This window comes from Neofelis nebulosa, chromosome 6 (assembly GCF_028018385.1).
Source record: "Neofelis nebulosa isolate mNeoNeb1 chromosome 6, mNeoNeb1.pri, whole genome shotgun sequence".
In the NCBI taxonomy this organism is placed as follows: Eukaryota; Metazoa; Chordata; class Mammalia; order Carnivora; family Felidae; genus Neofelis; species Neofelis nebulosa.
Window position 1 is genome coordinate 127,272,284 of NC_080787.1, and position 124,287 is coordinate 127,396,570.

The window sequence follows — 124,287 nt, forward strand, 5'->3', positions numbered from 1 at the left end:
AATTTATTAAACTCTTAAATGTAAAATGTGTATAATGACATGGGGAAATTGAACTCTATAATACTAGGGAAAAATACATATGATATATAAAAAGTTTGGAATCCGTGTAATTTTTTTTAAAGTTTATTCTATCCATTTTGAGAGAGAGAGAGAGAGAGAGAGAGAATCCCAAGCAGCCTCTGCACTGGCAGCACAGGTTGATGAAGGGCTCCAACACATGAACCTTGAGATCATGATCTCAGTTGCAACCAAGAGTCAGACACTTAAGCGAGTGAGCTGATGCCCCAGTGTAAACATTTATTAATAGGAGACTGATGAGGTAATATGCAATGTTGAAGCAATGGAACATTATATAGCTTTATATCCTTGGTTTTTTTTTGTTTTTTTTTTTAACGTTCATTCATTTTTGAGAGCAAGGGTGGGACAGAGGATCCGAAGAAGGCTCTGAGCTGAGAGCAGCTATCCCGGTGTGGGGCTTGAACTCATGAACTGTGAGATCATGACTTGAGCCGAAGTCGGATGCTCAACCGACTGAGCCACCCAGGTGCCCTTTATGTAGCTTTTAAAAAGGATCTTTCTCTAGTGATATTGTGGGACTATATTTATAGCAATCAAATAAAACAGGGTGCAAAGCAGTGTGGATAAGAGGCTCTAATTTATACTAAAATTATATACACATATTTATATATGTATTACTTTCTGAAAGAATTTCAAAATAAATTCCTTATTTTTATTTTAAAAATAAATGTAAGATAAACTGGCAACTAGTTGCCTCTGGTGAATGCACCTGGGTATCTGGAGTCTTTTATTTTTGGTATGGCCTTTTGAATTTAATGCCACATGTATGTTTTACCTATCCAAAAACATATTTAAATGTAAAATCTGTATATACAATAGGATAACAATAAAAAGCATGTCTAAATATATGAATAAAAAGACACAAGGATAAATAATCTCAAAATGTTAGCAGGGATTTTCCCTTGATGCTGGATTTACTGTTGATGTTTATTTTCTTCTTGTAGTTTCTGTATTTACCCAATACACATGGATTGTTTTTATAGATAACAATATGTTGTTAAAAACCTACTCATTTCGGGGCGCCTGGGTGGCGCAGTCGGTTAAGCGTCCGACTTCAGCCAGGTCACGATCTCGCGGTCCGTGAGTTCGAGCCCCGCGTCAGGCTCTGGGCTGACGGCTCGGAGCCTGGAGCCTGTTTCCGATTCTGCGTCTCCCTCTCTCTCTGCCCCTCCCCCGTTCATGCTCTGTCTCTCTCTGTCCCAAAAATAAATAAAAAACGTTGAAAAAAAAACAAAACAAAAAAAAAAACCTACTCATTTCAATTTTTTTTTTTGCAACTATAAATTGTTAAAACTGGATTGGCTTTATGTAGACTTATGCTCCTAGTATGCTAAATTAGTTTTCTAAACTGATGTAACGTAAGTCCAAAAATGCACAAAGTTAGATCAAGAGACTGTTTATATTGTTGGAGATATATGAACACAATCTCTTTTTTGTCTTATTGCATATCGCAACTTTCTGAATTTCCTCTTCACAACGAATAACACATCCAGCGTTAGTTTTGACGTCTTCAGTGGGATCTCTACGTGGCTCAGCTCCCCAAGGAGAGATCCCCTTTGAGAATCTTCAGATCATGGGAACGAGGGTCAAAAGTGTGTAGACAGAGACGCCAGGCCTTTAGAGAACTTCCGCCGACTTGGGGTGCCTTTTCACGTGTTCCGCAGTGTTCTTCTCTTCCTGCCTTTACTCAAACCCCATTTCTTGTCTTTCCAGTGCATCTGGCTGGAGTGTAAAAGCACCGAGGCTAATCACCTAACCACAGGTGTGGATCACTGATAGGATCTTAAATGAGGGCTCAGGAATTTGGCTGCGTGGAGCTGTGCCCGTGTTGGTTCTGGAGAGGGTGGGGAGAGATTTTTTTCTTTTTGAGGTGAAAGCAATTTCCGGTAATCTTCATTGCCGTTGTACTTAATTTTACTCCTCAGAAAAGGTAAGTAACTTTTTGAACCAAGTCACCCCAGTTCACAGTGCCCGCGCCTGGGAAGTGACCAGGGGGAGCGAAGTAGGCATGTCGATTACAGAGCAGCCGGTGTAGAGTAAGATAGACTCCGGGCTTCCAGGCTCTTCCGGTTCGCAGTCTCTGATTTGTGACTCGGTTGGAGCAGATCTTAATTTTACCTGCAGATGGTCTACTTAATATCTGTCCCATGAGTCTCAAAGTTTTTGCCTTGATGGAATCTGATTAATATAGTCAAATGGCCATCGCTAGGCCAGTTGAGCCTGGTTTAAATTGTTAAATGTAAACTGATAAACAGGGGCTCATTTTTCCCAACTGGCCCTACTGCTATGGCAAGAGAAGGGGAACTGCCAGATTCCAAGCCTGTGCTCTGAAATCAAGTAAGTATTCTGAGGTAGAGAAACTGAGCGGGGGGGGGGCACAGGCGCAAGCCAGTTGTACCCCAGAATGGTGGAGTATGTGGACACGTCAAGTTGTCTTAATTTCTCTAAAGAGACAGGGCTCTCTGGGAGGCCGAAAACAAAAATGTCAGGGGAAGTGCTGAGTCAACATATATTGGCCATCTCTGTTTGGAAGTGGGTATTTTAAGCCAGTCCCCTTCTCATTCCAGTACGTCACAGCTCACGTTGCCTCATCAGTTGTTCTGGGCACGTGACCGGGTTGATTGGCCAGCTTCTAGACTACAAGAAATTGTGCATTCACCTCTGGCATTTGTCCCTCTGGAAAATGAGTGAACTGCACAAAACTATGTAAAAATCCTCCCTAAAATCCCCAGAGGAGATGATTTTCTCCTAGACTAGACAACATAGCCATGGACACCCTCTTCTTGTGTTGTCTGCCTGATTAGTTAACCTGGGCATGAAATTCTGGAGTTTCTCTCTCACTTTCTTTATTCCCTCTCTCAGCCTCTCATTTTGCTTTTCTCCTTTTCTCGTCCTTCTTCCTCAGAATCTAAACAAACTACTCAACTTGCCTCTTGAGCCTCCATTTAGGATATGTCTCAACTGAAGCATGGTCTTGGGGCGCTAACCCTCAATTCCAAGCAGTTTATCAAAATATTTCAGTATTTTCAAATAAAAATAAAGCACTTCTGCAGAGGAATCCTAGTGAGTGAAAGTTTCTCTAGATCATTCCATGTACTTTATAACTGTTAGTGATGCTATGGAGCTTGCAAAGTATAATGTTAAAAACAAAACAATTATTTCACTGAAAAAAAAAACCCCACCATTTATGGTGCAATCATTATGTGTTGAGCACTCTCCAAGTGATTTCCTTGCCCTATCTTACTTACTTTTCTGGCAACCCTATAAATAAATGTTTTACTCCTTATTTTGAAGAAAATGAGTCACAAAGAAGTTAAACAGTCTTGGAAATCATACAGTTGGTGATGGGGCTGGGGTTTGAACTTAGTAGTTTGGTTTTTACTACATACATCTAAGGAAGCATGAAGGAAATTGAGTTTTGAACTAGATGTTGATGGAGAAGCAGAAGAGAGTATTAGATAAGTAAAAGACATTTGGGAATAGGTACTCAGATACTGTTTTATTAATTTATTAATAATTCTCTGTTTTAGAATTGCTTTTTATTTAGTGTGTGTTAGTTTAGGCTCAAAACAGTTCTTGACTTCAGGTTTGAGTTTTTGTCTTCCAACCAATTCAGAACCCGAGGAGGACATTGGGGTGGGCAAGGGGGGTGGTTAGGGGTGGCTCCTATACACTGTCTAACCCATCTTTCAGCTCCTAAATGAGGGATGGCCCTTCAGTCTTGGCCCTTAGACCAAGGACCCACATTACCCTCTTGGATACTTTCTATTTAGACACTCTCAACTCTCCCTGCACCCTCTGCCTCCTCCCTGTCATGCCTTCTAGCCCCTCTGACCTCTGCTGCCTCTAGAAAAGAAGACCACTCCCTCACTTGTTCTGGTGGGGGGTGAGCTGGAAATAACCTTGGGTATTGTATGTGTAGCATCTGGAAGACAATCAAATCACATACACTCCTAGTGGATTTTCTGTGCAGTTCTGACGTCTTCCCTCTAGAACTGCACACCCCAATGTCCTCTATGTTTTGACTTCTCTAAGTGCCGAGCCCAGGAGGGTGCAGGGTGGCGAGAGCCAGGGAGTAGAAACCATTTTTCTGCTATAAGCCACTCATTTTACATCTCTGTTCTCCTGGATATCAGCAATGGGTGCACATTAATATAAAATCTATTTTTTGGCAAGTGGGAGAATAGTGACTATTGCTTGGAAGGGATCACATAATTTTATATATATTTCTTGTTTAAAACAACACATCTATAGAATTATTATTACTACCATCACACCATTTTTTTAAAATATAAGAAGGGTTTCAAATCTATTATTTTACTTATTTATTATTTTCCTTACATGAATCCTCATAACAATATTTTAGAAGGTAAATTAGACATGAATATCCTTTGTGAATCACAAGTTTGTATATTGTCCTCTTTGCTACTTAACATTTTCTGACCCGTGATTGCTATTTTAAAGAAGGCTATCTTACTGTATCTGGCTAGTTTTTCTAACCTGTTTTCCAAGGATTAACCTCTGTCCTATTCTTTTTTATTTCTTGGATTGATGGGATAGAAAAATATTAAATAATAGTTTTACATCTGACATTTTTTTATTGGTACTTATTTTACTTTTTAAAAATATTTCATTTTTAAATTTAATTTTATTGGGGCACCTGGGTGGCTCAGTCGGTTAAGCATCCGACTTCGGCTCAGGTCACGATCTCGCGGTCCGTGAGTTCGAGCCCCGCGTCAGGCTCTGGGTTGGTGGCTCAGAGCCTGGAGCCTGCTTCTGATTCTGTGTCTCCCTCTCTCTCTGCCCCTCCCCCGTTCATGCTCTGTCTCTCTCTGTCTCAAAAATAAATAAACGTTAAAAAAAAATTTAAAAAAAAAAAAATAAATTTAATTTTATTGTTTTTGGTATTGATTTTAAAGACAATGGCTCCAATATTTCCCCATTTTTTCTATTTCCAAATTTTATTTTCCTTTTGCATTTTTGTGAATGCTTACCTTTTTCCCTCTTTTTGATAGCAAAATTATTATATGTTATAAAAGTTTTGGAGAATATAAAAAGGTATAAAGACAAAAATACAAATCACAGCTAAAAAAAAAAAATTCCACCTAGAAGTAAGCCTATAAACAATTTTGTGTATATTCTTTTCTATCTTCTCATGTTATCTCTATTTTTATAGCATCATAAATTGTTAAAATTCCCAATTGTTATACATTTTTAATGTTTATAGTTTTCCTGTACTTTAAATGGTGTAATGTTAAGCATCTACTTACATAAATATTGAGTACATCTGAAATTTCTACTAAAATTACCTAATCAGTTTTAAGGCTTTTGATGAATAATTCCAGAAGGTTATCCAGAAAGTTTTACCAATATATGCTTCCAAAAACATTGCATGAGATTGTATATTTTACCAACCCCTAAACAACCTTAGGTGTAAACACTATTTCAATCTTTGCCTACTTGATGAGTAAAAATAGTACTCTAGCACTGTTTTATTTTGTATTTTAATCTTTCACGAGGCTGAGTATTTTGTGTGTATGAATTACCTTTTCACATTCTTTGTTCATTTCTTCTTACGGAGCAGCTAATTAAAAATAATTCTTATAAGATCTCTTTCTATTCTAAAGATATTAACCTCTTTTCTATTACATATTATTATTGGTTTGTCACTTGCTTGTTTTTGTTTGTTTGTTTCTTTTTGAGAGAAAGAGAGTGCAAGTGAGAGAGGGGCAGAGGGAGAAAGAAAGAGAATCTCAAGCAGGCCTTACACTCAGCACAGAGCCTGATGTGAGGCTTAATCTCACGACTGTAAGATTGTGACCTGAGCTGAAATCAAGAGTCAAACGCTTAACTGACTGAACTCGCCAGGCACCCCTCATTTGCCTTTTTAATGATATTTTAACAATTTTTTTAAGTTTAAATATTATGGATGGTTATCAAATTTTACCAAATCTCTATTGATACCTATTGATAATTTTCCTATTTTAAAATATATAGATGTGATATATTGCAGTAATAAAGATAAACCATATGGACTACACTTGTGTTCCATAAACTCTACTTAAGCATTATATAATTTCTTTGAATTTTACAGTACTTTTCAGGAGAATAAATCATGTCATGTTATTAGAGATACCAATTGTTTTCTTTCTTTCTTCCTTTCTTTTTTCCTTCCTTCCTTCCTTCCTTCCTTCCTTCCTTCCTTCCTTCCTTCCTTCCTTCCTTCCTTTCTTCTTCTTCTTTCTTTCTTTCTTCTCTCTCTCTCTTTCTTCTTTCTTTCTTTCTTTCTTTCTTTCTTTCTTTCTTTCTTTCTTTCTCTCTCTCTCTCTCTCTTTCTTCTTTCTTTCTCTCTCTCTCTCTCTTTCTTCTTTCTTTCTCTCTCTCTCTCTCTCTCTTTCCTCCACATCCAGAATGGAGCCCAATGCAGGGCTGGAATTCACAACCCTGAGATTAAGACCTGGGCTGAGATCAAGAGTCAGATGCTTAACTGACTGAGCCACCCAGGTGTCCTGATTCCAACTGTTTTCTGCCTTGGGATTCTTCTGTAGCTGAACAACCAACCCGGCCTCCCCACTTTCAAGCATCAGGTGACTGCACTAGAATTGGACACCCGGTCAGAGGTCCCTCAGTACACTCCCAAATGGCCAGGCTGTCACGACTGTGAGTAGGGCCAATTAGATTTTCCTGTCGGGGACTTGGGACACTGAGTCAGTCAGTGGTGGGTATGTGATCTGAAGTGTATTGAGTCACATGCCAGATGAACAACAGATATCCAGGAAACCTTGTGGTTTCTGAGAAGTAGAAGGCATAGGGTGGGACCCTGAGGGCTTTTGAGTTTCTCATGTTTCCAATGAGTCTTATTTATACTCTCCGCCCCTGGATTTTGTGAGAACCTCCAGAGTTTTTTCAACCATATACCTTCTCCTTTACTTAAGGAAGTTGGAGTTTCTTGATTTACGCTGCCAAAAGCTAACACGCACACATCATCTTGCTGGGTTGAAGTTCGTGACTATGTAATACCAGAACTCCAGGAGGTCACTGGCCTCCTAAAAAACAAAAAGGGTTGAACTCAGCATTGAATGATCCAGATGTTTCCTTCCAGCCCTATACTTCTATTTGTTTATGAAATTAATGGTGCTTTTTATTGGGGCATTTTGTAAATTTAGCTTGGTAGAACTCTAGAATGACAGAGATTCAGTTAAAACCAATGGTCAAGAGGGAATATGTTGAGACAGACCTCTTAAGATAGGAGGACATTTCCCATTTTCAAAAAATTGTATTTCCTTAAAACCTGAAGGCATATTTTGCATTTCAGTCTTTGAATTGAAGCGGTACCTCTGCTTCCTAAACAGTGGAACTGTAGCTGTCTGTCTGTGCTTCTCTTCACGTACCTCAGACTGGGCATCTGGCAGTGACAGGTAATCAAATCATATCAAGGGACACTGAGCCAGCCATCTGTCCTAATTTCAGCCCTCAGAAGTGAGCTATTGGAAAGGGATTCAGCTTTTCATCTTGAGCTTACAAGCCAGCACGGTTCAATTTCCTCAATGAAAGTATTGATTTAGTCGTTTAAAAATAATTCCCAACCCTGCTGACATCAAGGAGATATGCCTCATAACACCAAGATAAAAGGTAATCATGCTGTGAATAAAGCTGTTAAATTTTCTTTCACACACAAAACAAAACTCTCAAATGCATGTCTTAAATGGCCAACAGAAAAGAGCAGCAAGCTAATTACGACTTGAGGATTAGGAAAGTACGGTACTGGGAGGTGATGAGGGGGTTGAAGGTGACAAACTGTGGTCCCCCTGAAGCCAGTGCCATACTGGAGTGTTCCTCCTACTGATGTTGCGAGATGTGAAAGACAGCCCTAAATCAACACTTTGACTGACATATATTTCATATTTTGTTCATCTTTTTGCTATCGAGATAGTGGCATTCTCTTCTTATGGTGATTATATTTGTGTGACGTTTAAACTAATAAGTGTATTTTTATTTGAAGTATCACATTGTATTTGAACTATCGTACAACCAGTGTCAAAACTGATTGGCTTTTACTTTTAAATCCCTAATACCTTAGTCAGTTTGGGCTGCTATATCAAATTATCATAGTCTGAGTGCCTTAATGTGCATTTATTTCTCATGCTTCTGGAGGCTATAAGTCTGAGATCAGAGTGCCAGCCAGCCCAGGTTCTTAGTGAGGGTCCCTCTTCCTGATTATGTCCTCACATGGCCTTTCGTTGGTGCCTGCATAAAAATGGGGGGGGGGTATTAACAAAGGAATTTTAAGGGACACAAGCATTCAGTTTATAGCACCTGGTGGTACCTATTCTATTCAGGGGTCTGTGCATTGCATCTTAGGTTGGATTTCCCAGAAGTGGACCCTGAGATTTCCCAGCCCTGGAGAGAGGAGGGACCCCATGTGAAAGTAGTTTGTTAGGACACGAAACCGGTGGGGGACGGGGATTGGCACGTGTGTCATATCAAAGTCCCGCAGGGAATAACCCTTACTCAATCCTGCAGTAAAACCGTCCTGACTAGGGCAAGGGTTACAAAGAGCACCCAGGGGGTGCACATTCTTATGAAATTATGGCTCTTAAGCCCAACAGGCTGGGAAATCTGAGGGCAGCCCTCTAAAGAGCTGGTTGGTAGGCGTGAAAGTCCCGTTGAGAGAAGGCTTGTACAGGAAAGGGATCCCACAGCACATGCGTGGAGCACAAACAGCGGATTCCAAGAAACGAAAACGGACTCAAGCTAACGTCAGTAAAAGGGTCTCGATTAAGATTGCATTTGGCTGCATGTGTTAGAAGCCGGACTCGGTACTAAGGAGAAGCGTTTGTGTTTCTAATTAACAGGAAGTTTAGACATGGGCAGTGTGGGATTGGTGTAGCTGCTTCCTGATGTTCTGAGTGATCCGTGTTCCTACTCTGTCTTCTTGCTTGTTGCTTCAGGATGGCCAGATACCTCTTCTACTGCCAGCCTCATGCCTGCATTCCTGGCAGGAAGAAGAAGGGGACAGAATGAAGCCTACGTGTATCAGGAAAGCAACCATTTCCCAGAAATCTCTGGCAGACTTTTCGATTATTTTTTCATCGGCTCTTAATTCCGTACTTCCCTTTAGATGTAAGGAATTTTGGGAAGGTGGCACATGGTGCCCCTGAAAAGAACGATTTTTCTTTTAGGAAAGGATGGGCAGTGACTGGGTATCCGGCAGTGTCCATCCAGCAGAGGTTTTTGTTTTGTTTTGTTTTTGCAAAAATACAACCGGCCATCTTAAGGGCATCCCAGGCCAAGATGCAGGCACCCCTTGAATTCCTGGGATTGTGCCAGAACTGGCCGATGAGGAGCTTGTATTCTGTAACTTAAGTTTTAATGGACAATGGAACGTGCACCTGCGCAGACGGGATATGTGAAAAAGCATGCTTTCACGTTGACCTGTAGCTGGTGAGCAGAGGGCGGACCACCGTTTAGCGTGGCTCTACACGCCATGCCCGGGACCTGAGTTGGGCTGGGTGTGGTGGTGGTGACGGTGATGGCGAGGGCAGCCACAGAAGCAGCAGCAGTGGCATTAGTAGTCACAGCCCTGGAGAGAGGAGGGACCCCAGTGCCAGGATCCATGGCAGGAGGCCAGTGTGCCAGTGCGTCTCTGGAGCCCGTCTCTGGGGCACTGGCACAGATCTTAACTCTTTGGCCAGGAACTCTTAGAGCTCAGGTGGCAAAACTTTGTCAGCAAAATTATTACAGAATGAAAACGTTCACATGGACATTTCAACAAAACCTGTTAAGGAGGAATTAGAATTCTTCATAGTTTAAAACCTCTGTTTTCGCTAACTGCTGCAGCACCGTAAAACAAATATCCATAAACTTAGAAACAGAAATTAAATGTAACGATGATCACACTTCATGAAATAGAATGCTATTTTCCTATGGAGCATCAGATGAAACCGTTTTAATGAAGATAATTTTAAAATTAGTTTTCCTTTGTAATTGAATATACAGTGACAGAATGCATAAACAAGTATTTGAGTTATATATAAACCATGAAGTCCATTTCTTGTATAACCTCCACAAATTACAGGAAATGTAAGAGGAAATGTTAAAATGCCATGGTATAAATTTACATTTAGAATTAAATTTAGACTGACATGAAAATGATCTGTATGAAGACAAGTTTTTTCAGAAAAATTGTTCTGCAAGAATCATCAGCTTTAGATGTACTAACATTTATATATATATTTCTAATATTTATATTTTAATATAATTAATTGGAAATTTATCCCAATGTTTTCATAGCCTATAAAATACTCTTTTATGTAAAGTTTATTTATTTATTTTGAGAGAGAAAGAGAGAGAGTGAGAGTGGGGGAGAGGCTGAGACAGAGAGAGAGAGAGAGAGAGAGAGAGAGAGATAACTTCAAGCAGACTCCAGGCTCAGCAAGGAGCCTGACAGGGGGCTCAATCCCAAGACTGTGAAATCATGACCTGAGCGGAAATCAAGAGTCGAATGTTTAACTGACTGAGGCACCCAGGCACCCCACCTATAAGATACTCTTAACAGCTTCAGTAACTGTGGCATCAGCAGACAAATCCTCCTAAATATTAAAAATCATCAAAAATTGTTTGCAATCTTGAATTTTCCAAGAGCAACTCACATTGCTTTCAATAACATAGATTAAAAATGAAGTTGTTAAAAGTAAAAATGTTGATGATTGAATAAATATATTTGCAGAAATGAGCCAGAAGAGTCTTACAATCAAGCTATCACACTAATGAAGCATTATTTATTATATTATAAAGATTATGACGCCAAAGATATTTTCTTCAGTTTGTAAGTTTATACTGTTACCTATGTATCACAATTACCCCTACTTATGGACTGAATTGTATCCCCCTGCCAAATCCATATGTTGAAGTCCTAACCTTCTATGTGACTCTATTTGGAGGCAGGGCCATTAAAGAGGTAATTAAGGTTAAGTAGGGTGATGAGGGCTGGGCTCTAATCCTGTAGGACTAGTATCCTTATGAGAAGACACTAGACATCTCTCTCACTCTGTGTGTGTGTGGGGGTGTGCGTGTGCGTGTGTGCATGCAGAAGAAAGGTTATGTGAGACATGGCAAGAAGGCAGCTGTGTGCCAGCCAGGAAGAGGTATCTTATCAGAAACCCTGACAGCACCTTGATCATACTTAAGACTTCTAGCCTCCAGAGCTGTGAGAAAATAAATTTCTGTTGCATAAGCAACCCAGTCTGTAGAGTTCTGTTAAGGCAGCCTGAGATAATATGCCCGTATACATTTTATAAATAATAAAATATTTTAAAGGAAAAGCCTTCATATTTTAGTACCTTGAATGGCATTTTCCCCTTGCTTTCGAACAAAGGGCTCCACATTTTCATTTTGCACTGGGTCCTGAATTATACAGCTGGCTTTTCTCTGAGTTGAAGTCACACTTTGTGCATCTCCCAAGGGTTTCAAAATGGTTCTTCTCTCTGCTTCCTCTCTCCCCACATCAGCTTCTCCTGGTCACATATAGCCCAACAAGGCCATTTTCATCCTGACTATATGACCTTTTGTCAAGTGTTCAACAATAACCCATTAATTCTGCCTCAGAGCCCTGACTCTCCATTTCTGAGAGAAAGAATATAATTGGCTTAGCCCAACTTATGGACTGTTTGGTCTTGTATTGGATGTCCCTCTGTTCCAACTGGCTGGGGCCACGCACACGTACCTGGCTGGCCTGGCCTACATTTGCAGGGTCTAGGTGGCCGGCAATTTCAAAGGTAGTGCTGTGGGCTGGGCTTGTGTTCTCAATTGAGGCAATTAAAATGCTTACATGGAGGATAACCTGGCCTCACTTCCACGCTTAACTTATTTTTCCAAGGGTGTTCAGAATCTCCACTCCTAAATATAACCAACCACAGTTTATAAAGGAAAAGCAGAAACCAGTACTGTGTTCTGAGAAGTATTTCAGGGTTGTGTGGCTCAGCTCTCACTGACAAAAAACCCATTAAGAATAGGATTAGATAGAGGGGCACCTGGGTGGCTCCATTGGTTAAGCATCTGCCTTGCACTCAGGTCATGATCTCCCAGTTTGTGAGTTTGAGCCCCATGTTAGGCTCTGTGCTGACAACTCAGAGCCTGGAGCCTGCTTCAGAGTCTGTGTCTCCCTCTCTCTCTGCCCCTCCCCTGCTCATGTTCTCCCTAGATAAATAAACATTAAAAAAAAAAAAACAAATTAAAAAAAAGAATAGAATTAGGTGGAGATTTTCAACAGAATAATGCAATGTCCATGCATTGTTAGTTGAGGATCCTCTAAATTTATTTAACATGGATTTTTTTGCTAACTCACTTAACATTAAACTGTGTGTAAAAAAATTAAACAGAAAACGTATAAATAAAGGTAGCAACATAAAATATTTTCCAGTGAGATAAATTTTAATAACATTTTCTGGCAAGATTCATATTTATCATTTAAAAGATGTAGTAAAATCACAGGGCACCTGGGTGGCTCAGTTGGTGAAGTGTCAACTCTTAGCTCAGGTCATGAGCTCACGGTTTGTGGGATTGAGTCCCGCTTGGGGCTCTGTGCTGACAGGGTGGAGCCTGCTTGGGATTCTCTGTTTTCCTCTCTCTCTGCCCCTTCCCTGCTTGTGCACATTCTCTCAAAATAAATAAACATTAAAAATTTGCAGGAAAATCAAGAGTTTCTATACATTTCCAGAAGCAAACTTGAAAGATTCTGTTGAAATAAAAGGACAAATTAAAATCACTGATTACGAAATATTTGAATATAGCAGCACCTTAGTTACTTGGAATTCAGGCTTATGTACAGCCCCTACAATCTGGAGCACAGCGATGGAACAAAGTTCCCCAAAGTGTTGAGACAGCTCTTGCAAAATCAGTGCACTGAAGCTCATTTGCTTTAATTGCAGAAGAGGGACCCAGGCAGAGGCTTTTCACCTTACTTTATACGATTCTAAATAACTTTGACGGTCTGGTTTGGCAGACCACAGCAGATTAAAACAACAATTTTTTAGGGGAGAAGAAATGAGTGAACGAAAGGCAGATATGCTGCCCAAACACAAAGTGTTTATTGACACCAGAGAGGAAACTGAAAAGGAGAAACTGTAAAATGTGTCATGTGGAGACATTCAGTACACACATATTTGACCTACCATTCTTGCATATATTTAATGAGCACGCATTTAATAATGCCTGTTATTAGCCTTTTGCTACGCTAGGTGCCCAGGATACAGAGATTGAAATCTCGGCGCCTGCCCTCAAGGGTTTATAATCTAGCAGAAAGGTTGACAAATAAAAAGGCAGTGATGATACAGTATGGAGAATGGTTAAGTGCTAGATGGAACTGAAGCCTGGGTGACGGGCCAGAATGCGTTTAAAATATTACAGGCATGACACGATGAAGCCCTAATTAAGACAGCAGCAGTGGAAATGCAGAAATGTGTACGATGTGAAAGATCAAGAAGGTAGACTTTCCAGGTCAGGATGACTGATTGGATCTGAGGGATGAGGGAGAAGGAAACGTCAGGGATGTCTCTCAGATTTCTGGCTGCTCCAGTCTCTCTAGGGGGCCTCCTCTTATTAGGGCTGACATTTTAAAAGAAGACTTGGGAGGGGCGCCTGGGTGGCTCAGTCGGTTAAGCATCCGGCTTTGGCTCGGGTCACGATGTCACGGTTCGTGGGTTCGAGCCCGGCATTGGGCTCTGTGCTGACAGCTCAGAGCCCGGAGCCTGTTTCAGATTCTGTGTCTCCCTCTCTCTATGCCCCTCCCCAACTCATGTTCTGTCTCCCTCTGTCTCAAAAATAAATAAACATTAAAAAAAATAAAAAAAAATTAAATAAAAGAAGACTTGGGAGTCACTGGCAAAAGGTCAGAGAAGTGTGAAATCCATTTAGCAGTGATTTTTTTCTGTTGGGGAATAAAACACCCCATTCTAAATGAACGGTATGCAGAGAAGTCCTTGTAAGTTCCTTGAGGGCAGGGCACACGCCATTTATCCTTGTATCCCCAGTGCCCAAATATGGTGGATGCTTAATGGTAATTTATTTATTTGACTTATAGAAACCAATTAAAATCACTGTGACCTTTTCTAATCATCTCCCTTGAGGGAGTCAGACAAGACTGAGGAAATTTATAGAGGTCTTTTGTCCTTGAGCAGATAGCTATTGGCTTCAGACATATTTCTTCTCTTTCAAACAGAATTTTTCTTAAGGGAATCAAAAGGTCCATGTTGTCTCGTTGGATCTGATCTTCTGAAGATCCTGACAAGCAGCCTTTCCATCTCCTCAGGTTTCCCGAGGCTTTTTCAAAAATCTCGGACACTAGTTGGCTCCCTGACGCTGACACTGTGGGGTACAGAGGGGAGCAGGCCGTGGCACCTCAGGGAACTGGGGGTGGCCTTGTGTACTCACAGGCACTGTATGCTTACAGGTTTAGGGATGGGTGTGCAGAAGCCTGTCATTCCCTAAAAGAAAGGAGGCCTCATTCAGCCGACCTCAGAGACCAAAAGGTCCCCTGGAACCTTCCTTACCCCTAGAAGTTTCCCCAGGGGTTTCTGTTCAGAAAAGAAGCTCATCTCTGAGAGGCAACTTTGGAAACAATGAAGTCAAGATGCACTTAAAAGAGAAGCTCAGAATTGGGTCAGATTAGGATGAAGGGAAGAAATACTCCAGATGCATTATGAAGCTTCTCTGAAAAGAATTGTTTTCATGAGTTTAATCACTGACATCTACTGAAGCAATGTTATTTTTTCATTTGAATGTTTAATTTTGAAAGCTAAGCTTGAGAAATAGAAGCATTTTATCCTTTATCAAATAGCTGTGAGTCACGGCTGATATGTCTGAAAAAATCAGCTATAAAATCTCAGTTGGCTTTGAAGCAGGAACAAAAACAAAATAAAACAAGAATCAAATCGCACAAGGGAACCCAGCTTCCAAAAACACTCCCAAGAATGCTCACCCGTGCCTATGGAATATAACATTCTATCAGATGCCAAATGTGTGAATTTACATAGATGTTGTCATTATAAAATCTGTGGTTGGATGAGCATCGTGCCTCAAGGGCACTGGTATTTAAACGAAAACCACACTGGGCAGTGGGTGTTCTCAGTCCAGTTTTGTGTCCCTTGGTTGCAGAAGGCATGTTTTTAAAAATTTCTTTTGAATCTTCCTAAAGCAGCCATGATTTTCTGCAAGCCTGAAAGTTGCTCAGTGTTACTGGCGAGTTGCCTAGAAAGCCTCCTTGGAGGTGAGCCTTTCCCACTCCGGCCACCTCTTTGTGGGGAGATCATTCTGGATGCATTTAGCTGGAGGGGAGCCACCAAGGAAAAGGTGCACAGCCTAGCTCCCGGGGTGGGGCAGAGGGAGGCCATGGAGGGACAGGGCGCTCGTCACCCCAGCCAGGGGGCAGGCAACTGGGAGAAGACGTGGTCGGCCCAAAGCCAGCCCTGGGAGCAGGTGTGGCCTGGAAATAGGCAGGCAGAGGAGGTGGGTGGGGGGCGGCAGGATACGGGTGGGCAGCCCTGGGCCTAGTGACTAACCCCATTCCATTTCTGAATGCGAGGCCGCGGTCACTGCTAACGCACTCTCCTGTTGGGAACCATCCTTGCCCTTAGCGGAGGGTGATGAAGACATGACAGGCTTTCCTCTGGGAAGCCCGTGGGATCAGAACGAGCCATTTTTGGATACAAATGTCAGTGGCTTTGCCTGCGGCAGTTCACGGAAGACATAATTGCTGTGAGCTGCCTCCCTCCACCCCTCTTCCTGCACTCAGCCACCCACCTCCCTTGAAGCTGATCACAGACTCCAGGGAGCAGAGGGAAGGGCAGGCGGTAGAGGCTGCTCCTTCTGGTTCTTTCCCACTCCCTCAGCGGGAGACTCTGACGTTTCCAGAATTCAGACCCCAGAGCTGAGCGGGACTCTAGTGGGCAGAGGGGAGGCCGTCTCCCATGGATGTGAAGGCCGCGTGGGCAGTTCTGGAATTGAGGGCAGTGTGTGAACCAAACCCCAGAGCCTTCTCTGTCAACCACGTGCTGAGTTTATGCATTCTGAGGGAAATTCTGGGCTTCTCTGAAATGTGGCCGGGGGGAAGAGAAGGGGTCTCCAAGTTTAATTCTTGGGCGCTGCCTTCTATACCTCCTTTGGAAATACAGACTCAACACAGAGAGATTTATGTTTACCAACTACCCCCATCAGATATGTGGGGTCTTTACTAAATCCTCATAAACTTTGTAACTTTAATAATTCTTTTCTATCATATCTACCACCTAGCCTCAAGTGGTATTTAACAGGCAGACTTCTTGAAGGGCAGGACACTGGCTTATGCAGTTGTATATTCTTATTTCAGATTCTGTACAAACCAAACATGGCTTTTGTAAGTGAGCATCGTTCTATTAGAATACTGAGCATTAAAATACTCAGAAAATTCATCCCACTGACAACTAGAGTTTACTTTGATCCTTGTGGGCTTTTTTTTTTTTTTTTTTTTTTTTTTTAGGCTTTATGCCCAGCGTGGAGCCCAACACAGGGCTTGAACTCATGGTCCTGAGATCAAGAGTCCCATGCTTAACAGACTGAGCCACCCAGGCACCCTTACTTTGTTGTTGTTGTTGTTTTAAATAATTTAAAGCATAAGGGTTCACAAGGTTGTAAATGCTTCTTTTTCGTGACTGAGTTGAAGAGCTATCATAATTCTATGGTCATAGACTCTACTATTTCCTAATTTTAGGCTAGTCCACAGATCAGGAAACTATTCACCGTCAGCAGTATTCATCTGGTTTTATTCGCTTATTTCAAACACAAATATGTTTTTGACTGTTCCTGTCTGATTTTTTTTTTATTTTTGGGACAGAGAGAGACAGAGCATGAACGGGGGAGGGGCAGAGAGAGAGGGAGACACAGAATTGGAAACAGGCTCCAGGCTCCGAGCCATCAGCCCAGAGCCTGACGCGGGGCTCGAACTCACGGACCGCGAGATCGTGACCTGGCTGAAGTCGGACGCTTAACCGACTGCGCCACCCAGGCGCCCCCCTGTCTGATCTTATATACTGTGCCTGTACTCATAACATGAGTGGAAAGATACCATTAATTTAATTTTCATCATTCCATCCTAATTACTTTTTCTATGAGGCTTTGGTCTTTAAAATTCAATAGCCTACAGGCCTCTCTGTTCCTGAGGGTGGTGCTGATAACAGAGAAAGTAAATGTGCTCATAATAAAATTTCCACACTTTTCTTTTTAAAGTGTCACAAGTAATACATGTCCATGATGAAAATGAAGAAGCATGTAAGCAGAAGTAAAAACTATGCGCTTATATGTATTTATAAATATATATTTATAAGGATGTCCATGTATATTTGTAAAAATGTGATTCTTTTCATCACTTTTTAATATTTTCCTGTTTAACATGAACATGTGTCTATTCTAACGGCTGCCCAATTTTGTCTTGTATGGATGTAATACAACTAATTTAATTAATCTCTTATTGTTGGAGATTCAAATTATTTAAAAATATTTGCTATGGTAAATGAACATCTTGTTGCTACATTCTTGTGCATTTGCTCAAGTATTTTTGTAGGATAAATGGACCCTAATTTTCTTTTTGATCATACTCCCCTCATGGCCTTAACTTGTCCCCTTTCAATGGGACCTGATTGTGCCAACACAGAAGATAGTACTGCCTCTACTGGATTCTTCATATTAGTTCCTTGACCTTGATTCTTCATTTTAGTTGCTTTATCTCCAGAAATGTCTCATTCTGGGTTTTTTATTCCTTTGCTAGAGATTATATGGAGCTTGGTCAAAGTTATAGTTAAAATTTCTCTGTTGCCTCCTGTCTCTCAACATTGTTCCTCTGCTATTTCTTTTAAGTTTACTTATTTTCAAAAAGAGAGAGAGAGAGAAAGAGTATGAACGAGGGAAGGGCAGAGAGAGAGAGGGAGAGAGAGAATCCCAAGCAGGCTCCGTGCTGCCAGTGCGGAGCCCTGTGTATGGCTCAAACCCACGGACCGTGAGATCATAACCTGAGCTGAAACCAAGAGTCAGATGCTTAACTGACTCTTGCCACCCAGGTGTCTCCCTCTGCTCTCTCTAAGTGCCCGCATTTCCCAAGATTCTATCCTTGGTTTCCCTTTGCAGCCCACACACCTCCTCAGCCAATTCTTCCCCTCATTCTCATTTGTGAGAAGGGTTAATTCTTGAGTTCTAGCCTTTCCCCCAATTCTTCAACATATACTCCCGACCACCACCTTGGCATCTCCATATGTGCAGGTATCTTAAAGTTAGTATTCCCCAGACTAAACTCATGCTTTACTCCAAAATCCTAGCAAAACAAAAACAAATACAAAATAAAAAATAAAAGCAGCCCCTCCCCTCTAAAACCCAAACAACTCACTTTCTCCTTCCATGCTCTCTCTTTTAAAGTAAAGGTGCCCCTTATTCACCATCACACAGTCATCCAGATTCAGTCAATTGGCATTTATTGGTTGCATCAAATCATGTCACTCTCCTGCATATAAAACTCTCTAGCGGCTTCCCACTGTCATTAAAATGTTCCCCAAACTCCTTACGGCCACCACAAGGCTCCTGGTCTTTACCTGCCCCCGCCCTCATCTCCTTCCAGGCCCCTCCAGGTTCACTACACCCTGGCTGCCTTCTTTTTGACCTTCCCTTCCAAGTGCAAGTGTTTGTACATCTCAGAGACTTAGCACTTGCCCTTCCCTCAGCCAAGAACTCCTTTCTGTATTGTGCCATTTGTGTTATAACTAAAAGCTTATTGCTAAACCCAAGATCACCTATTCTATGTTTTCTTCCAGAGGTTTTATAGTTTTGCATTTTTAAAGTTAGGTCCATGATCCATTTTAATTTTTGTGAAGATCTCTGTCTAGAATCTTTTTTTTTTTTTTTTTTGTTGCATACAAATATCTAATTGTTTCAACGCCATTTGTTGAATATATTATCCTTTCTCCATTGATCACTTTTATGTCTTGATCAAAGATCCGTTGATATATTTGAATGGGTCTTTTTTGGGCACTAATTCATATAATTCTTTAAAAAAATTTTTTTTTAATGTTTATTTATTTTTGCGACAAAGAGAGACAGAGCATGAGCAGGGGAGGGGCAGAGAGAGAGGGAGACACAGAATCTGAAGCAAGCTCCAGGCTCTGAGCTGTCAGCACAGAGCCCGACACGGGGCTCGAACTCACGAACTGGGAGATCATGACCTGAGCCGAAATCGGCCGCTTAACCGACTGAGCCACCCAGGCACCCCACTAATTCATATAATTCTTAAGATTCATATGTCCCATCAGGAAATATTTATTGAGCAACTGTTATATGATAGACACTGTTGTAGGTGCTGGAAGCATATCAGTAAAAATTAAATAAATAAATAAATAAATATCCTTGCATTAAAAAAATCCCTGCCTTCATGGAGTTTGTATTCTCATATATAACATATGAGAATATTTTTATTTTATTTATTTAATTTTCTAATTTTTAAATTTCATTATTTATTTTTCAGTTTGTTTATTTTGAGAGAGAGTGACAGAGCAAGAGAGAGAAAGAGAGAGAGCACGTGCCTGTGGGAAAGGGCAGAGAGAGAGAGAGGAGGAGAGAGAATCCCAAGCAGGCTCCACACCATCAGCATGGAGTCCACTGAGGGCTCAGCCCCACAAACCCATGAGATCATGACCTGAGCTGAAATCAAGAGTCGGACACTCAACTGACTGAGCCACCGAGGGGCCCCTGAGAATAGTTTTAGTTATTCACATTTCTTTCCCAAGTAAGTACAGCACGCGCTTAAATGCCTGTATCTCCGTGTATGTTTCTCAAAGCATTTGTTCATCTCTAGTTTGAGCTCAGTGCTGCTCCCTGTGCAAGGTGCTGGGTATTTGCAGATGTGCCCTTCCCTCCCACCTCTCATTCCGTGTTCATTTCTTCTATCTGTTGGAAAAGCACAATACAGTTAACCCTTGAACAACGCAAGTGTTAGGGGCACCAGCTCCCTGCACAGTCGAAAATCCAAGTACAACTTTTGATCCTCCCAAAATGTAACTGCTAATAGCCTACCATTGATTAGAGGCCTTACCAATAACATAAGCAGTTGATGAACACATATTTTGTATGTTCTATGTGTTGTATACTGTATTCTTACAACAAAGTAAGCTAGAGGAAAGAAAATGTTATTAATATCATAAGGAAAATACATTTACACTACTGTACTCTATTTACTGAAAAAAATACGAATCTAAGTGGACTCATATAGTTCAGACCTGTATTGTTCAAGGGTCAAATGTAATATAATTTTTAGATTTAGGCATATCTGAGATGTCGAGTGTAGTAAGACATGAAATACAGGCTGAATTATACTTCACAGCTCACTGTGATATTTCCAGCACAGAAACTCCATTCCAATGTTAATGGCCTTGGGGTTTTCTGGATAACTGGGATGAGAACAGATAATATTTATTCAGATTGAAGGGTCATATAGACAATGTCTTCAAAATGTGAATTGCTCTTTCTTGATCACTTATTTGTACGTCACGGATATATATTTGTCCTAGTAATATCCAGTCCTCGTCCAGAAGTCAGAAAGAGATTTACAGAAACAAGTTGCCTTCTGAGCCTTGTTTGTGTACAATAATCTTCTGACAACCCAAAAACCTAAGAAAAAAAAAATAGTGAAAGAGACTTGCTAAGCAGGAGAGCAGTGAAAAGGGAAAATTAAAAAAAGATGACATTTCTAGGCTCAACCTAATTTGGGGGAAAAGTGAAGGCTCAGAACCGTCTGTCTGGCTGAGAATTTCTAAGCTCCTATGTATCACATTGAAGGAAAGCTTGGTTCCCCTTAGCTACACAAAAAAGGCAGGTGTATGGTGATTTTTGGAAAAGAATGAGTTACTAGCTAGTGAACTACTTGGAAGAAAAAGGAGAAAAGAAATGGGGCAAATAAAGATGATTCTAAATATTGTTTTTTCATAGTAGATATTTGGAAGGTGGAAAAGACCTTAGAGACCATCTCTTCCAAACCCTTAGTTCCATGGAGGAATTCCCTCTGCAGAAGTCTTAGCAGCAACGAGCCTGTGTTGGAACGTTTCCTGTAACAGGGAACTTAGTGCTTCATCTGGTCAAGAATTAAGAGCTGCCCATTAATTATGGAAAGCAGTGAACTGAGTTCTAACTTGTAGCAACTCCCAGATAGGTGTTTTAATTCCATTCTCTGAAGCCACAAATGCATGTCTAATGTCCTCATTCATAGGAGGTCCTTTGCATATGGCAGCAATCTAGGCTTCATTAAGTTCTGGATTCCCCCCACCCTTCCCCTTATGTCCTGCCTACTAGACCCTCTTTGAGATGTTTTCTGTTGGTTAAAGCCTTTGTTAAAATATGATGCTTGGAATGAACATATGTTCCAGAATTTTGAGGGTTTAAATGATGGAGGTTTCTAAGAAGAAAGATCAACAAATGTCTTTATTGTACTTCTGTTAAATTTTGGGGGGGAGTAAAGTTAAATGTTTAAAGTTTATCATTATGCCTGAATTAAAGGTGTTCCACTTATAGGTGTTGTTGAGCCTCTGACTCATGACCTCAGGGTGGAGAGTTCAAGCCCTGCACTGGGTTTGAAGATTACGGGAAACCAACAACAACAACAACAACAACAACAAACAGTCTGTAACTTCACAAATCTCTCACTTTGGAAGCTGGTGGCAACAAGCTGGCAGGAAATATGGGACTTAGGAAAAGCAAACACACTCTATTTGCTAATGATCACTAAACATTTGTAACCAAGGTAAACTTATCACAGAAAGGTAAGCTGCTCAAGTGTAAGGGCAGAGCATTTAAAAATCCTAACCTTCTTTCTTGCACGCTAAAATCAGTTAACAGAGATCAACTATTAGCTGCTACAGAAGGAAGGGATTTGTTTACACTGTGATTTTTGTCAGAGTGACTGCTTTACTGCCTGCCTGTCCGAGATTTTATTACTTATTAACTCATGATTCCCAGTGAGTAGGAGAAGGCGCTTGGATTTCTAAAGTTTGCGTGAGGCTGGTGTCCTCATTTTTCTGCCAGGGCTCTGGTATTTGTTCTTTGGATAATAGCAGTTCTCAGCAAAGCCAAGGTTTTCCACGCATGCCCTTCACTGTGCACACCCAATTAACGAACGTTTAATTTCTGGTTTCAGATTTTGGACATAATCAAAACGTTGGATACTGAGAAGCTTTGTAAACAGAATATGACCGTACGTGTACTTGTTTCTGACTTCCAAGGGATGACGTCTAACAGCTCTCAGATTGCAAACGCCTGGACCAATGGCACAAGGCTGACACTGATTATGGAACCCATGAGAATGCACAAAATTCAGGAACTCTGGGGCTCTGTTATTGTTTGTTTTTTTTTTTTTAAACGAAATATTCATACATTAGTGTTTGTGGAACATATATACTCAGTTTAAAGGAGAATTACCAAAGAAATACCCAGTTTCTTCCCATGTTTAAAGAGAACATTGAACCAATTCCACCAAAGCTCTTTGAGCCCCATGTGCACCCCCAGTCCGCGGGGGAACTGCGGTCCTGCACTTCCATGTTAATCATTTCCTTCCTTTCTTTTCTTTTCTTTCTTCTTTCCATCCTCCCTTCCTTCCTTCCTTTCTTTTTTTTAAGCCCTACCCCAACCTGGGGCTTGAACTCCCCTCCCTGAGATCAAGAGTCGCAGCCTTTCCCTGCTAAGCCAGCCAGGCACGCCCCGTCTTTGCCTTTCTTTATATACTTTTTACCACATATATATGAATAGTGTTTAATTTTGTAAGTTTTGGGACTTTATGTAGATGGATTTATCCTCTGTATAGTCTTCTAGGAATCACTGTTTTTTTAAAAAAAAATTTTTTTTTTAACATTTATTTATTTTTGAGAAAGAGAGAATGAACAGGGGAGGGTCAGAGAAAGAGGGAGACACAGAATCTGAAACAGGCTCCAGGCTCTGAGCTGTCAGCACAGAGCCCGACGCGGGGCTCGAACCCACCGACTACAAGATCATGACCTGAGCCGAAGTCGGCTGCTTAACCGACTGAGCCACCCAGGCGCCCCTAGGAATCACTGTTTTTGTTCAACATGTTTGTGAGAATCATTCATGTTTCATGCATAGGTATACTTGATTCATTTTCATTGCTTTATCCTGATAAATATTAGTGTTTCTTCAAGGTTTCTTTTTTTTTTTTTTCAATGAATAATACTTCTATGCAAATTTTTGCATATGTCTCCTGGCACTCTGTCCATTGCTGACATTTATCAAGCACTTATTTTTGTGTCAGGCACTGTTCCAAGCACTTTCAATGTATTGATTTATTTAAACCTTCCACAACCCTATGTGGTAGGTATAATTATTATCCCCATTTCACAGATGAGGGAGTTTGGTCCAAAGAGGTTAAGTAACCTGCCTGAGGTGAAAAGCCTGAGAAGAGACAGGGCTGGACTTTGGACCGAGCTTCTTAGCTATAGAGTCTATCCTAGTCAGTACAACATCCTGATCCTTGTGCTAATCATTCACTCAGGTAATTTGAAAAACTCTAGGGTTTTGTTTTGTTTTGTTTTCATTTGTTCACGTGTATCTTTGTTAGTCAAACTGTTAGTAAGATGGGTCAATTGTTAGTCAATTTTGTTAGCAAATTCTTTTAGAAGCACAAAGTCAACGAATTTAGTAAAGATCCCATGCCTCCCTTTTGGGGGTTGGGATTAAAATTCCCATTGTTTCTCTCCCCCCGCCCCCCCCCCCACAACATCTAATATCCCGAAGTATCTGCATTTTGAATCAATTTCAGAATGGGGAAGAATGTACTTCACGAAAAGAAGGATTACTATGTAAACTATCTTAACTGTATGAGGCTTTGAAGACCAGTGGCTAATTTATATGTCCCACAGATACCAGTTTCAGTGGCAGGCAAATGGTGGATGGTATTTATTCCCATCAGTGTTCATTATCTCAATGGCCTGCGTATGAAAACATAAACATGAGCCATATGTACGTCTTCTGAGTTGGTGGGAAGCCTCCAAGTACCACCTAATCCAGAGAATAACAGGTTGAGAAATCAAAAGAAATCTGCTGAGGAAGTAAGGGAGAAAATACCTCATTTGCTTCCAAATTTAGCAAAGAGTCAGAGTCAGGTCTTAGATAGAAACATGGACAGTCATTCCTGAGGACAGAAGGAGCCTCCCTCTACCTGCACAAAGACAACATAATGCAACAGCCCTCACCTCTTTCTGAAGCCTCAGATGTAGCAATATGAACCTTAACCTGGCATCTTTACTGGCATTCAGAAAGGAAATCAACTGGAAAATCTGTTACAGACTAAAACTAGCAAAGCAAGAAAGAAATCTTGCAGCTTCTAGAGGTAAAGGAGACTGGAGAAATATCAGTGAGAAACATGAGTGCTTATCCAGGCTTAATAGTGCAAGCAAGGTTGTCTTCAACCACTTTCACCGAAGGTCCTGAAGACTTCAGGAGGAGAGTAGTAGGAGCCAAGCACAGAGGAGGCCAATACCTCAAAGGGGAGATAAATGACCACCTAATAATCAACCAGCCGCTCTGCAGAGGTAGTGATTTTAAGAAATGACATTTTGGAAAGGTTCAGCTATCTCTAAAGGACTCACGGCACTTTGCTCTTAACATCTCCAATTTTTGGTTGCTGTTTGACTAAAAGAATTTTAAAGCGTTAAATTTAGAAAAAAGAGTTCACAATCTGCCATTTCAACAGTTTCTAGTTTGATTAAGACTGATGCTTCATAAAGTTAATCCAAGCATAGTTAAAATAAGATTGTTATATTTTTTGAGTGAAAAGAGCAAGTTATAAAAGAGTTCAATATGATCCCTCTTTTTGGGAAAAGCATATACCTATAAACATGGAGAGTATCTGGAAAATTCTACACCAAGATTTATCAACCTAGGCACTATTGACATTTTGTACAAGGGAACTCTCTGCTCCGGGGGACTCCCCTGTGCATGGGAGGAAGGTTAGCAGTATTCCTGGCCTCTCCCCTGCCCCTGACATTAACAGCACTTTTCCCCTGAGTCCTGAGGATCAAACATGTCTCCAGCCATTGCCAAATGTCCCCTGGGGGGTGAAATCATTCCCAGGTGAGCGTCATTTCTCTACCTTAATGTGTTTACAGCAGTTAGACCTGGGATGGTAGATCATAGGTAACTTTTATCCTTCTCCCCTTTATTTCTAGTGACTACACACTGAATATGTGTATTTATCTTCTATAGTGAAAAATAAGAACTACCATTAAAATACCTTTCACCATGGCACTCTTTGGTAAAAAATTATGGGCACATGCTTTGGAGCAAGGTCTTTGGAAAAAAAGAAAAAAAAAAGACATAAAGCTAGAAGATTTATGGAAGATTTCATGAAGGGAACCACAAAGAAAATAGAGAAAAACAGTTCTTCCAAGAATTCCTCTGCAAAAATTCATCTCCAGACAGGAGGGTGGTAATGTGTGGGCCAGAAAGAATTTGATTTGTGATCTGGGTGTACCGATTCACGCTGATGGAGCCCTTTCTTCAATGTTCTCATTAGATTTACCATGCTGGACAGACTTGCGCTCTGGGCTGTACAACTAGTTTTTTTCTGCATTAATTTCCTTGAGTTGAGCTCAGCCCGGGAGCACCAGATCTTTCCCATGTTGTCGGCTGAGGGGTAAGTGTCCCTCTTCACGTCCTTCCTTCCCATACACATGATGTGGCACTAGATTTCACTCACTTTGTAGCAGATGTATTTTCATTCACCCAATTTAGAATTTATGGCGTGCAGAAATAGAGCCGCTAATTGTTTTCACGAGAAAAACCCAATGTGGAAGAGGTAGAAACAACAAAATTTTTAAAATGCTCACTACTTCTGACACGCTTAGGATGGCAAGAGATGATGTAAACGCTACTCAGAATTAGATTCCCTTTTATAAAACCACTGACGATTTCACTCTGAAGGCATAAAGGAGGGAGCAAGTTAATGATTGTACTTTTAGGTAAGAAAAACAGGGTGAGGCAAACTCTGCCTTGGAGTTGAAACAGTCATGTCTAAATGGCCTGTCTTTCTGGAGCCGAGCACACGCTCTGGCAGTTAACAGTAAGTACACAGTGCTCCCTACACACCAGACACTGTTCTAGGTGCTTCTATGGTCCCCTCTTTTCATCTCAAAACAGCCCTAAGGGAGTTGTTATCCTGATTTCATAGACGAGGACACTGTAGGACACAGCAGGTACTCAAATAAATCTTTTGTGAATAAAACCAATAAGCCAAGCCATCATCAATCACTTTGTTCTCTTTCTGCTTTTAATAATGACCCATTCTTTCCTACTCCTGAACCTCTTTTACAGTTGGTGTTAGAAATTTGGTCTTCAAAACCAGCAGAATCATGTCTACAGGGGTTGAGAGGAACAGGACACTCCAGTTAATAGGATTATGGTCTAAATTAAATCATGAGCTCAGAAACTGTTTGGATTTGTGGACAATCTCAAAAGACCATGACTCCAGAACTCACCTCTCCTCCCAGGGTTGTCTGCCTGTGCCAAAAATATAAATAGGCAAATATGGATGATACCTGTTTTCCTGCGAGAGTATCAGTGGATTAGGAGTTCATGATTAAAACAAATATTTATTAAGGTAAAATAATATGATATTGCTGTTCCTGCAGGTCAAAAACTGTCAAATGTCTATGATTTTATATGGTTCAACTTCATAGATTCTGTCGTATTTTAATGCATTGGCTGCAGAGTTTAATTTTCTAGGTGAATGGTAAAGGAGAGGAAACTGGTTACTGGAAATTAACTAGGTTGGTAGTGTTTTATAGTATATTTTATTTTTCTTACAGTAAATTGTGTCAAATTTTAATACGTTCTCCCCTACATATTTATTTAACTTCTTTCTTTTGTATATCTTTGTTTGTTTATTGATTTTAAAATTATGTAGATAGGGGATATTCATTCATACATACTCCAAGGAACGTTTGAGGCATTGCTCATTCAGATAGAATATTTCATATTATAATAGTAACGTAGTGTTTCAGCTGCTAAACATGTTTCAATTTATAGACTACGTAAATATCTTTTTAAGGGCACATTTCCAAGGGCACCTGGGTGACTTAATTGGTTAAGTGCTCAACTCTTGACCTCAACTCAGGTCGTAATCTCAGGGTCATGAGTTCAAGCCCTGCGCTGGGCTCTGCACTAGATGTGAAACCTGATTAAAAAAAAAAAGAAAAAGAAAAAGAAAAAAAAGAAAAAGAGAAAAGGCACATTTCTAGAAATAAATGTACTGTTCTATCACAAAAGGTGGCATTTTCTTTCAGGTTAGTCCCCTACTAAAAAGTGCCTATTAAGTTACTGAGAGGACATTTTCTGACTACAAAATCATAATAACAATTTATCTTTACACTCCAGAAATTCTCACAAAATATGAATATGGCCACTTTAAAGTAGCCAAAAGCGTGTAATTTCAAGGTCTGTGCCTGATTTGCTCACTCTGAACTCGGATTATTACGACTGAACGGGGGGTTGGTGTCCTTAAATGTGACCAACTGACCACCAACTTAGTGGTATTTGTATGTTTTCAGTACTTCCTTGCTCTGACAATAATCCAAATTCTAAAAGAAGAGTAATATTTCTAAAATGAATGGTCTTCATGAGATATTTTTCTACAGTGCTATATGCTTGTCAAGTGCCCGGAAAAATAATTGCAGAAGTAGGCTTGTTACACAATAATAAACAGAGAGGCCATACATAGCACACTCACCTGCGGGAATTCTTTATCCGATTTGGCAAACATTTTTGAATGCACACAAAAAATGAGCCGGCCACTGCATTCCAGATACCGGCTCCCCCCCCATATCTATAAGAGACCCCCATGCATGACCCAACTCCCTTATGAGGCAGGATGAAACTAGTCCTGTGAGAGCAGAGAAGAAATAAGTACTTCTCACTGACAAATCTGAGTCAAATTTCTTTTATCCCACATACTTTATTTTTCAGTCCCTTATACGTTTGCACCCATGTGCCTTGTAACAGTAGGGGTGTGGCAAAGGGAAGTTTGGGTGTCAGTCTTCCATCTGCACATAGAGTCCCCATTCCTCCATAAATTTCAGGAGGTCGGTTTCATTGTCTTCCGATGGCTTGTCTGGAGCCTGCTCCTCATACAGTCTAGACAAAAGGCCCTCCTCCACGAGCTCCTTGGACTCAGGCTGCTTGCCTCCCTCTGAGCCATGTTCAAAGCTAGGGAAGGACGGTATGCACAGCCTGCCGGTCTGAGGGTCCCAATCCACCAGTGTGGTCGACGGCTCTTCCTTGCGCTCCTCTTCTGTGCCCACGTGCTCCTGCAGCAACTGGTCCAGGTCTCGGAGCTGAGGGGCATACGAATACAGTGGTGCCTGGGGGCTCACGTCTGCCAAAGCAGCCTGTTGCTCAAAGAATGTTCCTTGTAGGGACACCTTCTCCTGCAAATTGAGCTCAGGGCCGCCAGGCCCCACACAAACGTCGGCAGCTCTTACATCATATTCGTATTCAACAACTGCCTTCTCGGTGGGTATTGCTCTGCCTGGTGACCCTTGCTGGGTTAGGGAAGTGCCCTGGGTGCTTTCCCCAGAGTCGCAGGAAATGTCCACCAGATGTGAAGCATACCCTAAGTGTTTCACCTCCATTTCCACCTGACGCGGCCGCTGGTCCCCACTGGGCTCATCCCCGTCCGACCCAGCGTCGCTTTTTTCCACTACGTGTCTCATATCCTTATGAGAAATTTTAGAATCCTCCAAAATATTGAGGGTGATAAAATTAATCACAATTTTTTCAGCAGGTACAAAGAATCTTTTGTCAAATTCATTTCCATAAATCAAAATCTATAAAGAGAGAAGAGAATGGTTTTCACCTTTTCACTTGAGAAAGACATGAAAAACAGCTGTTAAGTAGAACTTATACTGTCATCAGATAGTTTTAAAGACCTATTCTTACCCACTCATGGAAGTGAAAGTTATTCTTGGAATAAACAGAAAGCCTCATTCATGGAGGCAAGAGACCCAAGACACGAAAAAGGCACTGGAAGTGAAAAGTGGTTCCCTGGGTGAGTGTTTATCCGACCCAAGGATCAGGGTGAGACAGTGCCCTTCCCTCCCTGGCTGAGGAAGTTCAGGGGAATTATTTAATTTCTTGAGACTCAGTTGTTAATTCTGTAAAATCTGGATTTCTGCCACGTGAGAAGTGGTGAGGACCGAGTGAGCCAGTTTTGAAACTGCTTTGTTAATTATGGGCGATGACGTATTTCTTAGTTAGCTATGGTTCCCCAGGTTACCAGCCCTGTGTTGGATATACTCCGGACATGAGATGTGGGCGGGCATGAAAACTGCATGTAAAAAAAGAAATACACACATGAGTAGGGATGGTTTTACTCATTCCCCGGATACCACTCTAATCACAGTATAATGAGGCCAAAAAGGGAAATTCATCTGCCTGTTTATGGCAGATAGAGAAGCTCTAAATCGTGTCAGGGAAACTGGTTTGAGGTTAAAATTGTGCTGGGGCTATGTGGAAGGTGACTGTTTAGATGGCAAGTCATGAATTATGTGACAATCCTCATTGTCCACCCCATGAAGTGATTCCATTCAACACTACAAAATATGACATTCAGGGGCGCCTGGGTGGCTCAGTGGGTTGAGCGTCCAACTCTTGATTTCGGCTCAGGTCATAATCCCAGGGTTGTGGGATTGAGCCCCATGTTGGGCTCTGCACTGAGCTTGGAGCCTGCTTAAGGTCCCCCCACCTCTCTCCCTCTGCCCCTCCCCGACTCGCTTGAATGCAAGCACGTTCTCTCTCTTTCTCTCTCTTAAAAAAAAAAGACAAAATACGACATTCAGCCTCATTCCTTTACAAAATTTTGGTTCCAGAAAGCCACTTGTGATCAATTCTCTTATGAATCATCCTCCCAGGAAAGGTCTCCCTGTGCCATTAGGAAGCTAACTCTAAAGCCTAAAAGCAGGCAGAATAATAGAAACGTTGAAATGCCAAACTAACAGCTTGCATTGTGTACATGGATGCATTGTGCATATGTGAACATATATTTTAATAACAGGCAAAGAACCCATTTTATCATTGAAATATGCCCAGCCCTTCAGAGCCCTTCAGTGCGCAGCCCAGAAGCATAAGGTTTACTCCTTCTTCTATTTTCTTGCTCTCCTTGCTGTGAATGATTGTCCTGGCCATTTTCTTCCTATGTTTTCCACTCCATGCCTGTCTCTGGCCCTGCATCCCACTCTCCTCTTTTAGACTCTCCCCTTGGCTCCCCTGGACAACTGCCACAGTCTCCTAGCTGCTCTTCTTGTTTCTAGTCTTACTCCCTCCAAAGCTGTCTGAGACCCACCATCCAGTTGGATCTAAAACCCGATATTGACCATGAAGCTTCCTACTCAAAACCCCACAGAGATTTCTCCTTGCCAACAGAATGTAAAATCGAAGCCCCTTAGAATAACATCCCGATTCTCCTGTCCCCTGGCCCTAACACCCCCTCTCCACTTTCACTTCTGTAGCTCCTCATCAGCAACTGTATGGTTCAGCAAGATCATGTGGTTTTCCAAACATCTGCTCACCTTGGTCCCTGCTGGTTTCTCTGCCAGCAGTAGGTGCCCTCTTACTCCCCTTTCATAACCAAGGCAGGGCATAAAGCTTCTCCTGGACCCCAATGTGGGGTTCAGTGCCCTGCCTGTGTCCCCAGAGTCCTCAGTGCCTGCTTTCATCTTAACCTTCACATACCATTTTGAAATTCGAGTCCTCAACTGAACTTGAACGTCTGGAAGGGCATAGATCATTACTTAATTTGTGTACCTCAAGACCTGGTCTAATCTGCTCATTAAACCTAAAATCTTTGTCAAAGCTGAGGAATCTTTCTCTTTCGTTATGTTAGTGAGTTAACCTAGTGCCAAAGTGTTTCTTTTTTAATTAATTAACTCTTTAAACTCACCCTGCTTATAAAAGGAATGTGTCTGTTCTAGAGCCTCATTTTCTACTCTGCTGAAAGTGAGTGGTTATAATGACTCCTGCCACACTGAGCACTCACCAAATTTGCTGGGTGTTTCTCTTTGCCAACATGGATATATCTGTACATGGAGTAGCCCATCACAGAAAAAATAAACACGGCAACAGATATGGGCAAAACATACCAGAAGATGATTTTAACCTTCAATGCTGATGTTTGATCTGTAAAAAAAAGAAGAGGGATAGATAGTTGTGATGCGGTATGGTGGGAAAACACTGGCAATGTCATGAGGCTTTGGGCCGGTTACTTACATTTAGGAATTCAGTCTTATTTATTAATTGAGAAGCTTGAACTAAATGTGATAAGGGGTTTCAGAATTCTTACTCTTTGACAATAGCTGGTCTTAGGGAATCATCTGGACTTACGGATGCCTTAACAACCCCATCAGCAGACATTCCAACATTTTATGTCTGGCTATGAGATTGATGCTGGGTCTTATATATCTGAAGCTAAGTGTGTCTAACATTCAGACAACTCATACACTTTAAGCCAACCCACAAAACCCTCTTGATAGGATCCCATTAAGCTGCCCCACTTTTCCATGTACTCATTGGACTCAATCTTTTCCATAGACTCAGCAGAAGACAGGAATGTATGGCATCACCTTGTGTGTTATTAATAGAACCATCCTTGAGCGGGTTGGCTAGACTTTCTGGGCAGGGAGCTTGGGATGTGTGTAGGGAGGTGGCTGAGCTGGTGTGTGTAAGGACGGCAGTAACTCCTTTCCAGGTCCTGTTGCACTGTCGGTTCAAGATGGATGAAAGTCCATAGGGGACTGGAAAGACCTGGTGAACAGCTTTTGAGAAAGCAGTCCTGGCCCATCATCAGTCAGACTATACAGTTGTGAATAGGGCTTATTGTGACTAACTTATATTTGTTGCACTCCTGTAGAATACTAGAAGTTGTGATGGATATTTTTCTGTCCCCATTTGGCTAATCCATGGTACCCAGCTCTTTGGTGAGATATTCTAGATGTTTCTGTGAAGGCATTTTTAGATGATATTAGCATTTAAATTAATAGACTTGAGTAAAGCAGATTAAGGTAAAGATGAAATCTTTATAATGTGGGTGGGCCTTATCCAATCAGTTGAAGGCTTTAATAGAAAAAGTAGTGACCACCTCAAGAGAGAGAGAGAATTCTTTCAGCAGATTACCTTCAGACAAGAACTATAACATCAACTCTTTCTTGGATATCCAGGCTGCTGGATTGCCCAACATATTTTGAGCTTATCTGCCTCTACAATCATGTGAGCCAACTCCCTAAAGTAAATCTCTCCATATATATATATATATATATATATATATATATATATATGAGAGAAAGAGAGAAAGAGAGATGGGTTCTGATTAATAAAATCAGAGTGTCATAGGAGTCTCTAATCTATACAAATGTTTGGATACTCTTGATGCCTATGCCTGAGACAAAGTAGCAAAGTCACAATCCAGTTAAATACCTAGTTAAAGATTGGAAATAGAAGTGTCATGGACAATGAGGGTGGTTGACAATAGCCAGTGGGAAAAGTCCAGGACCAGGTGTCCAAATGCAGGCTCTTCCACCCCAAACAATTCCTGACGAGCACATCTGTCCTCAGGTTCCACATAGAAAGGTGCCAACAGCACAGCACAGATGTTCAGGTAGCCAAGCGTTACCTGCCCCTACATCAGACTACAATTCAGTCTAACCCTCTTAATACCACCTCTGGTCTTGGGACTGAACTTGCCCTAATTGAAAACCACCATGACGACATTGACGGATGGCACTTAGTATGTAACAGCACATATTTGCCACAAAACAACTAATAAAATGTGTCTATATTTTAGGGATTGGGGGACTGTGGAGAGCAGAAATATTTTTCAAAGAACAGTCCCCAAAGAGGTAGTATGGCTGGGATACCATGGAAAGGTCGGAACCTGAAATGATGCCTCCTTATTTTGTGACCTTTCTCAGACTAGTGAGACAGGTGGTTCCACCTGTTCCCGGGAAGGATTTAATTGAACCTGTACTTGGAGCTGCTCTCAATCTGCCAAGTGCTCAAACGATCTCCACTGGAAATGCATCCCTACCTCCTGGCCACTGATCAAGCTCTTCGTAAACGGAGCCCTTTTTCCAAATACAAAGATGATCTCTTCAGTCTGCTTTGTTTTGCCTTTTGCTTGCTTAGCATTTCCGTTTTATTGGCCACACGGCAGAGCCCCCTTCATTTTAAAGGGGAAGGTATGGTAAGGATAGAGATTCAAAAATAAAGCCTTTCACTTTTGATATGTACTCACAAAATCCCCTTTTTATTCCTTGGGACAGTTTCATCTTGCAATGCGGGTGGTGGGAGGGGGAGGGCTCCTGTCACCATTGTGATCCCAGAGCTGGCGATGGGACCAGGTTGGGGGAAGAGCTGTGGCACTTGTCGTAGGCCAGCATGTTTGGAAGGAGGAAATGGAAGAATAATGGATGAAGAGCCATTCGATGAGGGTAAACTTGAGGGTTTATTTTCAACGTTCAGGCTTTGAGTTCAAGCTCCTCACAACTGTGGGGAGGAACAAGTAGACAAACATCACGCTCTGAACTCTGTGTCTCCTAACGGGAATGAAAATCTTCAGGGAAGTTCAGAAAACATGAGGAGAAGACAAGAGGAAGGAGAGAGAGGCAATGGCGGGGGAGTAACTGCTGATCTGCTGACCCCAGACCCCCCTGCAGCCAGTGAGTGACATCTGAATACAACTTGCAGAGCCTGTCATTTGCATTCCCGAGGGAGAGCAACAACTGCTGTCTTCAAGTGTTTCTAGGATAATGTTTTGTTTCTAGCAGTGCAGTTTGATGTTGAAGACCACAGAACTTCTATTGACAAAAGTGATTACAATTAAAAAAGAAGAGACGTGCGTAAAAATTCTCAATTGTTATTTTCCCACGGAAGAGGCTTGTTGGCATTGGACACCAAGGGACGGGTGCTGAGAGTTCCCCAGGGGGAGCAAACACACCTTTCACGTTGGCCAAGTTCAATGGCCAAGTTTCAATTCCAGGCTGCTCCACACATTTCTGGTGATGGTTGTTTCTGCCTCTGCCTCAACTTGTTTCTGGTAGACATGGGTTTGTCAAAATCTTGTTTAGAACTGCCATTCTTCTCCTACTTTGATCAGATCTCCTTCGCAGACCAGCTGAGATTTTTTTAAGCTTACCTTTCTGAGTACGGACACACTGCTTCTCAGAAGGCTGAGCAAGGCGAGGGGGCCCTGGGACAAAGGTCTCCACACGCACGCAGTACAGGGTGTCTGGCTCCAGCCAGCTGAGCACCAGCGTGCGGTTGGTCACACACTGGGACCACTAGGGCAGAGGATTGCAAACAGCAGTTAGTGCCACAGAATCCCAGCACCATCCCAGGCAGATAGCTCTAGAAGGAAATAAAACGCTAAGATACCCCTAAATCCTTTGTAATCACTACAAGCTTTTCTTCCGCAACAGTTTTAAAACATCCCTTTCCTTGAGCTCGGCAGAGCATGATCAGGAAATGGACCCATTCTGGGAACAATTCTAAATAATAACACATGGATGGATTTCTTAATCTGCCTTGTCCCATGTTCTTGCTGACATCTTTTTTCTTGCGTGGAATGTGACCGACAGGTGTTATGCAAGTAAAAGCTCTCCATCAAAGTGACGTGGACAGTGGTTCTCCATCTAATAGCAACATCAGATCCCATTAACAGAGACTCTGTAAGGGAAATCTGAAGGAAGTTCTCGAGTTTTCTACATATTGGCTTCAACTGCTTCTTGTACGGCATCTCTTTTGAATATCGTTATCTTCTCAGGTTCACATGCGTCGGGCTGCCTGTCCAGCACTAGCTGCAAAAAGTAATGCCGATGATATGTCCCCATTCCAGGCTTACCGTTCTATTAGACTTAGCATTATATACGGACACGTTGTACTTCAGGTTAGAGTAAATTTGTTGCATGGAAATAGAACTTTCTTCTGGATTTCTCTTCCACTTCTCTGGAGCCGTCAGAACAATAGAAATTGATTTCTCATCTGTAGATAAAGCAACTTCTGGTGGGCCAATTTGTGCTTAAAGGGGAGGGGAGAGGGAATGATCATGTTCAGAGGTAGAAATCACCGTGGATAAAACTACAATATAATCCTACGGGGATGAAAGCCCTACAGCCCACCTCTTAGTTGAGACGCCTCAGAATGCTCTAAGGTGGGCCCAAGTTATGCTACATCTTGAAACGATCCTTTCACACACCCTGACACAATATTAAAACAGAACATTCAAGTGTTGTATTTACCTAGTTCCTAGTCACATGGGTAAACAGATGGAAAATAGAATTAAAAGTGTTTACGACAGTCCTATGACATCAAATGAAAAGTTGGTGATAAATTGCATTAATACGAACTGTAAGTGATGAAAATCAGACATGGAGGGATGAACCACTATTAAAAGACCTCTGAAGAAGCACCCGGGGGGCTCAGTCAGTTGATGTCTTGATTTTGGCTCAGGTCATGATCTCATAGTTTGTGAGGCAGAGCCCTGTATCAGGCTCAGCACTGACAGTGGGGAGCCTGCTTGGGATTCTCTCTCTCCCTCTCCCTCTGCCCCTCCCCCGCCCATTCTCTCTCCTCTCTCTCTCTCTTTCTCTCTCAAAATAAATAAATAAACTTAAAAAAAGACCTTTGAAGATGTGATTGGAATGACCTATAACAGAGATTCTCAAACTTTTACCACAAAGGTCCACACAGGAAATGTTTTAGGCTTTACAAGCCATGTGATCTTTGTTGCAATTATTACTTATATAAATGTAAAAATCATTCTAAGCTCTTGGTCTGTAGAAAACTGGAGAGGTGGTAGTGCTGCATTTGGTCTGAGGGCATAGTTTGCTGACTTCTGATCTAGAAGGACACCAGAGGACGGGCTCTGGCCCCAGGTCTCGAGGGGCACTTATAAATTTCATGATGTCAGCTCTGAGTGGGTCCTCTACACCTGAGTCAGCCACAGAATAGGAGATGGGAAAATTTAAAAAGCAAATATCAGGATGATGCTGCCTTAATTCTGAGTTACACCTACAAATTACATCATCACACTACCAAGTGTCTAACAAAAAGAGACTTAGTTTGGCAATCAGAGCACCGTGAATCAATCTTGTGGACTTAACGCCATGGTTTATAAACCCACAGCAATTTAAAAAAAAATCTGTCAGTTCCTCAAATTTCATAGTCCCCACTAAATAACCAAACAAAATTGAACTTGGATAATATTGGCATCTAGTGTTAATTTTGGACGTGGGAGAGATCCTAGTGATGACTCAACCAAACTTCTCACTCTAAAGATGAAACTGCGATCCAGCGAGATGAAGCCCCTTGGGCTGGTCATTCTTGGAGCTGAGGGACAGAATGAGAACAGAGCCATGCAGAGCACTGGCCTCTGGCGAGGCTGTCCATGAGTCTAAGACTGTATACTCGACGGTCAGATGAACTTGATATTATACGTGTTTATAGACAATTGTGTTACTTACTCTCTAAGAATGGATAGAATCGTCCGGTTTCTGCCCATTTGGAACAATTCGTTTCCCAAATGGCCTTAACTTTGGCATAATATTGATGTTCATAATCGGAAGTTTCCACAGAGAGATCACAGCAGGTCCTATTGATATTTCTACATTCGGATTTATTCAGCCATTTTTTTTGCCCATATCTGCTGAGAAAGAAACTGAATTAATAACGAGGTGCCCTCTGTGCTTTACAATAGAGAAAAAAAAAAACAGTCCTTATGCAAAACTGAATGGAAGTTAAGCCCTTCTCTGCAGAACAACAAATGTGCCTGTCATTGAGATAAAAAGGAATCCATGTTTGCTGCTGGCAATTTTTTTCATGAGCTGTCAGGAACATGAGTCAGAGTTTCTGCAAACACCTTTCTTTTCTTTGAATTATAATGTGGATCATACATTTTGAAAGCATGTATTTTATTATTATTCTTGGGCTACAGTAAAAATTCTACGTATTGTGTGATCAATTCTTCTAGTAATTATCCACGTAAGTTTTTAGTCTGCCATGCCTACAAAGGTCAATTTGGTGGGTTGTTTTAAGAAAAATTAGTCTTTTTTTTTCTTGGAAGAAAAATTACCTTGACATTCTCATAAAACTTAAAAATCTACTTGCTATCAAGGGTTCTAGGGAAGATTCACTAGGTATAAGTGTATGCCACGGTAATTACAGTGATGATGACGACAGTGACTAGGCTGTTTATATTATTTCTCCTTTCCTTTGTTGAAAACACAAAACCCGTAGCAAGGAGGGAGGGGGAAATACTTTTAGAACTTTTCAGGTGGGGGAGACTGAGGGATAGAGAGATTAAGTGACGCTGGATGAGCCAGTGAGAGAGACCGGGTTGCATGGGAGGCAATGAAGGGATTAATGCAGGTGTGTTGGGGTTCTAGAAAGCTAACTGGTGTAGCATGGAGAATGCAGTGGGTTAGGAGTGGCAGCCTGGGGAGCAGCTGAGAGGATACTGCAGTGGTCCAGGTGGAAGATGTAGGTGGCTTGGACAAGGACAGTGGTGGCAGAAGAAATGACAGGACAAAAGGAAGAAATGTTGGGAGCCAAGACTTGGTAATTGAGGTGAGCAGGTGAGAGATGAGGGAGATAGCGATGTTCAGGATGATGTTTCTTTTCTGTCTGGGACAGTGGTCATGTTTGCCAAGATAAGCAATGCCAAAGAATGGGTTTGGGAAATGGGGAGGACGGATGGGAGGAAGGAAAGGTAACAAGTTGTGTTTCTGCCATGTTGAACTTCAGGTATGTGAAAGCCATCCAGATGCAGATGCCCAGTAGGCCCTGGGGCTCAGCAAAGGGGTGGGAGTGGGAGGCAGTGATTTTGAAACCAATGGCACAAAACTGCTCATTGAAGGCATAGGCGCAAATGAAATTATCATGGAGACAAAGCAAAGCCTAGGATAAAGTTCCAGGCTCATCAGGGTTTAAAGGTTGGATACAAAGTACAGTTGGAAATAGCAGCTAAAGAGGCAGAAGGAGAAAGAGAGATCACAGAAGTCAAGACAAGAGTATGTCTTGAGAACAAGGAAATGTCAACTTTATTAAGCGTTGACAAAGTTTAAGGGTATCCTCTCTTTTCAGAATATGGCAACAGATTCATGAAAGCAAATGTCTCCTGTTTCATAAAGTACCATACATTCCAGAAGGCACTAGAAATACAGGTAAGATCCTGTTGACCAACTTCTCCATCAAGTGGTTACCATTGCCTAAGGGCTTTCAAAACTTTTTGTGGCTATGAGCCACAAAAAGAAATCTGTTTTATGGGACACCTGGGTGGCTCAGTCGGTTAAACATCCGACTCTTGATTTCAGCTCAGGTCATGATCTCACAATCTCATGGGATTGTGTCCTGCGTCCGGCCCTGTGCTGACAGCGCGGAGCCTGCTTGGGATTCTCTCTCTCCCTCTCTCTCTGCCCCTCCCCTGCAGGTGCACACTCTTTCTCTCTCTCTCGCTTTCTGAAAATAAATAAAGAAATATTAAAAAAAAATTTTTACACTGGGACCCGGCTCCCATAAACATACATATATTTAACATACTAAAAACAAAGGTTTTATAAGATAATATTTAAACTTGACTACATGCCATGAATTCCGTTATTTTCCACTCCAATCCTGTTCACGCCATTCCAGTCCCTTCTATTAAAAAATAATGCTAGTCATATCCCTCAAAATTGATTTCATGGTCCATCAACAAGTCTTGACTTATGTGTGGTTTGAAAAATACTGCCATCACTGATTTGATGCTCTCTCCTCAAACTTCCTTATTCTGCCAAGGGCAGGGCAACTTCCCATGACAGAGGTGGGTGGAGGAGAAAATACTCTTTCCCGGATTCTGGACAGTATGCTTTGTAAGTCTTACAAACTGATAGACCTCAACTATTCAATGAGTACTCCAATAATGATGTTTATGCAGGGCAGAAAGTCCTCTGGAGCCCTCAGTGGTCTCTGACTGGTTTCTGGTAATGGCAGTAAGTGCTTATTAAGTGCTGGGACCCGTGCTTAGGATTTGCATGCTTTATCTCATTTAATTATCCTAACGACCCTAGCAGGTAGGTGCCATTATTTTCACCCTCTCGTACAGATGAGGAAACTGAGGCCCATGGAGACAAATTCATATGACTAATAACAGCCGTATCTGGGATTTGAACCACTCTTCCCTAATGCCAAAGCTCGTGCTTTTAGAACTACACGGTGTTTTTTCGGCATTAAATTCTTTTGGCAGATATAACTTAAACTTTTGTTAAAATTTCATCTTTTACTTGGAAACAAGCTTAACTCCAAAGGGTAAAAGCATATGTAACTTGCCCAAGGATACCTGGGTAGGTTCATAGCCTAGCTACAAACCACGCACTGTTGATTGTGCTGCTGCGCTTGGGAGCCTTGTTGGTGACATATGCTACTCTGTATTCCTGTCATCTCACACGTGCACAGGCATGTAAGGCCTCTAACATGGCAAGTTTCTTTTAAAATACTCACTTCTGAAAGTTTCACCATCTAAACTATTTGCTCTCCCAGAGCAGTGATGACTCTGCCTCTTTTCTCGTTATCCTTTTCTGAATCAAAGGAACATGTAAAGGACAGAGCAAGCTCTTTGCTCCACCTAATAGAAAAGGAGGCCAGGGCATAGTCAAGAGCCATTTCTCTTTGCAGAATGATGTCTTCTTTCCTAAAACACCAGCTTCCAGAGAAACTCCTTGAACATGAAAGTGAGATTCTGGATAAATGAGGTCATTGTGAATAGCCCCTGAAATATTTCACTGCCTTTAGTGGCCAGGATTTTTTTTTTTTTTCAAAGACAAAAATGGCTTTTTTTTTTTCAAATGTGATATTTTTTAACTCAATCAGAAAAATATAATCAAGAGAGAGAAAGAAATCACCCTAAAACCTATCAGGCCAAAAGCAGTTGGCATACCTGATTCTGGACGTCTCATGCTTCTCTATACACACGGGAATGATTATATGACTGCACACAGAGGCAATAACTAGATTATACCACGCATATCGTTTTAATCAAAGCTGTAAATTTAACTTGATTTGAACTTGAATAGAAAAAAATTGAAGCGAAAGTAAAGGAATTGCTGTGGTTCATGTGTTTAATCACCACAAAAGACACTAGTTCCTAAAAGATATTTTAAAATAAGAAAATAGTTTATGAAAAATATTGGGAGTTTAGTTATTAAGATGATGAAATATTTTCAGTTTAGATCACATTTAATGGCTTCCTGCTATGAAAGTCTGTACATTTAAAGTTTCCCCCTACCTCCTAAAGTTCCATAAGCACATTTCCCATCACTGTTTAGTCTTAGCTCTTCACTCAGATGGTTTCGGTGTGTTTACCAGTCTTTTCACAGTGACAAATAATGTTGTCAGTACTAAATTCTTCATCCAGGTTCATCTTTATTTCTGTCGGACAGATATCATCTTTAGTGAGTGGTTTCCTCCCCCTCAAGAAGGTCTCAAGGGAGTCCCATCCTGAGATCTCTCACTTGCTTGAAAATACATCTGGTGAACTTGACAAGAATCCCAGATCACATCTATTTCTCCCTTAGAAGATGTATCGCTGTCTTCTGTCGAGTTTTGCCAGACGGAAATCACCCCACTCCCCCTGTTCCGTCCCACTTGAGTCCCGCTCTTGCTATGATCATCATAAAGTACTTCATTTTCTTAAAGTTCAATAACCTCACCAGGATATGTCTTCCAATGCTTTTATTACATTTTCCTAGACAGAGCATGCATTTATGATGTGTAATTCCAGACAGTAATTATCACTTTTCAATTATTCCTATCAGTTAGCTATAGGTTTTTCATCTCTGTAACATTTTTATTTTCCATCTTTTCCCTAAGTTCTGCCCACTTGCCTTAAAAAAAAAATCTTCCTTTTGTTTTAGAATCTCTTCTTTGACTGTTTGCTTTTTCCTTCTTCCTTTCCCTTCTCCCTTCCCTTCCCTTCCCTTCCCTTCCCTTCCCTTCCCTTCCCTTCCCTTCCCTTCCCTTCCCTCCCCTTCCTTCCTTTTTCCTCCCTCTCTCCCTTTCTCTACCTTCCTTCCTTCCTTCCTTCCTTCCTTCCTTCCTTCCTTCCTTCCTTTCTGACTTACCATTAGAGATCATGTTATGTATGATTCAAACTATGAACACTTATTTGTCTGAATTTTTCTCCTTTTTCCATAAGAAAGCTTTTCAGGAACTTTTCACTGTTGTCATCTCCCTCTCCCTCTCCCTCTCTGTCTCCCTCTTCTCTTCCTCCTCCTCCTCTTCCTTCTTTTTGTCTTTCTCCTTTGCCAATAATTATGGAGAAATGCTGTGCCAGGTTCTGTGGGACTATTACTCTTTGAACAGGGCCAGCTATTTACTGAATATTAAGTGAATGGGTACAGGAGTGTGGGAAGTCAGACACCTGTTCTCTAAATCAGATCATTCCCTTTGCTGGAGAGCCTGCTCACCCTCAAGTTTTGGAATTACAGGAGGCTGATGTGCCCCATGGCACATCAGTAAGTCACGGTCCCCCTAGGCTGCCTCCCAGCCATCGTCACCTCCCCTCCCTCCTGCACCCACCTCACTAGGGTGACTGGGCCTATACAGTGGATATGTCATTTGAATCCCTTTCAGCTCCTCTGTCTCTGACATTCTGTGGCACTAACTGGGGCTCGTGGGGACACTTCCTCAATTTCTGGTGGTGGAAATCCTTAGATTCCACATCCTAAGACTGTTAGGTAAGCCTCTTAGTACTATGACATTGATTCTTGTATAAAATTATTTTCTACTGTTGAAGTTCAAGAAGATTAGACACTGTCAGTGTCTGTGGTTGTCTTCCTTCAGATTTCACAGTATTTGGCTTATATCCTTCATAGTTTATGGCTTGGGGTTTGGCCATTTCCTCTGTTTCTTTGAAGATGGGCATAGTCTATCTGTTTTGCATTCTTTCTCGCTTTCAATGACTTTTGAGGGAGGGATACAATGTGAAAATGTCCGTTGCACTACTATTTTTAATAGGAAGAGCTAGTGGCACAGAATTCTGCACTCAGTTTCACTTAAAATTGTCTGTTAGTAACCGTAAGTTTAGACATTTCAGAGATGATGGATTTCCTTGTTTGCTCAGCTGCAGAATAACATTTTGACCAACTTCTTTCCTCCATTTAAGTAACTTTCCCTCGCCTAAGCACCCAATGCTTCTGTCTCCACAAAGAAGTGTTTTTCTTTATTTAAAAAATTTTTTTAGGGGCGCCTGGGTGGCGCAGTCGGTTAAGCGTCCGACTTCAGCCAAGTCACGATCTTGCGGTCCGTGAGTTCGAGCCCCGCGTCAGGCTCTGGGCTGATGGCTCAGAGCCTGGAGCCTGTTTCCGATTCTGCGTCTCCCTCTCTCGCTGCCCCTCCCCCGTTCATGCTCTGTCTCTCTCTGTCCCAAAAATAAATAAAAAACGTTGAAAAAAAATTAAAAAAAAAATTTTTTTTTTAATGTTTATTAATTTTTCACAGAGAGAGAGACAGAGCATGAGCGGGGGAGGGGCAGCGAGAGAGGGAGACGCAGAATCCGAAGCAGGCTCCAGGCTGTGAGCTGTCAGCACAGAGCCCGGTGCGGGGCTCGAACTCACAGACTGCGAGATCATGACCTGAGCCGAAGTCGGACGCTCAACCGACTGAGCCACCCAGGCGCCCCAAAGAAGTGTTTACCTAATTTAATCTAGCAGAACGTCCCAAGAGAATTTAGTATGAAATATATAAAACTTTTCTTTTTTCCAAATGCTTACTTAATACAATAGACGGTTTATCTTTGCACAATTAATAGGTGTCTGAGTCTTATGTGTATAAACTATCAAAAAGGAAAAGAACTAACTTACATGAAATACTGCACAGTGTAAGTAAGTTCAGCTTCTTGTAGACCCTCTGGCGGACTCCACTGTAGGATATTCCTCATGTTTATGGAAAAGAAGGTGATATTCGTAGGCTTAGGTAAACCACCAGAGACGCAGGGAACTGCAAAAGGAGAGAAGAACTGAGGTCTTAATGGAGAAAAAAGAAAACAAAGTCCCTGTAGTAGATGGTCTTCAGACATGGCCCCCACAAGCCACACCTTCTGGGCCTCGTGTCCTGTGTATTTCCTCCCAAACCTGAGCTGACCCCATGGCTCACTTCAACCAACAGAACGTGATGGAAATAAGTCCAGGGCTGAGGCTTAAGAAGGTCTGGCAGCTTCTACCTTTGCCCTTTGGAACATCCTGAGCTGCCATGTAAAAAGCTGGGCTACTCTGCTGGAGAAATCACATGACCAGGCCACACAAAGAGGGAAGCATTCAGTGGTCCCAGCTGGGCCCACCTTTCCAACCAGGGGGCCAGAAGGAAGCCACCACGGACGTTCTAGCCCCATCTGCCATAGACTGAAGCTGCATGAGAGACTCCAAATAAGACCAGCAGAAGAACCAGTTAACCCTCAGATTTGTGAGAAATAATAAACTGATTGTTTTAAACTACTGAATTTTGCGGTGGTTTGTTGTGCACCAGCAGATAACTGAAACAATTCATTTGTTAGATACAGAAAGAAAACTTAGGATGGATGGCCCTGACAGGTTTGAGTTTTGGAGGTTGGCGTTAGGGGCAGCTTTGCTAAAGTATGGAATAAAGCCATAATTAGAAAATAAAGCAGTGAAAGAAGACAATGCATTTAATTAAATGCTGGTATTTTCACATAACTGTGCTCTAAGAAAACTATGCTAGGGGCGCCTGGGTGGCTCAGTCAGTTAAGTGTCCGACTTCGGCTCAGGTCATGATCTTGCAGTCCGTGGGTTCGAGCCCCGCATCGGGTTCTGTGCTGACAGCTCAGAGCCTGGAGCCTGTTTCCGATTCTGTGTCTCCCTCTCTCTGACCCTCCCTCGTTCATGCTCTGTCTCTCTCTGTCTCAAAAATAAATAAACATTAAAAAAAAAATTAAAAAAACAAAACAAAACGAAAACTATGCTAGAGGATTCCCTTTAGAAGTTCTTTGTAGAGAAATTATAAAGAATTGAGTCACTCCCAACAAGTTAGAAAAGGACGAAAGGCAAGTGGAGGGTAGTTTCTTATAAAAGGATAGTCTTCCATAGGACAAATAAAACGAGGATGATCCTGGAATTAAAATAAATTAAAAAGATCACTGGTAACAGGTAAGAATCGAAATATTAATTTAAAATATTGGAGAGGCTCCTGGGTGGCTCAGTAAGTTAAGCGTCTGAGTCTTGATTTCGACTCAGATCATGACCTCATGTTTCGTGAGATTGAGCTTCGAGCTGGGCTCCGCACTGACCCTGCAGAACCTACTTGGGATTCTCCGTCTCCCTCTCTTTCTCTGCCCCTCCCCTGTTTGTATGCACTCTCTCGCTCTCTCAAAATAAACAAATTTTAAAAATTCAATAAAATAAAATATTGAAGAGATCACAAAGTCCTGGGTAATAAGCAATCAGATTTTATAAACAACATATCTTATTAGAAATACACATTTTAGTCATGGAACTTGGAGAGTAACAAATTTTGACCCTTCAATCCAACCTTAGGAAATGAAAGTTAGCCTACTCACCAAAGACTGGTCAAGTCTTAGCTAAAGTCTCATAATTCTTGTGTAAATTTGCTGGGACTAATTTGGAGAAGGAAATTAGCTTTATCCTGAGGGTAATCATTGGTTAAGATTAGAACTATGCAACATATTATAACTCCACAAACCAAATGAAAAGAAAAAAAAAATTCTTCAGAGTTAAATTTTGTCATAGAACCCGGTTTCTAAGCCAAAATAAGCTCTTTAAATGTATAGCAGAGTAACCAAAATATAGGTGGTTGAGTACGTGTTTGGGTGTATGTGCATATGCTATATACACATATATGCACAATGGCTCCTACTTTAACCCTGATCATTTTTTAAAATATCTGTTTTATTTTTAAGAAGAAAGTTAAATACTCAAAGAGAAGCCCTATCAGCTGATTACTGTGTGGGTTTGAGTCTGGTAGGAGTAGAGAGGATCTCAAAAAACACAGCCTACTCAATGTCGTCTTTGATTTCTAACCTTTTAACTCTTTGGAACCACTGTGTTTCAAATGGTATTGGCTTTTTTTTTTCCTGGAGATTATAGGCCGTGAATAATTATCAGTGATTTCGTGCTGCTCTGTGCTATCAATAGGTTCTGATTTTTAATCAGATTTTGGAGGATGAAACAGAGAACATGGAGAGGCACTACCAGGAAATATAGTACTTTTCAACCCTTCAGAAGTGAGGAACACTTCTAACATAAAAAGTTCCAAAGAGTCTTTTCAGATCTAAAACCTGTAGTTCTATATGTTTATATGACACATACATGTGAAGAGTGGTTAGCATCTTGTAAGAACTAAAATTAAAATAGACCGTGTGTTATAATATCACAGATGGAAAATATTACCAAAACGTGACTTCACAGAACTAACTGATAAGAAACTACAGTATTTGGTTTGTGGCAACTTGAGTTTGGAGATATAAAACACAACTTATACTAGATATTATAGTCTAGGCACATGTCTCCGTGTTTAATCTATACAAATCTTTATCTTCAACAACACTGATTTCTGTTCATCTTTATTTTTAAATTTATTTTTAAGTATTTTTTAATGCTTATTTATTTTTGAGAGAGAGACACACACACAGAGTGCAAACAGGGGAGGGGCAGAGAGAGAGGGAGACACAGAATGAGAAGCAGGCTCAGCACAGAGCCTGACGTGGGGCTCAAACTCATGAACCATGAGATCATGCCCTGAACTGAAGTTGGACACAACCGACTGAGACATGTTCAGTTGTTCATCCTTAAGTGAAAATAAACAATTGACAGAATTCTCAAGATTTCTAAGACCTACTTTAAAAGTTTTTAAGAAAGAAGCTGGAATAAAAAAAATGGATTGTTCATTCCAATTAATGTAACAATTTTCTCGGTCACTGTCACGGGGGAAACAAAGCATGAAAAAGGAGGTCACGTTCTGGTATCCCCCCATCTCTGTCACACCAGGACACAAAATATTCCTTGTTATGACATGGTCTGCAAGTTTCTGAACCATTTTTTATCAGAGTAAATTAAGCCATGTAATCATCTTTCTTAACATCTTGACTGTCTGCCTTTATTTCCAGAAATGGATATTTATCAGTTGTGGGGGGAGGGTTGATAGTGATTTATTTACCTGTATCATTTATAATATTTGTTAATTGTGGAATTTTAATGAGTTATCTTTGATCAATGGAAATAGATATTTCTTGCTATGGTGAGGTTTGACCTTTCCGCAAAGAAGAGTTGTAAGGACTGCTTGCTCCCTTGGATTAGTTCTGGTTGCAGTAGGACATGAGAGGTCTTTAGGCATGATTAACAATTATGTTGATAGTGAGATCCATTCATGACAGGCTAAGAGATTTTATTTTAATAGTAGATATAGTATGTGAATAAAACTCAATTTGCATAAGACTTTAAAATTTTTTTAATGTTTATTTTTGAGAGAGAGAGAGAGACAGAGTGTGAGCAGGAGAGGAACAGGGAGAGAGGAAGACACGGAATCTGAAGCAGGCTCCAGGCTCTGAGCTGTCAGCATAGAGCCTGACACGGGGCTCGGACCCATGAACCATGAGATCATGACCTGAGCCGAAGTCGGGCACTCAACCGACTGAGTGACCCAGGTGGCCCTGCATAAGACTAAAAAATATAATAAATATGAAAGCCTTTATATGCCATAGTATTTAGTTGAAGTGAGCAAATGGCTAGCATATAATGAAAATAGTAGCTAACATTTATTGAATACTTACCATGTAGCCGACACAATTCTATGTGCTTTATACAACCAAATCATACAATTCTCATAACAGCTCTATGGAAGGTACCCTTATTATCATCTCCATAATACAGATGAGGAAACTGAGGCACAGAGAAATTAAGTTGTACAAGTTCACCTAGCTAGTAAGTGGAGGAGTTGGGTTTAGAACCCATACTCTTAACCCCCTCACTCACCTGCTACCTCTTTGCAAATTAATCCTTATCTGAATTTAAACAAAGAGAAGACTGATGAGAAAACACATATTATCTTATGTTCATATATAAAATAATTTAAGTTTTAATAAATATTTGATATTTACGTAGTCAGTAAATTTCTTTAGATCCCACCACACCTTGTAGTAGGAAACCCTGTTCCTTTTCCTTTCAGAGTATTTTCTTTTATTTCTGCCCATATCTGATCCTGCAGAATGCAAATAGGAATTCTATTTTTTTTTTAATGTTTATTTATTTTTGCGAGAGAGAGAGAGAGAGAGAGAGAGAGAGAGAGAGAGAGAGAGAAAGAGAGAGACAGCGTGCAAGCGGGGTAGGGGCTGAGAGAGAGGGAGACACAGAATCCGAAGCCGGCTCCAGGCTCTGAGCTGTCAGCACAGAGCCCGACACGGGGCTTGAACTCATGAACAGGAATATCATGACCTGAGCCAAAGTCGGATGCTTAACCGACTGAGCCACCCAGGTGCCCCAGGAACTCTATTTCTGCTTTGACACAATCCCCGGACAACGTATGGTGACCAGAAAAACAGATTTTTAGAAGGCTGTGTTTGAGTCTATTCTGGTGTCTTTTTAGTTGTTGAGTACATCCCCTGTATCAATTTGAAACCACAGTAACACTTAAAGATGTAGAAATATGTATATCTTCCTTTGGCCTTGGGCTTTAGCTCTTTGTCTCCTATACAGAATACACTGTAGTCAATCCCCCTTATACTGATGAGAAATTTCGGTTCAGTCATCATTTTATTTATTCATTCAACTAATATTTGTTAGGTGCTATTACAAGTTGAATTGTGTTCTCCCCAAAAAAGATATACTGAAGTCCTTAGTAGTTAAGTAGTTAACTTAAGCAGTTAAGTAGTTAAGATGAGATCATACTGGAGTAGAGAGGACTCCTAATCCAATATGACTGGTGTCCTTACAAGAGCATATGAAGACACAGCGACACAGGGAGAACGCTCTTTGCAAATGGAGGACTGGAGTGATGCTCTACCAGCCAAGCAATGCCTGGGACTACCAGGAGTTGAAAGAAGCAAAGAAGCAATGTCCTCTAGAGGCTTCCGAGGGAGCACAACCCTACCAACACCTTGGTTTTGTAACTCTACCTCCAGAACCGTAAGAATAAACGTTGTTTTAAGCCACCCATGCTACGGTACTCTGTTAAGGAAGCCCCAGGAAATGAATACAGGGGCTACTATGTAGATGTCTCATGGTGAATACAGATGTGCTCCTGACTAGAGTTCCCAGACTAGACAGAAGAGGGACAATGTTAACAATGTACTCGTCGCCGAATGAACAAACATGTACTCGTAAATTTGGTGATCAGGCTATGAAAGGGAACAAGGTTGGAGCAGTGGGTCACAGAACCTACTCAGATAGGGTCTTAGGAGCCAGATTGGGCTGGGAGGGCAGGCAAAGTCCCCTGAGATAGGAAAAATGTCATCCCAAAAGACAGCTCCTTGGACCGATCAAAAGACCAGTGTGTTTGAGGGGCGCCTGAGTAGCTCAGTCGGTTAAGCTACTGACTCTTGGTTTCCCCTCGGGTCGCGATCTCATGGTTCGTGGGTTTGAGCCCCGCGTCGGGCTCTGCACTGACAGCGCGACCCTGCTTGGGATCTTCCGTGTCTCTTTCTTTTTGCCTCTCCCGCTGCTCATAGTCTCTCAAAAATAAATAAATAAACATTAAAAAGAAAAAGACCGGTGCGTTTGGGAAAAAAGTGAGGAAGAGGAGAGTGTGGCCAAGAAGAAACTGAAGTACAAAGGGGCTAGAGTCCCCATCTCTGCGAGCCCTGGGAAGGAATCTGGATTACATTTGAAATTCAGTGGGAAAGCATTAAAGCCTTTTCAGTAGGGGATGCCCTGAGCCTATTTACCTTTCAAATAGATTACTTCATTACTGGGGGGAAAAAAGATCCGATGGGGGCAAGAACAGAACTGGAGAGACCAGCAAGACCATCATTACAGCAGTCTTAGTGAGGAAGGATGGGCTTGCCCCCAGATGCTGGCTGTAGATATGGAGATGGGGGGGGAGGGGGCAGCTCGCAGCCCTGTTTTCAAAGTAGAAACAACAGGACCTCCTGATGAAGCAGAGCTACAAGAGTCTCATCAGCAACAGCATTACTATGTTATGAAAGCTAAGTTAACAAATGAGGATTTATCAAGGAATACTTGCCTTTTATCTGTTTTGATGATGCAAAGTATAGAATAGAATAGAATAGAATAGAATAGAATAGAATAGAATAGAAGTAGCATTAAAATTTTTTTTTAACATTTATTTATTATTGAGAGAGAGAGACAGAGCATGAGCGGGGGAGGGGCAGACAGAGAGGGAGACATAGAATCCAAAGCAGGCTCCAGGCTCTGAGCTGTCAGCCCAGAGCCCGACGCGGGGCTCGAACCCACGAACCGCGAGATCATGACCTGAGCCAAAGTCGGACGCTTAACCTACAGAGCCACCCAGGAGCCCCTAGAATCAGCATTTTTTAAAGAAGAAATGGCACACTTCAATGAAAATGATCGATAACTAGTGTTTTTTTGGGGTTTTAAAATCTTTGTGAAGGTTTTAGGTACTATGTTTGTTTCAAGTTTGGAAAAAGTAAAGAAGACACCCCTGAGTAAACATTTAAATTGCCATAAGTCATTTTTCTACTCTGCCAGTACTGATAAGATAATTTATTCAACACTGAAGTGAAAATATGTCACACCCACATTAATATCAGGAGTCATGTGCCAGCTTATGGGTAACAAAAGCATTTTTTTTTTTCACATAGATTTATGGCCTGTAAGTACAGGTCCGATTCTCTGACATTCCGTCCATTTCACATCCTAAATCATAAAGCTGTTGGACTGGCACGCGGAGTTTTCCAATACCTTGTATAGATACAGGTCTCAGGTGTAGTGCAGTGGTATGTAACATTTTCTAGTGGCCTCAAAGCTAATACTACATCCCTGCAAGAATGCTGCAGTTTTAACTATATGCCTGACAGTAAAAGATATTTCCATTTTGCTGCACTGTGGGAAAAGCCTATGCATAAATTAGTGCCTGATGAACACCCACCAAAAGTGGTGAGGTTTTCAGAGCGAACTCACAAAGGGTCAGGGTACTCAGGCTCAGGGTTACCCAAACCTCTGTCTTTGGGGGCTGAGGCATTATGACTTTCCTATCATAGACTGTATGTTCATTCAGCAGTGAGGCAAACAACCAGGCTGTAAGAGGCTCACCAGTCAAAGGCATCCACCTCTGGTGAGTTCCCCTTTGGGGCCATTCAAGTTTCTCAAGCCTATGACTAACTAGGGGACCTCAGCACAGAGGACACCCGGCCCAGCTTTGCCCAGAGACAGTCTCCAGTTCCCAGTCCCCTCTCTCCTTCTGAAGCTGGAGCAGAGCGAAGGAATCACCATGCTCTGAGCTGTTGGACACTGGACTCCATGACTTACAGTCTTTGTAGCCCCAGTGCCTGGTGAATGAATGCTTTTGAACTGAACTAACCAGGGGCTGGTGGGACTCACATAAATCCTGGAGATGGGGCAGGACCCAGAAGCACATGTGCACTGAATGGGGATGGAACACCTTGAACTGCCAAATCTTGGTGGTAGCTTGAAGCCGCCTTGGTAAACCTACATTGTACCCAGGGAATCATCACCAGCAGCAGACACTCCACAGACGATTTTTCTTAATGTTTAGCTTTATTTTTGAGAGAGAGCAAGAGCGAGAGAGCAGGGGAGGGGCAGAGAGAGGGGGAGACACAGAATCCGAAGCAGGCTCCAGGCTCTGAGCTGTCAGCACAGAGCCTGACGCGGGGCTCGAACTCACGGACCGTGAGATCATGCTGAGCCCAAGTCGGATGTTTAACTGACTGAGCCACTCAGAAGCCCTTCAACAGATCCTTTTGAATGAAGGAACAGTAGCCCATGCATGACAAGTGGCTGCTACCTATTGTATCTTTTGAAATAGGAAAATACCTTAACATGTTTGTATCTATCCTTTCTGTGGGGAGTGAGGTTGAAAGAGGTAAGAAAAAGCACCAGAGGGTGATTAACTAATTTCGGGAAGCAAAAGCTGTAAATAACTCATCCTGAACACACCAAGTGAGAGCCAAACAGCATTGCTGCTTTTATGCATTGATGCAATCCCTTAGATATTGTTCTAACGTCACCATGCCGAAAGGAAAAGCAGATTTTCTTTTGTCTCAAGTTGTAAATCATCTCTCCTGAAAATTGTTAACTCCTCTCTCTTCCCCTCCTTAATTATATATCAAGTGTTCTTAAAAATCAGTCATCTAACAACAGCCCTTAAAATGTGAGTCAGGAACTATGTACCTAAGAAAAGATACGCAGCTGTCTATAAAGGCGAGAGCATGGTTCGGTGTTAACATTAGTTCCTGTAAACTTGATGATTTTCCCTTAACCACCATCACCACTGTTATTTCTCTACTGTATCTTTGCCCACTCTCTGCCAGATGTGTGTGCTCCCTCACTTTTCTCTCTAATAATAGTGTACATTATATAGGGTGGTCGCTGGCCCTCTCTCTCTGGCTTCTAGTAATTGATTATGTGAGTTGGTCAGAGAGTTCTAAGGGCAAGAGTTCTAGAGCTACACTGGGGTGCACTCCCTTCTCTACCACTTACCAGTCGTGCATCCCCACGTTAGTTATTTATGTCTGCACCTCAATTTCCTCTTTATAAAACAAAATAATACTATCTGCTTCATAGGCTTGATGGGATGATTAAATAAGATTCTTTCCAGGGCGCCTGGTTGGCTCAGTCAGTTAAGTGTCCGACTTCAGCTCAGGGCATGATCTCACGGTTCATAAGTTCAAACCCCAGGTCGGGCTCTGTGCTGACAGCTCAGAGCCTGGAGCCTGCTTCAGATTCTGTGTCTCCCTCTCTCTCTGCCCCTCCCTGCTCACATTCTGTCTCTCTTTCTCAAAAATAAATAAACGCTAAAAAAAAAAAAAAATAAGATTCTTTCCATAGACCTCTTGGAACAGTGCCCGGCACAAAGAAAGAGCTCAATCATTATTAGCTCAGTGTTGTCCTCGATAGTTAACTATTCTCACTTTACAGATGAATAGACAGAGCCCCAGAGAGGCTGAATGATTTGTCCATGGTTATTCAGCCATTTGGAGGGATCCTTGGTTGAGTTCAAGTGTTCTGACCATGACTGGGCTCCTATAGTAGGCCACTTGCCTACTGCCTTTCAGAAATGATCCTGAGAACACAGTTGCAGGAAGAAGGGATTGTATGATCATTATAGATTTTGCATGTCATAGATGATTGCTTCTAAGGAGAGATATAAGAAATTCAATGAGGAAAACCCAAGTATTTCTTCTTCATTGAAGCTTTTCCTGGTGGAACTGTACATAGTCATATCATTCATTCAACATGTTTACTAGGTACCTACCGTGTGCTAGAAAGAGTGCTGACAGGCGCTAGGGCAGTAGAGGAGAGAAACACACAGAAGGCCCTGCTCTCAAAGAGCAGATAGGATCTGAATCTGGGACATGATCCATCAATATACGCTTTCCCTGCCAGGTATGTGAACATTCATGTGGATGAGTGATGCATAAGTCATACAGAAAAAGCGGTGTTATTTCTTTATAGCCACACCTCAATAAATAAATTTATGTGCTTAAACATGTTTTTGACTATTGCTGTCGGTTCTCGATAGCAAGGAGGCCTTTAAGGTCGAGATGACTTCCTAAAATAAGGAGATTGGAGTTGACCCATCAAAGACAGTGTGCATCTTCCATGTAGTTCCTGTGGGAGGGTTTATAATTATTGCTAGGATACTGCTCAGCTCGTGGCATTTAGGGCACACTTCCTTTCAGCTATAATTGTTTTCAAAGGTAACTTACAAACATACAAATATTTCCATCTCATTTTTTTTTTTTATAATCACACCTTGTTTTTGCAAAACCATAACCTGACTTCTCATCTTGATTACCCAAGTTTGTTGGAAATGGCTTGGAATGCATTTGAAAATTAAATCCCATCTCCAAGATGAAGGTTTGCCACTTAATGGGTTATTCTGACCAACGTATGCAGGCTCTACCCGGAACTCTGAAAAGAGGAGCTTACAAAATACATTGTTGTGAGATATTTTGTACATTGCCTTCTAAAATGCCTATTTTGAAGACACCATTAACTTGAATATGTCAGCCCTGCTGTTAGAAAACCAGTCACACTACCTTATATCATCTCTCATATAAATGTCTTCCTTTCGTTTTTAGAAATCAGCCTTTTAAGGACAGGAACTTGATTTTCTCCACATTTTGTGATCTCTCTAAAGTAGCTGGATTTGTAATAATGAACATTATAGTATCTGGAAAAGTAAGGTAGATTCAAATGTGGGTTGGAGTCTATACTACTGATAACTTGCCTCAGAAAGGAAATGAAAGTAAGAAAAGAGTCAAAGGCAAACCATTTGGGACTACTAAGGTATTAGAAAGAATAGCTACTGGAAATTCCAAGTTGAATCAACAGGTATTCATTAAATATCATCGACTTTATTGTTCAAATCATTTTCACAACTAGTATTTCTTTATATTCTCACAGAAGCCATTCTTTAGTCAATACCTTCATCACTTGAAATTTTCAGAGGGAAAATCACCAAGCTAAAAATGGGGGGAAAAAACATGGAAAAAGTAAGAGAGTTTCAAAAATAATTAGTGGAAATTTGGAAGTAGTTATTAGTATTTGCTTCTGTTCACTGTAGACTGGAATTTTGAGGGAAATGAGGTTGATTAGTGTGGTCGCAATTGTGATCTCGGATTTTCCTGCTGAACAAGACAAGGATGGAAGCAGACAGTAGCCATCAAAAACAATCAGGTAAATTTTTTTCACTAGGCTAGCTCTCCTCTCTAGTGACAGGTAGATGCTTTGATATTTTCGAGAATGACTAGAGTAGGGTTGAATTACGCCTTGAAGTTGTGTAACTATATGCAATAAAATGAACAGACGTTGCACGCGCTGCTTAGGCCACACTGAAGATCAGCTCTTTTAGGTCCTTAACGGCCACAAGATGTAAAAAAAAAAGAACACTGGTGATGAGAAAAGCAGAGCAACCACGAAGAGTCCACGCACAAGGAAGAATCAAAGGCACTGTTGCACTCACGGCCTTGGAACTTGTCCATGAACAACTGAGTGGATCAATTAAGACACTGCCTTTGCTCACTAAAGCTAACAGGGCCTTCAAAGGACTGCGTTGATTAAGGAAGTGGGAAATAGCACCGAGGACAGAAGCCCCAGCTTGCAAAACCACAGCTGTAACAATTGTGCCTTTTGATAATTGTTTGTGGTTTGATTCAGTATTGCAAAGGGCCCCACAGACCACAGTGACTTGAGGCTGCCAATGACCTTGAAGTCAGGCCGTCCTACAGATATGAAGCTTCCTACTCCTGCCCACTTCTTGTTTGTTGATGTGTAGTTTTATAAAAAAAAAAAAAAAAAAAAAAAAAAAGAACTGAAAAGTATATAAGAAAGAACTATAGGTGTGAAAAAAGAATATTAACTATCTAGTAATTTATAGACTGTCCATGCTTAGAGCAGGACTTAGCTTTCTTGGTTTCCCAGTGAATATAAAAGTTATGTTAACACTATACTGTTGTCTATTAAGTGTTCAATAGAAATAGAAATGTACACAACTTAATTAAAAATATTTTATTGCTAAAAAATGCTAACCATCCTCTAAGCTTTCAGCAAGTCACAACCACTGATCACAGATCACTGAGAACTATAAGAAATATAACAATAACTGAAAAGCTTGAAATATTGCAAGAATTATCAAAATGTGATACAGAGACACAAAATGAACAAACATGGCTGGGAAAATGCACTGATAGACTTACCTGCTCGACACAGGGTTGACACAAATCTTCAATTTGTAAAAACTGGACTATCTACAAAGTGCAATAAAATTAGATATGCCTGTATTTTCCTGCTAAAATTTTAAATGAAAAAGACCTTAATTTATATTGAATGATATTATTTTATATAATATGGATGCCAGCCTACCTAGAACTATTTATTGAATTTTGTTTTTCCTAAAAGCATTAAAAAAATTTTTTTTAAATGTTTATTTATTTTTGAGAGAGACAGAGACACAGCATGAGTGGGGGAGGCAGAGAGAGCAGGAGATATAGAATTTGAAGCAGTCTCCAGGCTCTGAGCCATCAGCACAGAGTCTGATGCGGGGCTTGAACTCATGAACTGTGAGATCATGACCTGAGCCAAAGTCAGATGCCCAACTCACAGCCACCCAAGGGCCCCTAAAAGTGTTTGAAGTATTTGTTCATACTAAGACATTTACTTTGAAATCTCATTGCTTTTCTAATGTATCTTTTCTCAAGTAGGGCAAATGCGAATTGATATATATAAAATTTTATGTACACATATACATACATATATATGTATGTATGTATACATACATATATATGTATGTATATATACACACACCAGCAACTCTTGTAAATCTCAGTTTAAAGGACCCTTTTTATTGGAAGCCCTGCCTGACTTCTAGACTCAATTGGTTACCTTGTTCTGTGCTTTTTTTTTTAAAGTTTTTTTTTTTTTTTTTTGAGAGAGAGACAGAGACAGAGACAGAGGGAGAGAGAGAGAGAGAGAGAGAGAGAGAGAGAGAGAGAATGAATCCCAATCAGGCTCCATGCTGTTGGCACAGAGCCTGAAGAGGGGCTTGAACTCACAAACCGTGAGATCACTGCCTAGGCCGAAATCAAGAGTCAGACGCTTAACCCATTGAGCCACCCAGGCACCCCTGTGCTTGTAAAGAGCTTGGTCTTCTCAATTCTGGCATTTATACTTTACTTTCTTTAGGCTTATTTATTTATTTTGAAAGAGAGAGGGAACAGGAGGGGCAGAGAGAGAGGGAGAGAGAGAATCCCCAGCAGGCTCTGCACCGTCAGCACAGAGCCTGATGCAGGGCTCAAACTCACAAACCTCAAGATCGTGACCTGTGCCAAAACCAAGAGTTGGATGCTTAACAGACTGAGCCACCCAGATGCCCCTGGCATTTATACCTTGATGTAATTACCTGTCTGAGACCGAAAGCTCTGTGAAGAAAGAGACCTTGTTTTCTTGCTCACCTCAGTGTCTAGACCTCTTCCCGATATATATGAATGAATGACATTGCATGAATAACAAGTGTTCAAAAGAAAATTATTTAAAAATCACAGTGTGTTAAGTTATATATTAACTCCTGGAAACTCCAAATGGATGCATGGGCTGTTAAGGTAATTCTTCTTCATTAAATCTGATCACCTCAGCTACCTTATCCCCCTAAGTTATTTGCTCCTGAGCTGAATGCAATATTCTATTTTGCACTTAGAAATTAGGAGCTAATTTTTAATAACAAAGTAGAGCATTTAGTAGATAATTTAGTGGGCCTTTTGAAACACATATATTTTAATCAAAATTGGAGGAGGAGGGCTGGCTTGGAATTAGATGGATAGTTAACCTGAAATAGGAAAATGGTCCTTGTTGGATCAAGGGTGAGGATTTTGTAGTTGAAGTGCCCCTCAGAGAAGCCGGAGGTAGAGATCTCAGGAGAGTGAGCCCCTCTGCTGAAGAAATTTAAACTTCACTGTCTTTATTACATACCTATTGATGGCTTTCCCTTTTTATTTTTATTGAGGTATAATTGACCTATAACATTATCTTTGTTTTAGGTTTACAAAATAAAAATTCAACATTTGTGTATATTACAAGATAGTGGCTCTCTCTTATGTTCATGTTATGGAACATACAAGAGAAGACCTCGTCTCTGCCTTCAGCATTCTCAGGGGAGGCTTCCAGGCATGACGCTCCCAGGAAAGTTGTCCTTCGGCAGTGGCCATGTTGAAGAGGAGAGCCGATGCATGGGGATGAAAAGGTCGCTTTTCTCCACCTTAGAAGCCAAGCTCATGGATCCTGCCCTATGAGCCTGTGCTCACTGCCCTGTGAGCCTGTGAGGGTATGAATTCAATTGTGCCTCCCAAAAGAAGTATGTTGAAATCCTAACCCCCAGTACCTCATAAAGTAACTGTAATTAGGTATAGGGTCCTTGTAGAGATGATCAGTTAGAAAGAGGTCATTAGGGTCGGCCCTAATCCAATATGGCTGGCATCCTTATAAAAAGGGGAAGTTTGGACACAAAGAGAGAAGATTATGTGAAGAGACAGGGAGAGTGCCATATGAAGGCAGAGAATTGGAAGGATGTTCAACAAGCCAAGGAAGGCCAAAGATGGCCAGCAACCACCAGAGGCTAGGAGAGGGGTCTGGAACAGATGTTCCCTCACGGCTCTCAGAAGGAGAGCTGCCCATATCTTGATTTCAGACTTCTAACTTCCAGAAACATGAGATAATAAATTTACATTATTTTAGGCCACCAATTGGTAGTATTTTGTTATGGCGGCCTTAGAAAACTAATCTAGGAGGTGTCATTTGCTCGCTTCTATCGTTCCTCAAAAATGAACACGATGCTTATTGAAGAGAATGATAAATTCCTTAAGGGCTGCCAAACCTCTAGAAAGTAAAGATGAGGGGACTGACGTAGGAGATAATTTAAATGGGGGAAATGATGGAAACAAATGCTTTAACTAGGACGATGCAGTTACCAAAAAAACCCTCATATCACCAAAATACAAATGTAACTGTATGGGCTGGAACTTTGAGAAGGCTGAATGAATAGTATACATGTTGACAATCTGGAAGTATAAGGACAATTTACTGACAAATCTGTACACGAAAAATTATGCTCTTTCTCTGTGACTGGACGTAAAGCTGGCATTTGGGAAAGCAGCGTGTATCTGTGTGGAAGCCGTTTTGTGGCTCAATGTGTAACGCGGTGACCATCACAGGCAAAAAAACAGAACCAGAGTCGAATAGATAATCAGCAAAAATTTTCTCCGGGAAAAGGTATCCAAAGACCCCCATCACAGACCTCACAAGCTCTAGATGAAACGTTACGCCATATTTCCATCCTCTATACTCTGAGAAGCCAACAGAAAGGAAACCACTTTTGCAAAGTGAGATTGTCTTCATATGAAAGTCTGAGTTTACATGAGGGGTCAGAGTCTGTGTCTCCTAGGAGAGGAGAACAGAGAAAACGAGGGCACCTTATAGGCATCAGGAACCCTGTGTTCACCAAGAACCTGAAGCTGAGTTATTTAAGAACAAACACGCCAGGTGTAGGGCTTTGAATATAGTAGACCAGCCATGTCATCACACGATCTACGCGGAGGCAGCCTGGGAGCTTGCAGACAAACTGGAACACACACATACTAGAAAGACCAGGAGAGAGAGGCTGGCATGACATAACGGGGAAGGTGGTTAGCGGAGAGGAAAGAAGACACAGATGGCTACATCCTGTTACCTGCTCAGCTCGTCCCGCATGGCCTTAGCAGCATACAGGGAGCACCAGGAATGGGTGAAGGTCAAAGAGATTAAGAACTTAGCTCATTATATGGAAGAACATTTTCACGGTAGGAAGTCTGCGATGACAGCACATCCCGTCTTGGGTGCCATGCAGTGAGTTGCCCATAATGACAGGTACTTAAATAGCAGACAGGCAATGACCTGGAAGTAATGCCACCAAGGAGATTCACTGGAGAAGCAGCTGGATGGGACTTGAATGTCCTGTCACCCCAGGTTTCTATACCCAAAGGAATTCTGAAGCTAAAGCAGAGGAAGGATTTAATTTTAATGTCTCCAGCCAGCAATTTTTTCCTAAAGTTTTCTTGTCCTCCAATTTTATAAGTAATTGACACATCCTGGAATTGGTTATAGTGATTTAATTCATTTTTCTGGTATCAGCATTTGTGTCAGATAATCATAAATGTGGACCGAGAACAAGTAAGAATGCTGTCAGAATATCACAATCATAGCATGAGTGTTATGTTAATAAGATGGATAAAATGCTTTGACTCGTTAAAATACATGCTACATTAAGCTGCAGCTGATTCTAAGATGTCTTTTTCTTTTTTTAAAATAATCATGGAAGTGAATATGTCAGTAATACCTGGTAAAGCTGTGCAAAGAAGAAAAAGATGCAAATAGAAAATCATTTTAAAAATAACATGTATGTAACGAAAGGTGCTTTTAAGCAAAAAAGGCAAATTTACTGAGTAGTATTTTATGAAAAGTACTATGCCAAGCACTAGCAAAGGCAACACACAGATATGCAGTTTTATTTATTTAAAATATTAAAATAGGGGCACCTGGGTGGCGTAGTTGGCTAAGCATCGGACTCTTGATCTCAGCTCAGGTCATAATCTCATAGTTTGTGAGTTTGAACCCCACACTGGGCTCTGTGCTGATGGTGTGGAGCCTGCTTGGGATTCTGTCTCTCCTTCTCTCTGCCCCTCATCTGCTTGTGCGTGCTCTCTCTCTCAAAATAAAGAAACCTTAAAATTAAAAATAAATAAAATAAAATGTTATAAAAATAGCATAATGTTTTATGTTGAAATGCTTATGCTAACGTATTTACTTTATAATACTAATAATTCCATCTACCTATTCCTTTGTCCAGAGTGTATGTTTCAATGGAAAATGTATGTCCTACCCATGGCTCTGACATCCAGAGCTATACGAAAAGTTACACTCAGAACTGTCACTCCCCCCTCATCCCTACCCCCTCGTTCCTATACCACACCACCTGCCAGAGGTAACAAATCTCTTTACTTATTCTCTGGAGTGTGAATACTGCCTTTCTTGAATTTATTCTACAGGAAGATCAATACATAGTTATAGGCACTGGGTGCACACATTTTGAAGACTGAGGCTGATGATGTCTACAGCTACATGCTTGGATCTGAGGCACATGATTTTCTCCAGACAGGCTGGGGATGAGCCTCAGCTGATAAGTGTGGAAGCCATGCAAAGATACAAGAAATTACCTCATGTCTGCTCCAACGTAACAGTAACCGCAGTGAGAATCCCTGCAGACACCACCTTAACCAAGTGATCAAGGTCAACACCACCACCAAGAAGACATCGATATCATAAATCCTTGGCTATGACGCGCTGAGAAAGACAACACAATTTGCTCCAGAGGAATAACCTCACTGTAAACATGAAGAGACATCAGATGAACCCAAATGGAGGGACATGTTAAGGAAAAGATGGCACTCCAAAGTGTCACGGGCATGAGGAACTGTTATAGATTGGAGGACACAAAGGGGACAATGACAGCTAAATGTAAAGCGGGATTCTGGAACAGAAAAAGAGCCTTAATGGAAACATTGTTGAAACGTGAGCACGGTCTATGGTTCAGTGAATTTATTATGCCAAAGTTAATGTCCGGGTTCCGAACATTGTACAATGGTTATGTAAGATGCTAAACTCGGGAGAAACTGGGTAAGGGATTTATGGAAACTCTTCTGTTTCTGGAACTTTTTTTGTAAGCCTCAAATTATTTCAAAAGGAAAAGCTAAAAAAAAATAATGAAGGGAATTTTGTTAGTTCGCCGGAATCGTCTGTGTGTGTACAAATAGCTTCTCATGAAACAGAATACCCAAATGCTGCTGTGTTGATATCAGAGAAGAGACACTTCAACAAATACCTTCACCGTGCTAATTATAGTATATTAGTCTAATAAGCATAGATAGGCGTAGTAGTAATATTTAGACTGTAATCCAAAAGCTCCAAAACTAAAGTTAGGCTCACTTGTTCACAGACATAATAAACTCCATATTTTTTTTCTTTCTTCGGGGATTTTGGGGAGATCTCCTTGATGAAGGCATATTGGAGGTGAGATGCCAAGTGTGAGCAAGCAGTTAGCTGGGGCTAGAGTGGGTAGGAGCACTCTAGCAGAGGGAACTACAAGTATCTCATTTCTCTGAGATGAAAAGTGGTTTGGCTTTGTTCTAGAAACTGGAAAAAGGCCAGCAGAGCAGGAAGTAAGCGGTGTGAGGTAAGGCTGAGAATCTGGGAGGAGTGGTCCACAAAAAACATTGTGGGGGAGGTCAGAATTATTCTACAGCAATCGGGGCACCTGGGTGGCTCAGTTGGTTAAGCGTCCAACTGTGGCTCAGGTCATGATCTCCGGGTTCATGGGTTTGAGCCCCGCGTCAGGCTCTGTGTTGACAGCTTGGAGCCTGGAGCTTGCTTTGGATTCTGTGTGTCTCTTTCTTTTGGCCTCTCCCCTGCTCACCCACTATCTCAAAAATAAATAAACATTAAAAAATTAAAAAAAAAAAACAAAACAAAACCCCAAATCATTCTACAGCAATGGATGCCCCTGAAGGGCTTGAGGAGAGGGGATACGGGACCTTGGGAAGTTATTTTCTCCTGCTCTCTCTTACTGGCTTTGAATGCTTTTTATATAATGCTGACTACAGTTCTTTATGTTCACTGAAGAATAAGTATGGGAATGGGCTGCCAGGGCAGAGTTTGAAACGTACAGGAATAAACTTCCTGGTGAAACTTCTGTCCCTGGAGAGTTTAGAGAGTGAAACTGAGCGTGTGTCACGCTTGCATCACAGATGTTCTGAATTCCATTAAAAGCTTACCTGAAATTAAATATAACTATTTTCCCAGAGTGTTGATTTTTTTTCTCTCACTCTGAGTGTTTGGTATTATACAGTCTGACCCAAAGCCTGAGTTGGGTGAATTTTTGTGCTAAAAAGTTCAAAAACTTAAAGTATTCACCTGCCCAAGAGTGGCAATGTCATCCAACCTTAGAAAGCTCACATTGTTTGGTGGATATTATGGTTGATCCATCAGGATAGAGGTCACTTGCTATTAAGAGGTAGGTATAGTATCTAAGTAGCTTCTAACCTGCTTTTTCCAGCGGTCCTTAGGGTACCTGAGGACCCAGAAGAAAATAGCACCTGGGTCTCGTGGATCAGAGAAGAGTTTCACCTGGGCTTTGTCAAGCCGAGAATATTTACTGCCTTCTGTTGTAAGTCCCCAACCCAATTATGGAGCACACTTTATGTCCGTCTTTGATTACAGAAACAAACAAATTCCTATCTGTTAGTTTGAGCCTCAATATTGGTATAAGTCAGGAGCAGTCTCATCCCGTTGAACCTATGTAGGAAATAACTAGAAAATAATACAATACAAAATCATATGATAATATATTATAAATAAATTTATAAACACAAAATAAACTAACCATAATTTTAAAAAATAACCATAATTTTTGATAAATTTAGGATTTAGACAAGAAACGCTTGGGGGTATAAAATCTATTGTTGAAAAATATTACGTTTTGGAACTGTATTGAACTTCTTGCATGTTTACTGAAGCGCAGTTGACACACAATGTTACATTAGTTGCAGGTGTACACATAGTGACCCCACAAGTCTATAGTTATGCTATGCTCACATGTATATCCGCTATCACTCTACAGTGTTATTACAATACCACTGACTCTATTCCCTGTGTGGTACCTTTTATCCCTGTGATGTATTCATTCCATAACTGGAAGACTGTATCTCCCCCTCCCCTTCACCCATTTTGCCCATTTCCCAGCCCCCCTCCCTCTGGCAACCATCAGTTTGGTCTCACTATTTATGAGTCTGTTTCTGCTTTTCGTTTGTTTCCTCATTTGTTTTATTTTTTAGATTCCACACATAGTTAAATCCTACGGTATGTGTCTTTCTCTGCCTGACTTCTTTCACTTAGTGTTAATACTCTCTAGGTCCACTCATGTTGTTGCAAAGGGCAAGATCCTATTTTTTAAAATTTTCTATGTTTTTATTTATTTTTGAGAAATAAAATAAATAAATAAAATTCTTCATTTTTTTTGAGTGTGTGTGAGAGAGAGAGAGAGAGAGAGAGAGAGCGTGAGAGAGAGTGAGAGAGAGCACAAGTGGGTGAGGGGCAGAGAGAGAGAGGGAGACACAGAATTGGAAGCAGGCTCCAGGCTCTGAGCTGTCAGCACAGAGCCCAATGAGGGACTTGAACTCGTGACCCATAAGATTAGGACCTGAGCTGAAGTCCAACGCTTAACCTGCTGAGCCACCCAGGAGCCCCTAGATCCCATTCTTTTTAATGTCTGAGTAATATTCCCATGTGTGGTGTATGTATGTGTGCATCACACCTTTATCCATTCATCTACCATGGACACTTGGGTTGCTTCCATAATAACTGTGTTGCACGTAACTTTTTCTTTGACTACTAAGAACACTGCACTTTTCACGGACAACTTTCTGCATTCACTGTTGTTCAGCTCTGGGTTAACAGTAAAAGTTAAAAGCCTGAACCACGTCTCTACAAAGTACAGTATTCTGGGAAGCTTTGCTGGTTTTAATTAAAAAAAAAAAAATCCCAGATATCTTGCTTTAAAAAAACATCTTTTTCTTATATATCAGAAAAGCAGAAGAAAGAAAGAAATCAGGTTACTGAATCATCCTGGCTTACTGGATCCCACTTGGTAGAATTTAAACTTAAAAACACAGCAAAACACATTTCGGTTACCTTATGTCAACCATAGAAGTTTTGTGATTTCCGAAACATCAAAGAGCACTTACCTGTACACGGTCCTAACCACAAAGGGGGAAAAAAATGACGTACTCAGGAGAAGTGATCTTATTTTAGAAACACTGCCGCTTTCTAGACCCTGTTCTTTCCGAGCAGACCCTTCCGGGGAGTCCGGTATAAAGCGCCGTGGTCACCGCCGACCCCGGGGTTGACCCCTGTTAAAGGGCGGCAGGTCCGTGCGGGCGAGGGCGCTGCGCGGGGTCACTGGCGCCCAATGCAGGCTCCGAGCTGTGGGTTCCACTCAGAGCCACCACTGTCACACTTCCTCCGCCTCCCTGCCACCCGCGCAATGGAAAGTGTGAAACGCTCGGTCCTGCAAACTTGACTCAGAAGCAGGCGCGCGGCGGGCTGCGGCGAGTTTCTCCGGGGGCTCGCGGCGCAGACCCCCAGGCCGAGCCAGCGCGACACCCGGCCGGCGGACGAGCCGGTCGGCGCTGCGCCGTCTGCGGTACCGGCCCGGGAACATCCGCGTCCCGCAAGGGGCTGGCCCCGCCGCCACCGACCTACCTGCGCATCCCGACGGCGCGGCCGCGAACAGCAGCAGCGGCGGCAGCAGCAGCCTCAGGGCCGCGCGCCCGGGCGCCTGGACCCCTCTGGCCGCCGCCCTCGCCGGGGGTCGGCGGGCCCACATGGGCGGCGGGGCTGGGTCACATCCCCGCGGGCGTCCCGCAGCCTCCCGCGGCCCCCTCGAGCCGCGGCCTCCGTCGGCGCCCGGCACCCACCGCTCGGGCTGCGCGCGGCGCTCTCGGTGGCCCGGCGCCCAGGGAGGCGGTGCCGCGGCCGCGCCCCACCCGCGTCCCGCCCCAGCCCAGCCGCCAGCGCGATCTCCAGTCCCCAGGCACGCAGCGCCGAGAGCCTGACCGAGCATCCAGGGCCCCAACCAGCGAGGGCACTGGTGCAGGGAGGACCTCACTCCGGGGAAGAGAGAGAGGGCGGCGCAGGCAAGAGGGGTTTTGCTGTTCGGGCCTGACTGTCCCTCCTCTGACTGTGAACTGTCGGAGTTCAGTACCGGAAGAATGAGATGGACGTTCATCTCTCAACATCCCGCCAGGCACTCTGCCATGCACTGTATTTGATTTCACGCAGTCCCCACCACCCGCAACTAGGTACTGTCCCATTGTACAGAAGAGGAAAGGGAAGGACGACGTATCTGCTTGAATGAAGTCTCCAGGCTTGTCAGCAGTGGCCTGCAGATGTCCACACAGGCCGGGTTCTAGGTTCCAGGCTCTTCATAACGGGATGGTGGGGGGTTGAAATTAAGAAACGTGTGCAGGGGCGCCGGGGATGGCCCAGTCCGTTAAGCCTCACAATCTGGATTTTCACTCAGGTCCTGATCTCAGGGTTGGTGACATGGAACACCCTGCGGACTCTGCTGACAGTGCGGGGCCTGCTTGGGATTCTCTCTCTGCACCCGCACCCCGACCCCCACCCTTCCCCTGCTCTCGCTCTTGGAAAATAAATAAATAAAACATTAAAAAAAAAAAAAAAAAAAAGAATGCGTTAAAATAGTTGAAGTAGTATAAAGAAAACCTGAGAGCCAGTCTCAGCTCTGGTCCTTAAGAGGAAGTTGTAAAGGCTGGGAGATGTACCCAGATGTACCAAATTAGATCCCTAAATTTTGATCAACTACCTCCATCCTAGAAAAAAGAATCTAAAGTAATTGAAAAGAAAGAAGTCTTTTTGCTGGGAGGAAGTGAGAGGTCGGCCAGGATTTTCAGAGTTCTCTAAATATGTTACTTCCTTCTCCCCGAAAGACTTGGAAACAGAGGCTAACAAAATCCAGGTCACATCGTCCCTTTGGCTGGGACTCCGGCCATGTGGTGCAGAAGCTGGGACTCCACATAAACGTTTGTCAGCCAGGTCCTTTAGGCTCCACCAATAGGGGGCGCTGGAGGCATACTTGGCAGCCAGGGGAGGAGCCAAGGGGCCGGGCTTCCTATTGGCTGTTCTTGTCCACACTGCCCCACCATGTCCCTTCACCCCAGCAGGAGCTTCTGGTTCCACACTCCCAGAATCAGCCTCGTTCTGCCCCCACAGAGATTCCAGCAATGGGCTGATGGTGCCCATTCTCAGAAGCCAGAGCTCCAGTTTCCGGGGTTCCTTTTCCAGGATGTAACCCCCACGTCTTCCCTTTGTTCTTTCTGCCCTGAGTGCTGAAGTTGCTTTTGTAGTTACTTTCACTGCCTCAGTCTGAGAATCCCCCCTTTTACATTTTCAGTTCTCCAATATCTGTTTCATCAATTCTACAGAGCACATTTGTTTTTTGTTTTTTGTTTTTTGTTTTTTTTCTGTTAAAATAACTGGTGTGGTTTCTAATCTCCTGGCTTGGGTCTTACTGATTCAGTAAGATTTAGGAAGGACCGAACACTTTAGGAAGGACTCCATGTGAGCAGGACATCATCAGCATTGTTGTGAGTTGCTGTTGTTCTTATTATCCACAAATTATATTAGTATAGCTTCATCCTTATTTTAAGTCTTGTGAGTTAATGTGACATATATTTGCCACAAAAGTATTTTGGGCCAAATGATTTTTGGTATCTAAGGTTTAGGACTTGTATGCATTTCTGTTCAAATATGAATCATTTGTGGCCCTAAAGGGGCTAATGCAGAAAGGTACTAGCCCTTCCCTTCTTATCTTGAGCAGTAACACTTCATTGTTTCTCCACTAGGAAGTGGAAATGGGTAGGGGTCCTTCCCCCTCATAAGTGGGCTACTCTTTGTTTGTGAACCAACAGCCTTCTGTACATCCGCCTTCCCTCTGGCCCTTCTCAGGTTCCCCTTTGCACTTAGCAGCGTGTCAGAATCTCACTGGCTTCCTACCTGTTATCAAATTCACCACTCAGTTGATGCCTGTGGTTTTTGTATGATGAGTGTGACCTAAAAAATCGCTGAGTGTTCAGTTGATGTTTCCCATGCATTAAAGAGTGTAGTCATGACTCCTTTTGTTTTTACCCATGACCTGGAACTCAACTTAGGGAGTTTCCTTTGTACTTTCAAATTCTTACCCTCTTACCCACCCTGTGAAAATCAGGAAGAGACCGTCCAGTACCCTCCCAGTCGAAATCTTCCCAGTCAAAATAAATCCTAGTACATCCTTCAGATGATTTTTGAAATGACTCAACACATCCAAACTGGTATTTTCTTCTACGCATGAAGATTACAACCTTTCTGGGTTTTTTTTCCCTTTGGTGCTTTATTTCTTTTATTAAGTTTTTTATTTTAATCCCAGTATAGTTAATATAGTGTTATATTAGTTTCAGGTGTACAATATAGTAATTCAACAATTCATTGCATTACTCAGTGCTCATCATGGTAGGTGTGCTTTTAATCCCCACCCCCCACCCCCCCCACCCCCCCCCCCACCTCCCCTTTGGTAACCATCAGTTTGTTCTCTATAGTTAAGAGTCTGTTTCTTGGTTTGTCTCTTTCTTTTCTCCTTTACTCATTTGTCTTGTTTCTTAAATTACACATATGGGTGAAATCATATGTCATTTGTCTTTGACTGACTTATTTTGCTTAGCATTATACCCTCTAGATCCATTCATGTTGTTGCAAATGGCAAGATTTCATTCTTTTTTTTATGGCTGAAAAATATTCCAGTGTGTGTATGTGTGTGTGTGTGTGTGTGTGTGTGTGTGTGTATGCCACATTTTTTTCATCCATTAATCTATCAATGGACACTTGGACTGCTTCCATAATTTGGCTATTGTAAATAATGCTAATAAACATAGAGGCCCATGTATACTTTTTTTAATTCAATTTTTTTAATGTTTATTTTTGAGAGAGAGAGCACACGAGAGAAACAGAGACAGAGCGTAAGCAGGGGAGGGGCAGAGAGAGAGGGACACACAGAATCAGAAGCAGGCTCCAGGCTCTGTGCTGTCAGAACAGAGCCCGATGTGGGGCTTGAACTCATGAACCATGAGATCATGACCTGAGCCGAAGTCAGACGCTTAATCAACTGACTCACCCAGGTGCCCCTGCTTGTATCCCTTTGAATTAGTGTTTTTGTATTTTGGGGACAAATACCCAGTAGTGTGATTACTGGATCGTAGGGTAGTTCTATTTTTAACTTTTTTGAGGAAGCTCCATACTGTCTTCCACGGTGGCTGCACCAGTTTGCATTCCCACCAACAGTGCACAAGGGTTCCTTTTACTCCACGTCCTCGCCAACACTTGTTGCTTCCTGTGTTTTTGATTTTAGCCTCTCTGGCAGTGTGAGGTGATAGCTCACTGTAGTTTTGATTTGCATTTCTCTGCTGTTGCATGATGTTGAACATCTCTTCATGTGTCTCTTGGCCACCTGTGTGTCTTCTCTGGAGAAATATCTAGATGACAATCCTTCTTGCCATGATTTACCACCTACCGAGATCTTAATTTTGTGGAGCCTGATGTACGGGATTTTAGGCTTTCTGATCAGCACAGCTATAAATCAATACCCTGCTCCCTCAACCCTAGTGCTAATACCACAAACAAAAATACAAACTTTTTCTATTCCAGTTGAACTCCTAAATAGTTTCCAGGGATGATACATCATCAGCTCTATCAGCACCATTAGGTGAAGTTATTGAATTCTTACCTTGAGCTAGGTAGTATGCTAAGAATTTTACACTTACCACCTTACAACAATGCTATGAGTTAGTCACATTACCCTGAATTACAAAATGAGGAAACATGCTTGGACAGGTTGTTCACTTAATAAATGACAGAACTGGGATCTGAAGCCTGGTTAATCTAATTTCAAAGTCTGTGTTTGTAATGACTTCCTTATATGCCTCTGCACTTAAGAAAATAAAGCAAATACATTTACCAGGTGAACTGCAAAATAACACACATACGAAGATGTATACTTACTAATTTATGGAAAATGCAGCATTGGTGTGATTTCCATATTGTAAACTACATTGTGAATGGAAACAGATGTCCATTTTTTGAACACTCAAATATGGTCAGGGGCAGGTCCAGAACGTACTAAGAATCCAAAAGTAAAGCTGAAGGTTAGAGGGCAGGGCATTTTGGGGGGAAAGGAGGAAAGGAGAGAGTCCGGGGGAGATAGTAAGCATCCAGGACTAAGGAGATTTCTGAAATCCTTTTAGTCTACTCTGCCGTTCTCTGTGGATATTTCGGACCCCTGACAATGTTTACATTATGCTGTCTGCTCAAATCTAAATGATAGCAAATAGTTAAAATCTTATGGAATCCTATCTCATCAGATCTTCCTCCAATTCTTTCAAAAAAATTTTTGAGAAGTGGTCCACGCATTAAGATTTTTTGTAGTTGTTAAGTATAATACACATACAGAAAAATGCACCAAGATAGATGTTACAGTTCAATGAGTTATCACTAAGGGAATACGTTGGTAAGCATCACCCAAGTCAAGAAATAGAACAATGGTAACTCTACATGGGCTGTCCTCTTACCCCTTCTCTTCTCCCCAAAATAATTCAGTGTGCATTCCATTGTATCTGGCTTCTCTTACTCAACATTATGCTGAGAATTATCTGTTACTGCCTGTAGCTTTAGTGCAACACTATAAAGTTATCCATTATGTAACTATACTATAATTTATTTATGCATTTTATTTTGATGACATTTAAATTGTTTCCAGTTTGCAGCTATTGGCAATAGTGCTTCTTGGAACATTTTTTTTTCTGGAACATTCTTATTTGTGTCTCTTGCCTACGTGTACATATTTCTGGCAGGTACATACCCAGAAGTGTAATTACCAAATCATAAGACAGACATGATTTCTGCTTAAGTAAATAATGCCAAGCCTGTTTTCCAAAGTGGTTATAACAATTTACACTGCCATCAGCAGCAAATGACATTGAGAACTTTTTCATAAGTTTATTAGCCATTTTGGATATACTCTGTGTCAAGGATCTGCTCCTGTTTCTTACCTATTTTTTTATATCATCTCTTTTATGTTATTTTTGTTTGGAGAAATTTGTTACATATTCTGAATATTAAGCCTTTGGCAGTTATATATTATATAAATATTTCTCCCCTTATTGTGGTTTGCTTTTTTACTCTCTCAACAGAGTAATAAAAGTCCTTAAATGTAATATGGTATAATTTACCAATGATTTCTCTTATGGTCATTGTTTTTTGTGTCCTGTTTAAAAAATGTTATTCCGCCCTAAGATCATGAAGATATTCTTCTAAGTTCTTTTCTGAAAGCTTTATTGCTTTATTTTTCACATGTAAAATTATGATCTGCCTCGAATTGATTTTTATATATGATTTAAACTAGGGGTTCAAATTTTATTTTTTATATGAGTCTGACTGTCCCAGCACCGTTTACTGAAAAATCATCCTTTCCCTAAAGCATCATCTTCTTCATAAACTAAATGTCATTCATTAATGCATCTGTTTATAGACTCTGTTCAGTTGGTCTCTTTGTCTATTATTTTGCCAAATCCTACACTACTTTAATTATTTTATTTTTTTCCCTTTCAGTCCCTCTACTTTGTTCTTATTTGAGTACCTTGCCTATTTTTTGCCCTTTGTACTTCCATGGAAATTTTAGAATCACTTGTTAATTCCCACAACTGGATGAGGGTTTGTTTTTTAAAGTTTTTTTTTTTTAATTAAAATCATACACATAAAATAAGGTGCTTAAAGCACACTAATCTTTACTTTTCATACATGCACAACCATGTTACTAACCAGAGATCAAAATCTAGAGTATTTTCAGCACTCCAGAAGATTCCCTCCTGCTGCTTCTCATATACCTCCCAACAGGAACTCACTGTTTTGACTCTCATTACCATCTGATTAGTTTTGACTGTTCTTGACCTTGTTATTAGGAGAAGCATACAGTATGTATTCTTCTGTGTCTGGCTTTTTTTGTTCAACATAATGTCTTTGAGATTCATTCATGTTGTCCCATGTATGAGTAGTTTTGTTTTGTTTTGTTTTGTTTTGTTTTGTTTTGTTTTGTTTTTAATTGCTAGGAGTGTTCTGTGATAAGTTGTTAATGTCTGTTCATTTTTATGCCAAAAGCAAATACCAGGTTTCCAGGGCAGAGATCAGAGTTATTAGTATTACTACAGCAATAACTGCGTCTGTTCCCTCGCTCCATTCCTCTCTCTCTCTTCTGGGGAGACGTGGTGAGAGCTAGGTGGGTTCTGTGCATGCACTACAGGAGAGGAAACCCAATATTATTATAATCTGGAAGCTTAGATTGACGACACACTGCTTAGCTGCTGTCCTGTCTTTCTGAGAGAGGGAGAGAAACTCTTTGTCTCTAAGGTTAACAAATACTTTGGAGAGTAAATGGATTCTTTCAGGAAGGCAAAGGGGAAAGTCCCTACCTTGGACCGCAAACATTTGGCTCTGGAGGAGGTAAGTCTTATCATCTTCTGAATGAGAACATATGGCTCCAGGTCTAACCCCCTTGCAATTGTAAGGAGCAGATGAGTCAAGGAAGAGGAGACATTCTATGGTGTGCCTTTTTCCTTTGCTTAAGAAGACAGACTGTCCAGAAGTTGAAAATATTCATGGATCACTGTTTCCCTGACATTCCGTTATATGAATTTACCACATTTGATTTGTCCATTCTTCTGTTGATGGGCCTTTGGGTTATTGCTTGTTATTGGGTTGTAAGAGTCCTTTATGTATTGTGGATATCAGATATGTATGTTGCAAATATTTTCTCCCAGTTCGTGGCTTGCCTTTTAGTTTTTACAATCATGTCTGCAAGAGCAAAATTTGTAATTTTGAGAAAGTCTATTTTTTCAATCTTTTCCTTTATGGTTGTGTTTTAGTGTCTCATCTTCAGAAATCTTTGTGTATTCCAAAGTTGAAAATGTTTTCTAGAAATTCTGTCGTTTTACCTTTTACAATTAAATCCACAATACACTGTAAGTTGGTTTTTATGGATGGTATCAGGAAAAAGTAGAGATTAATTCTTTATCTCAGGCAGCTGTCCTTTATTTCTGTTCTATTTGTTGAAAAGATTTTCAGTCCACGTGAAATTGCTTTGGTCACTTTTTTTTTTTGGAAATCTGTTGACCATATGTGTATGCGTCTATTTCTGGATCTCTATTCTTCTCATTGGTCTATTTGTTTATTTTGAGACGAATACCACATTAAAAAAAATAAACTTTTTTGTTTTTATTTATGGACTTTTGTACATAAAATTTGCAAAGGCAGTACAAGGAATTTGCATACTTCTCACCCAGTTACATTACCACAGTAAATTTTCTAAACTAAGCAAGTCACACTGGCATATTACTGTTCAGTAAACTTCAGACTGTATTTGGATTTCTCTGATTTTTTTTTCCATTGCTGTTCCAGGATCCAATGTAGGGTACCATGTTGACATGTTTCCTCAGTCTCCTCTGGTCTGTGATATTTTCTCAATTTTTCTGTGTTTTGCATGACCATGGCGGTCTTAAGGAGTACTGGCCACGTATCCTGTAGAGTGAAAAAATATCTATGGGTAAATATTAATGTGAGAGTTTAGCAGGGTTTCTAGACATGAATTCAATTTCCAAAAAAACAATTGCATGTCTACACACCAACTAGTAGAATGTATAAAATTCTAATGAGTGACATCAAAGGATATTTTTCTGGACAGAGAAATGTAGATTGTGGTTATGGGTTGAGAAATCAATATCTGTTAAAATTAGGTCATAGATACAATGCAATACCAATGAAAATTTTAACAGATTTTTGTGAAAGGTGATTATAAAAGTCTTGACAAGGTGATTATAAAATTCATGTCAAATCTCAAAGGTCCAGAATTAATAAAGACATCTTTCCAAAAGTTCAGATGGGAGGACTTGCCCTTTCACGTGTGAAGAGTTATTATAAAGGTACAGTAAGATCATGTGGTAGAATAAAGGATCAGTGAAACAGTCTATGGAGTCCAGCATTTACACACATTTGATATAAGAGAATATTTTAGATGAGTGGGGAAAGAATGGGATTTTCGGTGAATGGTTCTGGGAAAATTGGTATCAGCAGGTTTGTTTCTTCTGAGAGGGGGAGTAAGGGGGAATCTGTTCCAGGCATCTCCCCTAAGCTTCTGGTGGTTTGCTGGTAATCTTTGGTGTTCCATGGCTTGTAGATACATGACCCCAATCTGTTAACCTTGTGCCACATCACCTACAAAAATAATTTGAGGTGGATTAAAGAAAGAGCTGTTATAGGTTAAATGATGTCCCCTCCCCAGTTCTCAGAAAATGAACTAAGTTGGAAATAAGGTTGTTGCAGATGTGAATTAGTTAAGTTCAGGTGAGGTCATACGGGAGGAGGATGTGTCTTTAATCCAATATAACTGGCGTCCTTGTAAAAAGGAGAAATTTGGATGCAAACATGCACACAGGGAGAAGCCATATGAACATAAAGGCACAGATTGGGGTCATGCATCTACAAGCCATAGAACACCAGAGATTACCAGTAAACCACCAGAAGTTTAGGGGAGATGCCTGGAAGAGATTCCCCCTCATTCCCCCTCTCAGAAGAAACAAACCTGCTGATACCTTGATTTTAGACTTCTAGCTTCTGGAACCAAGAGATAATAAATTGATGTCATTTAACCCACCTTTGTGATGGCAGCACTAACAAACCAATCCAAGACCTGTGAAGGCAAAGCCAAAAAAGATTTTAGAAGACAGTATAGTAGAGTATCTATATCAACTTAGAGGAGGAAAGCATTTCTTAAGCATAGAAAGCATTAACTATAAACAAAAAAATTGATAAGTTTGACTACATTAAAATTAAGAATTTCTGCTCATCAAAAGGCAATGAAAGAGAGTTAAGAGACAAGCTACAAATTGGAAGACTATATATGCACCATATGTAGCATAATGTATCATGTATATTATAAAGAATATATATTATATATACATATATTCTGTATACATATATGTATATTATATATACATTTATTATATATTATTATATATATTATATATTATATAATTATATTATATATAATTATATATTATATATTATATAATTATATTATATATTATTATATATAATTATATTATATTATATATATTATATTATTATATATAATAATATACAATATAATATATTATATATTATATAATACATATACATATTATATGTATGTATATTATACATAATATTATATATAATATATATTATTATATATTATATATAATACATATACATATTATATATAATATACATGTATGTATACAGAATATATGTATATATATTTCTGGATACTAAACAATTTTCATTTAATTTCAAAGAACACTTTTCACTAAGAGATTTGTGATGTTGTTTTGGTCATTTCTTTTCTATTCTGAGGTTCAGAATTACTGTGGAAAATGGAACACTAGTCCTAGAAGAAACAATGGCTTCCGGTAGGGTTTATAAACACCCACAGAAGTTATGTTCATCAGTACCATAACGAATGGTGGCAATAAAGAAGATGAAAATTCTTGAAAATATTGAATGACCTTGGCATTTATGATCACCAGAAAGTTCTCAATGCAACAACTGTTAGTATAATAAGTCCAGCCGGTGGTTGCACCTGCTGGGAATGCTAATTAGCTAGAGTATGTTAAAAGAAACCAAAGACTCCTCTTTTCTGGTATGGAAAGACAAAGCACAACACTAATAATTTGCTTTAGTCCAAATCCAGAGGTAGTCTGGCTTTACTTGGTAGTAGCATAGTTCCCTCTGCTGGGTAATTTAGGGAATTCAGATCTGAAGACTTTTTTAGGTTGGCACATAGCTCATTGCAGAGTTTTTATTTCAAAAGGAAAGACCAAGATAATACTGAAGAAGAATGAAACTGGGCAAGTTACACCAAGATATCAAAGCTTACTGCAAAGCTCTAAATTAGTAACTTAGAATTCATTAAAATTAACAACTGCTGTTCATCAAAAATACTGTTAGAGAGTGAAAGAGAAGCAGAAGATATTTGCAACGTATACGTATGTGGAAAGAATGCAGAAAATATGAATAACCCCTACAGACCGATGAGAAAAAGGTAGACTACCCAATATAAAAAGGGGCAAAAGTTTTAACAGGTACTTTAACAAAAAAAAGCGAGTAAAATGACAACAGGCCTTTGAACATCAGCCTCATCAGTCATCAGGGCAACACAAACTAAAAGTGCAAAGGGATACTAATACCTTCCCAATATGATGGTTAAATGATACCCAGTGTTGGTGAAAAGTTAGAGCAACCAGGACTCTCATATATTGTTGGTGCAAGTGTTAAATTGGTACAGCTACCTTGGAAAACTGTTTAGCAAAACTGCTTCTAAAAAGGACCGGGTTCAGGGATAGATGATCTGTGTAGTCGCACGGGGCCTGAAGCTCAGCAGAGCTCTATTGCATGGTTTAATGCCCTGCTGGCCACATCTTGAAATTCTGAATGATTTTCTCTTTAAACGTGTTTTTGTTTGTCTGTTTGTGTTTTGTTTTGCTTTGTTTTTGGTAAGTGAATTCTTGTCGCGAGTAGGGACCATGCACCTGAGCAGGGAGGTAGCTATAGCCTGTGGGTCTGCCATTGTTCTTTGCTGCCTCAGTCACCTACAGCATAACACCATGCCCGCGAGCACCAAATTCTGCGCAGCCCACGCCTGAGTGGTCACTCAAAGAAGTACAGGGTGTATGGGTGCTGCTGACTTCCCCAAGGAGCCTCGTTTCCACCAGAACCAGAACTTGCCCTGAATGTAGAAAGAAGGCAGTGCTGTTTTCAGAAACATGAAAAACCAAAGAATCCTGTCATACCCTTTCTTACTGATGTCACTTCCCTGCATTAGCCAAACACATATGCTAGAAATAAGAACATGGAAGGAAAGGAAAAGATAGGGCAACCTACAGTTCTTTATCTTTTTAGTCCTTCTTTCTCACCAGTAGGCGGAGGGTAGGAAGTGTTGGTATAATGTGCACATACCAAGAAACAAAATAAAAATATCTGATTTAGGAGGTGCCTGGGTGGCTCAGTCGGTTAAGCTTCTGACTTCGGCTCAGGTCATGGTTCGTGGGTTCGAGCCCCACCGTCAGGTTCTGTGCTGACTGCTCAGAACCTGGAGCCTGCTTTGGATTCTGCGTCTCCCCCTCTCTCTGCCCCTCCCCTGCTCACGCTCTGTCTATCTCATTCTCTCTAGCTTGAAAATAAATAAACATTAAAAAAATCTGATTCACAAAATGGAAGAACATAAGGGAAGGAAAACAAAAATAATATAAAAACAGGGACTGAACACAAGAGACTCTTAAATATAGATAACAAACTGAGAGTTTCTGGAGGGTTCGTGGGTAGGGGGATGGGCTAAATGGGCAAGGGGCATTAAGGAAGGCACTTGTTGGGATGAGCACTGGGTGTTATATGTAGGGGATGAATCACTGGAATCTACTCCTGAAATCATTATTGCACTATTTGTTAACTAACTTGGATGTAAATTTAAAAATATATATATCTGATTTAGTTCAATGCAGCATTTTCAGTGTTCTGTTAAGAATGGGATCCGTATGCACGTACAGCTACGAAATACAAACTGTGTAATTGCGGTGGTTCTCATACAGATGAAATGCTTTTACATTTGCATTTAAAACTGCCAATGAACAGTATAACGGGGAATGGTAAATCCATGCTAATATCTGAACGTTTTAATTTTTCTTTACTTAAAGTGACATTAAACGGCAAATAAAAGAACACAACAAGTTGAGAGAGATCGTGGAAAAGAGGAAAGAGTTTTATGTTTTAGTACCTCGGATGGGACTTTCCCCTTACCTTTTAAGCAAGAAGCCTTGCATTTTCATTTTGCACTGAGCCCTGCAGATTATGTAGCTGGCCCAGTTTATGAATCAGTGATTTTAATCCTGGAGACGTACTCAACAAAAATGAATGCTTACTTTTGCCAAAAGACACGTATGAAAATGTTAGTAACAGATTTATTCATAATAACCCCAACTAAAAAATAACCCAAAAGTTTACCAACAGTAGAACATATCAACCGTATATGTATATATCTATACTAGAATACTAGCATACTAACAATACTGGCAATAATACTAGCAATGAAAACAGATTATTGCAACAAACAGCAATATGAGTGAATCTGACAGATGTGATGTTAAACAAAAGAAGTCAGACATAGGGGCGCCTGGGTGGCGCAGTCGGTTAAGCGTCCGCCAGGTCACGATCTCGCGGTCCGTGAGTTCGAGCCCCGCGTCAGGCTCTGGGCTGATGGCTCGGAGCCTGGAGCCTGTTTCCGATTCTGTGTGTCTCCCTCTCTCTCTCTGCCCCTCCCCCGTTCATGCTCTGTCTCTCTCTGTCCCAAAAATAAATAAAAAACGTTGAAAAAAAAAATTAAAAAAAAAAAAAAGAAGTCAGACATAAAAAGAATATATACTCTGTGATTTCATGTATGAGTTCAAAAAACAGACTAAACTAAATACATGCATAATGACAGGCAGAATAATGATTACCTTTTGGGGGTTGTGAGAGGGAGGGCAAAAGAGAGACTTCTGAGGAGCTGGGAATGTTTTATATGTTAACCTGGGTGGTAGTTAAATTTATGCGTATGTAACATATGTAAAAATTAAGCCAGTTGAACCCTTAAAGATATGTGTAAATCACGCCTCAAAAAGAGGGAAATGAATAAATTATCTTTCTCAAAATTGTGTCCTTATTATATACCATGATAATTGTGAAACTTTCTGCATTGTGTGTGTGTGAGAAAGAGAGATACAGACAGACAGACAGAGGTAATGCCCTTAGCTACCACTGGGTGGCCTATTGTTCCTGTTCCTGTTGAGTGCACTTGGGTAAGAAACCTAAGGAAGCGTGTATCTGTCTACATTCCCGACTGTTCGCCTTTTCATTGACATAAACTGTTTGTAAGTAGTGGCATTTTGTTATTATAGGGCACTATTTTATTTTAGGTCTGAATTCCTAATTCGAAGATCGCCTGTAATTAACTTTTGCACTCTTCTGTCTAAAGTGTGCAAGTTGAGTTTAGGCTCATAGCTTAGGTGTTCATGTATAATTGCTTTCCTGTATAATTATTTTTATTTCAATACTTATGATCTCATTTTCTTTAAAAAGTTTATTTATGGGGCGCCTGCGTGGCTCAGTCGGTTGAGCGTCCGACTTTGTCTCAGGTCATGATCTCATGGTTGGTGAGTTCAAGCCCCGCCTCGGGCTCTGTGCAGACAGCTCGGAGCCTGGGTCCTGCTTCGGATTCTGTGTCTTCCTCTCTCTCTCTGCCCCTCCCCAGCTTGTACTCTGTCTCTCCCTCTCTCAAAAATAAACATTAGAAAAAAATTTTTTTAATGTTTATTTATTTATACTTGAGAGAGAGAGAGCATGAGTGGGGAAGGGGCAGAAAGAGAGGGAGACAGAGAATCCCAAGCAGGCTCTGAACTGTCAGCACAGAGCCCAATGAGGGGCTTGAACTCATGAACCAGGAGATCATGACCTGAGCTGAGGTCGGATGCTTAGCCAACTGAGCCACCCAGGCGCCCCGTGATGATCCCATTTTTAATTTTCTCTAGAATCTTGATTTCATATGACAGTTATTTTTATCACTTGCTTTTTTTCTATGTTTGGAATGTTCCTCCTTTGACATACACATTATCTGACCCTTAATTTCAGGGTGCTGCTCAAATGTGCTCAGAGAGACCTTGTATGATCACCACGCCAAATAACACCAATCCCCTTGTCAGATTCTATGTTCTTACCTTGTTTCTCTTGTTTCTTTTCCCCCTTCCTTCTTCCTTCCTTCCTTCCTTCCTTCCTTCCTTCCTTCCTTCCTTCCTTCCTCCCTCCCTCCTTTTCTTTCTTTCTTTCTTTCTTTCTTTCTTTCTTTCAGCACTTAAGATGACTTGACATGTCTATATATGTATGTATATTACTGTCTTGTCTTCTCCGGTAAGAATGTAACCTCCAAGAGGGTAAGAATTCTTCTGTTGCTCACTGCTTGGCACCTAGTAGGTGCATGATGACCATCTGTTGAAGGAATGACAAAGCTTGGTCTCAAAACCAAGAACAAATATAATTTTGGAATTTTACATTTTCTCATCTGTTGAACATTAACATCTCTTAAATTTTTGATGCACTTTAAAACATTGCAACTCTGGAGAGAGATGAATGATTATGCCGAAAGAAAAACCCAGAAATGAGGAAAGATAAATATGATTGGTAGAACCCGGTTGGTCTGAAATGGAAATCTTCCTGGAGTTTCGGAGGTTCCGAGGTTGGAAGGACAAAGCAGAAGTGAGCATCTAGGGAGAAGAGTGAGCCTCATCCTCGCACCGCACGCATGTCAGAAATGCACCCTGCTTGCCACTGGATGTCACTGTTCGCTCACGCTCTGGAGTGGGGTGTCCTCCCCAGTCCCTCTGTGCATGAATATGTAATGTGTTAGTTTACAACCGTGACAGAGGGCACAGACTCACCTGTGCAGGCTGCCTCAATATGGGACCACTTACTGTTCCTCCATAAAATTGATGTTCGGTTCTGAGGGGCACAGAAAGGTGTAGAAGACGTGAGGGATCTCGAGGGCGGCTCTCCACTCGGGTCTCAGCCTTACAGCCAGGCTCAGGAGCAGGAACGCAGCTGCCAGGAGGAACAGAAGTGCCATTTATCTTTCATTCAAGAGTGACTGACTCTTCTACAGGCCCAGACTTGGAAGCAAGGACAAGGAGTTATTTGGGTTTCACAACTGGTTTAGATTACATTGGAAGATAACTCTAAGATCCTTCCATTAAAACAAAACAAAACAAAACAGGAAATGACAAGTAGGGCTTAATGAGTAGGTTATGTCAGAACACGACAGTTGCTCTCACTTTGAAAGAACTTAACAGCCGAGGTTACAGCTTGACTCAAAAGTGTATCTTCAGCCAGTCCCAATAAGCTGTTCAACCGAAGACATTACCTGTTTGCTTCCCATACTTACCCCCACATATAAACAATAAAGTAGGCAAGTTGCTACAGCCTTCTGACCCACTGCTTCCCTCCTGCCCCTTTAAGCCTATACTCATATTTATCCTTCATATCAAGGTATAAATATAGGCATTTGCTACGCCCCCATTAGGAGTATTTCCTTTAGAACTCACTTATTCAATTTTTCAACAACTATTTATTGAGTACCACCTTCTAAGACTGAGCACTGTTTTAAGAGCTGGGGACACAGCAGTGACAAAGGACATTAAGTCTCTGTTAACAGTGGAGCCCACCTTCTAGTGTCTAAACAGAGATTAAAATCTTGGGGCGCCTGGGTGGCGCAGTCGGTTAAGCGTCCGACTTCAGCCAGGTCACGATCTCGCGGTCCGTGAGTTCGAGCCCCGCGTCGGGCTCTGGGCTGATGGCTCGGAGCCTGGAGCCTGTTTCCGATTCTGTGTCTCCCTCTCTCTCTCTGCCCCTCCCCCGTTCATGCTCTGTCTCTCTCTGTCCCAAAAATAAATAAAAAACGTTGAAAAAAAAATTAAAAAAAAAAATCTTAAACTAAAGGGAAATGGCCCAGGTTGTTTCTGTTGACGTCAACCAGTAAGTGGAGATGCGTTGGCCTTCCCATTACCGGAGAGGGTGGTTTGACAGCTCGGTGAGTGAAGAAGGCTCTAGAGAGAATCACCGCATCCCAGCATGGGCCACTCCATCTACCTTCATGAGTGCACGGACTCACTGCACAGGCCTCTTCACAATGTGGGATCACTTACTGTTCCTGCACAAAATTGACTTTGGGTTCTTGAGCAGTGCAGTCTTTCCTCCTGTACATTTTCGTTCTCTCCAGTCGGTTCACAAATAGCAGAAGAGATTTTTCTTTTTTTAAGGCAAATCTCTGCTTGTAGCTTTCTTGCTTCAAACCCTTCAGTGGTTTATCATCACTCTTAAGATAACAACAGCCTCTACTGTGCTGTGACTTGGCCCCTGCCTTTGCTTCCAGCCTCATCTGGTTCCTTTCTTCCCCTATTTCATTTCCACTCTCTAGAGATTTATCGGCCACTCTCAGTTCCCCTCAGTGCCAGGCACGTTTCTGTACCAAAGGTTCTGTAGATGCTATTTCCTTTGTCTGGATGGCTCTTTTGTAACCATCTTCCCCCTCACACACATACCCCTTAGTGTTGGCTTGAACTCCAGTCACTTCTGCAGTGAAGTCTGTCTCCCTCGATGAATCAGGTTTCCCCTATTCCGTAGTCCTGATAACAGTGATGCCCACTGCACCTCTCAGATGCCTGAGCCTGTGCACTGCCTTTCCTGTCATCCTATCCCGGTTCACCATCGCTGAACCCTTTGACAGTTGACCCATACAATGTACCAGGGTATCAGTTTTCTACTTACCACCCTTGGTGGGGTCCTCATTGCCAGCTGGCCAGTGGGCAATCTATCTCCAAGACCCCATATCAGAGTCTACTTCCCAGAAACCATTGCTGTAACCAAGTGTCTTTAGTTGGGTCCTCTGGAAAGAGCTCTGAAATGGAGACTTATGGTTGGTTGTTTATTGGTGAATGCACCAAGGATCAACACTGGTGATGGACTGAGGAAAGCAGTCTGGGTAAAGTGGGGCTGAGGTGTGATGTAGTTGTAACAGAAGCTTCAGCCAGCCCCATCAGGGGCTCTGGAGCCGGGAGGGCCCTTTACGGTTGTCACAATTGAAGCAAGGGGCTGCTGGGCTTTGTAACTCTACCTCCGTGAGTCACTGGTGGGGGGGTGGGTAGCTGCTCCAGAGGGAAGCATAAACTTGGGTAAGGCAGCTTCTTTCAGCCAAGAACAGTTCCCTGGGAAGGACACACCTATGACAGCCAACACCTCTGGCAGCAGAAAAAGGAATATCTCAGTCTGAAGTGTAGATCTGGTTGGTACAGTGTAATGTCCATTCTGGCAACATAGCCAGGCTTTTCACACATGGGGCTTTAAGAAATCATTGATGGGCTCTTTCATTTCTGTGAAACACAAACCTGCTTCCCTGAACTGATCCTACTTTGTTACTCTCTTTGCTTTTAGAGTCCATCTTTGTTGACATATTATCTCTGCCTTTTATTGTTTTGAACCTAGAGCACAAGTTTCCCTGGTAGAAAAGGAAAACTTCACTAGAAAGCTTTCTATATACTAGACACAGAGCTGGGTACTCTAGGTATGTCCTCTTTTCAAACACTAAGCTTTATTAGTGTTTTCTCCCAAACTCTGTTGGACCCTTAACTACCTCTTTGTTTCCCCATTTTATTTCTGAGATCTTTGTAAAGGTGTTCTAAAATTTCACTTTGAAATGAAAACTTCTAGTGGTAGTGTATATGCTAGATGCAGTAATAAGATGAAAACTAGCCAAAAAGTGACAAAAGGTATTTTACCATTATATTTAATATATTATGAATTACTTCATTATTTTTTAAGTTTTGCTAAAACTGATGCATCCTTACTATTTAACATGAACTTTGCCTTCGCAAGAACTTTTAATATCTGCCTTATACGTTTTTGTATGTATATTATCTGCAGATTTCTGCAAACAATAATCGCAAACGGGAATGGATTTTTAAATGATTTCACAGCTCTCCAGAAGCATGCTAAATCCTATACCGTGCATTCTATAATTCTGAATGGGATATTTATTTGTAGCCCCTTGTAGTCCCAACTGCGTAGTGAAAATTGAAATGTATATCACCTGGATTGCCATGATATTCTTTTGTCTATTGACCTAATATTTTTAAAAACTTTGGATCATTATATATATTTTTTCTTTTTAATTTTTAGAAAGAGAAAGCACATGCAAGCAGAAAGGAGGGGCAGAGGGAGAGAGAGAGAATGTAAACAGGCTCCAGACTCAGTGCGGAGACCTACCCGGGGCTTGATCCCGTGACATGATCCCATGATCCTGAGATCAGGACCTGAGCCAAAATCAAGAGTCAGACACCCAACCGACTGAGCCACCTGGGTGCCCCTAGATCGTTATATGGTGATCTTAGAGTCTGTTCACTATTTTTAGCTGTGTTTCCATATGAATCAGCTATTCCAATAGTCAGTCTAGTGGGATTAGCACAGGATGAGAAGTAGCCTTGGTGACCAGAATCTAGTGTGGGTTCTAGAATGAACCTCTGTGTTCTCTTATGTGAAAAAGAGCTAATATTTATATCAGATAGTGCTGTGAGATCAGTTAAGAAAACCTATGTAGAAGAGCTTTGAAAACAGTGAGATTTTAAAATGAAACCATTATTACTAAAAAGAAACATATAAGGAGAAAGAAATGTAAAATACACTAATTGACTGTGTACTGTGTACCAGGTACTTTATACAGATTATTTCACAACTATGCTAAGGGACAAGTATTATCATCCCCATTTTAAGGATGAGAACACTGAGGCAGAAAGAGCTTAAATAACCTCTTAAGGCCACTGACTAGTAAGTGTATGAGCCATGATTAACGCTTAGTTTAGGATTCCAAGCCCTGCCTTTCGTTCGCTTCACCAAAGTTGGTTTTCAATTAATTGTGTATAATCTGTGCAGATCGGTTTACTACTGTAAGTTTTTCCATCCCTTCTCCCACCCATCTCTTTCCTAGTCATCTCCAGTAGTGCTCCTTGAAATCTCACGGAGGCAGTGGGTTACGATGTAAAATCTCTTGCTTTGGGCATTGCGGTTTACCTTGTCTCTCATATTTGTTTTAGCTCAAGAAATCTGAACTCGAGAATGCGTATTACCACTGCTAGTCATGTGTATCTTTCTATATCTAATTTCAGTCCTTGGAGGGAAGAAATTGGTTTGAGGATGCATCTCACAGGTCAGTTCCAGAAGGTCAGGAGGTGCAAATGAGCTGAGCTGTTGATTCAGCTGAAGTAATTCTGATGAGCACATGCTTGCATGCGGGTCTATAATGTGGTTCATCTCCATAAAATCCCAAGCTTTATGGGTTTGAAAGCATTAACTCATGTCTTAGGAACATCCCACATAGATTATTATAATTCTTGGTATGCTGCCTGACCATCTGCTTACCTACAGGAATTACAATCAGATAGAATGGCCCCGCTCAAATCTAGGCTCAGAAAAGAAATATGAGAATACCTGAGTCTTTTTGTTTTGTCGAAACAGCACTATTTTTGTACACCCTGCCCAGCATAATAATAAAAAGTATGTTAACTTGGGATTTTTTCTTGCTTCAAATTGATTAGACTAGGACCGTAAAGTTCTTTCTCCTCCTCTTGTTTTTTTTTTTTTTTATGAGAATGTATCAACGATCTCATGCAGCATGCCTGTAAATTAGTGATATTTAAATGCTTGTTGCCTTGTATTCTACAAAGGTGTCTACCTAATTTCCGTTTGCAGATTTAGCTAAATCACAGGGAAAAAATTTACAGCAGCTCTATTGGGTCACCTAGGCATGGTTTTAGTGGAAGAAAGGAAAAATGTGAAGCGGAATGAGCAGATTCTCTTTATTTCCTTTACCTCTGATAATGAAATATTAATTTTTTATGCACTTTGATAGCTAAATAACTATCAGATAGTTCCTCAGATAGCTAAGTAACTGACAGGAAAAACTCAGCATACTCCAGCAAAGAGTTGGTAGGACCTAAAGAATGTCATGGTTATTAAGACTATAATGAGGGGTGCCTGGGTGGCTCAATCGGCTGATGAGGGGCGCCTGGGTGGCTCAGTCAGCCAAGCATCCGACTTCAGCTCAGGTCATGATCTCACGGTTTGTGGATTTGAGCCCCGCATTGGGCTCTGTGCTGACAGCTTGGAGCCTGGAGCCTGGAGCCTGCTTCGGATTCTGTGTCTCCCTCTCTTTCTGCCCTTCCTCTGCTCATGGCTTGTGCTCTCTCTCTCTCTCTCTCTCTCTCTCTCAAAAATAAATAAACATTGAAAAAAGTTTTAAAAAAAAGACTACAATGAGATTTCTGTGAAAATCATGATGATCAAATATTCATTTCTTAGTTGCATGCAAACAAGATAAAAATACTAAATTTCAACTCCCCTCATCCGTTCCTTTCTTCACTTGATCTCATATGATCACATAGCTATCTGGGTACAAAATCCGGATGGAATCCATTTAGTATGAGAACTACATTTTTCCCGTTATTCTATTATCATTTTTTTCTACTATGACAAAGACTGATCAGAACACACGTGCATGTGAAAGTGATGTCATGACTTAATGCCTATGTGGGTTAGTTATCTCCTATCCATCGCCAGAGATTATATACTTAACCTACGGGGCCACTGGAAGAACCAGACAAAATAGTGTAAATCTGTGATCACTCTGGGATCATCAAACCTCAGAACGATCCCTCTCTTCTCTTCTTCGCTCCTCACTTCCTCCTCCTTTCCTAACTTCCACAAATATTTTATTGATATACTCTAAGCACTGGCAATTTACCACTCTTGAGGACGCAAAGAGGAACAAGCAGACAGTACTTTCCCTTAGGAATATCACAATCTGTCATATGATTTCACTCATATATGGAATTTGAGAAACAAAACAGATGAATATAAGGGAAGGGAAGTAAAAATAAGATAAAAACAGAGAGGGAGACAGACCATAAGAAACTCTTAAATTCAGAGAACAAACTGAGGGCTGCTGGAGGGGTGTTGGGTGGGGGGATGGGCTAAATGGATGATGGGCATTAAGGAGGGCACATGTGGTGAGTGCTGGGTGTTGTATGTTAAGTGATGAATCATGGGGTTCTACTCCTGAAACCATCATTATATTGTATGTTAACTAACTTGGATTTAAATTAAAAACATTTTTTTTAAAAAGGAAGATTACACTCTAGTGGGCGAGATAGACATTAAACAGCTCATTCATGTCACCAGAACCCATGACGTTACAGTTGCAGTAAGTGGTAAGTCTAAAAATTCCTGGATGCTGTGGGGGGAAAATGTATTAGTATATTCTTTCCTTTTTGAAAAAAATATTTATTTTATTATTATTATTTTTTGACAAAGAGAGAGAGAATGCATGCACAAGGGAGAGACAGAGAGAGACGGAAAGAGAGAATCCCAAACAGGCCCCGCACCCTCAGCAGAGCCTGAAGCAGGGCTGGAACTCACAAACCTGGGGACCATGTGCTGAGCTGAAACCAAGTGCTTAACCAATTGAGTCACCTGGGTGCCCCAGTTTTCTTTTCTTTTTATTAGTATTTCCTTTTCTTGTTTTGAAATTGAAATATAATTGACATATAACATTATGTTAGTTTCAGGTATACAACATGATGATTTTATATACATATATCTATATGTATATAACATATTCTGGAAACATTCTGGAATTCAACAAGCCATTTCTTATCACTTCTTCTCTGTTCTTCTCTCTACTTCTTAACCAGTCCCAACAACTTCCCATTGGTGTTTTGAGCTAATGCAATTTTATGAGAAAATAGTCATAGTTCTAATGCCTTTGCATAGCCCAAATACCATTACATATCTTTGAAAAGGACAATTTAAAAATCATATTTTATGTTTTCATTCTATTTTTCTTAGACATGACTCTAATATTGTCCTGCTTGGGACTGTGTATTTTTTCAAGTATTGCTAACTTCCACCTGAAGACAAAAGTCTGATTTTTATCAAGGCTCAAAGAACTTCAAAGAGTTTTGTCCTTAAAACAATGCTGGTAGGTAACTAGGGTGGGCTGCAGGGGGCGCTGGAGGAGAGAGGTGTTTTGGTGTTGGAACGGCTTGTAAAAGTAGGAAATGGATTGGCGCAAACCCTAAGGCCCTGAGTTGTGTGTGTGTGTGTGTGTGTGTGTGTGTGATTCTGGTACTCTAAAGTCTGGCTTTGAAGTGTAGCTATGGAATTCATTATCAATTGGTTTATCCTCCTCTTGGTTTATTTATAGAAGTTTTCCCAGTGTGTGCCTGTGAATATTTATTCTATGGGACGTTAACAAGTGTTAATGTGGGGGGAAAAAAAACGACAAAAAGCCACAAAACTGTCCGTGGTCAAATAAGTTTCTTTACTGCCAGACTTCTCAGAAACTTTAAACACCAAGGCACATTGTGAAGTATCAAGAGAGGAATCATAGACAGTATCTACTCAAATTTATTTGATGATTAACCTTGTTTTTATAGAACATCTTATAGGAATTAATACTGCCTGGAATGAAGTTTGGGAAACAGGCTTAGATTACTTTCTGAGTAAATTTATCCTTTTGAGGATACCAGTGGATGACGAAGAAGATGTTTCATAACCTATAGAATAGTAGAAAACAAATTAAGTCTGGATTAAAGTGTTGTTATAGATAATTTACAAAATGGCTCATTCACAGGGAGAAAATCACCGAGGATCAAGAGTTACTATAATTTAATTTCACAAAGGAACGATGAACACGGGCACTAGTGTAATTTTTTACATACATTGTGAAATTTGGCAATTGCAACTTGTTCCTAGGTATTTTAGGATCAATTATGTAAAGTAGAATCATTGTTATTTTGTTTCTTTCAACCCAACACAGCTGACTTTTTTTTTTTTAACATTTATTTATTTTTGAGACAGAGAGAGACAGAGCATGAACGGGGGAGGGGCAGAGAGAGAGGGAGACACAGAATCGGAAGCAGGCTCCAGGCTCTGAGCCATCAGCCCAGAGCCTGACGCGGGGCTCGAACTCACAAACCGCGAGATAGTGACCTGAGCTGAAGTCCGACGGTCAACCGACTGAGCCACCCAGGCGCCCCCACAGCTGACTTTTAAAAATTCTAGATTCACTCATTTGATTTAAGTAGCCCTAGTTTGAAGTATTTCCATCCTTCTTTACTGCAAATGAATTTCCTGGTTAGGGTATGGCTTCACTGGAGATGAATAAAAGGCAAACATAACTGAATGCTGCATGATTTCATAACTCTGTAAAAACATATCGACCAGTTTGAATTGGTCTATGAAGATCTCTTTCTGTTTATTTCAATCCCAGCCTTCCTAATTACTCTAGCTCCTGTGTTCAGTCAGACTTTATGGTGTCTCTTTTTGGATTCTAATTCCAAATTCCATTTCCTAATTTATTGATAGAGGTAAAAACTACAGTTGTACTTCTTTTTTTCTCTCTGGCATCTGAAAAAAAAGTTTGCCGGATTTTCTGAAACTAGATTCTTAAATCTTTCTTTATCATCCTTTAACTCATTAGCCATGTAGTAAGAAACTTAACAGATAAAGTGGAAACATATTTCAGCTAATTGGAACCATCCCTATTAGGAGTTAAAAAGAGGACCCCGGCTTACATTCCAGTGTGAAGGTAGGAGTTTCTTAGGTAGTAGAATTGAGGAATGGATTTAGACATCAAAATTTTCATTTCCACCATAGCGTTCAAACAGAAATCTTGTTTTAAAAATTGAAATGCTCTAAAATCTCTGCTCAGAAAGTGTACCAGATGAATAAATTGTTATAATACATTTGCACATAATGAAACATTGTCTAACACTGAGTAATGATGGGAGAGAAGTGGAGTTGAAACTCACCTCTGTCCTAGGATGTTCTCATATCAGTCCTGGGATATGTCCCACATCATGGGACATTCCTTATTGTCAGTTTGGATTTCAAAGTCAGCTCAAAAGGAGGATTTCTTTCTTCCCTTTCTTTCTTTTATTTTTTTAAAGTAATTATCTATCATCATGATATAATTATGATTGTAATATATTGATTTTTAAGATGTAAAGAAAGCCATTTATTCAACAACTGTGGGTGGTTAGGTATCTGATGTACACAGTGTTCTCTCTCTTTTGCTCCTATCATCTGAGCCAGGGAAACATCTCAACACAAAGGGAAGGCATCCTCTTGGTGTTGGGATGCACAGCAGGCTATGGAGCACATGGCGAGGGCAGTGGCTTGGGAGAGCTATGGTTCACAGAAGGTGAGGGCTCAGCTAGTTTCATATGATCATTGATTAATTCAGTTGTTCATTCAGTGTAGACTGAGCATCTACGGTATGCCAGGAAATATATTTGCAAGGTCAGATCCCTGAACAACTCAAAGGCAAGCTGATGCTGAAATTGCTACCCAGCGCTGGGAAGCCTGGACATTGCCTCGGGAGTGACTTAGCACAAACAGGTAGAGGATTTTTATAATAATGTTCCAAACCAGCTTTAGTTCTCCCCTGATGTTGAGGCTTCCAGGTATTTAAAGAGCTGGTACCTAAACGGTCTGGGTAGAGGTTTTAATTCAACTGGGACGCTGGTTGCAGCTAGTTCATGGGCAATTGAGGATAATGCTAACAATTTCCCACAATTATTGACACATTATACTTTAGGAAGAGCTCTCACAGCAATTAATTGATTTAGCCCTTAAAATTCTGTAAGGTAGAAGGCTCTGACCTGCCGATATCACGTATGGAGTAACGGTCAGGATCATCTGACTACATGTCTGTTCTCATCTCTTTCCCCAACTTGCCTTCCCAAGGCTTCGAGAAGGGGTCAGCCAACTACAGCCTATGGACCAGATCTAGTCTGCGGGCCAAATCCAGCTGTTTTTGAACAGCCCGAGCTCTATGAATAATATTTATATATTTTTAAAAAAAAATTTTTTTTTCAACGTTTTTTATTTATTTTTGGACAGAGAGAGACAGAGCATGAACGGGGGAGGGGCAGAGAGAGAGGGAGACACAGAATCGGAAACAGGCTCCAGGCTCCGAGCCATCAGCCCAGAGCCTGACGCGGGGCTCGAACTCACGGACCGCGAGATCGTGACCTGGCTGAAGTCGGACGCTTAACCGACTGCGCCACCCAGGCGCCCCTATATTTTTAAAAAATTGTAAAAATAAAGAATAATATGCAGCAGAGTCAGTATGTGGCCTGCAAAACCTAAACTATTTACCATCTGGCTCTCTTAGTCCATTCAGGCTGTCACAATAGCATACCACAGACTGGGTGGCCTCTAAACAAGAGAGATTTATTTCTCACAGCCCTGCAGGCTGCAAGTCCAAGATCAGGGTGCCAGCACAATCAGGTGAGGGCTCTCTTCTCAGTCACAGATGTCTCCTGTGTCCTCACAGGATGGAAGTGGCAAGCTAGCTCTCAGAGCCTTCTTAGAAGAGCCCCAATCTGATTCGTGAGGATTCCATGACTCCTCCCAAAGGCCCCTCCTCCTAATAACATGACCTTGGGCATTATGTTTTCAACATATGAATTTTGGGGAGGACACAGACCATTCAGACCATATAGCACTGCCCCTTTATTTTAAAAGTCTGCCAGCTTTTGGATTAGCGGCTTATGCATGGGTCTTCATGCTCTTTAGAGACGATTAGTATCATTCACTCTGAAGAAAAAATTGGAAAAATAGTAATCTAAAAACCTGTCAAAATTCTTGGAATATAATCTTAAAACCAAGCCAGAATGGGCCTACTGAAGAGTATGAAGAATGGCAGCTTAAAAATGGGTTACACCTGGGGCGCCCGGGTGGCTCAGTCGGTTGAACATCTGACTTCAGCTCAGGTCATGATCTCACCGTTCCTGGGTTCGAGCCCCGCGTCGGGCTCTGTGCTGACAGCTCAGAGCCCGAAGCCTGTTTCAGATTCTGTGTCTCCCTCTCTCTCTGCCCCTCCCCCACTCACGCTCTGCCTCTCTCTGTCTCAAAAATAAATAAACATTTACAAATAAATAAATAAATAAAAATACATTATACCTGGCCCTGGACCAGTAATGTGTCAGAACTAGCTTGCAAGAGCTGACTGTGCATGTCTGTTCCTAGCTCCAAATCTAGTGATGTCAACTTGGTAGCTTGACAAGGCCACGAGGGAAGTGATTCCACCACAGAAATTGGCAAGCTCTACCATTTGGGACCTTTTCTCCCCAGAAAGCTGGTTCTGATACATTTCCCAGTACGCCTCTAAATACATGTTATTTGATGTCTGAAGTCATTTATAGCCCAAGCTGATGTACTCATTCTGGTAATGAAAAGACTTGAGTGTTTTAATTTCATAGAAGCTAAATTTTGACACGATACTGATAAATTTTCTTAGACCCCAACTCATCTATGTAAGGGGAATAATACAATTCACTACACTGTTGCGTTGTGAGAGTTGAATGTGTTAACATTTGCAAATATTCAGGAAGTTTTCAAAGGTGGAACATTTAATGCAATGTTTACACATTCTAATTATGCTATCAGTGTCAGTCTTCATATCCAAATTCTAGCTCTGTGGAACAGGGCACATTCGGACAAATCGTATCTAGGTCCCATCTGGAGACAACTTTGGCTTGGAGTCAGAAGAATGGACTGTTCATCCTGTTCCCCCCTTTACTGCTTTGCATCTCAGGCAAGTCAACCTCAGTATGGCTGACTCTACCCATTTGTAGAAAGAGCTTAATGTCACCCATCTTGCCAGTTGGCGGGAGGATGAGACAAGATAATAGATGGGGAGGCACTTTGCTAATGGTAACACGTCACGCAAACATAAGGTATGATTATCTTACAACAACAAGATATTGAAATGCGTGTGGTAAGACTCAGCCTGACATTCTGTTGAAAAGAAGAAATAAATGAGTCACATCTTCCTTTGCCTCTCACCCTCTTCTGTCAAAAGTGGTGAATCACTGGCCAGAAATGTAAATGAGACTGTCATAAAGACTGATATGAAAGTTTTTATTCCACTTCAAGAAGCTCTGATGGCACTCTGTGTTATAGTAAAACTAACCTATTGACTAGAAACCAAGGTATTGAACTCTACTGCTGTAGAAAATAAACATGTATCTCTTCAGTATAGTTCATTTATTTTTCTATTATGTAAAATATTATTTTTATTAAATATATAATATTAATATATAATATTATATATTATATATTATATATCATATAATAATATAATATGATATATTATATTATATTATATAATAATATATATTATTATAATATATAATATATAATATTATATATTATATATCATATAATAATATATAATATATAATATATATTTTATAAATTATAAAATAATATATTTTATAATTTATAAAATAATATATTTTATTATCTTTATACTTTAAAAATATTAGTTGTGTCATGCATTTGCAAAAACAGTTTTATATTGACATAGTTTTATTACTATTGCAAAAGTTGGTGAAGAAATTTGTTGTAAGAAGCTGTTGTTTGAAAAAAAAAATTAGTGTTTGTTTATTTTTGAGAGAAGGAGAGAGAGAGCATGAGTGGAGGAAGGGCAGAGAGAGAAGACAGAGGATCTGAAGTGGGCTGTGTGCTGACAGCAGAGACCGATCCGGGGCTCAAAACCATGAACTGTGAGATCATGACCTGGGCCGAAGTCAGATGCTTAACCAACTGAAGCACCCAGGCATCCCTGTAAGAAGCTATCTTAAAAATAACTTAATTAAAATGATAAAAAATGAATAAAGTAACTACGAATTAAGCTTACAGTATACAATTGAGTTGGGAGAGAGCAATTATTATTCTTGTTAATATTTGCTACGAGCTCTGGAGTCTTGCTACTCAGACTTTAATGTATTTGTGAATCAACTTGAGACCCGGTTAAAATGCAGATCCCGTTGCAAAAAGTGGGGAGGTGGGACCCTATACAGTGAATTTCTCACAATCACCCAGGAAATACTCAATGCTCTTCTGTAGCTCTGAGTAGAGGTAGAGGCTGTGCGATATTTTGTGGAGGAAAAAGATTTTTTGAGTCTATGCTGATTGACTGCAGATTCTATTCCGGCTGCCAGTGGTTGAGGTTCTCAAGAGAGAACACCTTTCTTTTTGCATAAGTTCTAAATTAGTTGAAAAAAGAAACAAAGGGTAAATATTGAAGCAAGAGTAACACCTTTGTTACTGGTGGAAGTCTAAAGTAAAGAACGTAGCTTTGTGCGAGAGCCACGTGAGAGCTCTCAAAGTCACTGAGAAGTGCAAGCTTCAACTTTAGTTTTACAGTAAATGTACAAAAATACTAGTTAAAGAAGGAGTATGGTTGGTGGAAAGTTGAGTTTCTTCTGAGTTTCAGTCTACAGGTCAGCCAACAATTGTTACAGAAGATCCAGATAATTTGGAAGAAGGCTGGTGTCTTGATATTCCAATACAAATAATATTTCCTAGGCACAGAAAGCAGGTTTTCAACCATACTGTAGTTGTTAGCCAGTTTCTGAGGATTTCTGTGGGTATTCACCATCCTGGACTGCCTCGAGGAGTTAGCTGGGTCCTGGGTAGCTTCTCCTTCCCATTTGAGAGGCTGCACCCCAGCTCAGTTTCCCATGGGACCAGTGACTTCCTCTCTCATTTCCAACCCCCACCAGACCTCAAAGAGACTACATGGAAATACCTCTGAAATCCATTGGCAAGAGAGCAACAGAAACATCGTGTATGTGTGTGTGTACAGAGAGGCTTCTTTATTCAAACACAGACTCCAATGTGTAAGTCACGTGACGATACCCCATGGCCACCAGCCATTGTGTCAGAAGGTAAGTATTTTCCCTTCAGATGATATTGAGGATCAGTTGTTCAGTTTTTAAAGTTAAATGTCATCTGTCTTTTGAATTTTCATTGTGGTTGTAAGCCGATAACTACAAATAAACGAGCAAAACAAAATAAACCCCAAACCACTGCTGTTTGTCTCTCCAGACTGCTCTTATCCCTGACATGAAAACTCACCCTGGACAATTTTCTTGATAGAACTTTCATTTTTTTCCTTCCTGCTCCCCTTCCTCTCTTTTCCTTTCTCCTTCTATTTCTCTTTCTTTCTTGTGGCAAATGTATAATGTTCTATTTATGTGGTTTTAATGTACCTGTGAGGGTGAATTTTTTCTCTCTCTTTCTTACTGTCTGTCCACCCTCCTGCCCCGACCACCTCTTACATTGGGAATGAAGAGGTCAGAAAGAATGATCTCCTCTTAAATGTCTGATGAAAATAGACTAGCCATCCCATAATATGGAAAGACATTTGTTTCATTTCTATTCTAGGTTGATGATAAAACCATCTTATAAAATTGGTTAATTATGCTGGGGTTCAACTGTTTATCATGTTGGAAATCATGGAAATCATGGAAACTCATTTTTCTCACTTTCTTTGCTTTTTAAAAACCCTCTTTTCAACTAATGCTTTTTGCACGATGGTTCTTTCCCTCCAATTTCCCAAATATCTTCAAAATCATGTTGGGGCGCCTGGGTGGCTCAGTCGGTTGAGCGTCCGACTTCAGCTCAGGTCATGATCTCTCACTCCGTGAGTTCGAGCCCCGCGTCGGGCTCTGTGCTGACAGCTCAGAGCCCGGAGCCTGCTTGGGATTCGGTGTCGCCCTCTCTCTCTGCCCCTCCCCCACTCATGCTCTGTCTCTCTCTGTCTCTCTCTCTCTGTCAAAAATAAATAAACATAAAAAAATTACAAAAAAATCATGTTAAAGTCTTCAATGACTCCTTTCTGTGCCAGAGACCCGCTCTACAGTAGTTCCATTTCTTACCAACTTCAACATGCAAACCAACGTGCCGACGTCGGTCTGGAAAATGGTAAGGGGATGTTACCTTTCAAAAATAAACAGAAGAAAAATGTAGGTACCCAAATCTAATAAAGAGAATACATGTCACATCACGGTGTTGTAGAAAGACACCAGTTGTGTTTTCAGCATCGCTGGTATTTATAAGTGACTTGATGAGCCATTTTGAGACATCTCTGTTTGCAGCATGCAAAGTTAACAGCTGGGTCCCATTTATAACATTCCACTCAATAACATGCTTCAGAGTCCATGTTTATAATTTCAGATCGCAATTTATAGGCATACTTGTCTCTAATCATAAGCCTTTTTTTAAGTTGGATAAAATCACTGAGGAGAAGCCTTATCATGCTACTGCGTATCTTTTTAAACTCTTTTTGCAAGTATTATCATTAGCACGATAGGCTTTTCTTATATTGCTTTAGTTTTTAATCATCTTAAGGTCTTAAGCTGTTTCCCTTCCTACCAGAATCATAGCAGCCTTCTTTCCATACCAACCCTGAAGTACAAAAATATAATCCTCCAAATAATTGAAAACCACTCTTTAACTTGCAGTGTTGAATCTTAGGATGCGTCTTGTTGAATTCTCCAGTCTTTGGAGCATAATATTTTGAAAAACAAAACAAAACAAAACAAGACAAAACAAGACCAAACAAAACAAAACAAAACACATGGTCTGTGGAGGCTGACTGATCTGCATTCAAATAGCTATTCAGTTAGAGCCCTTGTGCTTGACCTTACTGGAAATGGGTAAAATAATGTCAGTTTTACAGAATTGTTTCCACGATTAAATGAGAATGACAAGAATAGCTAAGATACATGAAGGCGTTCCCATGCGCTAGGAATTGTTGGGGAGGAAAACAACTTTTCCTCTACCCTTAGGTTCAGTGTCTGGGAGCCTGTGAATTTAACTGACCAAAGACAGATTAAAAGGTTTACATGCACAGGAGTCCACAGGAAAGAAGTGAAACTCAAAGAAGTGGTGAGACTTGGGAGCTCATACACCATTTTCACCAAGCAAAGAGGGTTTGGGTTTCAAGAATGTGTAAGTTGTGGGGAAGTAACAAAGAAGTACACGGCAGAACTCATGCGAGAGAAAGGTTTTTAGTAAGGTTCGTTTATGCAGACTCCTTCTGGTGCTGTCTCTTGCAAGACAGGTGGCTTTCCTCATCCTGGAGCAGGACGGTGGGGAAATCTTATTCCCCCTTTACGAAGGGAAATGCCTACCCTGCATGTAGGCAGAAAAGGGGAGGGCAGAGAACTCTTCTTGTGTCTGCTGATTCTTAATTGCTTTTAGTTCAAAATAATCTCTATGACAAAGTGGCATATTTGGGGGTGGCATATCTTGAACCCTTCTGTATTGTGCTGACAGCTTCACGTTGACTTGATCCTTCACCCAGATCAAGTACACATAGAAAAGCTGCCACATTAAATATGAGGCCAGAGAAATGTGAATTTATTCCCTCTTTCTATGCCATTACACTTTTTGTAAGAGATTTTTTACATAACAAACATAATAGCCTATGGGACACATCCTACCATATTTTACCATTTCCCTATAGTTGAAGAGCATTTGGATTGTTTCTACTCTTTGTTTTGCTATTAAAACTTACACTGCAGGGGCCCCTGAACGGCTCAGTCGGTAAAGCTTCTGACTTCAGCTCAGGTCATGATCTCGCGGGTTGTGAGTTCGAGCCCCGCATTGGGCTCTGTGCTGACAGCTCAGAGCCTGGAGCCTGCTTCTTGTTCTGTCTCCCTCTCTCTGCTCCTCCCCTGTTCACTCTCTCTCTCTCTTTCTCTCAAAAATGAATAAACTTTAAAAAAAATTAAAAAAAAAACTTACACTGCAGTGAATATCACTGTACCTGAATTCATATTTGCATTTAAAATTTTTCACCCTGAGTATAGAGGGCCAGAAATGCAATTACCGAGTCAAGGGATATGAACACTTTAAAGCAAAATTGTTTTCCAAATTGGTTACCCTAACTTATCAACCTCATCTCATCCTTGCTATTATAATTTAATTATTTTCTGGTTGATGGTTGTAGAATGGTACTTTTTTTTACTTTAACATTTTAACATTTCTAATGAACCAAATAATAAAAATATTTACTGGCAATTTGTATTTCCTCCATTAAGAACAATTTATTTATGTGTGTTTCTTATTTATTAATGTTTTGATGTTTTTCTTGTTGATCCCCAAGAGCTCTTCATATATTAAGATTAACTCTTTGTTCATTATTTGTTCCAAAAAAAAAAAAAGAAAGAAAGAAATCCCCACACCTTGCTGTTTGGCTTTCAATTCAGTTTATATTAAATTTTAAGATTTAGAATAATTTATGGTTTTATGGGATAAAATCTAGCAATTTTTTTTATTATAACTTCTTTCATTGTTTTTATAATCTAAATCCTTTCACCTTCCAGAGATCAGAAAAAAAATGTTTAAGTCTTTTCTTCCACGTTTATTTTTGGTTCGACTTTTTTTCAGTTTAGTTCTCTATTCAGTTTAGACTGTCTTTTGATGTGTGGTGTGAGAAAAATATCAAAGTATTCTTTTGAGTGTTCCACAAAGATAAGCCCACATAACTTGGGTCCCGTTAAAATTAAGTGAACAAAGACATCTAAAACAAAACTCCCAAAGCCAAAAAAAAAAAAAAATCAATTAATGGATTTTTTTTTTCTTGGAAAACTGTCTTTGCAAAAGAAAGAAACTTAGAAAAACTTTATGTAAGCTCAGGTTTAGCCCAAGATTAAAAAAAATATATATTTATTTATTTTTGAGAGAGAGAGAGAGAGAGAGAGAGAGCAGGGGAGGGGCAGAGAGAGAGAGAGGGAGAGAGGGAAAGAAAGAATCCCAAGCAGGCTCTATGCTGTCAGTGCAGAGCCTAACATGGGACACTGTCTCCTGAACAGTGATCATGACCTGAACTGAAGTCAAGAGTTGGATGGTTAACCAATTGAGCTGTTCAGGCGCCCCTAGCCCAAGATTTTTAAAACACAGAAAATGCTTTTTCACCTTAATTATTCGAGGCATATAAAACATTACTTTTTTCTTATTCTAGAGTATTCATATTTGTTTCTCTTGCTACATAAAAACGTTGAGTCTTTATATCTATATCTGTAGCTCTATCTATCTACATACATGTATATATTCTTCATGTGGCCACTATTCACCTTCTAAACCTTGTGAAAATGAAATGATCCTCCAGGTGGATGAGAACTTACAGTCATGATACACAGGACTTGCTGGATTAATTCTCTGGCATGCTGCAAGTTAAGACCTCAGGAGGGTATCCTGATTGAGATTGAAGCATATACATAAATAAATCCCCAGCCAATGCTTGATTTGAATAGATATATGGGAGCTGGGGACACAATTGACCAGATGCTGGACCATATGATAAACACAGAGGGTCATGGTGTGGTATAAAAACCAGGCATTTATATGGTACAGCTGGCCGTGCATAATCTTCTACTAATTTATAAGCAGGAGCATCTGTTCTCTAGCTGCTACTCTTTCCAATTTTCTAACGGCCTTCTCCTTGAGTCTCTTGTTTAATCGAGCAGCTCCCCCATGCTGCAGAAAAGAAAGGGGGGGTGGGGATCACTGGCAGGGGAAAATGACATGGCCCTGAATCTGCCTTTCAGAGAAGAAAGGGAGAAATACCTCCGGGAAGATTCTTGGTCTCATTTTGAATAAGACTTCTTTAGTATCCAATGGCATTTTGAAAATGGTCTTGAATGGAGTATCTTGGGCTTCCATCATTGGGCTGGATCTTTATAAGAAGAGATTTCTCTCTGTCCCTTAATCAATACAAGGACATTTTAGGCCACATGACAGCCTCACATTGGTTCCAGTCAGAGTTAGTATCACTTTCTGTTTAATTTGGATCCACCAGCTCTCCTGGAGGCTACGCAGGCAAAAGAGGGAGGCAAGAGCTATGATGTCCTTGTCACCATACAACTTACCTCCAAAAACCAAAACAAACCAAAACAAACCAAAACAAAAGCTTTTGTAGAGGGTCTATCTCCCTATTCACTGTTCTTCCTTTCTGTTACCATTTTTCTTTCTGCTTCTTGGCAGGGCAGGGGGGTGGGGGATTATGGTCGTGGCATGCCCTTCATAATCTACTAGAGCAGCTGATGAATGGCAGTAGTAGTAGACTGCCTCTCTGTTGAACCTCACTGATGTCTTAGGTGATGGGAGCTTAGACATTTTTTTTTTATTTCTTCAAAATGGACTTCTACCACTGATATTAAAAGAGTCAAAGAAATGAACGTCTTAATGATGCAATTTTGTTTTCTGGGACACAGAGATAACATAGTTTAAAGAGAAGAAGCACTGTACCTTCAAATAATACCATTTTGGAAGAAACTCCATTGGTCTATAGGGCTTAGAAGGGTCTTGGGTCCTTATTTGGCCCCTAATAGTATTGTGATGTTTGTCCTGTCACCTAACCTCTCTGACCCTGTATTTCCAGAACTTAACAAGGGGGATAATAAGAACTCCAATTCATTTTACACAAATACCTTTTAAAATATAAAAGGTATCTAAAAGGTACCTTTTAAGATATAGGACATTAGACAAGTATAAGTGACCATGATTAGATCCATAGACGTGTGAAATGTTACAGCTACATGAATTTGTCTAATTTATATAAGTAATATAACTTATCATCCAAACAAGGCTACTTTGAGAGAGAGTGGGGGTGAGAACCGCACAGGGAGCCGTGATAACAGCAAACTGTCCTGGGAAAACCTAGACATATGGTCTCTGGCCATAAGAGACTCTAGCAGCCATATGCTGTAATTAGTCATAAGACCAGCTTTGTCCCTGGACACTGTACGCACAAGAGAGGAGAGAAAAATAAATAAATAAGAGGCCTTTCTGCCGATATGTTATTATGTGTTGGGGGAAACTGAGCACGTTCAAAACACTCAATGATGTTATACGTGATGACCCTCCAATGTTGCCTTTAGAAAAAATGTTTATTTATTTATTTTGAGAGAGAAAGTGCACACATGCAAGCCAGGGTGGGGCAGAGAGAGAGGGATAGAGAATCTTAAGCATGCTCCTGCTTTCAGTGCAGAGCCCATGGCACGATCCCACGAATCGTGAGATCATGACCTGAGCCAAAACCAAGAGTCGGACGCTTAACTGACTAAGCCACGCAGGAGTCCCTCCCATGTTGCCTTTTGACCCAGTAACACTTTGGCCATTTGTACAGTGGCCTCCAGCTTCCCCCCATCCAATCGTATTCATAGAATAATAAAAAAAAGCCATGCCAAGTGATTGAGATAATTTCTGCGGTGCTTTGCAAACAGTGGGCAAGGGTCAAGGCAAACCTGTGACCCTATGGATTCCTTCTGACCGGTTCCTTCAGCTTTACCCATTTCCCCTGGGGCATGCATGTTGTCCTTGAATGCCTGTGACCCACCCCACCATATCCTGCTCCAACCTAAGATATTCACTGATGGTGTTCTGCATTTGATATAATAAAGTTTTCCCAAATCCTCTGATCATAAGAATCACCTCTGGTGCTCTCCTGGTGATTCTGTCACTAGGGTCTGAGGTAGAGTCTGCTTATCTACATATTTAACCAAGCTCCCAGGTGATTTTTATGATCACATGAGTCTGAGATATATGATTTAATAAATATGAAAGTAGAAAGATGCCTTCCAGATCATTTAAACCAGTGGTTATTAAAATGTGGCTTTCCGGTTAGTATCTAAAATCTATAAAGAACTTATCAAACTCAACGCCTGAAAAACAAACAATCCAGTGAAGAAATGGGCAGAAGACATGATTAGACACTTTTCCAAAGAAGACATCCAGATGACCAACAGACACATGAAAAGATACTCAACGTCACTCCTCATCAGGGAAATATAAATCAATACCACCTCACACCAGCCAGAGTGGATAAAATTAACAATTCAGGAAACAACAGATGCTGGCGAGGATATGGAGAAACGGGAACCCTCTTGCACTGTTGGTGGGAATGCAAACAGGTGCAGCTGCTCTGGAAAACACTGTGGAAGTTCCTCAAAAAATTAAAAACAGAACTACCCTATGACCCAGCAATAGCAGTACTAGGAATTTACCCAAGGGATACAGGAGTGCTGATGCATAGGGGCACTTGTACCCCAATGTTTATAGCAGCACTTTCAACAATAGCCAAATTATGGAAAGAGCCCAAATGTCCATCAACTGATGAATGGATAAAGAAGATGTGGTTTATATATACAATGGAATACTACTTGGCAATGAGAAAGAATGAAATCCTGCCATTTGCAGCAACGTGGATGGAACTGGAGAGTATGATGCTAAGTGAGAGAAGTCAGTCAGAGAAAGACAGATATCATGTTTTCACTCATATGTGGATCTTGAGAAACTTAGCAGAAGACCATGGGGGAGGGGAAGTGGAAAAAAAAGTTACAAACAGAGAGGGAGGGAGGCAAACCATTAAGAGACTCTTAAATACAGAGAACAAGCTGAGGGTGGATGGGGGTGTGGGGGAGAGGGGAAAATGGGTGATGGGCATTCAGGAGGGCACTTGTTGGGATGAGCACTGGGTGTTGTATGTAAATGATGAACCACAGGAATCTGCCCCAGAAACCAAGAGCACACTTTACACACTGTATGTTAGCCAATTTGACAATAAATTATAGTACAAATAAAATACATAAAATAAAATAAATAAAATAAAATAAAATAAAATAAAATAAAATAAAATAAAATAAAATATGGCTTGCCAACCAGCAGTATCGATATCACCCGGGGACTTGTTAGAAATGCAAATTGTTGGTGCTATATTGAGTAGGAACCCTGGAGGGTGGGGGGAAGTGACCTGTGTTGTAACAGACCCTCCAGATGATTCTCATGTAGACTAAAGTTCCAGACCACTGATTTGGGCCAACCCTTTTTTTTTTTTTTTTTTTGGTCCTCCATTTTACAGATGAGGAATGTTGACACTCTTCTCTCTCACTTTGGGATCTCGGGTGTTGAGAGAAGGACAAGTGCTAGAACCCCTGGATGATTGTGAACAGGGCAGAAGACAGATGGTAGGGGGCTACTGAGGATGGGCATCGGTGAGTATGGCCCACCACTCTGTCTCCCTACTCCCCGAGCGAGGGCTCTTGTGAGTGTAGATAGGGACTCATGTCTGCCAAAGGACTGCTAAAAGACACAAGGCTTCTGAAGAACCACACCCCTGTGGTAAACCAGAGCCTGGGTGTTAATAGCGACTCTCCACTTAAGAAATCCCCTGAGAACCCAGACACCAAGAAGCCCCAGTTCCTTCCAGAGAAAAACACGTTTCACTCTTGGCGAAGTTTCAGCTCTGCTTTTGGTGGTTAGTCTCTGCTGATTCTCAGGGTGGTTGACGAGAGACTCTTCTAACTAGTGCTGCAAAAGGACATCTCAAATTGTAGCCAGATAGTGATGCAGCTTGATTGCACATCTTTCCCTGTCACACTGAAAGAATGAGTGCTCAGCAGATAATTCAGACATCCCTCATGAGCCCAAGACCAGTGTTCCCAGACTTCAGTCACTGACTACAATTTTCACAATGTTTTCAACGTTCAAGTACCAGATGTGCTGTTATTTATTTAATATTTTTCATTCATTCTATTTAAAAAACTGTTTTAAAATAGTTTTAAATTTACAAAAAGTGTATGAAGCCAGGACAGAGATTTCCCATATGCCCCTCACCTGATTTCCCCTATTATTAACTTCTTACATTGGTAGGGTATACTTGTCACAGTTAATGAATCAATATCGATGTGTTATTGTTAACTAAAGTCCATATCTTATTCAGATTTCCTTAGGTTTTACATAGTGTCCTTTTTTTCCTGTTTCTTGATCCCATCTAGGTTATCACTAAATTAAATTCATTCCTCATATTACATTTGGCTCCTAACCCAGACCTACTGATTGGTGATCTAATGCAAAATGACGCTACTCTGGTTATTACTGTTGCCGTGAGTATTAAAGACCTTTGTCTTTGACCCGGGAGTCTCCTGGCAACTGCCAGCATCAAAGAAACTTTGACAGGCCGACTTGTTAGCTTACAAGTAGGGTACAATACCAGATCTCTGAAAGTTCCTAACAGTGTGTTATACAACTGAAGTATTCAAAAAGGATATGAAATATATGAAATTCATAAACATGGAAAATAATTCAATTAAGTTGGGAAAGGCCTCAGAAAAGGTGATTGTTAAAAGTTGCCAGATTTATAAACAGAATAAGATTTATGAGTTGAACTTAAAAACTCAAGGAAAAAGGGCACCTGGGTGGCTCAGTCGGCTGAGTGTCCGACTTTGGCTTAGGTCATGATCTCACAGTTCGTGAGTTTGAGCCCCACGTCGGGCTCTGGGCTGACAGCTCGGAGCCTGGAGCCTGCTTCGGATTCTGTGTCTCTGTCTCTCTCTGCCCCTAACCCACTCACACTCTGTCTCTGTCTCTCTCAAAAATAAATAATCATTTTAAAAAAATTTAAAAACTCAAGGAATAACAAGGGACTTGAATTTGTAGTTTTCATAAATTAAAATATTAATTAAAAAAAAAAGCACAACATTCCCTGAGTAAGTTTTCTGGCGTGAAAACCACTGTAAAGGATGCCATAAAACTCATATAGATAATATTAGACTGTCTGATCTTGGGTTACTGTAATAAGAGAACCCATCCCCAAAGTGAACTTACCCAGAGTATTTATGGCCAAGAATGAAAAGCCGTACTGCTTTAAGAGCATTTAGCATATGACAAAGAGCTTTAATCCAAAGAATGAATCTCTAATGGTGGAATTTGGGCACCAGTGTGGGACTAATACCCTTTAAGTCATGTTATGAGGCAAGGACCTATTTTTCAGATTCAAAGGATAGAGCACAGTCCTATCTTGATCTCTGCTGAATCCTCCTCGATTAGAATGGGTGCATAATTGGTGCTCATTCAACATGTGTTAAAGCATTGGAATTGAGGGCGCCTGGGTGGCTCAGTCGGTTAAGCATCCGACTTCGGCTCAGGTCACGATCTCGCGGTCCGTGAGCTCGAGCCCCGTGTCGGGCTCTGGGCTGATGGCTCAGAGCCTGGAGCCTGCTTCCGATTCTGTGTCTCCCTCTCTCTCTGCCCCTCCCCCGTTCATGCTCTGTCTCTCTCTCTGTCTCAAAAATAAATAAACATTAAAAAAAAATGTAAAAAGCATTGGAATTGAACTAATAAATGATTTTAAACAAGAGAAAGCTATGATCAGATTTTAGTTTCAGAAAGGTTATTCTGGCTATCACATGAAAATTAGATGGGAGAAGGCAAGTCTAAATAGAAAACCAAAAAGGAAGTCTGCGGTAAGTGAACTTGATAGTAGACACCCCGCAGAGGCTTCTAGGGTTTTGGAGCAAAATTTTACCCTCCTCAGCAAATAACTAGTCTGGTTCTGGAAAACAGCAATTGGTTGGTCCCCAGGCACACAAAGAGGCCAAAAGCCTGACCAAGTGCAGCTGTGTGACCACATGACCTAAGCTTCCCATCATTAATGGGTATTCTTTTGGACTATCAAGCTGGGAGGCAGGAGGGGCATAATCAAGACTGGACCCAAAGGCACCTGGATGGCTCAGTTGGTTAAGTGTCCAACTCTTGATTTCAGCTTAGGTCATGATCTCCCGGTTCGTGAGATTGAACCTGCATCAGTCTCTGTGCTGACAGTGCGGAGCCTGCTTGGGATTCTCTCTCTCTCTCTCTCTCTCTCTCTCTCTCTCTCTCTCTCTCTCTCTCCCTGTCTCTCTGCCCCTCCCCTGTTCTCTCTCTCTCTCTCTCTCTCTAAGTAGATAAGCTTAAAAAAAAAAAAGACTGGATTCAAACATGTTCTTAGAGCACAAATAAACTTCAGCACCTTGAGAACCGACAGATAAGATGATCCATTCTGTAAATATGTAACTTACTCAACCTCTTGCCCACATACGCCAGCTTTCTCAATGCTCTCAGGAACACATGTCCATGCAGTAGAGACAGAGGTTATTATATATGGCTCAAAAGCATGAGCTTCCTGTCATTGAGGCTGGCCTGACTACTGCCATTCTGAGTGCCCATACTGGCAACAGCAACAAGCAACCTATGAACTCTTTGTATGTTGCCATATTTTGGAGGGGGCAGTGATTTGTTCCCAACGGTGTAGGTGCAATAGATTTAGGTTTGCTTTTCTAGCCCACCATGTTTCTGTTTGGCACAGCATGTGTGGATTTACTGAGTGTCTTATTCCCCATGTTGTGTTTTGCCACACAGCACTGCTTCTAACAAAAGTAGTCTCTTTGTAGGAAAAGAGGTCAAGCAAATATATACAACTGTCTACCTGGCACCTCTTTGGGGATGTTTCAAAGGCACTTCATGCTCGACGTATCCAAAACTAAACTCATGATCTCCCACAGCCCAAAGCTCGTCCACCAGTTTCTGAGTGAATGACACTACCATCTACCACAGTGTCATGCTTGGTACCCCCTCCTCTTCCATCCTTCATATCTAACCTAATATCCAATGATTGCCTTCTAGACGTTTCTTAACTTCATCTACTCTTCTCCATTTCTACCATCCATGCTGGATGGAACTTTCAAGAAGACTTTGAATTATGTTATTAAAGACTGCCATATCTTTTGCCTTGCTTCTGCTTCTTTGTTCCAATGGCAGAGTGGATAGGAGCCCTGGAGGTGCAGAAACTATCTTGTAACCACAAGACAACAAGAATGTAGACAAAAGCCTACATGTAGAAAGATGGAGAAGTGGAAAAACAAACTGAGTCCTCAAGGACTCATTGCACTGCCATGATGTGTCTGAACCACCTGTCCTTGTGTAAAGTTCTTTCTGGTTTGTGAAGCAACAGTTATAAGGGTTTAAATTTTACTTTTTGAGGAATGAGAATTTTGTTTAAAACAGGAAAAAAAATATCATGTTGTGATGTGTGGCTCTTTGACTCAAGCTAAAATGGTTCCAAAACCAACACACTCAAATCCAGTATTACCCACTCTCCTAATCTAATCAACATCAAGAGGTAGAAAATAAAATTTTAGCTTTATACCAAAAATTTTAAGATTGTTTGGGAGTGTCAGTCCTGTCTCAGCTTGAGTCTCAGCCAACCTCCCTTTTCTCATCTAACACACACAGATGTGCACCTACACACCTCTGAATGTTTTGGATATAGGGTTCTACCAATCCCCTAATGTAAGGTCATATTCACCCTTTCCTGAGTTCCAATTTGTCACTGTAAAGGGACATCTTAGTGGTCTATGAGATACAACAATACGATAAATTTGAAAGATTAATGTGAAGCCATACCTTAAAAACATCTTTACTTCTTGTTCAGACAACACACTAGTGGTGATGGTACTCTCACTTTTCATAATTCTTGAATGCACCACCTGCCCTCAGATTTTGGTCTCTAAGTCTAGCCTCCAATTCAGATATAGGACTCTTTAAAGAGTCCTATAATGATGACCACAAAAAAAAAGTCAAGATGGGTTTGGAACATCCTATTTTTTGTCATAAAACAGGGTCTAGAGCTAGAAGGATGTCGTGGAAGGCAGCCTAAGGGGGTCCCCAACAGCTAAGTCATGCTCATTTGAGAACAGACTCAAAACAAAGCTTAAGAGAGAAAACTCAGGGGGCCCCTGGGGGGGCTCAGTCAGTTAAGCATCTGATTCTTGATTTCAGCTCAGGTCATGATCTGGCAGTTCATGGGTTTAAGCCATTTTTCTACATTTATTATTTTTTTAAAATTTTTTATGTTGATTTTTATCTATTTTATCTACATGAGCAGGAAAGCTACTAATTATAGCTACTTACTTGCATAAAACTAATGATAAATATTTGCACTTTAAAAAACTAGTAGCAGTTGATGTCTACATATGACAAGGGACAGCTAGTGTCACAAAACTTAAAGGCTACTACATTTGAAGAAAGACATGTCTGAAAAATTGAGAGTTTTGGAAGTGGCTGGGATATGAGTGAAAATGGTTTTACAAAGTATACTCAGTTTATGACCAAAGTTCAGGTTTAAATGGTCTTAGACTGGGGCTCCTGGGTGACTCAGTGGTTAAGCATCTGACTTTGGCTCAGGTCATGATCTCCGGGTTCATAAATTGGAGTCCCTCCTCAGGCTCTGTGCTGACAGCTCAGAGCCTGGAGTCTGCTTTGGATTCTGTGTTTCCCTCTCTCTGTCCCTCCTCCACTTGCACTCTGTCTCTTTCAAAAAATAAATAATAAAACATTTAAAAAATTTTAAATGGTTTTGGATTGTGTAACCCAAGAGCTTATGGGTTCTTGGCAGAGAACCTACACTATCCGGTGATCTGTGATGGCCTTTGTTTTCTTTAGGTCCAGTAAGGTCACTAAAATCCTAATAATAGGTAATAAATTATATTTATATAAACCTAATAAGAGTAACAAAACAGTAGCTGGCAGGATTATTGAAACCCCAAGAAAATATAAAAAATGAAAGCCCAGGAATGTGAGGGATAAGAATAAAAAGTACTGTTTAATCTATGCTATTTATTATCATTTGGTATAATAGTTTTAATTGGCTTTATAAACTTTGCCGCAGTCTGTCTTTTGTGTATTTCTTAAGGAATTTAGAGCATTTCTGAGTCTTTATATTTTAAAAGATCTTTGATTAAGTGTTTTTATTAAGTGTTTAAATCTTTGGATAAATCTAATTGGTTATACTCATTTTTTTAATTACTTGTGTAAATAATATGATTAGTTAGGGAAATGCTGCATTTTTTTAAGAATGTCAATTGATTAATAGGTTGAACTTATTTATTTAAAAAATTTTTTTTTGTTAATGTTTATTTATTTTTGAGAGAGAGAGAGAGAGAGAGAGAGAGAAAGCATGAGCAGGGGAGGGGTAGAGAAAGGAGACACAGAATCCCAAGCATGCTCCAGGCTCTGAGCCGTCAGCACAGAGCCGGTCGCGGGGCTGGAACCCACCAACCTTGAGATCATGACCTGAGCTGAAGTTGGACGCTTCACTGATGGAGCCACTCAGGCGCCCCATGGTTAAACTTACTTATAAGTGGAGAACAAATGGGGCGCCTGGGTGGCTCAGTCGGTTAAGCATTCGACTTTAGCTCAGGTCATTATCTCACAGTTCCTGGGTTCGAGCCCAGCGTCAGGCTCCATACTGTCAGTTCAGAACCTGGAGCCTGCCTCGGATTCTGTGTCGCCTTCTCTCTCTGCCCCTCCCCCGCTCGTGCTGTGTCTCTCTCTTTATCTCTCTCAAAAAATGAATAAATGTTAAAAAAATAATAAATGGAGCACAAACGATGTACTAATATTATTAAGAACATATTTCCTTCATATGCTAAAACCCCTCAGACCCCCTCGAACCCCTCGATCTGCCCACTCCTCTCTGCTCTGGGTTCCATGGCCTCAACAGCACTAGGTCCCTTCTGTTAAGGTGACCTAACTAACCATGGGTTCTTTGATTCAATACAAATATACTGAAAAATATTCTGTGCCCCACATCCAGACTAGGCTGACACAGTCCCACTCACAGCCCTAAACATCTGTTATCTTGCCCTATACCGATACCGTTTAGACCACTTACACTTCCTGGAACTTTCTGGAACTAAATAGTGTGTGGAGTGGTAAATTCTGTTCTGAGTATACCTGAGCAGACAGCTTCAGATTGCCCTAGGAGGACCTGGAATGTAGAACTGCTTAGTAAGAGAAAAGACAAATTGAATCGTCAAATCTTCCTTTCATTATGCTAATTAAACCAAGACGTGTTTGCATCCAAAGCATCGTGTTCCAAAAGCATCCATTTTCTTGCTTTGTTCCTGCCCCAAAGTATCTTTCCGGAAGTGTTTACAAATCTGGGTAGGCTACACAGCAGTGGCCAGTAGTAGTAGCTGAGACACGTTTTGCAGGACTGAATGCTACTTTTTGCCCCTTAATGTTGTGCCTCGTAAGTCTAGGTGTAATATGAAAGGTAATACCATTGCTTCTCTAGATAACCAGAGGGAGATAGAACACCAGAATTGTGAGTTGTGTTATTGTTATAAAATATATGATATTATTTCATTGAAATTTCAAAACACTGTTTTCAATTTAATTTAAATGATTTTGATATTTAAATTTCATTAATTATAGATATAATTTTATCAATTATAAAGTGGCCACTAATTATCCTTTTACTTTGCCTTTTTTAAAAGAAGAGATCCTGAATATTTTAATGGAAAATAACTTTATGGAAATAATACAATAATCATTTTTATATTTTATCTTAACATTTATTTTAATATATATGGATAAAAATATATCCAAGTTCACAATTAACCAACTGAGCCACCTGGGCACCCCTTACTATCTTATACCTCATTTTCAAAAGTACAGGCTTGAACTGCCAAAAAATTTTTTATCTTGAAATTTTAGTCATTGATTTAAGAGATTATCCAAAGTAAACCTGTGATAATGGCATTAGCATTGTTAATAAAAATGGCATATACCTAGAATTTTGGCCCCAAATCCAGAAACATTCTTTTTGCCATGCATGGTACATTTAGAATCTGTTACCAAGAGACAAGGCCAATAGTAATGACATTCTTTGGAACAGTTCCGAGATTACATAAAATATGTTCATCTGCCTAAAGAGGAAACAGTTTGATGAAGCACATACAAAATTTGACCTTATAAACACTCTCAAAGAATGAGCATTCTGAGTAAGTGCTGTTAACTGAGTTGGTTTTTAATTCAGATGAGATACAAGATACCGTGAAAAAGTAGTGTGAAAACAGCTGTTCTCCAAAAAGAAGATCATGTACTTTAGTGGACCATCAAAATAATTTTGAATTTTTGTTCTCTACAGTTATTTGCTGTGAACCCTTACTGGCCATTAATAAAATAAGCAAAACCTCCTAAAAATAAAATAAAGACAACAAAACCAGTCTGAGTTTGGCTGTTTCACTTTTCCAAAGCAGTCTGTGGGCCTTGGTCGAGGAAAGTTTCTCCAAGAAAACAGTAAAAATTCTATCAGAACTACAGTGCGTGTAGGTAGGTTGCTCACTTGACATTACGGCCAGCAGAATACAAAATAAGTGAAAATCTTGACTAAAACAACATAATTAGTAATTGTAGAATGAAGTGAATAGAAATGAAGGCATGAATAATAAATATTATGAAGTAAGTAATGATAAAAATAGATAATAATGTATGAATCACATACCTCTTTAGTTTGTTACACATCTGAAAGGCACTGGCCCATGAGCAGAACGCTAAACATATGTAACAATGACTAAATTCAGTCATCGTTGATATTTGGCCAGCTCTGAGTCACATAAAAACCATGGTTTTCCACAGTTTTCACTTTGTGCTTATGAAGGCACACTTATCAAGATAGATTGATAGCATATATTTTATTTACCAGCTTATTTGCTTTTGACACACTCAGGTTTATGAAGTGTGAGCCTCACTGATTTCTGCTTTTCCCTTAGTTCTTATAAATGTTGGGAACAGTTCTGTTCTTCACAAAGAATTGGGCCTCCGGTACACAGGGCCTCCCCGAGACAGACCCCCACTTCTCCCCCAACACACACCTAACAGGAAGTGAAAGGGCCTTCTGTCTTCATCTCAGAATTGCTGCTAATGCACAGAGCTGAGACCCACATGAGGTGAGTTCCTCCCAAAGTTAAAGAGTAGAGCCAACTTCTGTCAGACATTTTTCTCCCAAAGTGCAAAGTGGAGGCCAAGCTGGTCCTCCAGTCCTCATTCCTGTTCCCTCTGCCAGTTTATATAAGCAATAATAAAAGTGCACTGAAAAGAGAGGAATTCATAGGAGACATGGTGCTTTCCCCACCCTAACATCTGAGGGGAAGTCCAAGAGAGCAAATCCTGCTTCAAGGGGAGACTAGCGTCTCACCCCTGTCTGGTACTTGCTGACCTGCCACCACTTATAAGCTCCCCCAAATGCTCCAGAGAGAAGGCTGGTGGGAGAGCTCTCGTGGGGAGTGAGGTGGCTGAGAGTTCTTGACTCACAGGAGAAATACATGTGTTCCTAAAATTTCTGAATATACATATTGGTGCCTGCCTTCCTCCTGAAAAACTCTGAAAGGGGGAAGCTGGCTAGTGTAGACTCGGATGGCTGCACGAGGTGGGAGGGAAGCAATAGTTTCTCCTATTCAGTACCGCAAGGTGGTGATTTTCCCAAAGACGAGTAGGTAACTGGGTTTGAGCTGTCTTGGGACCCAACACCAGAGGGCTGCTGCAGCAGAGGAGTTCCTCAAGGAGTAACTTGCTCTGTATAGGGTGGCCTGCTGAGGGCAGATAACGGAGGAGGTCACCAAAGATCAGCAGTTGTAGTGGCCAGATTTCAAAATGGCCCCCAGCAATCCCTGCATTCTGGCATTTACAGCCTTGGGTAGTCCTCTCTCATATCATACCTGACCTGACCATGATGGCAGAAGTGAGGGTGCGTAACTTTTGAGACTGTATAAACGACACTGCTGCTTCCATCTCTTTTTTTCTTTCTCTCTCTCCCTCTCTCCCTCTCTCTTTTTCTCACAGATCACTCGCTTTAGGGGAAGCCAGTGTCATGTCATGAGCAACCCTATGGAGAAATACATAGGGTGGTGAACTGAGTGAGGAGGTCTTCTGTCAACAGCCACCTGAGTGAGCTGGGGTTTCTCTTTGTATTCTTTAGCCCCAGCTTGGCCTTGATATGACTGTATCCCCAGCTGACAGTTAATCTTCAATCCAGGGTTGGGGGAAGGTGGGGTAAGTGGCAGGAAAAGAGAAGCTTTGAAGTGGATGTGATGTTAAGGTTTTGGCTTAGCCTAGCCTGGAGTTTTTTGTTTTGTTTTTTTTTTTTTTAAATATATGAAATTTATTGTCAAATTGGTTTCCATACAACACCCAGTGCTCATCCCAAAAGGTGCCCTCCTCAATACCCATCACCCACCCTCCCCTCCCTCCCACCCCCCATCAACCCTCAGTTTGTTCTCAGCTTTTAACAGTCTCTTATGCTTTGGCTCTCTCCCACTCTAACCTCTTTTTTTTTTTTCCTTCCCCTCCCCCATGGGTTTCTGTTAAGTTTCTCAGGATCCACATAAGAGTGAAACCATATGGTATCTGTCTTTCTCTGTATGGCTTATTTCACTTAGCATCACACTCTCCAGTTCCATCCACGTTAGCCTGGAGTTTTTAATACCTGGAAAGTTAGTTTGCCTGAGATGCCAAAAGTTGGGGAAGGGACAGGCAATGTAACATGAATAGAAGCTATGATGAGAGACAATTAAAGCCATTTCCTGTTTATATCCTCTATCAGATAAGCTCATTCAGTATAGGAACAGGCTAGGTAGTAGATGTTTGTGTGTGTGTGTGTGTGTGTGTGTGTGTGTGTGTTTCCTGTGATATAGAAAAGAGGTAGGCAAACTTTTCTGTAAAGTTCTAAACAGTAAGTATTTTTGGCTTTGCGGGCCACATATGGTCTCTGTTGCATATTCTGAAAAAACAAAAACTCTTCGGAAATGTAAATACCACTCAGCTAATGGGCTGTACAAAAATACAAAATTCAGGCCAAGGGCTGGATTTGGTCCTTGGACAGTACTTTACCAACCTTTGATCTGCGTGATATATATGAACAAAGAGACACTAAGAAGAAAAAGTTATCAGTGATAAAATAAAAGTTGTTTAAACCTAAGAATGGCACGGCCAGACAAACTAAATCTATATTGAACAGAATGAGTAACATGAATCTTAAAAATCTTGAAGATTTAAAAAATGTTAAAAAATACCCATTTTATAAGATCAAAACATCCTAAATGCTCATATTGTTTTTAATGGTGTCTTAATATAAGGTCATCTATGGCTCTTCACATAAGTCCAAGGCCCTTTTGAAGCTTGACATTGAATAGCTCATTCCCACACAATGAACTTAGGCTATTTGGAACAGAGAGGGACCATGACCAGGCCATTAACTTCCACATTTGATGTGTTCAGAGCCCAAAAATCTTATGGAGAGTATAATTTCTTTTTCTGAATAATGACAATAAAACAACTCCTTTCTTGGAAAAATACACTAATTCCATAGTCCAAAGTGCTGTTTCTCACACAACCCTTATTAAATACTATTTAGCCCCTTAAAATTTTGGCACTCAGAGTGCCATCTAAAAACAAATATTGAGGCCCCTGTGTGGCTCAGTTAGTTAAAGTGTCTGACTCTTGATTTCGGCTCAGGTCACGATCTCACCGTTTGGGGGTTCGAGCCCCGTGTCTGGCTCTCCGCAGATGGTGTGGAGCCTTCTTGGGATTCTCTCTCTCCTTCTCTCTCTGTCCCTTTCCCGCTTGCACCGTCTCTGTCTCTCTCAAAATCAAATAAATACACTTTAAAGTAAAATAAGATAGAATAAAATAAAATAAAGACAAATATCAGTTCTAAACACCAAGCCCAAGGAGCAGATGCAATGAATATACATTTTTGGTATGTTTTAATTCTATTTTTATAAGTTAGGAAGCAGTTTGGAATTCTAATTCACGACAGCTGAATTATAAGAAGGTTCAGTCCATAGGCACAGCGTGTACTGTTTTCTTTCCTCGTTGAGAGGAAATATTTACGTTTAGGGAGGAAACGTTTATTTGCGTTAGCCTCTGCCTAAAATTCAGTGTAGTACTGAAACCTATTGCCTCTAATAAATGGGAAAAGAATGAGAAAATAAATGCCGCTTTTAGTGACTTGTGGAAAACGGAGCACCATCACACAAAGTGTTTAATGAAAACAAAAGCAACAGCAGCAAAAAGTGTTTTCTGTGTTTAGAAGCAGAACCTTATTGCCCTGTTGGGAGGGGAGTGAGGGTAGGATGAAAATTGAAATACCTTCCAAGGAGGCGCTAATAAAGTCATGGATAGCAGAATCAAATAGAATCCTAAGGGAAAGTTAGGATAGATTAGATTATCTTTCAATGTTCAGAATGACAACAAGGCGAAAGCTTCACGCGTTTGAGGGGTTACTTCATTGTTTAAAAACGGTTTTAGAGTGGCCTTTGGGACATGCATTAGAAACAAAGTACTGGGTTGGCTGAATCATGGGTTGATCCAAAGTGGCACTTCTGATGTATATGTCCATACACTTAACATAATTCCAACCCATAATCTAATCCCTATGCAAATACATGCATATCTATGCATATACATACATGTAACTTTGCATATCAGAATCGCTTCCTAAAGAGAAGAATCGTGCTTTCTTCTTTGACATTCAAGAAATCTTCATTTTTTGCTTCACTTCCAAATTTAACTACTTAAAATAAAGTTTTACCGCTTTGAAAGAATTCTACAGTGCTCGAATAGCCAGACGTAGACTACTACTGTACTCATTTGGAAATCCCAGTATGTTTCTCTTAAGACTTTGGTTTGTGGATAGTTGGATGTGGAGGGAAAAGGAAATGAAATGCAGAAGAGGTTAAAAGGAGTTTGCTCAGAAACTATACTTTTCTGTATTCTACTAACTTATGTTTCTCAAATTTTGGTGAACTTAAAATTCCATGAGAAGCTTTTCCAAAATACATGGGTATAGCCCCCAACACTGGAGATTCTTTCACTGAGTCTAGGGCAGGGGCTGGCCAATTTTTTCTGTAAAGGGTTGGAAAGTAATTATTTTAGGCTCTAGGCCACATAATATTTGTTGTAAAGGAAACCTGAATATGTCACTCCAAAATATGCCTCGTTGACACAAAAAATTGTGAGCTGAAGGCAATTAAGAAGCAGCAAACAGGGGCGCCTGGGTGGCTCAGTCGGTTGAGCGGCCGACTTCGGCTCAGGTCATGATCTCGCGGTCCGTGAGTTCGAGCCCCGCGTCGGGCTCTGTGCTGACCGCTCAGAGCCTGGAGCCTGTTTCAGATTCTGTGTCTCCCTCTCTCTCTGCCCCTCCCCCGTTCGTGCTCTGTCTCTCTCTGTCTCAAAAATAAATAAACATTGAAAAAAAATTTAAAAAAAAAAAAAAAAGAAGCAGCAAACACAGGAAAACTCTCTCCCTTGTCTGCCTAAAGGCAAGACACAAATTCTCTTTTTACTGGAGACGGACTTATCAGCCCAGAACGGCACCACGGGAGTCTGCAAACAAACCTTCTTCCATTAGTTTCCTCCCATATATTTCCGTTACCACAGTCCGTCGCCCTGGGAAGCCTACAGCTGCTTTCCTGTGTCCTGTCACGTCCCTGCAAAGGTATTGTTCTTTGTCGAAGATGCTAGATAAGCTGGAAAGCTGTTGAGTTACTCTTTGCTTATGTTCCTCCCTCGTGATGGGCGCTGCACGCGTTAATGAACAATTTGTTTTTCTCTCGTTAATCTGCTTTTTTGTGGCGTCCCAGCTGAAAACTTCGGACAGGCAGAGGTGAAGATCTTCTCACCAACAGTCGCAACCACTTAGCGGGAAGGACCACACCAGCCCAAGACCAGCCAGAGACAGTCTGTTAGAAAGGGGGCATGCCTGCGTTCCAATAAAATTTCATTTACACGGTGGATTTGGTCCACATGCTTATTATCTGCCTATCCCTGACGTGGAGTATGGCCCAAGTATACTGTATTTAGAAAACCACTATGGTTTGATAAGGTGCTAAAAAAATTTGTAAAAAAAAAAAAATAATAATAACAAAACCCAACAGAAAACTGACAACAATGTAGACTAGGTAGTTACAAAAAAGAAAAAATAAAATTATTTTATAAAGAAAGGAAAAAAATTCAATATAATTAAAGAAATGAAAAGTGAAACAGAACACCACCTTTTGTCCAATAAATTAGCAAAGACTACAAGATCTGACAAAGTGTACTTCCGTCAGGCTGTGGGAGAGCAGGTACACTCGATGTCCTCAGTAGGAGGATGAATTAGTACATCTTCAGAGGCAGTTGAGTAACAGCTATCAAAATTATGTATAAAGAGGGTTTACAATCGCAATAAACTAAGAACCATTTTAAAAATTCACCAACTAAAAACAAAAAAACAAAACAAAACAAAAACAAAACAAAACAAAACAAAACAAAACAAAAAAAAAAAGGGGCGCCTGGGTGGCTCAGTCGGTTAAGCGGCCGACTTCGGCTCAGGTCATGATCTCGCGGTCCGTGGGCTCGAGCCCCGCGTCGGGCTCTGTGCTGACAGCTCAGAGCCTGGAGCCTGTTTCAGATTCTGTGTCTCCCTCTCTCTGTCCCTCCCCCGTTCATGCTCTGTCTCTCTCTGTCTCAAAAGTAAATAAACGTTAAAAAAAATAAAAAAATAAAAAATAAATAAATAAATAAAAATTCACCAACTGGTGGGGGGTGGGGTCGGTGCGCCTGGGTGTCTCAGTCAGTTGAGCGTCCAACTTAGGCTCAGGTCATGATCTCACGGTTCATGGGTTCGAGCCCCGCGCAGGCTCTGTGCTGCCAGCTCAGGGCCTGGACCCCCCTTCAGATTCTGTGTCTCCCTCTCTCTCTGCTCCTCCCCTGCTCACACTCTCTCAAAAATAAATAAAGATTTAAAAAAATTTAAAAATCCACCAAGTGGGGCACCTTGGTGGCTTAGTCGATTGAGTGTCCGAATTTGGTTCAGGTCGTGATCTCATGGTTCATGAGTTCGAGCCCCACCTCTGGCTTGCTGTGCTGTCAGCACAAGAGCCCGCTTCAGATCCTCTGTCCTCTCTCTGCCTCTCCCCTGCTTGCGCTGTCACAAAAAACAAACATTAAAAAAAATAATAAAGATAAAAAATCCACCAAGAAGGACACAGTTGAAAAATTCCAGAATGTGTGTTCTGCCTGATAACTATATAAATATTATGTACAATAAGGTAAAGCATACTATGCTGACTATGGCAGACGGCTGATTATCTCCCCAAATCATTCTCTCCCTTTTTGTTGAACGGGGCTGCCCTGTTTGAGACGTTTGTCCGACTTCCGGCAGCTAGGTGTAGCCAAGTGCCTAAGTCCTCGCCGATGGGAAACGACTACAATGGATGTGTGTAACTGCCAGTTCATCTTCTTAAAGATGTTTCCTTTGAATCATTCATCCTTTTTCTATTTCTGTGGCAGCTTAGAAAGCTATGTGTTCGAGATTCCCACTCCCCTTCATTCCAATGGGTCCCTGAATGGTTTCCGGGGGCAAAACCCACTTTTCAGCCCTGCACTGTAATGTGAGAAAGAAAGAGATACCTACCAAACTTGCACCAGGATGTTTTGGATTCTCTTTACAGCAGCTTAGCACGTTGCCCTAAACAGAAATGGGAAACGGTGCTGTCATAATTAAAACATAAAATGTGACATTTGTATAATGACAGAGCGGCAAATGATGGAGGTACAGGTATCTCGGGCTCAAAGGCTTGTTCTGGTTGACACACACATTTGGAAAAATGATCATCGGCAGTAATGGGGAAAGCAGACCACCTCCTCTGCTTCTGCAGAAGAAGCGCTTGGAAAGAGTCAGAATGTTGACCTGTGTTCACTGCTCTTTGTCGTTTGTTACAAGACTTTTTAGAAAGTGGTGAACCTAGGTAAGAATTGGCAAGTTTGTGAACACAGATGGAAGAAAATAGCCTCCAGAAAAAGGGAGGCTCATAAGGTTTGAAAAGCCAACTCATTCTACATCCCAAACCGGAGGAGATAAACCAATGATCAAAGACTTTCTCAAAGGCCTGTCAAGACTCCTCAAAGAGAAGTCTTTGACAAACAGCACAGAGTGCTGCCTTCCTACCCAAGCTGATTTTTTTTTTTTTCAGGTGACTTCAAGGTACCTGCCCTTCAAAGGAGGAACAGTGTGTCCGCCTCCAAGGCAGGAACTATGTCAGTCTAAAACCCTGTGTCCAGACAAGAACTTTGTTCTGAAGTCTGAAATCAAGGCCCTGGGAGGGCATACTCTCTCTGAAGGTACTTGGGGAGGATCCTTCCTTGTCCATTCCAGCTTCTGGTGATTTCTGGCAACCCTAGGCAATCCCTGTTTCATGCCTTCGTAACTCCAGACTCTGCTTCCATCTTTACACAGCTGCCTTTCCACTGTGTCCTCGTTTTTTAAGGACATCAGTCCTAAAGTTACTTCTGGATGAGTTAGAATGTCTCACAATTATGTCACCTTTTGCGAAGCTGAGTTTTAAATGCTGTCTGATCACTCTTACCAATAAGTGGCGGGACTACCTACTATGGTCATTCTCTGGTCACTGATCACACGCATCTGTGTTACTGAGCTAAATGACCATCCTTCTATGTTAATTCTATTGGATTTGTCTTCCAAAGGTCAGATCTTGGATGCATGCAAAGAATGTTTCAAGAGGTTTTACAAATAACCTATGACAAACTGTCGTTCCCTGGAGGTCCTCCAGGCAAAAGATGTATGTATGTATGTATGTATGTATGTATGTATGTATGTTTGTATATATGCATGAATTTAACTTTATAAAAAGAAGAGGCTAAAAATAATTAGGTTTGGTATGGTCCATATTTTTTTAGTTAGTTCAACACTATTGTAAGAGCTGCATGGGAAAAGCTGTCAAAGGAGAGGCTCAGCCTTTTGTAGATTAATTCTGTGTTGGTACAATATTACTGATAAATGTGTTTCAGAGCATGGATAACTTTACAGGATAGATTAGAAGGTTCTGGAAATTTGTGAATGCCCTGACTGTCCATAGGCCATTTTTACCTTCAGAGGAAATACTGATCAAAGGTAGTTATATATTAGTATATATAGTATACTATATATATATATATATATATATATATATGTATATGTATATATGTATATATATGTATGTATATGTATGTATATATATGTATATGTATATATATGTATGTATATATATGTATATGTATATATATGTATGTATATGTATGTATATATATGTATATATGTATATGTATGTATATGTATATATACACACATACATATGTATATATATGTATGTGTGTATATATATGTATATATGTATGTATATATATGTATATATATACATATATATATGTTAGTGTATATATAAGGTAGTTATGTGTTATACCCTGATAGAAAATTTTAGTTTCCTCCATTCTGTATTGGCAGCAATTATAACAAATTAACTGCAGCCAGTCTGTCTTCTCATAGCCAAATGGTTTCGATCTTCCTCCCATATTTGCCTGAAGGCTCTACCATAAGCTGTAATTCTAGAAACGGACCTTTAATAATAATAATAATAATAAAGACAGTTTCAGAGACTTAGGGGAAAGGACTCTACCAGATACTTCTGCATCTATTGTTACTTCAAAGACTAGACTCCGAATAGCGTAGCTTCTGAGTGGATAGTGCTTAGATGGCCGTCAGATTATACCACGGGTCCGAGTTGGGATTTCTAGAACTCTCTTCAGTCCAGAAACAGATGCGCTCAGGAACACAAACTACTCACCCCCAATATCTGATGATGCAAGAATTCACCAAATAAAACACAATGAACTTGTGAAAAATACATAAGTGGGGTTTTTTTTTGTATTAATGTTAGTATCAGTTGAAGTGTTATATTTTGATAGATCTATGATAGAAATTGCTACTTAATCTATCTTGAACCTTTCTATGTCTAATACTACCTAAGTGGAACATTTTGAAAAGTTCTCATTCTCATTGAGTTCTTGGAATTCAGACATAATTAATGCTAGAGAAACTTTCCCCCTTTAGTGCATAGAGTCAACAATAGCCTTTTTTAACCAGAAATAATTTGATGAATTGATCACACAACCTAACTGATTTTATTGAGAGTTTCAATAAGTTTTTAAAAATAGATATGACAAACTCACCACTTTGGGACAAAAGTTGTACTTCAGTCATAGAGCCAATGACTACAAATCTCCCTGGTAAAACGGTCTGGTACCTGCTTTGATTTACAGAGATACGGTCTTATGTAGTAAGGAAGGTCAATCCCTGACAGGCTTGGTGTTTGTTTCTTTGTTTTTAAGTAGGGTCTACACCCAATGTCCAACGTGTAACTTGAACTCATGATCCTGAGATCAAGAGTCACATGTTCTACTGACTGAGCAGCCAGGAGCCCCAGGCTTCATGTTTTAGAAGACTTTGGGGACCTTGAAGAGAGAGGAGATCATCCATATTTATCCATGCATTTATAAATATGCATTTACCTGCATATTTAATTGCAGGTAAAAGTTGGTGGAGATGAATTTCTGGGTTTAGTTTTTTGATCTTGGAATAGAAGAACAATTAAAAAACATTTTTGGGGGCGCCTGGGTGGCTCAGTCGGTTAAGCGTCCGACTTCAGCTCAGGTCATGATCTCGCGGTTTGTGGGTTTGGGCCCCGCGTCAGGTTCTGTGCTGACAGCTCAGAACCTGGAGCCTGTTTCAGATTCTGTGTCTCCCTCTCTCTCTCTGAGCCTCCCCCATTCATGCTCTGTCTCTCTCTGTCTCAAAAATAAATAAGCGTTAAAAAAAAAATTAAAAAAAAAAGTTTAAAAAAAATTAAAAAAAAAATTAAAAAACCCCACATTTTTGGAGGGACACCTGGGTAACTCAGTTGGTTAAGTATCTGATTCTTGGTTTCAGCTCAGGTCATGATCTCACAACTTGAGTTTAAGTCCTGCATCAGGACTGTGCTGGTAGTGTGGAGCCTGCTTGGGATTCTCTCTCTCCCTCTCTCTCACTGCCCCTCCCCAACTCACATTCTCTCTCTGTCACCCTCTCTCTCAAAAATAAATAAATTAATTAAAATTTATAAATAAATAAATAAATAAATAAATAAATAAAAACATTTCTAGAAAGATGGAGACTATTGAAAATACAATTTCTACAAAATTTTGAGAAAAGTTAATCGTCTGGTCTTAGTAAATGCTTAAATGGGTCCAGCTGGAGATTTGCTGATTATACCACAAGTTGGCTTCTATATATTAAATAATGGTTCTTGTTGCATCTATGTAAGTGCATCAGGCTGAAATACATGATTATTGATGATAACAACGAAGGAACCACTAATAAAAGATATCTATAACTTATAAAGGGAAAGGGATGACAGCAATCCTTTCGTTGTAAAACAGGCTTATCTTTGACCCACTAATTACTATTTATTAGGACATTTTACAACTTCAGATGGATGTTAACTTTTAGAAAATCAAATGGCATGTAAATTATTGTCTCTATAGCAATGCAAATGCTTTTTCTTCCTATAGAGACGTATATGATTTTCAGAAGATAACCCTAAAGGTTATAGTTTCACTGACCTGTAGGACATCAACTAGGTTTGTCTCTAAATTAACATTCTTTCTTCAATGACTGTAAATACTTCTCTCTCTCCTGTAGTCCTTTGAATAAGCCTTACCATTCTTCTGGTACTCTCATTCATGAGTTAAATCTTTATTATACACTCACTTAAAGACACACACACACATACACACCACTGAAATATAACTAAATACCCACCAATATAGCTAAAATTTAAAATATTAACAATACCAAATATTTACAAGGATATAGAACAACTCAAATTCTCTTGTATTGCTGGTGTGAATATGAATTAAAATAACTACTTTGAAAAAATGGGTTTGTTAGTACTACAGCTAAACATACTTAAACCTAATGACCTACTCCTGGGTAGATATCCAATAGAAATCCATGAGTATGTATACCAAAAATATACATAAGAAAATTTGTAAAAACTTGATTTGTGACTGCCCCAAACTGGAAGCAACCCAATGTCCATGAATGGAATAGATAAATTGTGTTTTAAATATACAATGGAGCCTACGTATTGATTTCAAAAGATGCACAGTTGATATAAGCTACAACATAGATGGACTTAACAGACCTAACATTAAATGAAAGCAGACAGATGCAGAATACTACACACTGTATGATTCTATTTACATGAAGTTCAAAAACAGGAAAAGCTTGTCTCTGAGATAGAAATCAGGATGTGGTTACCCCTTGGGAATAGTAAATAGGAGGGCTATGCAAAGAAGCCTTCAGCATGTTGGAAATATTCTATATCTTGACCTGAAATACATACATAATACATATGTGAAAAAGCATCGACCTATATTCTTAATTCTTGCATCCGTTTTGGGATATGTTATAGCTTAATTTTAATAGAAAGAAACAAATGCATTTTGGATAACTCACAGGCTCTCTGGAGGGTGAGAGTGGGGCAGGGGAGAGAATCTGATTTGGAACCTGCAGGGCGGGAACAATGTGCCAGTGTGTTGTAGACTGGCCCATTAAAGACTCCTGTGCTGTGGCGGGTGTAGCCAGTGCAACTTATACCTTAAAGTTCAAACACTAGCCATCGGAGGCTGCCACCGAAATCAAAGCCGCAGCTGTCTCTGTGCCATTCTCTCACCACTCTGGCTAGAATGGATTCTGCACAAGACTGCTCATGTGCAACCTGTCTTGGGACAGCCCGGGGCAGGGCTATCAGATTGGCTGAGCCTCCGTACTTGCCCCTTAGTTGAAGGGAAGGATGGAGAGAAAGTACCTGTTACTATTTCATAAACTGGAGGGATTCCTCAAACATAAGATGGTGGTTCCAATATGAAGCATCCTGAAAGAATAACAAATGTCGGCACAGGGCGGGTAATTCAATTAGTCAACAAGTACTTAAAGTGTGTTTATGTTGTACTAGCCATTATGCTAGTGAAGGAAATCCTTAGGCTGCTTTCCTATGAGACTATTTCTCCTCGCTTATTTGCAGGAAGGGAAAGGAATTTGCGTCCATTTAGTGTTAAGGTGATGAGAGATAAGGCTCAGATCTTGGCAGTAGGCCTTTTCCCTCCAGAGCAGTGTGAGTTCACTTTTCTTTTTATAGGTTTTTGAAAAGCAAGAGTAATGATCTCGACTACCTTTTCCTTGAAAGAATGGAACACTACTTTTAATAGTGAACTTGAACCAATGAAACACAATGTACATTAATGGCAATGGGTCCCAACCTGTAGACATCTTGGCAAACTGCCAGCATCTTGCCTCCACAGCTCCATTCTTGCCACTGTGGCAAAAACTATTGATGGCCTAGGATCTGTGTCCTGGAGTGAAGTACAACATCCAAATATAAGAACAGAATTACACTTATAGGCTGGTGTTCTGTTAAGGAGTTGACAAACAATGTTTCTGGAAACATTCCTCTTTGCTAAAGTTATTTTAAGAAAACAAGAAATAACAGATTAACTTAAAAAATTTTTTTTGATGTTTATTTATTTTTGAAGAAGAGAGAGACAGAGCGCAAGGGGGGAGGGGCAGAGAGAGAGGGAGACACAGAATCCGAAGCAGGCACCAGGCTCTGAGCTGTCAGCACAGAGCCCGATGTGGGGCTCGAACCCGTAAACCATGAGATCATGACCTGAGCCGAAGTCGGAGGCTTAACCGACTGAGCCACCCAGGCACCCCCCAGATTAACTTTAAGCAATGAAAAATATTGTTCTCTATGCAAATATGGAAGATGAAGGTGAAGTCAGGTATTGGCTAGAATTTAGACAAAGTTTACAAAGTCCTGTTCTCAAATCAGTAGAGATGACACCCCAGGAGCCTATAATGGCAACTTCTGTGTGTGTGTGTGTGTGTGTGTGTGTGTGTGTGTGTGAGGAAGAGAGAGAACAAGAGAGCTGTAAGCATTTGAAACAAGTACTGAAGACATAGTCGGTGTGGTACATGGAATGGAGTCATTAGCACTGTACTGAGCATATATTAGGACATCAATGAATATTTGTGACCTAAACGTGGAGCATTCTAAAAGGACTTTTTGGCCTGGAAGATTATATTAATAGAGCAAGTGGGAGATACTGGCCCTTTGGTTACAGTATTCACATAGCTATGTGATTTCTAAAGAATATCACATGGGACCTTGATTTGCTGTTATAAAAATGGGTAGAAATGAAATTGCACATGTATTTAGTGCCAAGGTAGCTGAAGAATGAACCAAGTGATATCACTAAGTTGAGAATTTGCTGAACACAAGACAGTGGCTGACTCTGTCTCTAAAAAAACCTTGAGCAGGACAACACATGCACTTGTAGGGTTTTCCTGAGTTCAAATTGCATTAATTTTATCATCTGTAGAAAGGTACGCTCTCTAGCAATGTTCCTCTTGGTATTTAAAAGTTATAGGGGACATGGACAAAGTTTACTTTTGTTAATATAGCACACAAGTCATGCCACACACACTTGTTACTTTATTCTATTAGTGAAGGATATCTGGGTTGAAAGTGACAGAAGTTTAGTGAAAGTTAAAGTAAGGGGGAAAGGCAAATTATTTGCTTGCTCCAAGCCAGAGTTCAGCAGGTTGACTAAAACTTAGTGCCGCCAGATTTACTCACATACCATCAGAAATCTCTTTCTCCACCTCTGCTCTGCTTTTTTTACATTCACTGTATTCACGAATGGGCTTTCTCTATCTGGTGGGAAAGTTGGCCTGTGTGGCAGCTCCATATTTAGCTGATCCTTACTGTTCACCATCCCATAGGAGACAGCAGGCTTCTCTATCCCACTCTCGATATTTGAAAAGAACTCTGATTGACCCATCTAAGATAAATCCCACCAGGGGAAGATACCGTGCACGTGTGCGGGAGACCCCTTTGATAAGGTGACAAACAGGGGCAACGGAAGAAGAACAGAGCTATGGGGGCTGTCTTGCGGCAATCTTGGGGTCAGTGGATGAAATGAGGGGTGACTGCAAAGACGGACCAGCTATGCAGTGTCTACCTTAGCTGCTGTATGCCTCTTCTCACCATCACCCACCTTCCTAGACCTCTCACAGGATCATCAGCCTTGGGTACTGTATGATTTCAAGGGCAGGGAAAATTCTTGATATTAGTCTGCAGAGCAACTTGGAAATGGAATTTACCAACAAGTGAAGTTTGCCAATCACTGTATAGACCTAAGAGATCTTTCCAGTGATTACATACCTTCTAACTGTGCCTGTCTCTGAAAGTAGAGACAGTATGTTCCAGCTGCACAGTATGTCAGGAATTAGTTTTACTCAAGGCAAAGTATACTGCTCCAGATTAATTTTTTATAGATAAAAAGCCCCAATCCAAGTATCCGGCAGAACTGGGTCATGGTTGCTTTCTGTCACCAATGGCGGGGGGGGGGGGGGGGGCCTCAGAAAGGAGGAAGGCTTAGACAGGGGAATTGGGGCATTCCATGGGAATGCCCAATGGACCAGTCCCTGCCCACATCAGGCCCAGGAGGTAAGAGAGGCTAGCTATCACTGAAGTGGCGAAAGGGACTGAGGTCTTAGCTTTAAAAAATTTGACACTTTGGGAGCATTGGGGTCAAGCTCCCTCCCCCTGGATCACCCTCATTCTGTAGAGATCAATTTTGGCTGTTCAGT

General features: G+C 40.8%; 1 protein-coding gene and 3 long non-coding RNA genes across 10 annotated transcripts; 1 reads left to right on the forward strand and 3 right to left on the reverse strand.

Moving 5' to 3' along the window:
- Window positions 1–1,420: 1,420 nt before the first annotated feature.
- LOC131514917 (uncharacterized) lies at window positions 1,421–10,007 on the forward strand. Of its 2 annotated transcripts, none has more exons than XR_009263335.1 (3): window positions 1,421–2,008; window positions 7,394–7,496; window positions 9,030–10,007. It is a non-coding gene; the product is annotated as an uncharacterized LOC131514917 (long non-coding RNA). The 2 variants fall into 2 exon arrangements; XR_009263336.1 differs by lacking the exon at window positions 1,421–2,008 and adding an exon at window positions 2,107–2,415.
- An 18,067-nt stretch (window positions 10,008–28,074) lies between these two features.
- On the reverse strand, window positions 28,075–64,427 carry IL20RA (interleukin 20 receptor subunit alpha). Of its 6 annotated transcripts, none has more exons than XM_058735410.1 (7): window positions 64,191–64,427; window positions 43,026–43,161; window positions 36,654–36,835; window positions 35,033–35,208; window positions 34,328–34,472; window positions 31,178–31,317; window positions 28,075–28,970 (listed from the first exon to the last, which is right to left on the reverse strand). In XM_058735410.1, exons 1-7 carry the CDS (start codon window positions 64,312–64,314, stop codon window positions 28,176–28,178), a joined length of 1,698 nt encoding a protein of 565 aa, XP_058591393.1. In that variant the 5' UTR covers window positions 64,315–64,427; the 3' UTR covers window positions 28,075–28,175. The 6 variants fall into 6 exon arrangements, with proteins under 6 accessions (XP_058591393.1, XP_058591394.1, XP_058591390.1 ...); XM_058735411.1 differs by having other exon boundaries at window positions 36,654–36,832; window positions 64,191–64,426; XM_058735407.1 differs by lacking the exon at window positions 64,191–64,427 and adding an exon at window positions 63,674–63,947.
- A 7,359-nt stretch (window positions 64,428–71,786) lies between these two features.
- On the reverse strand, window positions 71,787–76,763 carry LOC131514920 (uncharacterized). The gene is made up of 4 exons (XR_009263337.1): window positions 76,416–76,763; window positions 75,152–75,348; window positions 73,237–73,272; window positions 71,787–72,104 (listed from the first exon to the last, which is right to left on the reverse strand). It is a non-coding gene; the product is annotated as an uncharacterized LOC131514920 (long non-coding RNA).
- Window positions 76,764–78,457: 1,694 nt separating this feature from the next.
- Window positions 78,458–82,621, reverse strand: LOC131514921 (uncharacterized). Its single transcript, XR_009263338.1, has 4 exons — window positions 82,461–82,621; window positions 80,967–81,096; window positions 79,085–79,244; window positions 78,458–78,635 (listed from the first exon to the last, which is right to left on the reverse strand). It is a non-coding gene; the product is annotated as an uncharacterized LOC131514921 (long non-coding RNA).
- Window positions 82,622–124,287: the final 41,666 nt, after the last annotated feature.

Coding starts and splice junctions, on each gene's coding strand:
- IL20RA (XM_058735410.1), bottom strand. CDS start 64,314: ATGTGGGCCCGCCGACCCCCGGCGAGGGCGGCGGCCAGAGGGGTCCAG. Junction 36,836..43,025: donor TACACTGTGCAGTATTTCAT/GTAAGTTAGTTC, acceptor TTTCTTTCTCAG/CAGATATGGGCAAAAAAAAT. Junction 34,473..35,032: donor ATGCTAAGTCTAATAGAACG/GTAAGCCTGGAA, acceptor CCTCTGCCCTAG/TGGTCCCAGTGTGTGACCAA.